Source organism: Melozone crissalis, unplaced genomic scaffold (genome assembly GCF_028551555.1).
Source record: "Melozone crissalis strain CALT ecotype California unplaced genomic scaffold, PUWL_Pcris_2 ptg000042l_1, whole genome shotgun sequence".
Lineage (NCBI taxonomy): Eukaryota > Metazoa > Chordata > Aves > Passeriformes > Passerellidae > Melozone > Melozone crissalis.
The window spans coordinates 10,235,299-10,379,477 of record NW_026535820.1 but is presented as its reverse complement, the minus strand read 5'-3'; the positions used below and the strand labels follow the sequence as shown (position 1 = coordinate 10,379,477).

Here is a 144,179-nt window from a genome sequence, read left to right as displayed (position 1 = left end):
AAGCAAAAGACTCAAGCTTATGTGAAAGAACTTTGAGCTTGGTCTAAAAATATCTACTCAGGAAACAGAAATTTAATGTTAGGAATCTCTTTAATATGGGAACATAAATTTGTAAAAGACCATCGTGGTAATTCAGTCCACAAATCTGAAGCTGTTAGAGTGCAATAGAGACCTGCTTCAGACAGAGTACAAAACATGCCCTCCACATGCCACTGCAGACTTCAGATGACACAGTGTTATTAAATAGTCTGGAGCAAATTTAAAATGCCTGTGACAGGCCAAAAGCAAGTCTATAATGTCTGAAGGCACTTCAGGAAGATATCCAGAACAATGCCACAGCCTTGAATGAGCAGGGGATTTTTAAAATAAACCAACCTGAGGAAGCAGGTCATCCCCTTGCTATGAATGTCAGAGTTCTTCTGCCTACCTGACCTAGAGGAAAAATTTCATGATGACTCCAGCCCTGGTGACTGACTTACAGCTGAACCTGTGATTATGATACACAGCCAAGCAGCTGAGAATTTTATAAATTACTAATGGATCTTTTTGACATATTGTCTCCAGCTGTGAAAATCTGCAGTGACTCAAAGGGAAGGGAAAAATACCAATCTGCTCCTCCTCTCTGCCTCCTGAGGCAAAGAAGTCATCAAAGGGACACCTAAGGAATAGTTCCTGTTTCATCAGGTAAGAACATGGCATTAAAGCAATGGGAATGAAATAGGTGAGCAGTGCTCCTATAACTTCTGAATTCACTTGGATATAGTCACTGTTAATTTTCAGAGACTACTTCTAGGTCTGGTAGTGGGGCAGTGGGACCAGTGGCTTTATCTTCTCCCTACCACTTCTCACCCCCAGACTTCTTATTAAACTAAATAATGGTTCAAAGGAATAACTGATCAACTGATTTTCCTTATTTCTTAAGATGTCCATCCTTTGATAAAAGTTATTTTGTAAAAACTCTACCAATGGCAGAGAAAAATCTTCTTAGGATAAATTATGTAAAAAAGTCCTTCAATCTTATAAATAAAAGAAATAAACTGTTTCATTTGTTAGCACCAGGTTTGAAATGCTTTTAAGGACCTTGCCATACCCTGATCCCAACTAAAGCTTTTGCTTATCATAAGAGGAACTAATAAATTACATATCATGTAATTTTATGTGGGTTTTTTTCTGATAAGTTTGAAAAGAACAAGCATTTAATTTTGCTTCCTTTCTACTGTGTTGCAAGACTGGACTGTTGAAGAACTCAGCTCCAAAATCATACAAAAAAAGTAAGAACTAGATCTTCCTAACCATCTTCAATTTGACCTTTTTTGTCCTCTTTTCTATTGCACTTCCTGTCATGCTACTCCTTAATCTTAAAACATCACTTAACCTATTCCTTCAACTGCCTCAGCTTCTTCTTGGTATACTTTTTTGATCCTGCCTTCCCCTTTTCAGCCATCCATCCCCCACATTATTATTTTTTTCATTTAAAATGACACATGACACTACAGCTGAAATATCGAATATATTCACTCATGCAGTTTTTTACATGTCCCTCATATTTCTAACAAACAGAAAGCCATTTACTAAGTTCTTTGTTACCAAGGAAAGAAGAAACCATACTAAACCCATCCAAAATCTCTGTTAAATATTAATTTTTGTCCTGATCTATGACAACTTAATAAAGAAGCTGAGTAACACTTTTAATGTTTTTTAATTATTTCATTTAAATAATAATTTTTAATTTTGGTGGTGGTGATGTATTTTTTTTTTCCTGTGGAGTTCTTTTTTCCAAATTGACTTGGACATTTTGAAAAGAATAAAGATTGACTGACAGAAAGTCAAGCTGTGTTAATTACACGGTGTATTGTTGTTGGAGATTATTTTCAGTTTAGTTGAAAATAATATTAAAACTGGAAGTTGTGCTGAGGTTGTACATTCCTTATTCTGAATTAATGCATCTTTTGCCATAAGTCCTGGCAGTGAGACCCTATGGGAGTGAAGCTGTGCCTACCCAATATCTTCCACTGGATCCCTTTTTGTTCACCACTGAAGGGCTCCCACAATTCAGGTAACACATTTTACACCAGTGTCATCTCTCTGTCAAAATAGAACCACTTCTGATATAGAAAGGACCAAATGAAGCAGAAAAAAAAAAGACAAAAACCCAAATATCTATTAATCCTTTCCAGTCATGGAAAGGATTAATACGAAACACACCATGATCATAGAGTCATAGAATAACCTGAGTTAGAAATAAAAGAAGCTGAACTGGCTCAAGAAACCATTTTGAGCTGAAATGAGTTCCAAATGGTTGGTTCCCCACCAGGACCACTATATAGTTCAAAATTCCTCTTGGGAAAAGTATGAAGAAGCAGAAACCATGGAGATGTCAGTGAATTGCTGGTAGCAAAGGAGAGCAGGAATGCCTCTTTAAGAAGCCTTGTTGTCGTATAGTATTGATAAATTTGTGGGTCCAGATGAGACTCTGGTGCCCTCTGTCCATCTCAACAACATTTGAGTGCATTGGACATTTGAGCCATTTTGACCAATGTACAACAGTTAAAGATATACTCATATTTTTCTAAATACAAAAGACCAAGTCAGAGCAATTCATTAGTGCGTGGAGAGCAAAAGGAACTGAAAAGCTCTGTGAGGGATGCTGTGCTCTTCTGTTCCCCTTCCCAGCTCAAGACAGAATTGGCTCAGCAGGAGGTGGACCCAGGACTGCATTCACTACTGCTCCATTGCTACTGTCTCATCTCCTGTTTTCCTTCCTCCACAATTCTCATCTCACTGTCATTGTAAGAATTTGAATAGGCTGCAGAGCAAACTGCACTGGGCTCCTCACGTGCTGCCTGCTCACCTGGTAGGTGACATCAAGATGTGCAAAACCCAACAGAAAGCTAGGCAAAGACTACTTTTCCAAAGCCCCTTTCTTCCTTACACTTCTAAACCTGTTAAATAAATTTTTATCTGCCAGATGAGATGTTTAGACAGTTTATAAAACACTGTGAAAAATGTGTTACCAGAGCTAGTGGATCTAAGATAAGCAGATCTCCTTGGCCCAGACAAAGACCCTTAGCTGTTTGAGGAGAAAGACTAAGATTAGGGATAGCCTGCCACACTGCCTGTCTGCAACATATGAGCCTTTACTAAATCTGATTTCACAAAGTTTAACTTACTGGGATGTAAGCCCTAATAAATATTTGAAGATTAAAAACAAGCAAACAAACTGACCTCTTTTTGCTTTGTATGAAAAAGTGTCAGCTCTGTAAGGCAGAAGAATAAATACTGCAGACAATACTGGAAAAGAAAGCAGAATATGGATGTCTCTGACAAATGGCTCCAGTGACAGTCAAATCACTCCCACTTGGTTATCTGAAACAGCTACCTACCTAAAGTGAAATTTGCAGGTACTTCAATCCCTAGCCCAATTTTCCCTCAGTAGAGGATTACTGAAACAACAAAATGATGGAAAACTAAACAAGGACTTCATGGTCCCATTAGGTGCCATTGCCTTCTTCAGTTCTGTTCACCTTTGTCTCTATGGTCTCTTTTTATATTGTCAGGTTCATTGGCAGAGATCTCTTTTGCTTTCTATGGAAGGCTTCTTTTCTACTGTTATTATTAACAATAATAACACTGAATGAGTCAAGGAGAGAATTTAACTAGGGAAGATAACAAGCTAGTGGAGGAGGTAGAGAAAAAATTGAAAAGAATGTTGAGTGAGTGCAGTGAGGAGCAGTGATGCAGGGAGGAGGAAAGATGCTGGGCACAGAAGGGTTAAAAGAGGAGCAGAATAAAGTCTGAGTCAATGCAGAGTAGGAGGAGGTAATTGAGAAGAAATCAAAAAGTTGAATGTGAAAAGGAAGGAAGATTTTTCTTAGAGTGAAATCAGACGGGGAAGGAGAAAGAAATGGAAAGACAGAACAGGCTGAATAGGCTGAAGGAAGGAAGTTTTGCTCCACAGCTTTTTCATAAAGTGAAGAAACTGAAGCAAATTGAGACGGGATGAAGGAATTGGAATACATGAGGTAGACAAGAAGAAAAATATAGTGGGCTGTGGTAGGAAAGGAAATTATGAAAAGCAAAATCATGTGTTTGACATATGAAGGGAAAGAAGCTGAAATATTGGTTTAAATATTATATTCAGTGTATTTTCCTAGAAAATGAAGGGAGAGTTAAGTTGGAATTAAACACCTGAAGTTGGGAGTTAAGTTGGAATTAAACACCTGAAGATGGGAGTTAAAAATCCCAAGTAAAAAACTTTTATAAACTGAGGGAGAGGTGTTTACTAGAGAAATACCGCTTTAAATATAATAATTTATGGAGAAAAAGCACTGTCAAAATGTCACCAAATACATACCTGAAACGCATACGGACAGGTCAGATTCTTTTCATGCACTCTTCTCAAATATGAATTGTGCTAAATAAATTTTGGTTGGTATGTTAGTTGGACTTTATGTCGTTTACTAGCTGAAAAAAATACCAAAGCAAAACATTTTCTCTGGCATAGGGCAATATAGAGGAATTTTGTTTGCTACTGAGGTAAATGAAGGATGATGAACTTGTCTTTGCTGTTGCATAACCAGGGGTGATGTTCCCTTAGCTATGCTCCACTCGTGCAACAATGCTGAGCTTTTATAAATTGGCTCTGGGCATTTCTGAAGCAGGACACACTTATAGCTTTCTATATCTAGAAGGTGAAGACACTGGCTCATCAGGGTTTCCCCACAGCTTCTTCCCATTCTCTGAGATCATTCCTATCCTTCTGAAAGGCTCTGCTTGCTCTTATATTGAAATATCTGAGTGTCTTTCACTATTGTCAGCTTTCAGGACCCCTGTGGCTCTTTTTCAGTTTTTCTTGAGCCCTATTTGAATACGGTTCTGATACATTGGCACATCCTGGAAGTGTGGTGAGCACACATTAGTGTAGGTGCAGCTAAAAGGGAACATTTGAGAAGAGCACTCCTGCATGCCACAGAAAATTACTTGTTTTACTGAGGAAAATTACTTTTTGTCCCTGAAGGATCGCCGCTCCATGGGAGAGTATGAATTAAACAGCACATATGAATCCTGCAGGAGTCCATAAAAAATTCAACAGAAATAACACAGGTTTCCTTCTACAAGGCTCCAGCCAGCTGGCAGTGGGGTGGCAAGGTTGCCTGCTCCCCATAATCCTGCACTTGCTCCTTTGTGGGTAAAAAAGGAGCCTGGAAACTAGCAAATTAAGAGAGATATTAGAAGGATCTCATTCCCATGAAAAGTGTCAGGTTCCTGACTTTTCATCCATACCCAGGATGAAATATATACATGTGTGTACATATGTTGATATATAAGCAAAAAAAAAAGTCATATATGTCTCCATATAAGTACACCTGTTTAAAAATGCTACTTTTTGTGAGAAATGAAATCCTTATTCCAGTTGAGCATAATGAATTTTTGCTGTTGTCTGTCATAAAGTTTCTAAGAAGGCAACTGAAGGCCAAAATTAGGCAAGAAAATTTCAGGGACCACAGCTGATTATAAAAAATGTCATGATGTTGTCACTGCACATTATCACAATAAAATATCATCCAGGGCATGAGGTTAAATTGATAGAGCAGAGATTTTTTTAGTCCAACATTAAACAACCATCACTAAATGCTTTTTCAAGCTTGATTAAGTATGAGGAAAATAGGAAGGCAAAAGGAAAAAAATGTAAGCAATTTAATTAAATTTTAAAATATATATTTATGTGAAGTAGGGCTTCCGTGTCAGAAATATTTGCTCTTACATTTCTCCTGTTCCTATTTGTAAGAAAAAATATTCCTCCATTTGGCAACATTGAGAAAAAAAATAAAGCACGAGCTGAGAGGATAATAAGCTCATTCTGAGGACTTTCTGATCCTGGCTCTTTAAACTAAAGGGCAAATGGAAACACTAAAAAACAAACAATAGCAAAGGCTGAAAATGTTGTAATGCACACATCACTGCTTCAGACAGAGGAGCAAGCTCTCAATTTTGGCAGCTACTGATGGAGGTGGCCAGCAGAGCCACAGAAATGTCCTGAGGGTGCTGCTTTCAGCTGGCCATAAGCACAAAAGCAGTGTTTTGAGGACTGCAGTCCTGGCTGGCTGGACCAATCAGTGGTTTTGTCCAGCCAGTGCACAGAGTAGGAGGGAGAGAGAAGACTGAGGCAGAGTCACACAGGTGTGTGCTCTGTGGGTGACCCTGCACTGGAACACAGTGCCCAGAGAGGTTGTGGAGTCTTCCTGTCTGAAGATATTCAAGAACCATCTGGATACAATCCTTTCAATGTTCTCTAGGATGACCCTACTCCAACAGGGAGGCTGGACCAGATGGCCCACTGTGGTCACTTCCCACCTGATCCATTCTGTGGTTCTGTGTCATTCTGGGTCTGGAAAGCACAAGTGACTGGCCTGAAGGAAAAAAACACAATTACTGTGTTTTAGAAACTCCCTTGTATGTAGAACAAGGGGAAATTATAACAAGAAAGAAGTGTGAAAGATGCAGGAAATCTCTCCATATGAAGAATTTTTGTCTTGGATATGGAAATTTCTCCATCCCCTAAGCCTTAAACAAGTACAGAAAAATATTACATTTTCTATTCTTTTAAAGAAAAAAATAAAATAATTGAATATTATTTCATAGAATCATAGAATACACTGTATTTTAAGGGACACACCTGGATCCTCAAGTCCACCTCATGGCCCTGTGCAGAACACCCCAAGGGTCACACCATGTGCCTGAGAGCATTGTCCAAACACTCCTTGAACTCTGTCAGGCTTGGTTCCTTGGCCATTTTCCTGGGAAGCCCATTTCAGTATTCAACCATGCTCTGGGTGAAAAACTTTTTCCTGGTATCCAGTCTAAATGTCCCCTGACACAACTTCAGGCCATTGCCTTGGGTCCTCTCACTGGTTATAGGGGTGAAGAGATTGTTACCTGTCCCTCCTCTTCCCTTCTCAAGGAAGCTGTAGTCTGCTTTCTGTGTTTCCTCTTCTCCAGGCTGAGCAAGTGACCTCAGCCACTCCCAATAAGGTTTCCCCTTCAGACCCTTCACCATGCTCTTAGCCCTTCTTTCAACACTTTCTAGTACCTTAAGACCTTTCTTCTATTGTGGTGCCCAGAAAGGCCCCCAGCACTCGAAGTGAGGCCACCCCAGTGCAGAACAGAGCAGGACAATCCCCTCCCTTACTCGACTGGCCATGTTGTGCCTGATGCCCCCCAGGACAGGGATGGCCCTCCTGGCTGCCAGGGCGCTGCTGACTCGTGTTCAACCTCACACCAGCCAGGACCCCCAGATCCCTTTCTGCAGTGCTGCTCTTCAGCATCTTCCTCCCCAGACTACATAGACAATCAGGGTTGCCCCATACCAGGTGCAGAATCCAGCACATTCCTCACTGAACTTCAAATTGCTGGTGATTGCCCAGGCCCCTAATTTATCCAGGTCTCTCTGAAGAGCCTCTCTGCCTTGAAGGAGTTGACTGCTCCTCCCAGTTTGCTGTTGACAGAAAATTTATTAGATAATGACAAGTTAAGAAGACTTTCTTTTTAAAGAGAAATAAGTTTAAACCAAAGTTAACAATATAATATTTCTTTTATTGATAGTGAATTTTTCTTCTCTTTTGAAATACCTCAATAATTTAATGCAGTAAACCTGCAACATAAATACATCCATTGATGCCAGCATGCTTTGATCCCCTTAATACTGGCAGGCCTCTGTTGCCTCCCACTCTTGATTTTGTTAACAGTAATTTAAGCAGCAATCCTTTCAAGATAAAAGGATTACAACTATATGAAAATTTTCTCTTACAGAATTCAGGCAGCCATTCATAAAGCTTGTCAGGCAGCTTTACTAGCCTTGTACTTCCATAGATCCTGAAATCCTTGGTCTGTACAGAGCAGTTTCCTCCTACAAGCTAATAGTCTTCAATTTTATTTTAATTTATGGTTCAAATTGACAAAGGTTTCTTTACTGCTCCAAGCACCTGAAAAACATTCATCTTAAATGAATGAGAAATGAAATTTTAGGCTATTTGAATCACCATTCTGCTTTTACATCAGTTGGCCTCTTACTTGGTGAATGTGCAGTGGCTGTTTAGGGGAAAGGATGTCAGCTGAAGTAATTGCAATCTATAATTGGAACACAAATATGGAGGAAATTTGGGGCTTCTGCAAAAATACATCTGTTAATTTTCAAGAGAAACTAACAACCTTGAATGTGTTTAGCAAAGTCTATACACCATTGACAACAAATTGGAAAAAAACTTCCTTCTTCCAAATTTGTTTTGACCAATTCTCTAATCTATAGTTGCAATAATGCCACTGAAGTATAAATTTACACACAACAGAAAAACTTATATTTGTGTTAGTTGCAACACAACTGCAGCAATGGCATCGCTCATGGAAAATTTATATTATGTCTTTCTAGAATAAATAGCTCCAACTTCTAATAAAGTTAGTGACATTGAGCCATAGAGGATGTGTCTAAAATTAGCTTTGAATTATTTATATACAGGTATGAAAATCTTGTGAACACTGAACATTCAAAATAAAAGTGCTGAAAAACATTACTTAGTGCATTATTACACTTGTTAGTTCTGTACAATTAGTACCCCTAAATATTCAGATATCAAAGAAAAATATTTAAGATATTAATAAGAAGTTTGTCATTTACTTTGTTTTGCCTGTGATTAATTTCATAGCTGCTGGTAGGGTCAGTTCTCCTTTACATGTTTAAATTAGTAGAACTCCCATGTAGCAAGCCTTTTCCTTTCTTTGCTCTTAGGACGAGTGTACTAATAACGAACAAAATGTGACAATCAGTGCATTTCTTTTAGAAGATCTTGTGGTGTTTCTTCTCACAAGATTTGTGCCATGAGCAAGGAACTGAATGTGGCACTCAGTGCCTTCTTTGAGAAGATCTCATGGTGTTTCTTTCTTCAAGATTTGTGTCATGAGCATGAATTTTTTCCCTCAAGCAACCAAGTTATCTCATACTTGGAAATTTCAATTTTTCGATCTCTCGAAGATGTCCTAGCCAGGTGTTTGCTGGAAACAGGAGCACAATCTCATGCAAATCATATAAATAGATATTTGTGTTTTAAGAGAGAAAAACATCCAACTAAGACAAAGAAAACTAGCATAAGAAGTGCACATTTCACATGGAGTAATATTGTCATTAAAAGAAAAAAAGAAAAACAAAAAACTTTAACAGCAGCACGTTCAATTTCAGGTCAATTGTGTAATTTCTAGCGTATTTTCTCAGTGGGATAGTAATGTTAGCTTATTTGTTGCCAATAGATGGCAGTGATCACTCAGTTTCCTGCAGGAATAAAAATTCTGTAACAAATTAAGTGTTGGGAGATGGGTAGGTATTCAGGCAGATCCTTCTATAAATCCTGAAGTTATTACTGTTGGGAGTTTAACCAGAACATTTCCTTACTTTCATGTCTTCCAACATCAGGTAGTCCTTGGATTGAGGAAACCTCTTTTGGTGCTTCCTTTGAAGCCAGTTTCACGGCCTGGTGTCAGGCTGAGCTGAAGCCCTCCCAGTACCCTGCTCCTCCCTCCGCAGGAGGCACATGGGCAGGTGTTCTTCCTTTGCTAGCTCATATCCCATGGTTTGTAGGCACCTCTTCCCTGCAGTCTTCCCTTTCTGCTTTCTGACGTGTCCTTCTTGCCTAATGGGCAGCTGCCAAGGGCAGCTCAGCAGGCAGTGGCCACTCTCTTTGGAAAGGTACAGTCAAAAGCTGACTTAATGGACAGGAAGCTTTGGGGTTTGAGGATAGTGAATTGCCTGAATTGTTTGTGTCACTGGTGGTGCAAAGGATCTCCTCATCTGGCATACGAAATAGATTCAAAATTTCCCCTTTCACTCACTTCCTGTAAGCAAAACAGAAATCAGCTGGGATTGCTGTGACATCAGCATGAAAGCAAGAGAAGAGAACAGCAAATCCTCACCAATTCACTGGTGGGGTTTTTGCTGATCCAGATGGTACTTACTGTGCTTGAGTCCTCTGTAGGTCTCAGCAGTATGGATGTGTTTTCTTTGTGTGACTCAGAGCACACAAATATTCACTCTTTTACAAAGTTCAGACAGCCTCCTGAAGGGTCTGAGTATGCAAATGGTGAAATATGCAGCACATTCAAAATTTTCTGTTTCAGCAGTTGCACAGCTTGCCAAGACACAAGGTGACTTCGGCTCAAATATTATCTCTGACAGATGTGTCTTCTCCCAGCCTATTTCAGTCCACATCAAAACATCTCATAGCTTTGGTAAAGGAGTTAACTGCTTTCTTTGTTTTAACTACTTCCATGACCAGTCTCAGTTGTTTTCTTTCCACTGTGTTAGAGGAAAATGAACCCTTCCCAAACATTTCTTGAGACTTCAGGAGCCTTTGCATAGACTAATCACCACAGATCCATTAAGGGACTTAGACATTTTACTTCTCCTTTAAATACCTAAGTCAAATCTCTAGATCCTCAAAAGGCCACACTTATCTATCACCTAATCATGGTTCCATCTGTAGTCTGAAGCCACTTTTGGTTTTACGGAGTCTTTATATATTTGATGATCAGCTAGACATTGTCACTGCACCAGAGTTCCAGCAAAATTAACAAATTAAGAGCTTCTCTTCCAAGTTTGATGAGACTGTTCTCAGAACAGTATTTATACACACATCAGCAAAAGAGAAGCAACAATGGCAGCATATTTTTGCTTATTAATACTGTGGTTAAAAATTTACTTGGAATGAAGAAAATCAAAGCTAGCTTCCTTTCCTGCTTGAAAATAAAAAGCTTTGAAATTTGACAGCTGCTCTAGTCTGTACAGCTGCAAATTCACAGGAATTCACAGGAGGTGAGCACACTTTTCCTCCTTTCTAAAAATTACCCAAGTCATTCACTCATCATTTCAATACCCCTTTTCTCTTCCCTACCACCATTTGTACTGCATTACTGTTTTCTTAACTACAGGACAAACGTCATGGATATCAACATCATAAAAAGAAATACCTATTTTCCAGCCTTGAGATAAATGTCAGACTTCCTAGAGGAAGTAGTGGTGGCTGAATATCCATGTCCAAGACTTACAGAAACAAAAAAGGGAGGTGTACCTATAGTACTGCAAGTACCAATTTGAGTTTCTGTTTAATTTCTAGTACACCTGACTGAATTTGGATCCAGCACACATTCCCTAGTCACAAAGGTCTCTTCTATTCAAAGAAATAGCTTCTCCAGGTCTCATCTGTAGTACTGATTAGCATGAACCAGTATGTACATGAGGAGAACTACTTACCACTTTTGGTGTCTTAGGGTGGGAATATCTCGAGGATTTAAGATGGATCATGGTAGGGATGAACAGGCATTTCTCATCTACCAAGTTTCTGATACATTAATGCAAACACATAGATGGTAATTTTTTCTCTGTGACTCAGTAATGACACAGCTGATACAGTAGGTTTTTCATTTAGTTCTGATATATCACCAAAACCAAGCTATTTCAATATTTGCAGTCACATGCTCATCTGGTCTGGTAGAAACAGATGTGTTCTGATACTACTTCCCATGTAAAATAATCCAGTCTCAATATGCCCAGGAAAACGAATAACTATCATGGTACAAGCATCTCATGAAAGACAAAAGGAAAATAAAAAATAATCCACTGTATTTTCAGGATGTCTCCAACATAACAGGCTCAGCACTAATCACTTGATTAGTGTCAACAATTTTTCTTTGACCTTTCTAGAAAGGAGTTCAGACTTCTCACTCCTAAACTCCAGCTAAAGATTGCCTTGATGATATTTTGAGACTCCAGACTGTGCCAGAAGAGTTGCCAGAACAGCAGTACTTCTGTTTATTTATGAATTCCATTGGTTTCTCATTCACCTCTGAATAATTCCAGAGTCATTATTGCATGCTTTAAATTTGTCTGAGGGTTTTTTGTTTCAGAAACCTAAGAATCTACCTCCTCTTTTGATCTGATACAGTAGCTCTGAAACATACATGCTCTTAATCTAATTGGCTTCAGAAGAACTGTTATGGTTTTACTGACTTCAAGATCAAAGTGCCAGATTTGTTGCTGTGATCTGAGATAATCTGAATGGAAAAGAAGTCATTATGAGTCTGAAAAAGCATTTTTAAAATTTTGAATTCTTGGAAAAGTAGGAAGACATTGTTAGATATTTAATTCCATATTGAGTTCTATAACAACCACATATCACAGTGCACTTATATTAGAATCAATCCATTCATAACAAAGATTAGTAAACTAAGATTGGTAATTGAGCACAGATGTCAAACAATCTGCTGCTCTAACCATACAGTCCTTGATTCAGTGAAGAGAGAACACAACAGCAGCCCAGCAATATATATATATATATATATATATATATATATGATCTATATTTGGGTGAGGAACAGCTCCTATTTTATGAGGTCCCATGCATAACACACAGGCTTTTAAAAGGGAAAATCAACCCAGAATAGTTAGTCACTGACAGAAATGTATTTTGGTCATTGGTTGGTATCTCTTTAGAAAAGCAAACTATTTCAAGGTTTTCAAAAATCAGAGCTCCTCTGTACATCCCTGGTTTACAACAGAGGTTGTACTTGAATTGGAAAAATACTTAATTGCAACATTAGCTGAGTTAATATAAAAGAGCCTTTTACCAAATGCAGCAGGATGGGAGGGAAGGCACAGTGATACAACCTGAGACCAATGCTATCACAACTTGACAGTCAGGATCATTTCCAGGTCACACAGAGAAGTTCCAGAGGATGCTCACCCTGTTAACTGTAGGTGGTTTAGCTCCTTCAGTAGCTTTTTAAAGATTCCTTTCCTCTTGTGCATTCTAAATTAAAATAAAGTTTACAGAAGAGTTGGGGCTAGGTTTAAATCTACTCATTTCAATGGAATGGCTATGTTAAAATAAAACATCAAATTCAACACACCATAAAACAAAAAATGTACTTTGATATTTCACCCAAAATTTGTAACTGTTATATTAAATCTGTTCTAGAACAATTATCTTGGTAATAACATAGATTTGTTTGATCATTACAGATATGTATGTTATTATTTCTCTCTTGGTTTCTGACCAACTTGCTATGGCTCTGATTATAAAAATCTCATTTGTGAACTGCAAACATTTCATATTAACTCATTAATATTAAAACACAACACAACATCTTCATAAACAGCAATTAAATCTTAGAATAAACACATTCTCAGGCATATAAATAGAGGCTAAAACCTCACAATACCTTCTATTAAAACACCATGCACAGTTCTAACCTACAAAGTTTAGTGAGGGTAAATGCAATAAAGATCACTCTACTAAAACAAAATTATCATCTGGGAAAAATAATTAGTTAAAAGCTCTAAATAAATTTTGAAAATATTAGATCTAGAGTTGACCAAGTTATTGAGAGTATGAACGGCTGCGAATGGAAAAAAGGTGACCAAAACAGTAATATTACAGCCACAGACCGTAGGGATATACAACTGGATGACAAAAAAAAAAACGGTTTACATGGCTAACATACCAACATTCACTTGAGAATCCAAATGCCCTAAATAGGACTCTGGGAGAAAAAGTAATTCCCTAGTAGGCAATACATCTATTGCCTTTGAGACAAAACATCCATGATCTACTTCCTTTTGAGCTCTGATCAAGCCTGGTCAAGAGAATGGTCGAGTCAGATGATCTTTATTTCAGAAAAGAGATGGTAGGAAGATAACTTTCACATCCATCCCCTCTGACTCACTTGTCTTGACACTTTTCTTTCGAAGGGACCTGGGACAGATTTTCTCTGCAGTCACCCATCATAGTTGGTAGAAATGTAAATTCAAGATCAGGAAAGACTTTACAAACATTTAACTACTTGTTGTCCTGACTGTGAGGCACAGAGATAGCACAAGCAGCAGGTACCTAAAGAAACAAAGGTTCATTCATCTCATAAAGAAAAGGATCAGCAGTAACATCCAAGGGAAAAATGGGAATTGTGCCAATTGAACTTCAGACTGGATTTGCAGAGCGAACTTTCCTGTAGACTTCTTAGTTTTCAATTTCACCAAAACTTTTAATGTAGCTCTAGTTTAAATTTGACACGTTTTACTGGAGTCCACCACAGGGAATTTAAACCCCAAGGCACTGATGGGATATACAAGGGAAAAAGCCTGGTTTTGAAATACTTTTGCACAAATTTAGTCTCTCAAAATTATAGCAACATCACTACCATCAGTAAAATGTACTTAAAATCATCCATTTTATTTAATTTTTGTTGTACCTCCATTGCTGTTTTAAACATGGTAAAAGAATCCTCCTAGTCTGGCATTATGGTTAGTAATAGAGACTCATGGAACTGTAGGGGTTGGAAAATACCTCTGAGATAATTGGGTTGAGCCTTTAACTCAGCACCACCATGATCATCACTAAACCATGTTCTCAATTGACACATCCACGAGTCTTTTAAAAACCTCTGGGGAGAAGACATTATTTCGCTGTTCTGCATTTATTGAGGCTGGAATTAATCAACACATGTAAGGAAGGCTTAAACTTGAAGAAGTCTCAACAAATTACTTTGAGGGTCCTATGGGGATACAGCGCTGGTTCCTTCACCAACAGGGTTTCATTCAGGTAAAAACTGCAGAGCAAACTCCTGTGTTTTACCCAAGGCTGACAGGGAGTGAGCACCTGACTGCTTTTGTGTGGTTTTGAGCTGTCACTCAGGCACTCCATGAGCCCCTTCCCTTCTCTGCAAAATGGGGTAAAATTGCTTGAGTAGCACCCTGAGCTCCTGAGCAGAGACTTTGTGTAAATGTGGCTGTGCCGTGCTCGGCTGAGCCAAAACTGCTGGGGCCAGAAGCAACAGCCGAGCTCTCAGAGCCTGGTGCCCGCAGGGATGGCACAGGAATTGTGTCAGTGCCTCCTCTGGAGAAACCCGCAGCTGGCAAATGCTTCCTCTTCCATTAGCACGGATGAAAGCAGAGGGAGCTTAGTGCTTGCAGGCACAATAGAGAAATGGCACTGCCTTCCTCGTCCTCATCCTCATCCTTCCATTATGGATCATAATGCTGCTCTCCCACTTGCCTTACGTATGGGTTGATGGTCTAGCACTGGCACCATGGGAAGCACACTCTCCATTCTCCTCTTCTAGAAGAGTGTTACTCTTTCTACATGCAGCTCTTGAGTTCTTTCTTCTCACAGAAAAGTAGGGCTGGAAGTACTTATCACATTATATCTGGTCTCTCAGCCAAAACACAGCATTTTTGATGGATTCTCGCACAGTCTACTCTGAAGAGCCTACAGTGCTGGGAGACTCTCTCATCTCTAAAAGCAAACTACTTCAATGCTGTAAGAAAGTTTTACTCTATATAATTTATTGTCACTTATTATCATTTTAATCTTTTATTACTATTCCCAATTAAAAGAGGGTGAGTGGTTACTCTTCCACATCTAGCTTTAACAAAACTGAAGACTATTATCAAATCTTCCTCAAGTCTTCTCTTCCCTTATGTAAAAGCCATCCTCATGGAGGACAAGCGACTGTGATTATTTTTCTTCTTTCTGACATAATAAGAATCCAGGAAAAGCTTTCTGCTTTTTTATTGTTTGGGGGTTTTTTATGCAAAAAAATTCCCATGAATATTGCTGCAGGCTTGGCTCTTGTTGTGGCTAGTAAAACAACAAAGTCTGCACCATCTCCCAAAATATAAACAAATTTTAGATTTTAAAGGCAAATATTACTGTCTAGAAATATTAAATCATATCACTAAGAATTACCTAACCCTTGAACCAGGTTTTAAACTGATTCACTGAAGACATCAATCAATGATAGAAATAAGCATTTTTCCAGGAAGGCAGAAACCCCTTAATAGAAGACTAAGGCAAATAAAAAAAGATCTGTCTCTTAAATCATAGTCCACCTTACAGAAAAGCCAAGAATCTATAACATTGCTGTATTACTGAAATTGCCTATTAGAGTCCTTTGAGAATTTCCCTTAAGACTTTTGGAACATTGAGACTGAGAAAAGAACAGGAATAAAAGCGGTCTTGATTTTCGTCTTGCGTTATTTAACTTGAAAGCAAATATAAAGTAAGGCAGAGAATTCAGCTGGAGGCATTATTTTTGGAAGATGTATTTACTTGGAATATTCTGACACTAGCAGCTAGAAGAGAAAGGGAATTTAATGTAAAAGTATCAGCATTTTCACAGATCTGGGGCACTTGCTAGTGTTGCTTTGCCTCAGCTTAGCAAATCTCACTCTAGCTGCACGAAGAGCCTTATTGAAAGGGTTCCTCCAAAATTTAGTTTCCTCAAAATCCCCTTTTTTCTCCTTCCCTTTTCTGTCCAAGATGTATTAGATGTTAATCCAAAGCACGACTTTCATTATATGTCCATCTACAAACAGTGTACTTGAGTAGCAAACAGATATGGAGGAAAAGATCATTACTTAGTGGCCAAAACACTGTTCTGCTTCATGGTATGTGACTGGTAAAAACAAACTAAAAGCACAGCGTTTGCTCTAGAAAGCTCCAAATGATGTGTCCACCTGATAGAGATTTTCCCATAGCAATGGTATCCCCCTGTTCATTCAAGACAAAGTAAAATGAAAGATTGTCATCTCTGTGGAGATTATATACTACCCATGAAATATTTTCTCTCTTTTACTTACTAAATACTCGGAAGTCTACCGAGAAAGGTGATATGATCACAATCATAAATTTTGTAGCTCTATTGCTCTGATTTTCTGTTTAGTAATTGTAAATCACTTTTAAAATAGAAGCTTAGCACAGAAGAAAAGGCAGTCCCCATTGGTACCTCTCTGTGATCTGACAGACTATGAAATAGACTCACAGAACAAATGTGTAATCTGTCTAGAAAAGGCATTTCGTAGCATGGTATAAATTTCTGCTGGAGAAACTGCAGGAAAGTCTAAAGCTCCTTAATTCCTCAGTGAACTCCTTAAAGCCACTCAAGAAAAAGCGCTGGACAGGAACAAGAAAAATGCAGATTCCCTCCTCATCATCTTAAACCACATATGAAACTTTTTTGAAAGAACATCTTGATCCACTGAGCTTTTTCGTCTTTTTCAGTTTTAATTTTCCTCTTCTTAATCAGCTAAGAATTGGAAATGTGTTTTTTCTTACAAGCTTGTTTGTATCTCAGAGTACTAACAGGTAAAATCTGGAAAGAGACTACTAGAATAATAAAAAAGAGTGGTTGAACAGTTATTTTACTTCTAGTCTAACTTTTCCAAAACCTGATGCCAATACCTAAAGCCAAATTTTTCATGAATGGCTTTGTAAAAGCGGACAACAAAATCTGTGTTTAAGTCCCTGAAATCAAGCAAAATATTAAAAAATCTACAAAAAGGAAAAGGATTTAAGTCAGTATTTCAATAAGAAAGTTTACCAGTTTGAGGTTTTAAAAATAGCATCCAATGGTCAGAAAAAAGCTCCAATAACACACAGAACAGATTTTTGTTAAAATGAATGATGCATCTTCATTCATTAGAAGTTTTGCAACTTCTGGTATTCAGTATTTGGCAAATAGTACCCAACACTTAAAAAATAAGGATAATATTTTATTTTTTTAATTAATAAGGCACCAACTATAAGAGTGAGAAAGAGGTATTGCAGGCATTTTATAGATACCTGTAATGTGTCCTCCCCTTCCTTAAAAAGCTCAAGTGCTTCGTTTATATGACACAAATATATACAACTTATAATTCTCAATATAATTTCCCTCCCCAAAATATAAAAGTTTACTAGTGCAAGAATAAAAGTGTAAATAAACTAAAATCTAGAAGGCAGGGTATATCTTCATAATATACACTAATTTTGTACACCAGCTCTGATATATCAATAATCTCTGCCCAAGCACGGGCTTGTTACAACTTTTTCAAAAGAACACTTCACTTTGAGCGTCGAGGTTCCCTTTGTGTGGCAGGTTCTATTTTCTGTGACTAACAGTTTAATTCAATCACAAAGACTCATTCAGCAGCACTAAATATTGTAACTCCAGTGGCAGTATGAGCTGTTAAGAAACACTTCAATGTGACAGCCATAAGTTTTAAGCCCATCATCAAAAATTTAATTGCATAACATAGGGACAGGAGCTGGTTGCAGATGTAGCTCTCTCACTTGATGACTCATATTATTGACTCATTTTAATGATTTTAATGACTCATTGTGATTATTTCAGCAACATAAATTCAGTTTGTTTTGTCAGCAACATACAGATATCAGTGACACACTTCAGAAAGAACAACATAAGCAGCTGAAATTAAATAGAAAAAATGGAAAACCTTTTTTTTTTTGAGTATTAGTATTGATGTCAAACACATAAACCCAGGGTTGTTTACAATACCCCTAATTTACTTGTGGCATTCTTCCCAGAAGAAAGTGGCTGCTCACTTGTTGAAGGGCGTCTCTGTTGTCCTTGATTGATGAGGGCCATGCTCTGAAAGGTGTAGGCCACCACACGTTAGCCTCTGTGACTCTAAGCATGTAATTAATTTGTGACAGCTGACATGTCCATATCTGTACATATTTGCTCACTTGAATACACTCGTGGTGCTGTCCCTTTGTGATAGGAAGAAGAAATCCCCGCCCATCTCCTCCCTTGTCCCCATGGAAGCTGCCAGACTCACACCTGCTCTTCTTGACCTGCCTGAGCCTGCGGCACCCAGCTCCCCTAAGGGCTCAGTGAAACCCCAGACCAGTCTGCATCACCATTTCCTCACAGAGCTGAGAACTGCTAAGATGGGAATATCTCAGTCACACCCCAGTTTTCTCTGGGTCACTGAGAGCCTGGGCAGGAGGACACCGACTTCACTCCCCTCACAGACATCCCCAGCAATGGGAGTGTCAGAGGAGAGGAGAGTTCCACACCTAAGGCAAAGAGAAGTGTTTCCTAAATCACACACAGGTACCAGGCAATGTAGGTATTTACACATAGATTCAGCCACAACTGCTAATAAGTTTAAAAACTGCCGAAAAGTCATGAACTGAATTAAAACTCTGGATTGTTTAGCTCAGCAGCAAACAAGAACTGGAGACAAAGTGCCCCCAGCTATGCCATAGGCCAGTTCTCTTAAATTTTTGGTACCCAAATTCTCAATTAGGCTCAACTTTAAATTCACCTTTGAAGATGTAGGCTAGTAGGTATAAAGTATCCTCAGATATGTACCATGCCAGAGATTAACTGTCATCCACTTCACTAAAATCACAAAAAGCGATACTTTTCTGATAACAAGCCTAATCTATTTTTTATCACTATAGTCTTTATATGCAAAATCTTGATCATAACAAAGTAGCATTTTGTTTCCAGTGCTGATAAATAAAACTGAGATCTTTAAATACATCAACCTTTTTCCACAGCTTTTAACAGTCCTAGAGTACCTATCTTGTTAAGGTAAAATACTTAAATTTTTCAAATTCTTATTTTGTAATGATATAGCAAATTTTGTTGTGAGGAATACACTGATTACTGAGCTAACTATTCAAGTACTGATGCTTAGGCCTGATCTCTTTTCCTTCACATGGAACCTTTTACATAGCAGTTTTACCCAGATCTGTGGATAGCATGTCTGAAGGGCATCCTCTGGGAAATGCTGCCATTCTTTCTGTGGCAGACCCCTGCAAATGAACAGATAGAAAAACTCCTCAGAGTTCATCACACTGCAAAATTTCCTTGCAAAATGCTCTGTTGGACAGAAAGTTATGGCAAAAATAGCTCAAAATGTGTGATCTTCTCACTGTTGAAACAACATTACTTTGATTAAAAAATAATTGTTAGTCAGATTAGAAGCTACTGAAAATAAATGTAACAAAACACATGTGGCTCTGAAAGTTAGCAGAAAAGGCATTTTTTTCTGGGTCTGAATCTCATAAAATATCATAGAATCTTCACAGACTCAAAATTTATAGAAATTCTATACCTGGGTTATACTACCTTTATACCTATACTACCTCTATACCTCATACCTGGGTTAAACTACCTTTATCTTCTCTTCTTTACCTCCTTCTATTTCTGTGTCAGATCTATGACAGTAAATGCTTCCTTTCATCAAGCAAATAAACCAAGCGGCCTGGCCCTATTACACAAAGCATCTCAGCAGCTCCTCCTGGCTCCTCTGAGAGTAACACTACAAAGAAATTCTCCAAAAAAAAGTGCACAGCCAGTCACAGCTAGAAGTCCAATCAGTTTCTTTGAGACTCTTCCACTGGGCCCACTTTTTTCCTCTTCAGTGCAGGGCTCAGATCAACAGAAATTTTTCATCAGAAAATCATCAGAAATTTTTCTAAGAGTAAGTAGAGAAGATAGCATCCTATTCTATTCCAGGTTTTGCAACAAGAAAAGCAAAATAAAACATCAACATTTGTTCTTTCTGATCATGATTGGTCTTACAAATGGAGAGCTACTAATAGCTTCATTTAGGTTTTGTTTCTCCAATAGATAATTTTTTTCTAGAAAATAAGTTTTCTAAAGGATTTATCATTCCCTGTGGCCACAGGTCTCTTCACAGAGAGTAGCAGGCACAAATTCTCCAAGGATTTTTCCAGGGGAAGGCAGTGAGAACCTCAGAGAACAAGAGAAAACAATTCTTATCTCTATTCACTGCACCTGTTGTTTTGCACATGTGGAATGTGTTATGGAGATTGTTTACCCAAAGCAATTTGGTAATTTGTGAAGGTTGTTTCGATTCCTTGGCCAACTGGGTCAAAGCTGTGTCCTGGCTGTTTCAGACAGTCCTGGGTTTTTCTTTAGTAGCGTTTTAGTATAGTATCTCTTTAATATAATACAGTATTAGTGTAACATAATATAGCTCAATAAAGCAATTGTTCAGCCTTCTGAATCATGGAATCCGAGCACATTATTCCCTGGCTGGGGGCTCCCTGCATCGATAATTCCCCAGAAACTGACTTTGTTTACTTTTACCACAGTATGAGTATGGAGTAAAAAGCCAATAAAAGATAGCTAAACTTTGAAAACAAATCTTTCATTTACCTTGGAAGAACAGTCTTTGTCAGTGAGCATCCAAACCACTATCCCTTATTAACTTTAACAATCATATCCTTTGAAATAAAAGATTTTTTGTTTGCTCTGCAATGCTATTTATTGAGTTAGTGTAGAAAGATGAGTCCAGCAGCAACTGAATTCAGGAGGGAAGGACTTGCTCACTTACAAAAATACAAAGCAGGAGCTACTCAGATCTGCCTGGTGAGTTGACAGCAACCCATTCTGGTCTAAGACAATTGGGGGACAAGGAATCAGCACAATCGAATAGAGGAGAGAAAACAACTTTAGGAACCCTAAACTTTCTCTACCTCACTGGTCAAATAGAACTGTAAAATCTTTAAAGTCAGACATATTAATGTGCATTAGTGCCAGCAAACTACTCCAGCCTTCAAAGCACAAAATGCCCTGAAAATTCACAATCCTGCTGCCTGTGCTGGAGCTACTCATGCTCTCTACAATCACCAAATGCTTTGGCTTAATGGGGGCCTTCAGGAACAAGGCACTAGTATAAATTTTAGAACTTCTTTGAGAGGAAGAGCTTAAAAAAATACCTTTAAAGTGGTATCATCAGGTAGAGTTTTGAACAAGACTTTTGGAAATGGCATCATCAGTTTCAAACAAGCATATGAGGCTGTATGGGTACAGACAGAGTTAATTAAATCTATATTTTTAATGGCCAAAACCCATAAAAGTGGGGGGAATTTGGTGATCAGTTAATTTTCAAGTGATAAGGCAAAATAGTGACATAGTTTTTGCCACACAGGCTGGACTGTCTAAGAGGAAATGGAACCCCTGAATGCTTTGAGGCCAAGCACCGACTGCATCACACAGGGCATGAGCCACCCTCTAAAGATAACGTGGAGGAAGTCTGAAAAACTCTTCCCTGTTATACCTGCTCCCTAAACAGACAGCAGCTTCCAGAATTCAGAAGTTCCTTTCTGTTATTTTTCCAGCAGGACTAATGTATGTCTTTATATTGGAAACGGGGAGCAGGGCAGGCTGTGGACTCTTTCCAGAACAGACTGGTTTGCCTTCAATAAACTGAAATTCAGACATTTGGCTACATCCCAATAGCAAAGAGAAAAAAAGGTCATCAGCCTGTAAACAGTTTCCTATAGAATTTAGAGTTCTCATGGCAAGCAAAAAATTACCTTTTACCATCTTTGTAATTAAGGCAGAATGTAACCTCCAAATACCTCTGATTTATATACTAAATACCTCAAATGGTAAACTTTGCAGTCTCTTAATTCCAAACTCACACTATCCAACATACTCATCCAAAAGGTGACAAAATGTTAAAATAAAAGTGGTGTGAATAAAATCTAATTTCCTGATGAAGATGCCAAAACAGAAGTTTCACCAAAAATTTTTTGCTTGTCAAAGAATATTTGAATTTTGAATTGAATATGGTAGTTTTGGAATAAGAGTACACTTAGAGAGAGTAAACAGGTTTCTGTAGTACCAAGCCAAATAACACTACGGACAGCAAAGAAGAGCCCTCCTGTTAATTTGTATGTGGAAAGTGACATTTTTTCCTATACTGAAAAGTACAGTGATTTCTATTTCTCTGTTCTTGCAATATTTTAAATGTCCTCAAAGAAACACAAATTTAAGAACAGCCTTGTGATAAATCATTAAATGCCTCCCATATGAAAAGACAGATTCATTTTCTACGTGTCAATTTAGTCGGTTCAGTCATTAATTTAAAGTGTGTAATTGCTTCAGTTAACAGTCAGATAACTCAGAAGCTTAAACCAACTAAGACCATGGCAGGAAATCACCTAGCTCATTATGATTTATAAGGCACATAAAAGAATTTAAATAGTGAAGGATTGCCTAGGAAAGGATGTCTTTTTAATGAAGTGCAAGAGCACAAAGCTCAGCAGGAATCACTCCTACTAAATCTCTAATCATTCACAATTTATTATTTTTTTCTCTGAATTATAAGTTTCTGTTTGAATGTTTTCATAACTTGTACATAAAAAACCCCAATATTTTGAAGAATTTTGCTCCTCCCAATTTAATTACAGCAATTTCTGTTTAAAATATCAATGAATATTTTAATTTTCTTAGAACAGTTAAAGGTGGTTAGAAGGGGGTGATTTCTACAGCACCAAAATATCTACTGAAACTGGAAAAGTGATTTTTATTCAATTCAGATTATGTAGCTGTGTTTTAACCTGTAGTGTCTGTTTCTATTACTGTTGAAAAACTCTTCAAAGTTTTGAACTGGAAGAAGTTTAATTTTTTCTTTTGTATAAAGTCTTAAAGTCACCACTTAATGTGAGCACCAAGCCCAGAAGCTTTTGAAACCCCAGCTGCAGTGCCCAGAAGGCAATAGGTTTCTACTCCTTGTTTCACCAGTCCATCCATAAACCTTAAGGCTTAAGAACTGGATCTAAACTGTGTTTATTAGAATTAGATTTAGAACTGTGCGCAGGACTCGAATTGAGTTTTAGAGCTTTAACAGCCCCACAGAAGATGCAGTATCACAGCAAGTAAACAGGCAACCAGCTAAGGAAGGATATTAAACACTTTATCAAACAGGCTGTATTTCAGATCTCACACAATTACAGTTACTTCCATTTGTGTTGATTTTTTTTAAAAAGTTGGGCTCGCTCATGGGAACATTTTGCTCTGTGTTAAAGCCTGGAAGTGAAAAGACAGAGCTTGGTTTTATCAAGTTACCACAAAATTTAGGTTTATAATACTGGCAACACAGTATAAAAATGTGAGCATTCTTACAGATATTGCTAACTCCCTGAGATTTTAACAGTCTCTGGCACATATTGATTTCTCAATTTATTTTATTTGCATAAACTGGCCCATAATCTAGATAGAAATACACACATAGACCAAAGCTAGGAAAGCCTATTCAAATGCCTTGTGGTCCAGAATTAAGTTCAGTAGAACCTGCAGAGAAACCAGAAGGTCACTAACACAGACCCATCTCCTAACAGGGCTGATGATGTTTTAGTCATTGCTTGTGTGGCTGTCTTTCCTTAAAGATTTATGGAAAATGGTCACATGCAATGGGAACTTCAAGGATGTCTCAGGTGATGTCTGAGAACCTTTGATTTAGACTGTTTTCACTGGATAGACATAAACCCAGCCCATCTCATTGCCCCAGGAGTGACACTGAAGTAAGAGCAAGACATATGATAAGCATATGGGTGCAGTAATTTTCACACTGAGAATCATCTGAAAAAAGCTGTGAGAGCAATAGATCAGAGAAAAACCCCACAACACTCTATTTTAATTAGTGTTTTAAAAATTTCTCCTTTTTTTCCTTTCTTTTTTTAAAAGGATACTGAAGTGAGAGACAGTTTCCTCTTTAAAATGCTTGTTACTGAACTTCTTCCAGATAAAGCGTGGCACCTCACTTGGTACGTAGAAAAATTACATCATTTATGTAGGCATTTTTACCTTTATTATTTGCAGGTGTTTTGACACTTTGAAAACACTGTTGGATCCTGAACTGTCAGGTGAGCAGTTGATTCTGTGCCCATAGCATCATTACAACAAAAGTCAGAAGATATTTAATGTAAAGTTGCAACCCCAGGTTTGGAGGGTGCTTTGGGGAAGAGAGTTGGTTGGTTGGTTTGGTTTAGTTTCATTTAATTCACTTTATACAGAATCACAAGCATTTATCTGGTGAAACACTTGTGGAGAAAACAAAGAAGCCAATAATAATACTTAAATGTTTGTGTGTGAAACAATTAAACTCCTGCAAAGCTCCACCTCATCAAGCTAAGCAACCAGGAGTGACCATAAGGTCCAGACAAAGGTCCTTAGCTCAGGTGCTTTGCCCCAGTTAGTTCTCATGATGGTCAGTAGCAAAAGAGAAGAGAAGGAATTTAAGTATGAGCACAGTCTGTGCCCAATGTCCAGCACCCCAAGGAGCAGTTGCATTGACATCTTTATGTACAGACATATCTCACTGCAGTAACACAATTTTACTAGGCTTTATTTAAAAAAACATACTTGCTTTCACTTTACATTTGCTGCCTACTAATTGCATGTGGTTATCCCACTTTTTGTGTCAAGAAACCCAGTGAAGAATTGTTGCTTTAATGTAGCTCTATGGCAGCCTCAGAGACGGGTTTCTGCTACCCTCAGGTGCACCACAGCATCACAGGAGTGGCCAGCAAGGTCACCCACCTGGCTGGCTACAGTGCAAAGCAAGGAGAGCTGCAGTGACCCTCATGTGACAGGCCTGACAAGTATTTCTGGCACAGCACATGGACTGCTGAGAATAGCATTTTCCTACTGTGAAAAAGTAAAGAAATTATTCAAACAACTGTACATGGTCTGAAAACCAATTTCAGATATCCCAGGTGCCCACATGTGATTCTTTGAAAGAGGCTGAAATATTGTCACAAGCAAAAACAGCCCTCAGCTGTAACTATTGTACAAAAAATAGGCAACAGAGGTTTGACTGTGGTTGGAAATGGTTTCAGTTTACTGCTGTTTGTATTTTAATGCAAACCCTTTTAGGCAATTTAGCATAGATAAGCTCAACAGACCAAAAATACCCTAAGAACAAGAGCAAAACTTGGTGCCATTTTAACAGCATACACAATGACTATCACAGAAATAACCAGTGCTCTAGAGCATGTAGTCAAGAAATTTCTCTGCTCCTTCACAGTTAACAAAGGACAAAGAAGATTTCCAAAACTGCTTTCACCCCAAGTGCAATTGGGGTATGGATGAAATGAAAAACTGTTGGGGTCAAGACATCAACAAAGTTTGAGGAGAAAGTGGTCATTTCTGCAGATGACAGGAACTTCCACAGCATCACTCATTACAACTGATTCAGTGCAAGAGACATTAAACCACAGCCTTCAGGATTTAAACAAATTTCAAATGATTACAACTCAGAATAAGCCTTCAAATGTCTGTGTGTTAGCCAAGACCACATAATCCCATTTTCTACTGATGTATATGACACTAATCATTGCTGGAGACATGGTATGGGATTAGGTGAGGTCTGGACCTAATCCAAGATGTATTTCCTCTATGCCAGCTCAATTCTACTTTTAGCTTTTCTGCCAAGACCCTCCAGGGTGCCCAGAGGCAAACTATTTCCAGCATTTGTTTTAACTTGCAGCCTTGAGACTAAAACAGCCTTGAAGACACACAAAGAACCAGTGCATCATGTGAGAGTCAGGAATCCTCACCCCAAGGAATAAAATGTATCAAAATATCTCCCAGTTTTCATATTTTTAAGAACTGCAAAGGGAGAATCAAATATTCAGGGCAAACAGAGAACAGATCAAAACTTTTACAAGTTCAAATGTGCTGTCTGAACTTTCTTACTGATTTAATATTTTTTCTGAACTCTGAGTTTTTCATGCTGGATTTGGGTAGAAATGGCAAAGACCTCTAGCCAACTTTTGCACCAACAAGAAGGCTGTTTTGGAAGACATTTGGGTTTGAGAAGCCTGGGGAGATCTAAGACTGTCTTTTCCAACCATTCCAGTACTATGGGTCAGCATCCCTTGATACACTTAAAAGCGTAATAATTTTTTCTCAAGAATTAAATTTCAATCTACTAATCTGAAATTAAAAAACTTGGTCAAGCTAATTTTCCAGGTTTACAAATACCCATAAAGCATTAAATTCCATGGTTAAACGTTTTGGGATTTTTTTTTTAAGTAATCACAAGATGACAAGGGCTGGCAGTTCTCAGTTCTAATGACACTACAAACATTCAGCATACCAGCACTTTTTTCTTTTTCTCCTCTTCTCTGATCAAGTTGTGAAAAAAATGAAAAAACAGAGCAAAGTCCTGATAGCAAATAAAAACCTACTATTTGATCTCCTGGAGCCAGACTTTCATCTCATGAACTACTATAACATGGCCAAGAGTTATACTTAGCTATTGTTCAACTAATCCAACAGCCCCTTCATAGCAAACCCTTGAGATTCGGCACAAATCAGCACCCAGAACTATGAAAGGATTCCTAGGAAACCTCTAAGTCATCAACTCTGTTAAAAACAAGGAATGTGATTGAAGATAACAAAACATAAGCAAGGCCTCACAATTTTGTGCTTTTCTTCCTAGAACTTTCCTTTCTCATTCAAAATTAACCAATTCACACAGTATTTTTTTTCTCTTTTTCATGCCTTGTTCATCTGCCCCACTTTCTTTGTGCTTCTGAAGATGCTGAAGCCTTATCTTCACCTTTTTTGATACTTCCCAACTGCTAATATACTTCATACATCTGTTTTCCCAATGTAACAGATGTTGTTGCTCAATGAAGACAACAGTCTGTGTGTTTAGGCTATGAAGTGCAGAAAAAGCATTCAGAGCTAGTTTCTGCTTTTTCTCAGTAGATGCTTCAAAAATACAGATTCTGCAAAGATAAGTGTACTTCTAGTGCATGTGCCCAGGGTTTACAAAGCAAACCAAACTGAAATGGATCTAGAAAATTGCTGCTCGAGAGGGCAGAAAGCAGCATCTTTCTCATATATATAAAAAAAATCAATGTTTTAGCCCTCAAGTGGCCATTAATTGCATGCAATTAAATCCACTACAATTATTTTACTTTGAGCAAGATAATAATGTATGATGTATTAATGCATGCTAATTGTACTAATGTGATTCTGCTCTATTCCTTCACACTCTGGTTTTGAGTCTTGCTGCTCACCAACACAGAGCAACATTTAGCAACAAAATAGTTCCAAACTGAGACAGAGAAAATAGCTTTCAACTGGTGTCTAGCAACCCAGCCAGCAGAGCCCAGAGATTGTCATTCTGCTCATGGTTGTTATTCCCCATCATGACTGGTATTTTCATGAATTTTTGGGAATCCTGTGCAAAAAGGCAGGAGAAATTGGTAGGGCAGATGTTCAGTGGGCATCAGGGGCAGGAGTGCCCAGGCACAGTGCAGTGCACAGTGTGTGCATACCTGGGACCGTGGGCTCACCCTGTGGCTCGGTGCAGGAGCTGCCTCCAAGTGTCCCCTCAGCACAGAGCATCAGCAGGGGAGCCCAGAGACCCCCTGCTTTTTCTGGATACCCCACTCCTTATCCCACTCCAGATACATCCTGGCTGCTCCTGGGACCGCACTTTATGTGAAACAGAATAGTAACAGGCTGTGTATCAACATGGTCCGCAGACACAGGCCAGCTGTCTCTTCAGTAGAGATGTTGAAATAATATAAACAATGGAAATGTAGTACAATACTCTATAAGACTTCCTTAGAACTAAATGCATGTGATCCTGTAACTTAATTATCTAATTTTCTTAGAATTTTGGTTTTTGCAGAGAGCTTACATGTATTTGGAAAAAAGTGTTTGCCCATTTGGGTTTGCTCAGCAGTTATAATAAGAACTTCCTCAATTTCTATACTCCTTCTGTGGAAAAGATGTCACTGCACTCAACTAAAAATAAAAATATTTCTAGGTGGTTGTGGATGTTTTCCCTTTACAGAAACTTGATATTTTCTCATCACATTTTGAAGGCTGCCAGCCTTTTCCCATAATACATTTTGTAAAACTGTTCTCCCCACCTGTGTCATCTCTAACTCATTCTGCTAAACATCCACTTTTAAGAATATTGCTCCAACTTTACCCACACCCTTTTCTTTCATTTTCTTTTAGGGCTACTCTCACTTATGGGCTAGTTTCTGCAGATCTACTGCAGCACTATTTATTACCCATATTTGGATAAATTCTTTCCAATTTTATTTGCCTATCCCTTCCAGTTTCAAGAGGAAGGGATAAAACGTCTAGCAACAAAATATTTCCAAGAAATATTTTGAGAAAAATATTTCTGAGAAAAATACACAAGAACGATCAAAATAATACACAGGTATAGTTTTGGCAGAAGCTAACAGAGCTCCAAATACTTGATAATGTTATTTCAAACCAGCTCAGCGCATAAACTGTTTACACACGGCTTCAAAGTCAGATAGTAATTAACTAATTCATATCTACTTATGAGAACTATCATTATTCTAGGAGAGAATTACTTTAAACTACTAAACCAGGTCAATTTTTTTTATGACAGCCAAAATAAAAATGTATGTATGTTGCGCCTACATATTATATACTCTCCTGCAATTGAATCTCTTACATTTATGACAAAATCTAAATATCAGACAGTAAATGCATGAAATTTCATTATGCCTTTCTCTGAAAAAACGTTCTCTCCCTTGTAGCAGTGTAGAAGCAGCACCTTTCATGGGAAAATGGTAACAAAATGCAAACAAAATACTGCCCCCACCTACAAACTCTCATTGCTCTCAGTAGCACAGGAGCACAGCTCAGATTTCCAGTATAACGAAATGCTGTATTAGCCTGAGGTTTTCATAAATACAGGTCAAGGCTGTGCTATGAAGCACTTCACAGCTGGGATGCACTTGTCTCTAATGAGGTAAAACTATCAAAGCTGGAAGTTTCTTACAGACAGTTTACATTTTGTGATGACTTTCCCTTGAATCACAAATGCAGCAGCCTTTCTTGTTTGTGGGCCTAGAACTCTCCTCTGGGAATGGAAACATTAGCTACTGATGAAAATATTCATGAACTCTTTGTCATGCTGTTTTTATGGAAGGAAATTCCATCTATATCATGATCACAAACTGAGAAGTAAACTAATCTTTGCTCCTATGTATTAGTCATATTTTCCCTTATGCTCTTTGTAGAGCTAGTGGCACATGCGTATTTAATTTAATTCTGTATAAATATTCAACAGGGCCTTTATCTTATCACCTTGATAGCTCATTTGGCCTAATAGCAATTAGCCTTAGAGCCAGAAAAACAATCAATTTTTTACACTTAATACAACAACATATGACGCTTCTCAGCAGCCAGCCTTGCAGAAAGTGCACTGCTGATTTAAGAGTAAGTAATCCTAACTCTGCACGTCTTAAGGAGCTGGCCAATGACAACCAGGATCTCTGCTTTTTTGTTCACTTTCAGTCACAGTATCCATTGATTTATTTACTCATTATTATGTTCAAGCATTATTCAACTAAGCATTCAAGCAATGATGATGCACTTGAATTCTGCAGTTAGGAAGTGAGGTGATTAAATAAATTTAATGTGGTTGAATGGTTAATTGTGAGGAGTGTAGAGTCTGAATATATTCTGTGTATGGCATTGATTATCGTTTAATACTCAGAACAACTTTGTGACACAAGACAAATAAACAAAATCTATCTAACATGCCCTCAGAACAGTGCCTGCAGCTTTCTGGAGATTTGTGTTTCCAGCTCACCAAACACCTCTGAGACTGCATAGAGAACTCACTTTCATCTTCCCCAAGAGGACACATTTCTGCACCACTGTGAACATTACATTTGCCATTTGAAATTTCAGGGCAGGCACTTTCACTACAGGCAGCTGCACAGTTTACTTAGGAAGTGTTGAAGACAATCTTCCCACCTATTCTGCCTCTTCTTTGGAGGATACACCATCCACTGTTCTAGTCCTTCAAAATGCCACAGCTAACAGGGATGGAAGGGGAGAGAGCCACGACCTCCTGCTGCACTGACTGCACATGGGATGGGCCACAGGGAAGCAGCCTTGGAGCTCTGTGCACTACCTTGAAATCTCTGGCTCTGCTCCTGCTTGCCATTGCCAATGTTACATCACTGCACTAGGACAGCCAGACCAGTTTTCAAGCTGCCATTGAACTAGAGGACAACTGAGTTCATTTTTCCCACCTGTGCTATTTATATGCAGGATGTTCAGGAAGTGTATGTTGCACACTGCTCTATTTCTGACCAAAACATATGCTTTCAAGGCAGCCTACAACCACACATAGCTTAGAAATACAGTGTGATAGGGGAGAAAAAATTTCTTACATAAGCTCCAGCATCACCTCCTGTAATACCAATTGAATTTGTCCTGAAAGCTAGTGACAGTGAGCTCAGAGGTACCAAAAGTGAGTTCAACAATCCAAGGAATGTGTCTGAGCAGCCTGTTTCCATGATGACCCATTCTGGGGGAAGATGCTCTAACTGTTTAACTTCATCTCACTGGAATGTGTTTTGCAAATGTTTTAATAAGTTATGACCCTACTTGTCTATGCAATGCAGTTCCTCAAATACCTCAGCTGCTCCTTTCAGCTGTTTAAGCTGCAAATTCCATAATGCCTGTGATGTTTAGGAAAAAGGGAAGTTTATATCTTGCTAAATAGGGCTGTTGCTACCCCAGTGACAAATTCTCTGGATGGACTAATATCTGAGAAAACATTTTTTCCTTTTCTTTTCTTTTTTAAAGGTGTACTTATTATCTTTCATGGCTTCTGAAAACCTTTCACACTGTACTGGATGTTTTCCACCTCCCACAGCATGAGTGTCACAGGAGATGCAGCCTGCTTGGAGATCTCAGCGCATCTGGAATCTACAGCAGCAGCAACAAAGATGCTCACAGAGGAGGAGCACACTACCTCCCACTCAACTGCTCCTTCCCAGAACTGGCACTGTGTTCCTCAAAGACTCAAATCCCAAGGTGTGGGAAGCTTTGCCATTCATTTGCTGTCAAGAAGCCCATCACCTGTGTTTAAATGACTCCCGAATGTTACCTGTACTATCACAATAATTAGGCAATCATTTTACTTAACAAAACTAATCAGAGAAATATCAAAAGGCTAAATATATCTTCAAATATAGTTAAGGGGAAGGAAACCCAAACAACAAACCCAGCTTATCATGTTCATCATGTTTCAAGAAGGCCAGCATGAAGAGACTGAAAAATTATTTTGCTGTCGCATCTAATGGGACTTGGGGACGAATCATCTCCTGGGAGGTTTGTCAGTCATGTGAGCACTGACAGAGTCACTTTTTGTCAGTATTCAACTTGCTCAACACATCAGTTCTGGTTACTGCTTTTGTATTTAATAGAGACTAATTTAAAAATATTCTAATTTCTAAAATTTCTAAATAAATACTTTGTCTTTCTAAAGTATTTCTAAATAAATACAAGGCTTTGCAAGGGTTCCTCAGGGTGAGAGAGGTAGACGAGAATCTTGATCTCATGATCAGAAGGCTGGATTTATTAATTTATTATATATAATACATTAAGACTATACTCAAAGGAATAGAGAGAAAAGTTCAGAAGCTGCTAAGCTAAGAATAGAATAGGAATCAATAAACAAGGGAGCTCTCTGTGAATCTGTCCCAGAGAGCTTGGCCCCTGATTGGCCCTTAATTGTAAACATGGAACATGGGCCAATCACAGGTGCACCTGTTGCATTTCACAGCAGCAGATAACCATTGTTTACATTTTTCTTCTGGGGCCTCAGCTTCCCAGAAGAAGGAAAAATCCTAAAGAAAGGATTTTCCACAAAAGATGTCTGTGACAATACTTCAGTACGATGGCTACACATTGAACACAATGAGAGCACATCCAGCTTTTTTCTTCCCTGGCAACAGAGCACTGAGCCAATGCAGATCTGCCCTAGAGATAGTTTGAAATCCACCCTCAGGACTGGCAGTCAGCTCTGGGGCTTCTAGTGACAGAGCTGGAGACTGTACAAACACTGAAGGAGCACAGGCAAAGTCACACTCGGCAGACACAGGAACTGCACCACTTGTCCCTCCTGAGAGATGGAGCATCTCTGCCCTTGGAGGTGCATCTGGCTAGAGTAAAAGTCTGGCTGGTAGATTTTTGTGAATGGACCTTAGATTTCCACAGACAGAAAAAAAAAAAAAAAAACCCAAACAAACACAAACCACCAACATCTTACATACTTCTAGAGATCAATCTATGCAAGCCAGTCAAAAAACAGGAATACGACACAAAGACCTTCAGGAAGAGAAGATGCTTTCCTGCTCTACATAGGCCAGCAGGCACAGGCTCACTCAACCATTTTCTGAGCACAACACACCCTCCAGGCCCTCTCTGAAGTATCCTGGGCCAGCAACCAGCAAAACTAGAACATGAGCTGGAAAACAAGCCACATGCATTGGATTTAGAAGTCAGGCCCATTTTTTTTCCCTTATTTTTAGAAGGTAGGATTAACCACTGTTACAAATACTTATGAATTAGTGGGAGCCTTGACATCAAGACTGAGTGTCCTTGTGGAAGACAGACTCATGTTTTAAGCTATTTTTATTTTGGCAAGTTGAGTTCAGTTCTGTCCTGAACTGAATAGAGAAAAAATATAATGGCCTGTAGAGTGCCAAACCAAGGCCAAATTAAGTGATCTAATCAGTTTTCTGACTTATATACTATAAAATTAAAAATACATAATTAATTATGAAATAACTCATGAGAACAGCAGCAAGAGAAGCTATCCTTTTCTTTTCTGTCAGATGGAAGAATTCCTCATGCTGGCTGAAGGCAGTTATTCTAAAGCCTTTCTTTAACAATACAGAAACACACACATCTAAAGAAAAACTATTATCAGTGTTTTTCATTATTTGCTTTTTAACACAAGGTCTTCTGTTGAATTACTAAAAATTAATTCATATTTATCCATAATTGAGACACTTTGTCACCACAAAGATTAATCTAAGAACATAAATTCTAGCTAATGTTCACTGCTCAATGGCTGTTTTTGTCTCTGAAGACACTTCATCTAATTATCTTGTAGTGGAAGACTGCTCTAAAGGGTCAGCTTCCAAAATAGTTATCTAGATGTTTAAGATCATTATAATGAATGCACACTTGTTTAGTCTCAGAACATAATGCCAAGATTTTTACATGACTGTTTTATTTTTCCCAAGATAAATTATCATCAGCTTTTTTCCCCTCTTCTTTTTTTTTTTTTTTTTTTCTCCTTCAATACCTTTCTTCAAGTATCAGATGTGCAGGATGATTTCTAAGAATGTATTTGGAGCAAATTTAAAATTATTTTTCAGAGATGAGATTAGATTTTTTTTTTTAATTTTGAAAACCCAAACATTAAATTAGGTAAAACAGATAGACAGCTATAATAGAATTCTGAAAGGCAGCCTTTCTTAACAAGAGTATTTTTATTTTGGTGCATCTATTTCTTTGTAAAAGGTTGTTGATTCCTTCATTATTTTAAAGATGTTGGAGAAAGGTTGCTGCACTATTTTTCTGACCAAGTTTCATGATCTTGCAACATCTCCCATGGTGTGTTTAATATCCAGGAGTGCTTGAATTCTTGCAGAACACTCCATGGCAGTTAACAGACAACCTTGTCCATGGCATTACAGATGTTAGAGCAGTCAAAGGTTCATCTCAGCAAGACACTAATAGAAACCATTCTTACTAAAGATAAGGCTTCTCATGAATTATGAAAAAAAGAAATCAAAGTCAATTTAATCAGTTGTCTCTTGGCTCGTATTTCCTGTCACAGGCAACTTTTTCCTAATTTGGAAAACAGTATTTCAAAGCAACAGCAGTTTTTTATTAGTTTCCTAACTTCATGGGAATTTCCCACTATGGTGGTTGTGATATTCAGACCCATAAAGCAACAAAAAAACCTTGTTTTTCTCACAGATGCCCATCCAGTTGTGACTGCTTTCCCAAAGAATAATCTCTATCCCTTTCCTCCACTAATAAAGAAAGAGTTTGTGTAAACTTACAAATTCCTACTATAGGCAAAAAAGAGACCAAAAAAAGGAAAAAAAGAGATAAATCCATGCCTCCTAAAAATTGACAAAAAAAATTCCAAACTCAGGATTGTTAGGACCATTCTTCTAAATTCAGTTTATAGGTGATGTTTTGCTGTTGCCTGGATTTGTGGGTCTTTCTTTAAATAGTACTGTTCTGCCATCAGGAGACATTACATTAATTTCATTTGGCATCACTGGGCCTCAAAGCAAGAGAGATGCTTTCCTTCAGCAGGACAGAAAGATCTGGCATTTTTAATTCACTTTCTTGTGTGTCTTGAAGTAATTTAATTCTCTATTTGCCCTTCTCAGAAGATAATCTTGTAAGGAAATGAAGGTAACTTTCTTGTAAACATTGTTATCAGAAAGCACCACCTTTCTGCATCTCCCATGCTGCTGCCACGGTGTCAGCTCCTGGCATCCTAAAAAACAAAGGATTGATTAATCCATTTTTTAAATTTTTAACCGCTGCATGTTTTGACACTTTAGTGTGAGATGAGTGGCAGATAGGTTTCTAACATTTTTACTCGGGGTTTCTCTTTTAAGAAATCAGAAAATGGCAAAAAAAAAAACAAAAACAAAAACAAACAACTCGAGGGTACAGATCCTAGATATGTGAATGCTATGGAAATTTTCTTCCCTCCCATTGCTTTGGGATGAGGAATCCTAAAGGAATCATGTATCTAAGTCTGAACTTCTTTTCAGAGTCCTGCACTTCATGCTCCAACTGTGACTCATTGCAAACATCAGACTACCCTTCATCTGAAGTCCTTGTGAGGTTTTTCTGTAGTAGGTAAGATTGCACTAAAGCCTAAACAAGGGTAATGGTGCAAGAACTCAAAGGTCAATTGTAAGGCAAGGGCCTATTTTTTCCCCACAAACCAGTCAGCATAACATTGATCTTTCCTTCTTTCCTAGGCCACCAGCCTGGGGTCTTCTTGCTTGTCTTGATCTTTATTTTTAACATGTGCAGCAGAACCTTGAGCATTTCTTCAGGACTTCTAGCCAAAGTTGTATTTGGAAAGGGCTCCTCAAACCTCTGAAATGGTCAGAGACTTCCACATATTATTTTAATGTGTTTTTCTGTAACATGTGAGGAAATGTCACTCTGCTCTGGAAATACCACCCCATGCAGGATCAGATGTCTTTAAGAACTACTCCATGTGTTTGTATCTTAGGAACAGGGAGGATTATGGGAACCTTCTTCCATGCCAGAAAACCAGAGACACTGGGAAAATGAGGACCTGTTGGAATACTCAGTGAAGCACCTGGGAGCCTTCAGAAAAAAATTTCCTTCCTCCTTCAAAGTGAAAGCTATTTCTGTCACAGAAATATCCAATCTGTGAAATTCCAGGACTATTCTAGAATCTGTATCACATTGCTAATGTTTACCTCAAACCTGAACAGAATCATTTCCATTTTGGTATTCCTTAAAAATACTGCAGCTTTTCCAAGTAGCTAATGCCACAAATAATCTACTTTCATTTTTACCCTGAAGAAAACAATTTTTTTCTAGCCTCTTCATAGCTTAAAAACCTTCCTGAAATGCAAGCAGGCCTTTTCTCTTTTAATTTGCCATCAAAGAGTCACTCAAAGTGTGTAGTCTTCAGGTCAGAAGCAAACCATCAGCAAGATGACCTTAGCTGCCTGCCAGGGCACTGATTGTTTTTCTTCTTTCACAGTTCAGCACTTCAGGGTAGCAAGGGATACAATTCTTCAAGGCAAAAGAAAAAATCAATATATATTCTCTCACAGAATCAAATAACAGAGATTAGAAATCAGGAGACAAGAAAAAAAATGAAGGGTAAGAAGGTGAAGAAAATCTCAAACTGGAGAATAGGAAAAATATGCCAAGCAATTGCAGACTTGTAAGGCCTGGTTTATATGAAACAGGGACCTGGAGAAAAAACTCAATTGAGACCCTTATTTCCACCTACCAAAAAGTGATACAGAGAAGTGACTACAATTATGAGTAACAGCTCTTAAGAAATGAAATTACAGTATAGTAAAACAGTGTTACTTATCCTGAAGAAAGTATCCTCTATAGTAAAACATTGTTACTTACTCTTAGGAAAGTATTTTCTAGCCAATGGTCAGCACATTACTGTATCCATTTATCCATTATCTGTAGTTCTCCCCTTGGGATTTGCTCCAAAATCCATATTTCTCAAAAAGCTGTGGGTTTTGCTTCTTAAAAGCACAGAGATTGTGTAGACTCATTCTTCCCTTACAATTCTTTTCATATAACTTTTTAAGTAGAATATATATTCACTCATGAGTCAAAATTACAACTTGGTGGAAAGAGAGGAAACAGAGGCTAAACTAATTCCTTGCAGGAAATTACTCTTTTTTCATGTCCATCTACAACACATGCAACTTTTAAAAGCAGGCCTAGAGGAAGTTGGTCTAATGAAAGGACTAATCTCAAGTCAGACAGAAACAGACAAAGGGAATTATCAGCTTTACATTAAGCACATTCAAAACATCACAGAGTTACACAGCTTTTCATCAGTATCACAGAGTAACAGCAATTCTGTTTCTATGCTACACAACCTATATAGAAATATATGTTGAAGTCACAGCTCAGGCATATTGCCTTAGTGAAAGGATGAAGCACAGGAGGAAGAAAGCAGGGAATTCCATTGAAGGGATTTTCACATTTATTCTCGACTTTTACTGATCACCAAAAACAACCAGAAATTGTCTCAAACCCACAAAATAACTGCTTAACTACCCTGCATACATAATTGGATGCAGTTCAATAAAAGAGAATTTTATTTTTTAATATGGTTTTAAAATAAGAAAGCACCTAATTCTATAAACTTAAACATTACTTATGTCAAAGAATTGCATGAGAATTAGTGTGCTTTTATTTTTTTGCTTTTCATTGAAGTAACCCACAGATTTTTGTGTTATATAAAGAATTCTGGATTCTTGGGACACATTTAAAATAGCAACTTACCACCATTCATTTTATGCATTCAAAAATTTAATAATAGACCATCCCTGAGTTGGAATTTCCTCTTTTTTTCCACATCTAGAAAGCCTTTCAAATGAAAATAACTACTAAATCAACCCCTTCCACTTTCATGTGGAAGCATAGTCGCATGCTTGTTTAAAAAGGAGTAACTCAGCATGCTACTATTGCTCTGTCATTTATCTAATAACTGTACTCATAGACTTAAAAAAATATCCTCTTGGAAAGAACTCAACAGAGGTTATGCAACAGTGACAGACATCATCCTGTTGAAACTATCCATCTATTTCAGGAAGGTAAAAAGGCGGACACTGTACCTTCTGGAGGTGTGTTAAGGATGGAAATGCCACAACCACAAGTCACTGGAACTGAATATTTGTGATTGGGAAACGTCAGCTTGTAGAGCAGCCAACTGCATTTTTGAGGGGGCTCATAAGTCTCTACCTCTTGCAGCATCACACTGTATAAAAGGGAGTGAGCTTTAAACAGTGTCCTGGGATTACTTTCTTTCAGAACAACATGTGCAGAATTGCTTTACCAGCGATCCTGCAGAGGACATGCTTCAGGGTTAAACTTCAAGAACAGTTTCAGAAATTACTTTTAGTTCCCCTGGTCAAGACTCTAAAACTTGTGCTAAAATGGCTTTTCTATATTAGTACCAATTTCTGGGATTAATGTTAAGAGGAATCACAGGAAGCCTCTGGCACAGCTGTTTCAACCCCCTCCTCTTCCTGATGTGATTTTCCTCACCCCTACACCCAGGGTCAGAACAGCCACAGAAGCCTGGATCAATGCAAGAAGAGACCTGCAGCAGATCAGCATCCTACAGAACCTGCCTGTGACCCTGTGCTGTATGACCACAGGCCACTGCCAGCATCAGAGCTCTGATCCCACTGGGGTCCACTGCTCCTGAGCACACATCCAACACCCACTCCCTCCCTTGTGCCACATTTCCTGAACATGTGCCATACAGCAAAACAACATCCAGCCCAGTGCAAAGCAAATCAAGTTTCTGCAGAAATCTCACTAGAGAAAAAGAGATTAAAATCCCACCAACCCAGGGAAACAATTCAACAAGTTAAACATAACAAATTTGGAGCAACTAAATTCATGAAGGGCAGGTGAGGAGTATTTATGGAAGATGATCTAAATTCTGTGCAAGGAGAAGGCAAAATGCCACCAGTGAAGATGGTTATCATAAACTCTTAAGGATATTCTTCTCTCAATGGTCAACATGCAAAGTTCTGCAAGTGAGAAATGCAGCCATCAGCACAACAGCAGCAGATTTATTATTTTTCTCACCTAAATCAAGTGTCCAAGAAATCTACTGGGCAATGACTAAACAACTCCCTCATTACATTTCCTTCTTATTTATATTAATTTATGCTTAGAAGTACAAGACATACTTTACATATTTATTTTCCTTACAATAAAAAAATAATTCCTAGTATAATTTTAGTTCTCTATATCAATATTGAGGATGCTTGAACAAAAAATTCTGTATTTAGGAAAAAATCAAATTATGCACTGAACACCTGAATAGGTTTATGACTTCATCTTCTATAGCTGTCATAGGAAGCAAGAAGGGAATAGACATTGCCATCTCTAAAATGTTGGTTTTTGTCTCAAAATTTGATGCCAGTGAAATTACAGAATTATCTAAGCTAGGCTGAGAGTCTGTGGCATCCTAAGATGTTCCTGCAGAATAAACTGTTGTAGCCTGCTGTTTAAAACAAAAGATGAGCTAACAGATGTATTGATTTCAGTTGCTTGAGAAACACAAAACAAATAAATCACTGTGTGATGGGTAAAGGAACACAACATAACAAAATAAGGAAAAAAGTATGAAAATACACTTATGGTAACAATGTTGAAAAAGTTTAAAATACACTTATTTTTCTAATAGTTACAGAAAATAAAATCATTTTAATATCTACCCTTCTCATTGTTTCTTAATGTATCCATTAGAACACTTGGTTATAAGAATGTTTTGTAGTCAGGAGACCAGCGCTACCAATGCCTACTAAACAGCTATTCCTCTTTACAGAAAGCATTGCAGTTTTGATGCTTAGCTCTTGGAGTTAAAGAGAAAAAAAAACCAAAGAAACCCAACCAAACCCCAAACACCAAGCCTCCTTGGAGAAACCTATTTGACCATTGGCCCAGCAGTTAGAAGTGACGTGTCTTCCCTCAAGAGCCACATGGCCCCTTTCATGCCAGACCACACTGTGGCATCTCTACTCGCAGCAGCTTCCATTTACATCCATGGAACTTTTCAAGATCCTAAGAGTTGAGATTTTCCAAGAAAGAACTTTGTACTACACCCTAACCAACCAGCTCCAGCACACCAAAGCTTCTGCCCGACTTTTTTTTTGCCACCAGTGAGTAGGTTAAATTACCTGTGTACAATGGAAAATATGATTCATCTATTCAATGAGCCAAACACATTTGCTTCATTTAACCATACAGGGATATAGGGAATGGACTCGAGTTGCCAATGGTAAGTTCCTCATTCTGAGCTCACTGAAGAGCTGGGAAGAGGTCTCGTGACACTAAAAAGGTTTAGGAAGAAAGATTAAAATAGACAGTCCAAAGGCACCATGTAAGAATCACGGCTCATCCTGTTTCCTGTGCAGTACTGGGTCATAACTTAAACAAAATTTCTCAAGATGATTTCTAGGTGACTAAATGAACAAAAAGTCTGAAAGTTCAAGATGACACTTGTAGCTTGGCAAAGAAATAATTTGGCAGATGGATAAATGCCAAGATTGATTTTTTTGAATAAATTAAGGAAGTCTAATATAAAGCTGAAAAATGCAGAAGATCTCTAGACAGAAGTTGAAACCTATAGAAGTCCACTAAAAATAAACATTTTCAAGTAAAAAATTGTAAAAATTTGATTTTTTGGTGCATTAGGTCTCAGTCAAAGAAAAGCAATAAGTATGTGATTTAACACACACGTCACACTATAACAGTGCATCTTGCATTAATATGGAGAACTGGTTTACAGAGTAAGAACTGACCCACACAGATACCAACACAGTTTCCAGAGGTGCCTGAGAATCACAAGTATCAGAGCAGAGAACAAGGCTGTAAGTTTTACTTGAAGTGTCACATGCCTTTGAGCAGACTGCTTTACCTACTTTCTTACATAATGGAGTGAACAAAATGGTGGGAGCACAAGAATTGAAGATATAAAACTGCTATGGTATGAAAGAGCAGCCCAAGTATCTGAAATTGGTCACCCTGGTTGTCAGGTACCAAAAATAAGTAAATTGTCTGGAGAAACTCAGGTCTTACGTAAGAGATACATAGCAAGCATTCTGCTCAGAAATTGCCACCATAAAAAGGACAAGAATGTAATCATATGTTCAAGGCAAGGTTTTTATGCATAACTGGGAACAGATGTGGAAGCACAAGCACAGGAAAAGAGCACCTAATTAGCTAATTGAAAAGCACATCCTCAGGCATATAAAATCCAAGTTTGACAAGCAGTCATAAGCTGACATTTCTCAATTTTTCAGTGCTTTAAAACTGCCAAAATAGAAGCATATGCCATCACAGTATATAAACACATTCTGTAATCATACACAGAAATGGGGAACATTCTGGATTGGCAGGGCTTTTCTAAAGAATGTCTAGTCCAACTCCCACTAATCTGAATGGACATCTTCAACTAGATCAAGTTGCTTAGAGCCCCATCCAGTCTGACACTGAATGTTTCCAGGGATTAGGCACACACCACCTCCCTGGGCAACCTATGCCAGTGTTCCACCACCCTCATCGTAAAGAATTGTTTTTATCTGGTTTGAATCTACCGTCTTTTCATTTAAAACCATTACCAATCACCCTATCCTATACCTACGTTCAAAAGCTCTAGTGGAACTCTGGTGTTCCAGAGGAACAACAACACTGAACATATGCTTACATTCTACTGGCAATTTGGAAATATTTTTTCAAACTCTACAATGCGCTGTTAGAAGGTCAACAGAAGCATATTTAACTGCATGTATCATATCTGGGGCAAATTATTTGAGCTTACAAAAATATACTTATAAGTAAGAGCTACAAACATAAGGAATAGAAATATTATTAGTATTACATGGTCTAAAATTAAAATAAAATATTTTACTTCTTAGCTGTTTTGTTGATTTCAAAAAATACAACCTCTGAAAAATTACTTCAGCCTAATTTAAGAAATCTTAGTATATACCAAAAAAGGCTATTTCTATTTTACAGCCTTTTAAAAGCAGACAGTTGGTTTTAGTCAGCTGATTTGAACTGAAAATAAATACCTGGTCTTTTTCTGTATAGTTACATAAAATAAATGTCTCTTCTGAAGCTTAAAAAGCTATCAATTGTCTACAAAATTATCACTTGTTATTTGCAGTATTCTGCACTGTATTCAATATAAGTATACCCTTTTCCTACCATTTCAACCATTGTTAAATCATTGCTAAAAATACACTCCACTCATTCACAAGAGACATGGTAGACAATTAATGCTGACCAGCACCCCACAAGAAGCATAACTTAGCAGTCTCCTCGTGAGCACTTTGATTATATTAGACATTAAGAGCTGACATTTCAACTGCTTAAATTAACTGGCTCAGAGATGGACTGGTACTTAAAACTGACTGCTACCCTTAAGGATCCAGCATCTTCAGGCCATTTTTTGGTCCCTCCTTGATAACTGACATATAAGCATTTTTATGTCCCTGATAATGACTATAAAATGTGTAAACTCATAACTGTAAAATTCCAACACAGAGTATTTTGGTTATATGTAACTCATAGCTCTGTACCTAATCTTCATTAAAAAATAAAAATGAGGCATTATCAATCTTTTCTGCACCTTTAATGCAACCAACACAGGAGCTTGTGTTGTGTGCACAAGCATGCAGCCCTGTGTTCAGAACAGATAGATCTCATGTAGAGATCTGGGGCAGAAACAGGACTTACTGATCTGAGCATGGTTCTTCATTAACACCCTTTTGCAAACAGTACCAATTTTTGACTAGGAAGTAAGAAAACCCCTCTTCTCAGTGCAGAAAGAAAATCTGCTACGTACTAAATAATTTTGCCTAAAAAGTCAAACCCACAGTGAATTTGAGTCCAAAGAAGCAAAAGTCAAGAAAAGGAAAGCAAGGATGCCAGCGATGCTTAATTTCAGAAAACTGAGCCAGAAATAAGGGAGAATTTAAAAATTACTCAAATTACAACAGTAGTTTCAATCCAGGCTTCAAAACAAAGGACTAAATTGAATGTTGAAAACATTCAATTGCCACATCAGTGGCAAACTGAAGACCCTTACTAAAAACCTCACAGGATTTCAGCCCCAGCAGAGTTGGGCAATACAATCTCAGGAGGTTCTTTACAACCTCAACTGTTCTCTAAATCTGATGCTGCTTGAGAGCACCAATATTGAACTCAATTCTTAGCCAGTATTTGGAGTCTGGGGACTAGACTTTCCTATGCTCCTCAGTATTTTATGTGGATGTTGTTAATATGAGTGATTGTTAAAAGAGCTAGTGCTAAAGGAAGTAACTGTTTATCCTTTCCCATTTATCTTCACTGCTTCAGGACTGCAGAATGGCTTGTAAAGTGAGATAAAGAAATCAGTGACCTTAAAATGCAGCACTGAGATAGATCACTGAAGTTTAAAAGGCTTGAGAAGGAAAAGGAGCTCTTATATGGAGAATGCTCTATTTCTGAATTATTAATTTGACACTAAGCAGTAATTGCCTGCACTTATTGATTAAAAAATTATTAATTAATAATAATTTATTATAACATTAACTATAATAATAAGCAATACTATAATTAAAATAATAATTAAATGACAATTTATTAATTAAAAAATACAGGAACTATACAGCACTCCAAAGTACTAATCAACTTTTACCGTACCTGCTCACAGCCAATCTGCCTTCTAGCTAAACTCCACAAAATAAAGCTGCAATGTAGGTCACAAAGAAAACTAGTGCTGCAAAAAGGCACAGAATAATTTTGCAGAGGGCAGATTTCCCAGTTCTGCTATACAACATAAGTAACTTAGGGAAAAGTGTATACTTCAGTAAAAATGGTCCTACTCAGATCATCTTAAGATTCAAATGCAACACAGCTGAATTCTAAACAGCACAAGCTCCTGACAAGAGACTTACTGCAGAGCAGCGCAAAAACTAATATACTTCTCAGAGTATTCAAATGGATATAGCTTTCCAAGAACACTGGAAAAAATCCCTTTTAAATTATCACATCCCTTCTGTGTTAAGTCTGCAGGACAGCATTTGCTTTCAATCAACTTTTTCTACCATTCATTTTCCCTTCTGCAGTTCAGAAAAATAAATTTCCTCTCTCTAAAGCCAGACTTTGGAATAAGCATGTATTAGCAGTAGCACAAGAGGCTTTTATTTTTAGTATCTGCTATGTTTCCAACATGCTGCTCCAGAAAAGAATTAGAGAAATTTGAGATCATCAAATTTATCCTCCCACTTCTCTCCCATCCCTTCTGACCATGCTCCTCTTCCAAATCATATAGCTATATACAAATTTTTATTATGGTGCAAGACGAAGCACATAGGTGGTACATGACAAACATACTTTCAAGAACTAGTAAGGCTGTGACATACAAAAATATGTAAACTACATTTTTCTCAATGACTGTTCAGAATCATTACTGAGTATGTTGGGAGTTTGTTTGACAGAATTTCCATTTTGAATATACATAAAGATTATAAAATGAAACACATGACAAATATTCCTAAAACCCAAAGGCACTGCTGTTTATTTATATTTTTAAAATATTATGTCATGTAACAATAACAGATACATCCTGGCATTCTATTAAGTGGCAGATATCAGCAGGGAAGTTTTTCTTCCCTCATAGTTTGCATTACAGCAATTTATTTTAATCAATTTATTTAGGTGCTTCCCAAGTTCACTTTCATATATTGCTCATGTGTTTCTGAGTTATATAAACCTCAGTCATGCCTTTTTATCTTAAACTAGAAATCAAGCCAACTTTCATAGTATCATAAATCATTGCTGCTACTGTCCATATATAAGCTTAAAAGTATGTATTTTTAATCTAAGCAACAGTAAAACAAGACTAGAAAGTTTAGATGTTTTTATAGACAAAAATAAGGAATTTCTGAGGTTTTTTGGATTTTTTGGTGAGGAAGTTAATTTTCAGCACGAGTTCTGTACTCACCTCACTCCAGCACTCAGGGCACGATCTCAGAGCCTACAACAAATGAACTTCATGGTATGTCACCAACACAAGGCAAAAAGACACACAAACCTTAGTGATTAATGATTCACAGTGTAAGAAAAATCTGTATTTTTTTATGCTCTAAAAGGAGGAGTGCCCCTTGTAGGTACTCTGTCATGTAGGGCCATCGTCAAATTAGCAGTTTTATCCAACTTGGTAAGAACTTGATTGACAACACATCCTTTCCTCCATTGAGAAATTTCTAGGCAACATTTTATTTATCTTTGAAGTAGATTATTCAATAACAAGAGTGGGGTCTTATGTTATAGCACTGGATTGCCCCTTGCCACACAGATTCACTGCTGCTACTCAAGGAATAACTGCCCTCCCAGAAATGGAAGGAGATTCACTGCCTCTTAGCAAAGTCTGATGGCTTCCAACTAATCCCTACAAGACTTACAATATTCACAGCAGTAGTATCTGAGGCTGGGAAAGTTTTGTCAATGAGTAAAAGACATCAAGGCTTCTAAACATTTGGCATAATTAAAGAAATGAGTTATACTATGTGTGCAACTTCTTAAATCACTTGTGACTAAGTTGACTTAAGGAAAAGACTGCACTAAATTGCAGAGAGAACTGAATTCCCATTTCGGTGAAGGTGAAAAATTCAATGATTAAAAAAAAAATTGCATCATGGGTTGTTTCTCTGCATTAAACCTGTCCTATAGATTTATGTTATTTACATATTTGACACTGGGCAGTACTCAACTATGGTAATATTATTCTTGACGAACAAGGCACATTAGAAAACTAATTTTAAAAAGTCAGTACATCAACTAGTAAATTTAACAACCAGGTAAGAAGGCAACTTGACGAAATAACATTCTGTTTTCCACAGATCAATTGTCTTAGATTTATTTAACCAAAGATATGATACAGTTACAAGCCCATGCATTTCATAAAAATCTGAACTTAAAATTTTTATGGAACAAAATTTTAAATAAAGCATATACAGATGTTCCTGGGTATTCAACTGGACTGGTTAGTATAGAGAAATATTATTTGAAACATATGAGCAGAAGCATTGAGATGTTCATGTGATCGTTTCTTTACGTCTTCCTCTTCCACTCCACACCTAAAGATAAATCACAGCTGAATAACTCCATGGACTGAATCCTAGGCATGAGGTCATAGCTGAACACATAAATTCCCTTCCCATTGGTTACATATTTATAGTATATCCCTTTTATACTGTTATTAAAAATAAAATAAATAAGACTACATTTAAAAAATGTAGGCAGTATAACTACTAAAAATGTCATTTATGCATTTAATATGCTGGCAAAATTAAAATTTCTGTCTACTTAAATTCATTTTTATGATTACAAGGTAATTCTTGTAATTCCCAAATGCTTTTGAAAATTACTACCTCTCAGAAAATTTGGGTATTTCTATGTAATGAAACTGCCGGAGAAACCACAGAGAAGATGCAACAGATTAACATGAAATAAATACTAGAGATAGTATTTAAAAGGCACACAAATACTTCAAACACATACAGTTTCAAATCTTTATTGTTTTAAAATTCTACATGTCTTTTACAATTACAATAATTTGTTACTTAAATGACTCTTGTATGGTTAATGTACAATGAGTTTTTTCCTGAAACTCAACCATGAAATACAATTTCATCAATATGATTTTTCTAAATAGATTAATACAAGACTTCTGTTTTGTTGGGAAGAACAAGTGCTTCACCTTGAATAAACAGCACAGGTGTCTTCCCTTCAGAATCTGTGTGATCAATCCATCGAAAGTGCTTTTGAAGATTGCAGATCTAACTGTGACTGATTTTCAAAATCAGTCCATCAAATTACAAGGGTTTTTTAACATTAAAGAGCATTTTCATGTAATGAAACAAGTTGCAGTAGTTATTTTTATTCATCTACTGAGGCAAACTCATGTTGAAGAAAAATTATATGATTATCTGCATGCAATGAACACCCTCTTTAAATAGTTGATGAATTTTACACATATAAAGAATCTGTTAAAGAGTGCAAGTACTTTGATAATGATTTCACAAAAGGACATATGCTGGTAATAATGGTAACTAACATTTAACATCTAAATACAAGCTAATGTATATTTAACAGGCAATTAACATGGCAAACAAACCATGTTTCATGTGGTTGCCCTTAGAGAAAATGAACTCATTTGGTCCACACTCTTAAAGTTATCTGGGTAAAAAAATCGAAGCAGTTAGGGCCAGAGTTTTTGATGAATTTCTAAAATGTCACCTGTTAAAAAGTAAAAGCAGTACATCAATGACGTATCTTGTCACATGACCTCAGTATAAAAAGATGGCCTGGTATTTGGAGCGATGAACGAGCACTGAAGGACAAGTCAAAAAAGAATGGAGACAGAATGAAGTAAAACTTTGTTGTGTTATACTTTCTTGTTCCATGGTACTGCTTTCACTCTGTAGAATTTTGTACCCAAAGGAACTTTGAATCTGTTTTGTGCCTACAAAAAAAGAAAAAAAAATTAAAATTTAAATGTGGAATTATTCTACTGGTTTTTGTACTTGTAAGCTCAAACTGATTCCCACTACTCAGTATTCAGGAGACCCTTAGGAGTCTGGCAGGGCTCTGGACAGTGTGGACGCCAATACCCAACCCACTGCTCACTCAACTCTTCTGGTTCCCCTACTCTTGCTATTCACTGACTCAAAAGAAAAGCAGGAACAGCAGAACTTAGGACAATTTTCATCTAACTTCTTATGCAGAGAGAATCTGTCATAACTGTTAAAAATACTAAAATATACTTTTTTCTCTATTAATCACAGACGATTTCTCATTACTATTTTCTTACCTTTTTTGCCTGGCAATACTCCTTTTCCATCACTTTTCCTAGCACCCACGGTCTCCTAGATGCACCTGATGCTAAAGAGAAAATGTATGTAATATTTTGGATAAGCAACTACAGGTAGCAGGATACTACATTATATTTTCATTAAAAGCAGGTTTTTTTTTTCACAGTTTAAATAAACAAACAAACATTAAGTAAGATCAGATTTAAATGCAACATTTTGGTGGCCCTTAGAAGAATAACTTGCAGTACCTAGGCCAACACCAATTTTAACCTATCACAAATACAACCTATCACAAGTGTTCTGATATTTCACTTTCCACACTTCCCTGATGCAGGAATAGAATCAAGACATAGCTTCCTGAAGCAGTGAGACAGAGACAAATGTGTCTCTCAGGCAGTTGTTAGGTATTGGTATTTGTTTTATCTGCAGTTTTCTTAGATTTGTGATTAACTCTATTCAGCAATTGGTAAGGACCAGAGCAAGCCAAGTCCATCTGAAAACAGGTCAGTGAATTGAGTACTCACTCAGTAACATATAAACTGACATGGCTTTTATCTTATGTATGTCAAAAACCAGTAAGAAAAGTCTACCATATTTCACACAGCTATGTATGCGCTACTAATGCCATGGGTCAGAATATATTACATCTGGAAGTAAGAAAGGCATTTTCTCCTAAGGTTTCACAAATGACATATGGCATAGATCCCTCAGCAGACTCACAATCCAGTTAGGGCTTAGTTTTCTTCTGGAGAATACACAATTTTTCAAGATCTATTATCTTTCACCATAACTGTAATCTACAGCGAGTCTGCTCAGGGAAATTATTTGACAGCTTGTGACATGCAATAACACAGAAACTTTCACTGGTAAATTGGGATTAATACAAATTTTCTTTTGATGCATATTCTAAGATGTTTTTACAAAGTTGGGAGCACAGGTGGGTTTTCAAAATACACAATTGTTTAAAGACATTTCCATTAATCCACTTCATGTAGAGCCCATGGTTTAGTGCAAAGCATTGTTATTTTTCCTCATTTAAAAAGATTTCAATTTTGCTAAGTTTAGACAGCTGTCAAAAAAAAGCCAACAAAAAGCCTTCAAAATTCTGGGACAAAAAAAGTAAATGTGTCATCAACTTGAATATAAAGAAATACTGGAAGTCTTCTCTGAAAATATTATAATAAATACCACTTTAATTTGGTAATATGAGCAAAAATATTGCTTGCAAACTCCTATATACTGTTGCCTACATGTTTTTATTTATTATTTGTACTGAGTAGTTAAAGTAGCCTGATGGGAATGTTAACATACTCTGTGTGTGTACCAAATAGGCATATTCTCCCTCTTTTTTTTTTTTCCACAGCTTACTTTGAAGATGCAGATATTTTTTCCCAGTTTTTCAAGATATTAACATCTATATAAATTTTTAATTAAAAATGTTCTGCTTTGAAAAATATTTTGCACCAGAACAAGTAGCAAAAGCTACAAAGATAGCTGACAACTCTTACATGCTTCTTGTATTTATCACATACATATAAAAATCACTTAGTGTTAGAAAGTTAAGACTGTTAGTTGTAAGAGGAGATAATAATTAGAAAAAAAATCTGACACTTACCACACTCACCTGGTTTGAGATCCAGTGCAGCAAGGGACTCTGAGTGCAAGAAATACAAGGTTGGGCTAACAGTAAACAACACGTAGTTGTCATGCCTTTCATCCAAGATAATGAGTACCAAATCGCCAACCTGAAAACTAGGGAAAAAAAGAAAATCACAGAACTTAACTAGACATTTCCATGTGCTATGCCAACTCATATATATTTCCTATTTTCTGAGGACAACAAAAGCAGGCTACCTTTAAAAGTGTTTTTGAAATGTTCTACACCCATCAGCTCAGATTCTTTTTCTCAAAATAACTTTCATTTTTTCTTTAAAACACAATCACAAATACCTAACTAGATGCCAGTGTTTCAATTTTGTATAATTTTTTTTCACTGGTACTTAAGGTAATCATCACTGTAGTGGTGTTTACAAACATTTTTTGTTGTTTTAAACTGAAAAAATATGAACACAGAAAAATACAGCAAGAACATTTATGCAGCTTCCAATCTTAAAATTCTAAGCACACAAGACAAGTAAGGAATGAAGTGTTTACCTTTGATAAAATGATGAAAAACCAAAGAAACACTGTGGCAACTGTACATAAAACGTTTTAAAATTCAGCTTTTCTGACACCAGGGTAACACAAAATACCAAGTTCTCATGCAAAGTTTCAACTACAGAATTCAGAGAGCAACTTCTGTCTCCAAACTTCTTGTTCCACAGTGTAAAGTGTTGTGAGTAAATTATTTACCCATTAATGAAATGAAATCTAGATTAGCTACAAATTAAGCATTAGATCACAAGGGAGCTCTAGGAATAAATATTACTACTCCTCTGGGGATGAGGGAGGAAGTGCAAAGAAAGTGAAAAACTTCTCCATAGAAGGAGACTACAGATACACAGACAATCAAGTGAGTAAATCTAGAGAAATTTAGGTCATCATCTTTAAAGTTAATTTTTGGATTTAATAAACAATATTCCAAACTTTTCTGCCTAGACTTACTATGAAGACAGGCTATATAGACTTAAAAACATCTCTACTGGACAGATGAATTCTTCTTTCATACCGTTTTCCTCCTCAAAAACTACCAAGACACTTGGGACAATTTTCAGATGCTACAGGGAAAACAAAATTATTCTTCACATCCTGATCTTGTTACAGCAAAAATGAAAACTCGTGTAATTCAGAAAACATTAATAGAAAATCTGTGCAGGTTTTCTCTTTCTCCAAAGATTTTTTAATATTATTCAAGTAATATATAAGCCTAATATTAATTGAAAGTTGTCTGTAGCTTTTACATTTTTCAAGGATACTTCTTTTTCCAGCAACAATTCTAAATGCAGCTGCTAACAGATTGATAATACTTAACAAAATGTTTCAGTTATTTTATTTCATTTAGGTGAAGTAAGACAAGAACTTGGAAGACTTCAGGAAGGTAAGACTTCTCTTGAAATATAATACAGCACTATGCATATTCAGGATGAACAGATTTCCTTTTTCTCAGACTTCAAGGTTACAAGTAAACAAAAAAGTAATCTAAAAAAAGCCTCAGAGAATTCTAGAAATCCTACGAAGTATGGAATTCAAGAAAGTCACTGACAGAGAATTCAAAAAGGCCATTTGATTGTTTATAAAAAGGTTTTATAAAATTTGATTTATGCTCAACTGGGACTGTTCAATAGCTGATGGCTGAATTATAGTGATCTATGCATCCTTTCACCACAGAGCAAGAACAGTAGAAGTATAACATTAACTATACACTTATGTTATTCCAAGCATATCTATCTATGTACATGAAAATTAACATGTACTTACTCTCTAATTGCTATTTTTTCAGAATGTCTTGAGGATACTGATGACATGCTTTGGGACATCTATAAAAAGAGAAAAGCTATTAAGTAAAAAGAGAATAGCTATTAAGTACATACTTCCCATTAAGCAAGCTATGATGAAATATACATTGCAGGTAAGAGCATGGCAAGATGATTTTTCATTGATTTCAAACAGTGCCTAGTCTTACAGATTTTATACTCACTCAGAAAACCCGCGATACTTTTGTGATCCTGTTCTGTAGTGGGTTTGGTTGCTTGTGGTTCGGTTTTGGTTTTTATTATTGTATTTTTTTTAATGGCTACCTTTGATTATAAATGTTCCAGCATAACTAACTTCTCCCTCATTATTTAAAACTGGGAAGAGCTTTTCATATCAGTGTCAGTGAAGATTTACTCTGGGCATACACAAGACTTATCATAAATGTGTTCATTCTAACAGAGAAGTCACTGGCACCAGAAAAGGCTGATGGCAGAACACCACAGATTAAACATGTTTATTACAATTAAACTCTAGATGTTGAGCTTAAGATAGTCTCTCAGTTTTTCCACAGTCACAAAATCTCAAGTTTATTGTAATCAACAGGGCAGCACTCCCTGGAACAAAACTGGAGTCAGATTTACTAAGACCAAACAAAGGTTCAATTCTGTAAGGTCTTATATGTATATATAAGGTCTTATATGTATATAAGCCTGTAAGGCTCCTATATGTATATTTTCTTTTAATTGTGTTTAAATTAATAAAATACTGGCACATGGAACAACTTCAATAGGACAAACTAGACCTAAAAATAAACATAAGTGCACACAAAGTTTCTACAAGAACTGTGATAACAAGAAATGACAATGGGTAATTAATGCTACTTCTATCTCCAAAGGAACACCTAGCCCCTGGGCAGGCAAGTAGCTGGGGAAGCTGTTCAGATATAAATGTATCAGTTCCATCACCCTCAATTATGAATTGTCTGTTGTAAGGAGGTTACAACAGACAATTCATAATTGCTCCACAGAAACTCTGACTAGAGCTCCTGCAGTTTTTCCATCCATTCTTACTTCCTGGACCATTTATACATGCTATTCAAATCTAGATTGCTCACACTTGAAGTTCAGCATGTGATTTTTCAGCTGTAACTCAGATACGGTTCCCTGCAGAGAATTTCCTTCCTATTGTCAATCTTGCCCCCTGCCTTCCCCAGAGGCAGTACCAGCATATTTTGGTATGAGCCTGAAATCTATTCACAGTACATTTTCTTCATTTCTTCAAAGAATGGGTCCAAATTAAATGTAGTGCATCACAGAATGCTCTCAAATTCTGATGACACTTTCAGCAGTTTTCTTTACAGGATCCAACTTCAGAATTTTGGTTTTAATTTTTACTTTTATTATTTAAAAAATTTTTTTAGAGGCTACCTTTCTTTCTTGAAAAAGTCACAGCTAGCATGAAATCTGTCAAATTTTTTAGAGTGTTCACAGAAGAGTTTGAGAGTTCTCTTCAGATTTACAGACCAGATATTTTCTTGCTAATTTTTCCAACTGGAATAAATATTAAATGAAAACACAAAATAGCTTGATTTCTGTAGTTTTTCTGAAGTTAATTTCTAACTTCAAGAAAAACAGAATAAACTAGAATGTTGAGAATAATTACATTAAAACCAAGTAAGGAATATTTTATTAATACAATTGTAATAGCCTTTATACAGAAAAATGTTCCCCTTTCTCAATAACTCATTTACTATAACAAAAATCCTGTAATAACATCCCATGTATTAAAAGGAGCTCCTTTTTGTTCCTTGTAGAAGTAACCCACAAGTTCTTCTGCAAAAGCCAATGACCTATGAAGATTTTCTTTTTCACACATAATGCCTTCTGAGCTCCTTATCTGAAGTACCTCAATAGAAATAAACATGGGTATTGAAGTGTTGATCCATATCTCAATTTTAGAAGGGCATTTAAAAGGAGGGGGAGAGAGAAAGAAGGATGAAGAGATAAATCATAAAAACTCACTATGGAAAAACTCTTACTTTATAAGTAAGGAATTTAAAAGCTATGAAGTTCCATTTAGAAATCAAATTTAAATTGCCTTAGAGACCATAGAACCACCAATTTCTCCTACATGGCTTTCTATTAATCATAACAAGAATAATCCTCTATTTGTCTCATACACAGTGTTTCTTCCATTTCATTTTACTCTAATATGACAAGATATCAAGGGTTTGAGTCAGAAAATCTACAGAGAAGTTTAAAAAACTGTCTGGGTGTATTTAGAGTTTTTATTGTAAAAATTACACTTAAGTAAATTCTGTGTATTTCACTGACATTCTGAATTAAAAATAATCCTTGAAAAATTATACTTTTAGATGTCTTGCAACCTTTCCCTACACCTGGTATGAAGTCTAACTTCCCACTATAGAGGTATCAGTTCCTACCAAACTTTTAGGTATCACCAGCCACTTAAAGAAAGTGTGATCTCCATAGCCGTCCAACCAAAGGATGTGCCTATACATACAGGAATTTTTTTAAGACTTAAGATTGAGACCTGCTAGCATGGACAAAGAGGGAATAAATAAAAGGAGAAGAATTTATACTACAGGAATCAAGGGCACTCTGTGACTAAATTATTTTTCCTTCCATAGGCAATTACTGTAGCATTTCATATGGTGCCCGCCTGCATTTCCAGCTACTAGGCAGAATTACAGTTTCACACCTAAGGTGGCAGGTACAGTTTTCCCAAAACAATCTGTAAGTTATTGTTAACACTGCCAATTATGCTTAAAGTGTAGGCATATTTATATTCATGTAAACTGGCCTTGAATCTACTGCTGCTGAAAACTGAGTCATGGTGCCCTGGAAATTACCACCCCATTACCCCAACTCTGGATGGTCTGTGCTCTTTGGGAAGAAGTCACTTCTCAGTCCTGTGAATCTTTTTCCATGAGAAGACTAAGCTCATGTAACCTCTCGAAGGTTATAAGGTTCCCTATTCACCACTTGCCTTAACACTTTAAATATTTTTTAAATTAATTAAAAAAAAGTTAGATATTAACAAATTTAACATTTTTAAGCTTTTCTTACTTTTTCATGAGGCCTAAAAAATGGATTGCACAAATACTTACCAATCTTTGATTCAATCTCTTATTTTCCTCTTCTTTCAACTGCAAAGTCTAAAAGAAAAACTTAATCTGATTAACTGGATATTATACTTCATGTAGTACAAACTTTTTTTTTTAAAGTTCTGATATGACTAGAGCCCAACTACTTGTACAATACTACATCCTTCAGTTCTAAAACAATTATCAAAGCATCTTTTGAACGAAGACATGCAAAAAACCCCTTGAAGTCTAGGAATTATCCTAGTGCTACAAACCTTCATGCTATGATTGTACCTGCATAGTCATATTTCTGTTTCAGTTAGAAAAACATGTAAATGATAGAACAGCAAAAGAAATGTAATATATTATTATGTTATAGGTTCTACCCATGACAAATCCTTTGCAATCAGATGACAGAAAAAAGCATGCATGTGCTCGTAGTCAGAAACACTCAGGCAGTTGCTTCATACAGTGTCACAATCCATTAACAGAAAGCATTCCTGTTCTTTATTTGGTTCCAGTTTTTAGTCCAAGTGATCCTAAAAAGTTGGAAGCTAATGATACCTTTTTTTTTTTTAAAAAAAAAGAAAGGTCAACTTCAAAGACAACTGAGATGAAGTTAGCTATGACTGGCCAGTTAAAAATTACTAGAATCTGAAATACTCCAGCATAACTACTAGAGGTTAATCTCATATTTTACCAAGAATACAGCCTATGAGGAAAAATTACCCATTTTTATGAGTAAGTGGCAAATCAATCTTAAATCCTATCCAACTGTTTTGTATTTCTTAATTAGAAAAAGAAGTTGTAACTTTTCTTTCTATATAAATTCTCTGTATCAATGATCTGTGACTCCTAACAAGTGTGACAGATCAGTCACTTGTACTAAAGCCCACATAAACAAAGCAAGGATAGGTCAAGAGTAATGTTTTAATAGTTATCTTAAATTACTTCAGTGAAATACAGTGATCCAAAAGTACAATGAAAAAAGATTCCCTGAAATCATATTGATAAACCCTGCAGACACTATGATGCATCAGAGCATATAACTGACCACAGCACAACTTTATATGTACATACTTTTAAGTACTTAGTCATTAAGCACTTAACCTCACAAACAATCAATCTACTCACTCTTTCTAGCAACATTATCCTCTGCTTTTCTTCAGACATATGAACATTTTCACTAAAAGAGAAAGAAAATGGACAGGTTAAAAACTAACCTTTTTTTAATAATCAAAAATTGTCTTTTCCACACTGACCTGTTATCTTCACTTAGTGAGGAGTGTTATATATTTGCTAGCACAGAAGAAACATCATAGAAAGACACTTAGGAACCAGCATTGATATTTATGGATGGGGTTTTGGATTATTTTTCCTTCTCTTTAAACCCAGGAGGTTCTTTGTCACAACAAGCCAGTGAATTTTCAGCCATTGATTAGTTTATCAAGCTACATCAGGGCATTTCTTCGTATTTTGCATTGTTTTCAAGACACCAGGATGAAAGATACAGCCCCACATGCTTTGACAGTTAATCCCTGATATTGCAATTCAGCTTCATCATGTCCCATTTTCCTGGTCTGTAGCTCAAAAGCTACTGGGGAGTATTCTGAAGTGCCCTGGTACTCTCTGGTAGAGACACTAATGTCAACTTGCTACTTGTTGCCCTTCATCTGTGGGATAAACTGAGTACTGGAGCATGATAAAATAAATGCTAACATCCCAAGTAATTGCTTAAGAACATAAACAGTAATTCCTAAAACAGTAATAATGTACTTTAAAAGCAGTTTAAATAGGGAAGAAACAACGATTTTCTAGTCCAAACCGATTTGGTTGAGAAAACAGACAAGTTTCGGGATGAAACATGCTATAAATCCAATCAAAATTATCAGAAAACTACCAGATTAGAAATAAACAAACCATACTAATCATTACCTCATTTCAGTTAAAAGGCTGTTTAGCTCTCATGCAATAGGAAGCAGTCAACAGAAACCTGTGAAAGTTTCCATCTAATCATACATTGGGTCATAATTTTATTGTTCACAAGCTCACCTTAAATTTTTTTCTGTACATCTGTTTTGAGAGTGCAGGGCTATAATGATTACTATAAGAAACAGCTCTTTTTTAAAATATGGAGTACTTCCTGGTTTTATTATCAGAGCAAGTTTAGCTTGGCAAGGACAAGTTTTCACTTTTAGTTCTACAAAGCTGTTAAGTGCTCTGGGTATGTGATTCTGGGTCAGGCAGCATTGGTTGTGATGCACACTGACTAAAGTCAATGTAAGTACATCTAACTATTTTGCTCTTGTCCTCTGATAAAAACCTTGCTCCTCTGTGTGGTTGCCAGTCAGGTTTCTTACTTCTGTGAAAGGTATAGAGGAGAAGCCTGGGGTTTTTTACAATGCTAGTGGCATGAAAGTGAGACACTGTTCAAAAGATATGTCAGTAAAATGCAGCCTCACAGTTCATTCACCATTACAATTTTCCTTCTGTTTGACTTAAGTTTTGAATACTTAGGTACGTTCTTTTACATCATGATTGTGGGGCCAAGTTTCACCTTGCAGCTGCATACTTGAAAGTCATCAAACCCACACATTCCTAATGATTGTGACACCACAACTGTATGTACATGTATGTTTAAAAGGCATCAAAGACAGGAGAATTAAACACTAAGCCCATCTGTACTTCACACTTCCCAAGAGCACACATTTCCAGAACAAAAGCATGCTTTATTTCTGCTCTAATGCTCCATACTTACTGCACAGCCATCATACTGGTTTCCATTGTGGAATCCATTCTCCCCTCAGCCCCAAAGTCAGCAACCAATCTCTCTGTGTCTGTGGGCACATCAGCTGCACAGGCTCCACAAGCTTCTGACGCTGCTGCCAAGTAGGTTGATGGAGAAAAATTACTACTTCTCAGTTTATTAACTTCTTCTTCAAGTTTCTTCTTCTCTTCAAGTAAGCGAGCTCTATCTTCAGAAAGTGTTTCAATCAAATCTATGACACAAATAAATGGAATTTCTTTTAATTACAGCAGCACTAAGGATCAAAACCAATCTGCAAAGAATGGAACAGTCCCATTAGAAAAGATGAAACTTCTTCAGAACTTTGCTTACCCTTATCTTTCTCTTGCTGTTGTGTAAGAACTTTTAATTTGTCACTAAGATCATTAATTATGTTTTCTTTTTTCATTTTCTCTCTTGCCAGAACAGTGTTAAAGTTGGTCTGAAAACAGAGAGGAAGTATTACTGAAATAAGGAATACACTGCAAAAATGTAGTGCAAGATAGTACAAAAAGACAGCATGCATTTCAGTTTTCTACAATAAAAGAAGAAATCAAAACTTTTTTACTTATTGCTTTGGTGAAGAAATAAAATGCCAGTACATTTTATTTTTATGTTTTTCTTTAAAATTTTTTTGTAAGTAATTTCATTTTTAATCCTCCCATTCCCTCAAGCCTGATACATACAAGTAGTACAGTAAGAAATAATTTAAAAAACCCTAAGTTGGTTCAAAGATTTTTCTTTAATATTTTTTATTCCAGTTAATGTAAATTACTTGAGCATTCTATATTTAAAACAGTTACTTGAAGGCTTTGCATTATTAAGATAAAACTGAACTGCATCCAGATGTGTTACATAAAATGAAAAAGAAAAATACCATCACCAATACACTATAAACTGAATTAAAAATACATTTCAAGTCATGCATTAATTCTTCAGTGAACAATTAATTATTGCAAAAGATACACAGGAATCCTGGTTAAAAGCTTGAATAGGTAAGCATAAGAAGTGGCCAGCATAGCCATCAGTACCAGTCTAAAAAAATCTTTCCAGTTCTTCAGTACTTCTACTGATCATTGTGCCCTTTAACTCTTAGGGCGCTGCTGAAGAGACAGACAAAACCTACTAACAACCATCTACTAAAAGGATATTTCAAATTACTTTTAATTCTTCTGTGACTTTGAAGATTCTCTTGATATATGCCTATCAACTCTTAAAATGCAAACTATTTGGTGGGCTACACAACTTACATAGGGCACAGCAGCCTTTGTTATGTCTGCATAACATAACTCTGTTATATACATACATATAACATATATACATATATATAACTTTGTTATATGTCTACATAACAAAAGCATAAGCGGCACCTAAGGAAACTTCCCAGAGGAAAAAAACACAAAACCCAAAAAAGACAAAGGTGAAGTAAACTGTCAGTACTGACTGATACACCCTTTTTCTGGGTTTGGAGTGTTTGTTTGCTTTGCTTGGGGTCTTTTTTGGGTTTGGTTCACTGTTTGTTGTTTTTTTTTTTTAAAGTTCCAGCTTTCCCTGGAATTTGCTGCCAATGCCTCCGAACCTTCCCTTCCATGGTCTGCTCCAGAAATGAAGAATACTATTAGATAATGAGGAAAATGGAATACTAAGGAATATTGGAAAAATAAATCAAATTATTACCAATCTAGGAAAAAATTTCCTATTCGATCTACTATGTAAGGCTAACTTCAGCATTAATGCTTGTAGCCCAATTGCAGTAAGACCCCTTTCTTTATAGTCATCTGCAATTTTGTGTTCCCTACTCCCTGTATCAAGTGATTCATTGCATTCATTCACCAAGCTGGCTGATCACCACCCTTGTCTCTTTGTCCTTATTTGATCCTACCACAGCTACAGTAAGGAGAGGTGCTTAAAACAGAAAATCCTTTCTCAGTGTTTAAATGCAACAAAGCTGCAGATAATAGCTGTTACTAACAGATTTAATTTAGGAACTTGAGACTCCTCTACAGAAACTAAGAACCCCAAGATGTTTTGAAAGGAAAAAATGTGTGGATTTAGATGTAAAATAATAATCCAGTGCAATGTGATTTTTATCAAGATAAGGACTACACAGTGTCTTTAAGTTTATTACATAAAATGCAACGTACATTGTTTGAACCTCAAAACACAATATGTTTATGCTTTGAACCTCAAAACACCACCTGTCCATGGTAATAAACTTTAAAAGACAGTGAAATACTAATTGATTCCAGATCAATTAGTATTTCAAATAATTAATTTTGTGTTGTCCACAAATTTTTTAATACCTGGTCTCTTTCTGCAGTTAAAGAAATGAATGAATATAGATTCCAAGCACTTCAGCAAAGGAAGTCACAAAAATTGAATCTGGATTGCCAGTTGTTTGGTAATTGGTTTCGCCTTCTGGTTTTGTTTTTTTTTTCTAGTGGAGTTTTTTTGTTGGTTTCTTTGTTGCATTTTTTTTTCCTTAATGCTTAAATGTTTGATTACATTAACACATCATATCCTGGCTTCAGATAATCACACAAGTTTAGAATGTGAAAGTGTTACAGAGCAAAAGAGAAAACCGTACTCTAACTTCAAAGCAGCAAAAGAATACAATTGTCCTGGGAGCAAAAATAATTAAAAAAAAAATAAAATCAGTTTTACCTGCTGCTCTGCAGTGAGTGATGTTCTGATGTTCTGCATTTCTTCATTCTTTCTTTTCTCTTGTTCTTCAAGTTGCTCTAAGAACTTCATTTTTTCTTCCTGAAGCTTCTCCTGAAGTTCAGCGACTAAGTTTGATTCAGCAGATGATTCAGCAGGAGGACTTAAAAGAAAATGTTTAGGCTTTAAATGTGCAGCATATACCAAGTCCCACAACACATGAAATAAACACACACACAAAAAGTCAGACGTGCATTTTGAGACATTATTTCTGAAATATTTAATAAATACTATATTATAATTAAACCCTTACTAACTTCAGTTCTACTTTTTAATCATGAGCATCTCACCAATTCTTACTTGGGTTTTCTCTGTTTTAAACGTAGCATGCTGGCTCTAATTTTGAAGTTTTGTGGTGGGGGAGGATTTTTGTTTATACTTTTAGTAATGTAACAGAAAGTCAGCAAAGTGGTAGAAAGAAACAACTATCAACGTCACAAAGATACTTAGTATGTCAAAATGCAAAGCCTTCAGAAATATCACATAAGGAAAATAATTCAGCAGAAGTCTGATGCTAAGGAATTCAGATGTGAAACTCAAAATTCTGGATTGCAGAATCTGGAGGACAGCAGCGATGATCATAAAGGAAGGAAACCATCAACAGTCACAAAGGCAGGATAATGACCTTAAATGGCTTTTGAAACAATGTTACATAAGCGAAGTATTTCTCACCACTGAAGCAAAAACTAACTACACTCTTCTGTGCTTTGGCTTGAGTTACCAAGAATGCCTCTGAAGAACTTTAGAATAGAGAAACCCTGTAGTTGGGCAACAATTGTGAAAAATTGTATTAAGTTTCTGTTATTCATCTGCACCAGAATCATATTAAAACCATACTGATATTACAACTAATCATATTTAAACCCAAAGCTCTTAGCTGAACTAAACCAAAGCAGAAATCATCTGCCTCTCAGATGGACTGCCTGCACTACTGCTTGCAAATGACAGCCAAGTAAAAGATATTGCTGCTCTGCAAAGGATGCTAGCACATTACCAGTTCTCATACCTCATCACTGTACCAGGCAGTAGGTTTAAACATTTAATCTGAAAAGGTCTTGTCAACTACAGCAACAGTGACAATGGCTAACTTTATTATTTTCAAGATACCAAAAGCACATATCTTCAGATTGGGGTTTCTTTGCAAGCAAACACTTGCATTGCTCTAAGATGACAAAGAATGTACTTAACACTGCTACTTGTTTTACCACATGGGGATATACTGAATATACAAACTATTATGCAGCAGCTAAGCACTCAAAAAGCCCATAAGAAGCTCTAAATAAAAGAGCTCTAAAAGCCAACTGAAGTTCTCAAGAGTGGCTAAACAGCCTCTGACATTCTAGAAGTCAGAAGTAAAATAAGCAGAGAAAACAAAGTCATTAAACACTCAGGCATATTTTTTTGTGCTACCAAGTCAACATTTTCATGCTTGATTAAATTTCAATTTATTTCTAAGTGAAGCCCAGCTAGGGGAGAGAGAGAGAGGACATGCACTCTGTGAAGCTCCACTACATATTGGTGATCTGACAGAAGTGGCTGGGCAATACTAAGACTGCAACATACCAAAGCAGTAATTTCATCTTTAAAGCAGTTAGGATTCCTATTCTACTTTTAACATTCTTTAGAGTATTATAGATATTTTAACTAACCAGAAAACTGTTTAAAAATGCTTAACAACAAGTCATTAAAGATATTGTGGTTTTCTCTACTGTTTTACACTACTACATAGTGCAGAAAGAGTAAATGAAACTACAAATGCCTTGCAGTTTTATTATCTTTCTTTATCAAAATGACTTGATTTTCAGACACACCAAACTATGTTAATTTTTATACTGTGGTAATGCATGGATAGCAAACATTCCTTTGTTGCCTCTTAATATTTTTGTTAATTTCCACGGAAAACCCTAAATTCCTGACACCAGTACAGTACTCAGGTAAAATTTAGCAATCTGTCTCTCCATCTGTACCTTCTGAATGGCTTATGTAACATTACTCTTGCAGAAAACAACAAACATATAGTCACATGCCAAATAAAAGTTGTTTTCTACCATTACAACTGCTAAACAATGAGTGAGAATAACAAATCAACCTGAGTTATTGACATAGCTTGGGGTTTTAAGAATTCAAAAATCAAACAAGTAAATAGTAACTTTGAAATCTTAGGACAGATTTACTCAACATATAAGCACTCTGGAGATAAAAACATAGTATATATCTTGATTCCTAGAGAAAAAAAAATAACAGCAGAACAAAGGCATAAAAAGAAGCCTGAGGAGGCAAAATATATTTCAATGTCACACTAAAACTTAAATTACTTTACAGAACTTTGTAACAAACTAACAGCACTTCTTTGGATTGAAGCAGATAATATTTCTTTGAAATACATTATCTGTTTTATCCAGTTTGACTAAGAATACACACAGCTGTAATCACAAGTTGAAAGATAAGTGTAGGTGGATTTTTAAAAAGTCTGATGACACAGCTACATCTTTTTCCTGTTGAGTCAAGTTCTTCAAATTTCTACAATGCATAAATACACAGAAAATTAAAAGAATGCAGAATTTATCTTTTTTCTTCTCATCACACCATATTTCATTAACAGAGTATTTTCTTCAATTAAGAAGGGCTGTTCTTAGATTTCATTATCCCAAACTTAATTCAAAGAAGCAATATTATCTTGATGCATTTCTTTATACACTGACAAGCAAACACAGGCACTAACCCATCACATAATCATGCACTTGCTTGCACATGAAAATCCTGAGGTAACAGACAATTCCAGTGAAGCAGATATTCTCATTTCCCTTGGACTATGACTATGCTGTTGGACTCTGCATGACCTCCCCTCTCCTATCTTTTTTTCTTTTAACAGTACCTTGATACTAAAAATTTAAAAGCTAACTTAAGTCTGTACTCATTTTTTGCAATATTCTTGCTTTTATGTCAATTCTGTCCATTTTATTGATCTTTTCCCATTTCACATACTTGGTATAGCCTAATACCTGGGAAAAAATTTCTCTATTAAGATTTTACAAACAAGATCGATCTGCTGCATTGATTCACACCACAAGAACATAAATGATAAATGCTAGCATTTAAAAAAATACTGTTGCTAAGCCTTAGTCACATGGAAAAATTCTACTATTTCCATTCTATACCAACATAATGTAGGCTGCTGGCAGGCATTACAAACTCATAAGTATGTAAGATACAATAGAAAGAGTAATTCTACGCATTCTTGGCTAGGGAAAACCATATTTTTAAAATGGAAAAATCTCTCCAGAAATTAACAAAGAAAAATGGTGATGTTAGGATGTTATTTAAGAATATGTTGCACCTTTGTGTTTCATTACGAAACTCAAACTGAAGACACTGAAATAGGTAAGTGGGGCAGCGAAGGTCATTGGAAGTGCACGTGGCCATGGGACAGCTCTCAGTCAATCCTGTATAAACTCTCACACAAGTTTTCATGCCCCATTATCACCAAGCTGGTGTACAGTTAGCCAATAAGGAAAGTTATCAGGCTACCCAAAAGCAAGCCACTGCATGCTCACACAGTGCTAGCGGAGCAAGGATGGGAAAAGAGAGGGGCTGAGACCATCAAAATTGCAATTTGCTACTGTGAAAATGAAAACACTCCTTCAACACGACTGAAATATAAAACCTTCGTTGCTGTCTTGAAATAATCCTGTGTAACATATTTTACAGTCCTTGAAATGAACTACAGAAATGAGAACACCACTACCTATCAATATTTTGAAATGTGAATATAGAAACCAATACAGATAAACACTATTACAAGTACAACAATCTTAGTTACTGCACAGCATGTAGTAAATATACCATATTGATTAAAATCCTAGGAAAACACAGTAACAAAATTCTTACAGTACCTCTGATTCACTTGCATCTCAAGTTGCAGTATTTTTTCCAAAAGTCCTTTTTCAGCAGCTTCCCTCTGTAATTCCAACTCTTTACAAGCAGTTTGTACTGCATCCTCTTTTTCACAATTGAGCTTCTGAATGAGCAACTGCCTGTCTTGTTCTTGGTTAGATATTAGCAGTTCTTTCTCTTCCTTTAGCTTATGGATAATAGCTTCATATTTTTCCTGCTGCTCACAGAGAGACAATTTTTCTGTTTTTTCCTTCTCTAGGGCGGTCATTTCCAACTCTAACTTACTTTGCAGTTCTGTTATTTGCTCTGAAAGTCTTTTTTCTGCCTCAGCAGTTTTTTGATGAAGAAGCGTTACTTTATTTAACTCAGTTCTAAGCAAATTTGATTCTTCTTCATACCTATTTACTAGCTCAGAAATACACTGATCTTTCTCAATTGTCATCAGAGTCCTTAGTTCTGATAAGCCCACTTGATGTTCATCACTGCTGATTTGTATTTTATTGTTTAATTTATCTATCTCCTTTCTTAAGCTTTCAGTTTCCTTGTCAACCTGAGATCTTAAGGTCTCTTGTTGCTGATTTCTGCTTTCTTCCAAAAGAAGCTTCATTTCATCAGTTTCTGCCTCTTTCAGGGCAAGTTCAACTTCTAGTTTGCACCTCAAATCAGACAGATCTGAAACCTTCAGTTGTAACTCTTCTACTTGTTGTTGTTTCTCTTTCATAACTACCTCATGAGATTCCTGCATTTGTTCAAGTCTATGCTCGTTCTCTTTTTTTAACTTATCCAAACAGTCCTTGTGCTCAGCTAGGACCTTCTCAAATTCCTGTAAATGCCTGGCTTGAAGGTTGCTTTCCAGTTCTTTTAAATGGCTTTGCTCTAAACTCTCAAGTTCTGCCCTCAGGAGTTGTAGTTTCTCATTGTTTTCAACATGAAGTTTTTTCAAGTCTTCAAGTACAATTTCACGTGACTGCCTCAGTTCCTTGATTTCAGAATTCTGTGTCTCCATTTGGCATTCCAATTCAAGTAATTTCTGATCTTTCTCATTCTGAAGGCAAACCACAGCTTCTTTCTCATTCTTTACTATTGCAAATTCATCATTCTTATTCTGAAGAACTTCCTCAAGACCTAACAGGTCACCTTTTAACTTTTTGATTTTCTTTTTACTTTCTTCACCATCCTCCAGTAATTTGTTAATTTTAGATTCATACTCACTTCTCAAAGACTGTAATTCATTTTGATGTTTATCGTTTAGCGTTTTTTCAAGTGAAAGCTTCACCTTTTCAATTGTATTTACTATTTCTAAGGAAGTACATTTTAAAGAATTAGAAAAGTCACACTGTTCTCTTTGTACAAGTGTTTTGAAATGGCAAAGATCTTCTTTTATACCTCTTAAATGTACCTTTGAGTCTTGTGCAATAACTCTACATTTCTCCACACAAACACTGAGAGAAGCATTTTCTACTGAAACATCCTTTACACAGGAACTTGTATCTTGCATACGCCTACTGTCTATTGCATTGATAACTGAAGAATAAAGAGATTCCACCATCATTTCTGGGCTTTGTGGATCACTTACAACATTAGGAGACACTAGATTTTCTTCTATTACAAATTCATTTACTGCTGACATAAAGTCAGATTCTGGGCTCTCGGCCAATGAATCCAAGTCTAATGATCCTTGCTTAAGAGCTTGCTCCAAGTTTGGATGGGCAATAGTTTCAAAATCAAACGTGTGAGCATCAATGCTGTCTGGAGACAATTCTTCCAATGGAGCTGGGGGACACACAGGAGGACACAGGGGACCCTGAAGACTGAGTGATGGAGGAGTTCTTGAAGAGGTAGCAATTGCGGTTCCTGTAGCACTTTCTGTCCTTGGCGTGGTAGCAGATTGTGGTGATGCTTGACTATTGGAGGCCTACAAGTTACAAAACAAGAAATAAATATCAAATGATAACGAGAACTGTTAATATTAAAAATTAATTCAAAATCACAAGGCAAAACAAGAACTTTAAAAAATCAGCCTTATTATTTGTAACGATTCAAAATATGTACTACTAAAACTTAAGCAAAAATTGCAGAAAATCAAGGAGATCTTCCATTAAGTTTCAGAAAAGTATCATTTGTAAACACATAAATACTAAATGTTCACCTACCCCAAAGTCCTATGTAGAGTATAGTCAACTGCATCTTACCAGTCAGAAATAGGCACTGGTTCTTTACAGCCTATGTATTTCGGTTTTCCTAATAATTTCATTAGTAAAATATTTTTATTCTATTATTGCCAATGTTGTAATTAAAAACTCCTTTATGCTATTAACTATTATACGCAACATGGAATATGGAAGCCCTAAAGCCAACGATACATCTATAGATTTTTAAGACAAAAATATAAAACTTAAGCTTCAGCAAGTGCAGAACACTTTCCAGTGTAAGCCAAAAAGCAATGTACAGCCTCAGTATCCACCAAGAACACATGCCTGGAAAAGTCTATAATAGGATGGATAGAGAAGCCATTTTTCCTAGGAAAATTATAGTGAAATACACACAGTTAAAATACATAAGGCAAGTAGTGTGACACACAATTAAGGGGTATGCACAGGATCATCAGGATCACAAACTGGAAGAGATGCAAAGCTTTCTGAACATATCAGTGCTCTGAAAGATCCCAGATGCATTCTCTGTAACACCATAGCTCAACTATTACCTTGCTCTTCCATCCTTCACCACTAAGAACTTGCTTGATTTTCTTCATATAAGAAATGTAACAACCTTGAAAAGAAAGAGTTCCTGAAGAAAAATTCATGGGAATTTTTCTAGCAGAAAATTCCCATAAAATGTTCAGTCTCAAAGTGTTGGAAATCTGAGGGTGCTCTTCAACTGCCTCCAGCTGATAATTCTGTGATCTTGCTCATGCCTCTTTCCCAAACCATCTACACTGCCTCAATGCAACTAGAACGCATGTCTGGCGTTATTTACTATATTAGCTATTATTGAAAAACCTCTGCCATCCACTGAATTCAGCTACTTGACTGGCAACAGTTAGTGGAGCTTGGCAATAAATGTTCAGCGACAGCAAAAATCCCAGAAGTGACAGACATTGATCTGCTGTTGTATAAATAGCCATTTTTTGCTGTCTCCCTCTTGTACAAATGATTGTTACTCAAAAAGGGACCTTACCCTCCTCTGCACCAAGGAAATATTCCTTAAAGGAGATATAGCATGTTTAATAATTCTCAGCTGTGATTTAGGAAGAATCTATCCCCAGTTTCAACACTCATCTATTTAGCAAAGTTGCATTTATACCTCAGCTCTCTTAGCTTTTGCATCTTTATGAATCTAAATCATACAATGATTTTTAAATACATTGTAAAAAACCCTTGTGATCACTGTATACAGAATATTGTATTTATGAAAAGTGAAGAGGACATGAAACAAAAAATGAAAAGGAAATGCTCATTTCTAAATGATCCTATTAGCCCAGGTTTAGGCATTTCCCTTGGATTTAATTTCAGCTTGTTGTTTATCTAAGAAAACTTACAATAATATATGTTGAAGGGTACTGTGTATGCTGATACATGCCTAGGTTCAAATCATGCTTTAAGTGACAAACATCTGCAATTAATATACCAGAAACACTAACAAAAACTATCATCACAGATAGCAACCACACACTAAAAAAAGCAATTCAAAGACTTTGAATACGGGAAAGTCTTACAGAAACCCACATGGAAAGGAATGATAGTATCTATTTTGGCAACCCTGCAGAATCATCCTAGAAGATACAGAGTAAGGATTTAGCTTAAAAAAGAAAAAAAAAATAGTCACTCTGTGGAACAATAATGAACTCTCTTTCCTCATGACCTGGGTCTGTAGCACACTACACACCTCAGCAGTGGCTTTGGTGAGTTGGGAGTCGAGTGAGAGCACCAGATTACTGCTTAGAGAAGAGTTAAACCTCACATTTTGAGTATCTGAAACTCTGTGAAGACTTTATTTACTGAGGAGCCTGAGCCTGCCATCTAGTCTGTTTACAATCTACAGGCAGCAATGTATGCACATGTCATAGACTAATTTTTGTAATGACAAAGGAAGAGGAGTCAAGAGCAAACAACAAAAAAATAGAGATACAAAACCAGAATTAATTTCCAAGTTCTCAGGCATTGCAAGACTACGCGCTTTGCTCTAATTATGTTACTACAAAAAAAAAATAATCAGGGATGCTCCAATTCTCAGGAAGATTACAAGCAGTGTTTCAATTCTAAACTCAACTAGAAGAAATGGTACATTTATGATCTGATTTGAAAAGCCAGCTTCCCTTATAATAAAAAATTTTAATACCAAAGGATTGCATATGTTAATTACCGACTAATCACCGAGAAGACACCTTAATCACCTTACCCATGGGCACCTTAGCTTTTCCTGGACACCTTTAACCCAACTGCTGACCTGCTTAAACTTTGTATTATGGAAATAAGAGGGCACAGCAACATCTTTGAGGCTATTAAATTACAAAGAACAAGCAGAAGGTCTTAAAAATGAAAACAGATTTCAAAGTATTAACAAATTAAACAAATATCCACAAAAATGTCATTTAACTACTCTAATGTAATACTAAAGTAAAAAATTATCATTAATGTTCTATGAACTTGAAAACTGAAATAATAAGAGCTATGGAGACACTTGAAAAGAAATACTCTCAACACCCCCAGTAAGTAATTCAATCTCCTCTGACTTGCTCTTTATTCCCTTGTCTGCAGCCACACTTCCCTCCTGCCTAAAGCAACTATCAAAGAACAGTTGCTGTGGCTGATGCAGTAGGATGAACTTCCACTTGATCCAGACAGAATTAAACTGCTGTACTACCAACAATCCAGGGAAAGTATCCCAGTCAAATCTGAAGAACAAAGCTTCTGCTGCCACTAGTATGGAAAGGGAAATGCCAGGGTCAAATGTGTCTCTTTTGTAGAGTATGAGAATAATAATATGGGCAGCACTCAACACCTGCACAGCCAACTCTGCACCAAGCTGGGACAGTTCACCACCAGAAAAAGTGGATGCATGAAGATGTAGGTATCTTCAAGACAATTATCAAATGTTTATTTATTCTTCTAATTATTTACTGTGAATTCTCAGCAATACTGAAGATATAAAAAGGAGCATTTTAAAAACTACTTCAGTAATTCTACAGAGGCAAAAGTAGTATAATTAAAAAAAACACTTCTATATTAGCTGCAGAGCAAACCAACCCAGAGAAAGACCCTGTGTCTTTCGACAAGTAGTAAAAAGAACATTGCCTTTGAAAAGTAAAAAATCTCTGACAAATCTGTTTGCTTCAATTCCAAAAAGAGTTCAAATGAATCACTGAAATGACACACAGAGATGGGCATTTTCAAGCTGACATCATGAATGGCCCAGCTCTGATTGTGCAATGCAATTTGTTCCAAGGAAAGAGACAATTATCCAAATCTGCCTAAGCACCTGACATTTCTGTGTGACTGAAGAATCCAAATTAGTCAAACAAAAGCAAAATAAAAGAGTGTATTTTCCCGATTTGGCAAACATCTTTTTCAGTTCAGCCAGATACTTATAATTTTTTTTCAGGTAAGTATGTCTGAAGAAAGAAGGGGAAATTACAAACTTCACAAATTCAGTTATATTTCCTGCTTACCTTTCTAATGTTTTTGTGCGTATTTTGAATTAAAATCTAAATTTCACATTCTTCTGACACTGCAAGCCTTTGTGAAAAAATTAATTTATTAGAACAGCTGTTACTATCCTAATTTCTTACGAGATAAATTTCAGGATTTGGGACTCCATATTGGGAGTGAATGTCTACATTTTAGAGCAAGGTCTGTTGTAAGGGCATGTTCAGAAAACACCAAAATTTCACAGATTTCACTTCCAGCAATTTCAATAGCTGTTCCAGTGTTCAGGCCCTAATACTCTTATTCCTAATAGCTGTTCATTTGCAAAACAATCTTAATAAAAAGAGAAAATAGCTGGGAAATAATAAGTAATACACCTTTTCTATATTACAGACCAAAGAGCAGCCCAGATTTCATATTTGACACAAATAAAATATTTTCAATAAATCTCCTGTTCAAATCCCAGAGAAATCAAAAGATAGAGAACTTCAGGTCACTTGGTTTAAGCAGGAAATTGTTATTTAAAATTAAACATGATCATAGCTTTATCTGTTATATAAGATGCTTCCCAGTCAGCCAAGTGCATACAAGAATTTACATCGCAGACAATAACACAGCCCCTGGAAAAACCTACTGACTTTCTACAGCAAAAGAAACCCAGTTTGAAGCAGTCAAGTTCACAAAAAATATCTTCAGCATTGCTAAATTCACCCAGTGTTTCCCTGAGAAAGGCCACAGTCAGAAGGTAAAAGCAACCTATTGGGTGTACTATGGAATTTAGAGGCTGCATGCACAGAAGCAGAAGTGATTGGCAGAAACACAGTTTCTAGGGGAAGGAATCTGCTTGACAGGCAGAGTGAAACTAGGAAGGGATCTTTTTCCCATCTGTTCCTTCTGTACTCAAAGAGAAAGACTGCACAACAGCCAACCAAAGCCCTAAAATCTCCTTAACTGCTTGTGCCAAAAGGGCCTAAGAAACAACGCAGAAATCCAGAGAAGTAAAAAATTCACTGAATACAAACCAAAGCAATGCATTCTGCAGACAGAAGATTTGAAAGTGGCTGAAAACAAAAATGTAAACAGAGCAACTCTACCTCTACAACTTCTGTGGAATACAAACATCTGTAAAATATTCTCAGAATATTTACTAGTTCATGATTAGAAAGAAAACTTACGCAGTTAATTTTCATATCAGGAAAAAAAAAAGATGCATTCTAAAGTGTTTGATACAACAATGCTATGAAAATAGTCTACTGTTTTAAATATAATATTCTTTTTTATTAATAAAGAAAAGCAAAAATACCTTTTGCTCATTCAGCAGGTCTGTAATAGTTTGTGACATTTCATCCAAACTCTGTGCTGCCTTGACCAGGTTATGTAGAGCACGTACATGCTGGTGAAGAGGTTCAAAGTCACAAAGTATGGGAACCCTTAAAAACAGTACAGGATTACTTTTTTCCACACTGTTTGTTTAATATTCCAATCTACTAAATTATTATGTGTATATTTCAACAATACTAAGCTTGGGTCTGTATAAGGTCTGTATTTTCTTAATTTCATCTATTTTATATGAAAAAAAAAGTCTATGAAGACTCTCTGGTATTTTTGTTTAAAATTTAAAACTTGGGCACTTTTAAGGAGTCCATAACAATAAACACAGTAATAACCAAGTAATTCCAGTCTTTCTGCCCAAGGAAAGCATTTGCCGGTAGTACCTAGAGTTCCAATGACAGTAACAGAAGTGATTAGATATCTAATTGAAGCACTTGTGTTTGCAAATGACTGTATTTTGTCTCCAGTTGGATGCTCTCCAATCCAGCTCTTCCTCTGAACAAGCAATTAATTCTCTACTGTTTTATTTTCATGACAGGTAACCTAAAATTAAACAACTGATTAATGCATCCTGATCACATTTCAAGTGTGGCAAGATAAGCTGAAAACATGAAGCAACAGTTCATCTAGACTAACAATATAGTAAAAGCAGATTACACTTCAATGTATTCTGCATTCTCTATTCAATATATAGGGCAAGTGGCATTAAATGTATTTCTGCAGAATTAAGATTTCAATCATTGCTCAAACACAATTTCAGAAGACAGAAGCACTGTAAGTAAATTAAAACATCATTTTAATTATGCTGCTGAGAGGTTCAGTGCTGATAGGAAAAGACTTTGTGCTGGGTCTCAGTTTTGCTTATTGCTTCCTCTTTACATGTTAAACGAAAACACCAAAGAAAGTACTGCTCTCAAGTTTCTTCTGAAGATCAGCATCAACCCAAGGTGAGTGACAGCTTTTACCCACATAAGTTTAAAGCTCAACACTATCCTCTATATTTTTCACCAAATGCAACCCTGAGCCCAGAAACCAGGAGGAATGACATAATCCCACCTCTATTGCCATCAAGTGGAAAGCTATGTCACTACAATTCAAACCAAATGAAATGTCATAAGTCAGTGATTGGTTTTCTGACAATAGCAGGGCAAAATTCTTTCTGAACTCAGTATAAACTTCCAGGAAGATTGTAAAATTCTTGCAGATTAAAAAAATCAGGTAAACATTAGGAATAAGATCCTATATTTGCACTTTTTTCCCCACAAAATTGATGAGGAGAAACCCAAGGAGCAGAACACGATAAATTAAAAGGGTACATCAGCTATAAAATTACCTATGGCAAATCCACTATGATGGTGACTAAGCTCACTACATTTGCTAACTCCACCAACGCTACCATAAAGATAGCCAGGAATTCTGAATCAAAAAGAATGCCAGTCCAAAAGACAGGTGAACAAAGGCAGTGAATCCAGCTGCTGCCTTATGCACCAATAACAGGTATTAGGTTGACACTGTTGGTAGACCTGACAAATGACAGTGAAGCATCGTCCTCTTGCATTTACCTTTGTAATGCAATCCCAGTTTTGTGGGACTGTGGCCTTGGGGCTAAAAAAAATCCAAAACAAACAAACAAATAAAAAACCAAAAAAGAGGAATCACAGCAAATCTCAAATCTCTAACTGCAGATCTCTTTTAGGAAGAGGATGATGATCTGAATGTGGTCATACTGACAGCTCTCCTCCTAGGCAGGACCTTACACACAACTTGCTATTACCCATTTCTGGCCCATTATCTTGGTTGGCATTTCTCCACCTTGACTGCTCTGAGTTTGGAAGCTCACACTAGCAGTCATCTTTTTCACTAAGATATCTCCAAGTTCTAGATAAGGAACTAATCCCATAAACTGCTTTTGAGACAAACCAGTAGCTTTCCTGTCTACATATGCATGTCTGCCTCACTGTTGGGAAGTAAGGAACATAGAAATAGAGCTTCTACTCAAAATGATGGATTTCCATTGACAGCAGAGGCACTTAAGAAAATGCACTTTTTAGCAAATTCAGTCTAATAAAATTGGAGAAAAAGTAGTAATTGAATATAGGAGATCTCTATGATCTCATGCTGAGCTAAAGACATTTATTTTATTTCCTACAGAATACCACACAAAGAAAAAAGTATCAAATCTCATTCTGATCTGATAAAACATAGTTATGAGTTTATTTCAGTTTAAAACTGATAGCAATTGTTTTGGTCTTTAGCTCTAGGCAGATCAAAGGAACACCTAAAATCCTTTACATCTCAATACAGAATAGATATGTTCAAACCATCAGAACTTGAATACATATGTATCTGCATTAAGTCAGTGAAGATCATTGCTTAAGAATGGTAATAAGATCAGAAAATCCTTGCTTGTTTTTTATGGAAAATGACCTAAGGGAGTGGAAAACTGATGAGGATAGGACCCCCAGGAAACCTATTTCTGTAACACACAAAGTGTAAAGAGGTGCCTTACCTGAGTAATGGCTGTACTTCTGAAGGACAGAAAGACTGCAAAAACTGCAAGTCACTCAACGAGATATCTGGAAGCTCACTGTCAAATCTGCGAGGTTTTCGTGTCTGTAAAGAAGATATTAATTTACACACTGCTGTAAAGTATCAGATGACTAAAGAAGGATCAAGAAGAGCTTAATAAATAACACGGAAAAGTCAGCAGTAAAATGATCTCTTACTCTTAAAAATCTTAAAAAGATTTTAATTTTTAAGAAATCATGTCTGGTCCTTTACCCCTAAAAAACACTCCTTACACTTGTAATGATTAATTATGCATAGTACTTGGGCAGCAGTAGAATAGAGTATTCCAGCTGGAAGGGAACTACAATGAGCATCTAGTCCAAATTCCTCCCTATTACCAAGCTTCATAAACATTATAGATGTGTTTAGAAGTTAAGGGATATGAAATGGCACTGAAGCTTTATTTATTGTGCTGCTACACATACAAATATTGATTCAGTTCAGTATTTGAGACATTGAATTGAGTAGCATTCTTATCTTCCAAGTATCCTTTAAATTAAAAAAAGGCTGAAAAGCAGAAGCTGAAAAGGTTAAAAAGGCAAAGTGAGATGGCAACATTAGAATCAAGGAGTTAGCTTACTTCAATTAACCAAGCTGTATTAAATCAAAGCTAACAGGCAATATTTAATTACAGTGCCCTCATGTTATCAGCTAATTAAGAGCCAAAAATGCTTTTCCACTCATCCACTGATTACATGGAAAACTTTTACTTGCTTTTACCATCCAATTAATTTTATTGCTCTATTATTCACAAGACAATTAGATGATCAAATTATTCCTCCTGGCTTCTTTTTTCTGATCATTACGATAAATTTGTTTTCAATACCACAGACTAAAAAAGGACTGCACTACTAAAAAGGAGAGCTGACATTTCCTCTCCCACTGCACTGCAAGTTACAAGCCAATGTTAATATAGGTCACTTGAAATGGCAGAGAACACTAGCTCCCAGCTTCTTCATGTGTCACAGCAATGCAAAGGGCATATAGCTTAAACGAAAAGCCCAGGTTTTTAATTTATAAAACTATTTAGAAATGAAATAAACCCAAAAATATGAATACATACACAAAAGGATGGAGGCCAGGAGTCAAGTCCTCTAAACAAACGATTCCTTAGAAAAGACTTCCCTGAAGAAAAAACCCAAACAAACAACTCGTTTAAAGGAAGAAATGCAACATCTCAAGAGAAATCAACTGAAGTTATTGCAGTTTAATAGCTGATGGAAGCATTGCTACTTATATTGATGTCCACATAAAACCGCAAATGACCACAGAACATCACACAAAACCCACCATTCAAGCAGAACTCCCTTCACAGAAGTCTCCTTTTGCTTAATGTACACACAGACAAAAGCCTCAACTTATTTTTGAAATTTTCAATGTAATCTTCCTCATTTCCTTTCCAAAAAAAATTTCTAAACTTTCACTCAATTTTCATATTTTAGCTGTTTATTCAGAACACAAGTGGCAGACTTGGCAGAAAAAGTAATCAAAACTCTTTTTGTAGAATCTTTATTTTTAATTATGTTCCTAAAACTTCTGGTGAAGGTCTTTAGACATGGGCCTTAGTTTTTGGATTTTCCTGGAGTAGTACAGAGAAAGTCACAGAATATCCCAATATTCAGTAATGGTTTTAGAAGTGTTATTTAAAAGAACAATAAAGCTCATAAAAGCCCACAAGGCATGTTTAAGCACAAACTGCATTCAAGTGTGGTAATGAGAAACCCTATCTTTTACAATCATTTCACAACTTTCACATTATTTTGGATAATCTATATGAAATAGTTAATTGATTTGATCAATGGAAAAATATTTCCTTTGTAATAGGACTAGCATGCACTTCCTATTTAAATAAAAGAAAATGTTCAAGTCTACTACAAAGACAAGAGACATACTTTAACACAATTCGACTTCACAGAAGGTACTTACTAAAGAGTTTACCAAAAGATTCCCTTTTTGCCTTTTCAGCTTCATATAGATGTTTCCCATCTTTTATTAAAGCACCTGCCCACTGTGAAAGGGGAAAACACATAATTACTTGTTAATTTATATGCTGATATAAAGGTTTGGTCTCAAAGTTTTATTTACTTACCTCCCTGTAGTGTTTTATGAACATTTTTCTCCTCACAACTTCAACAACAGCTAAACAGTACATCTGAGGAACAGTGCTGAGAGCCTCCACAACTTTGACCCTTTCTAGGAGCTCTGTTACAAGACGAAGCAGTGCTTGCAGTTTCTCTCCATCTTGGTCAGCATGAAGCATTACAAAACAACACCACCTACCAAAACAGATTACACTTTAGACGATCACACCTTGGCAAATTTTTTTCTTCATTTAAATTAGATGAGCAACACATCTGGATGAAATGAACAATGTCATCATTTCACATGGGACAACAACAGGCTAACAACAGTACCAAGCTGTACAGAATTCAGTAGTCACCTTGCAGTTTCCTATTAATTTCTCACACAGAATATCCAGACACCTAAAACATATATCTACCACCATTTGGGTTAAGTCATTGGTTTTGAATGTCTTGGTAAGACATTCAAGGTATTAGCATAAATAACTTTAGGAGTACTAATGCAACTTTCTCCAGCAGAATTAAAAAAACGCTGATACATCCTGCGCAAAAAAAAAAAAGAGACTACTTCTTGTTTATAGATCTTAAAAATACTTATTGAAAAGCTTTAGCAAAAGGTATTAAAGATTAGAATGCTATCAAAGAAATAAGAACATAACACTGTTTGGGAAGTCCACACAATGTACTCACGCACTACAAGCAACAGCCACAGTAACAAATTCTCACATCTTGTAACCCCATCTTCAATTCCCTTAATCATGTAATAAATAGAAAAATTTCAAGCACAGACATCAATATAACTAAACCACAGGATAACTATTGGGAAGGTGATCAATTGGTGTGCTTGAGGAGAAATATTACAGCAACTTTGCCACCAGAAAAGACTTAAGGTGAAGGTATATGCCACAAGTAACAAAAAACATACAATTGCTTTTACTGACAGAACGGAAGCAAAAGTGAAACAACAAATACAAACAAGTCAACATCAAGCAATCAGGAATATATACTAACAGAGACACTACAAGATTTGCACTCTCGACCTTTTCATAGTAATGATTTCCTTCAGACACACATTCCTTAAACTGACTTGCTGCAAGTGGAAGTACTATAAAGTTGTGAAGTTTTAACTTACTTCAGTCTGACTTGCAGATTATTTGCAAGCTCCTGTTTGGCAGTGGTACATTTCTGTTTAATATCTAACAGTTTTCTGTGATTAGTTAACATAATCATCAGCTGATTTGCATGACTCAAACACAAATCAGGCAGCACAGAAGGATCTTTCAAGTTCTCAGCTCTCTTCTGATTAGCCAAAAATCCCTAGAGGAAGAGAGACATTGTTACACAAGCTTTGGGACAATCAAGAAGTGTGAAAGTGATACATCTTTGAGAACAAAGAATGCAAGAATTTTAACAAACTTACTGTAACTATTGAGAAGTATAACAGAATGATACATGGAGAAAGCAAGTGTCAGAGCTGCTTTCTTTCAGTTCTATAATCCAGTTCAATCAATTTTGTTCCATATTTCCCTACCAAACAGCTACCAACACAACCCTAACAGAACTTCATCTAACTAACCAACACCAGTGAAAGACCACAAAACTTAAATCAGCAGAAACATAGTTACTAGGATGGAGGGGATCAACCATCATTCTAGCTTCTGCTAACAACCTTCCCCCCACTTCTGGCATTTGAAAGATTAAACATCAACTTGGAGCATGTTCAATACTACTGTGGGCTAAAGAATTTCTATTTCTTGCATAAAGAAATTCCCACATGAAACTAATTCTTCTCAAGAGCCAAGATCAAGCGCAACACATCTTATTTGCATGCAAACTGTACACTTACATCATAAGTAAAGGAATAGACAATTTATAAAAGGAAATGTCAAGGAAGAAGGTTTGAAAGCTGAAGTCTCTGCCAAGTCTTGAAAAGGTACAAATTCTAAATTTACAGTAGCATTTAAACAAGGTGACAAAGTCTCTTTCCAGCTGACTGTAACGCTTCTTACTATAAAGTGGGATTCATAAACTTGAGGTAGGCTCTTCATCCAAGTGAAGAAGGAAAAAATAGCTTGCAAAGCACCACTCACAATAAAGGGCAACCAAGTATAGGGATGGGAAGACTATGCCATCATGCTAAATTCACTTGAGTTTAGTACTAGCCTACAATATAAAGTCCACAAGACTGAGATTCAGCATTTGCTTCTAAACTTACTCATTGAATTTATTGGGAGAGAGGCTCCACTTTTAAACAATGCTGCCAGAAGTACTGGTTGTATCCACCTTCGTTTACCAGACCAAAGAGGCAACAGGGAGCATGGTCCTACACAACTTTTAGCCCAGCACTGCCCTCCTCAAAAGGGGCCTCTAAGCTCCCTCAAAATAGAGACAAGATTGTTCATTTATCCCTACCAATAATATATCAGTGTGTAAGCAGGAGTAAGAAATTCATGCCTTTTTTCAGAGTCGCAACTCCAAGGTCATGGTGAAAATCTGAACATTATCATGTATTGCCAAATAGACTTTTATTTACTTTCAGTAGCAAACAAGACATTAAAGAACAATCCTAATTATCAAGATAAGCTTTTTACAGAAACTGTATTTAATAAAATAACTTTCATATGATACTGAAGTGTTCATTAAAAATAGGAGCTACATATTGTATATTCAGTATTTAACTAAATTTCTTATCACTTAAAATGACACTGTCCAGTGAAGGCGTACTACTTTTTCTTCTTACTACAACACTGATGATCAACCATTAACCTACTCCCTGATCCTGTATGACTGAGTGATAAATTACCAAGAATTCAATATCTCCTTTCAAAATTAAAACTGATCTACTTAACACTTATTACCTATCTCTACCTGAAGTTCTGATTTTCTAGCTGTAGCTTTAGACCACACAAAAACATGACAAGATGTAAAAATTGCTAATATTTAAATGTCAAATTATAATGAAATAGCACCATGTTTACCCTGTGTGATATGTTGAAAACTATCTTGCAGAAAGACATGCAACTGGTTCATTGTAACTTTAACAGCACACACATATGAAAAGCCTACCATCTTTCCATGCTGCACACACAACTGTGTATTACCTGAGCAAGTTCCTTTTGTTCATTCACCAGTCTGCTGCAGCTTGCTATCATCTGGTCCAATGCATAGAGTCTATCCTCAAGACCTTTAATAGCCTTCATGTTCTGATTATCTAGTTTGGCGATAGTTTGGCGACATTCTGCCAGAAAGGGTTGGATGATCCTTGGATCAAGCTAAAAAAAGAAATTTATTAGTATTTGACACACTGAAAGGTGATTTAAGTTAGCCAAATGAGGTTTTTTAACCTCAAATATTTTCCTTTTTAATTTTTTTTCAATCTAATGTATGACTACATCTATCATCTGCTTCAGAATTCTGAGTAAATGAGTATGTGGATTCTATATCACAGCATGAATTTTTCTGAAGTATTCAAACCAGACCATCAGAGCAATGTGGATCCTTATAGAGAAGGAACACTGGGACAAGGTGAGGTGCAGATGGAAGAGGCACTTTGTAGCTAATGGACAGTCTGACCTGTGACAGAGTCTACACAGCTACAATCAAAACCCACAATGAATGTAGCTCAATGGAAAATGCAGAAGGGAGGGTAGTCAGAAAAAGCTGCAAGAACTGCAAATCTTTTCCCACTAAATGAGTGTTTTAATTGACTACTTAAAGCAGATCATTTCTAAGCAACTGGAAAAGACCTAATGGAAAAAGAGCATATTTGTCATACTTTTAGCTAGAGGTTTTTTTCCCAAACAGAAACATGTTTTTGAAGTTGTTTCATAATATCTGAGAAAAAAAAAGAAGTACTGGAAACATTAAGAGTCTACCAATATCTACATATATTAAGGGTGACTCTTTACACTTCACAGTAAAGAGTAGTGAATTAAAATAACAGTTCTAGAAACAACATAGGCAATTGCTGCCTCTTATGAAGGTCAGAGTTTAGTGTAAAACTGAAATACATTAGTTAAGAACATAGTTAAAACCATTGGGTGATAGCAGAAGATGAACAAATTTGCCCAAATTTATCCAAAATGGTTATGGTATGCTATCTCTTACATGAGAATCCAGTGAAAAGGACGCCATTTGTGAGGTCACACTGGCTGTTACAGCACTGGTTTCTTTCATCAACATGCAGGCTTTATGCCACTTACAGAGCATACAAATGAACCCCACCCTCAAAAAAAAGCAATTATTTGACTCGGTAGCATAAGTAAAAGTGTATTTCCCCCTCAATCTACTATTTAACTAAGTTTTCACACACAGCACTTCATCCTGGAAACAACCTTTGGGGGGGGGCTAGAGAGAGCAATCTGGAGAGGAGAAACATTAAAAATTAAGAAGCAACTATAAAGAATAGGTCTTCCATTCACTTCAAACAAACAAAGAAACAAACAAAAAACCAAAACAGTCAACCAAGAACTTCATGGGAAAGTACCAAAACCTAGTAATAGCCCAGAACTCCTTAGAATAAACACCAAGTGCTGTTATTAATGTGACAAAATACATGCAAACTCTCTGAAATCAAAGGTTAATTTTTCATATGCAATGTCTTCTGAATCTTAGTCTTTTCTCAAGTCACTTGTCCATCTTCAAGAAACAGTAACAGAAGTATTTAACCAGATTGATTTTACAGGATCATCTTCACTGCCATCCTATTCAAGATTACTCCCTAAGACATCCTGAATTAGTCCCCTGCAGAATCCAGAGAAGTTTCTTAAAAAACAAAATACTAAAGAAAAATATAGTGGGTTTTTTTCTTTTTATGTTCTTAAACTTATGCTGTGTTATCTCTTTTTACAAAGAGTGGCTATTCCTCTCATTCTTTTCTTACCTATTTCTTCCATCCACTCTTTTTATCCCATCTTTACCCTAACTGCATCTGAAGCATCCATCTCTACTTTCACTGGCAGATAATACTGCTCTTTTCATCAATTTAAAGTAACTTCCATTTCTAGCCTCTTACTTAAGAGGCTATAACAGCACTTAACAAAAACATCTGGTTAGCTCCTACTTACCCAGTGCTTTTACTGCAGCCAAGAAGTAGAAGTGCCATTTCGTAGGAACATTTAGAGGCTAGAACCATCAGAAACTTAGCAGCACTCTGTGCAACACACCAACTATATCAACACTACCTCTTACTCTTGTGCTTTAAGCTTTCAGGAAAATCTTACCTGAATTCAGTTTTTGAAATAAGAATTGCAATTACAAACCATTTGTATGGCTCATATTTCTAAGAAGGAAAGGGCATGGGGAGAATGCAGGCAAAACAATTTTAAAAAGCTAGCGCCATTTTATTCTATTATTCTATTTTTTTTATATTAAAGTGTCACACCACAAATGAATATTAAAAGAAAAATTATGTTGCAAGATATTTATTTAGGATTTTTTTTTCATTTTCAGCTGCAAGCCACTTCTGTTTTCAACTAATTCTAAACCAATGGTAAGCAAAGATTCAATGCTTTGTCTGCTTTTGCTGCTATCAAAACAAAGTAAATCAATGTTTTCCTATGGAGAATCAGGAACACATTACTTCAAAGCTCTGGGAGTTTTTCATGAACCAAAATGGATTGGGACTGATCAATCACAACTGCTCTGGTGATGGCCAGAATACTCAGACTGAAACACCTTCCCCACCTGCCAATTCTGCTTATGCCACAAATACAAAAAGAAACTGCATTTTTTGCAGGTTCAATCACAACTTTTTCCCATAAAAATTGACTGCAAGTAAAAAACAATTACAGTCATCAAAATAAAGGATTTCTGCCTAATCTTCAATAAGACAAGGACAGAAAAACCAAGTACAAGACAGAGCCTCTAAAACACATGGTATGTGTCAGATACGACTACAAGCTGATCAAAAAAGGTAGAGTATGTACTTAACCACAGTGTTCTTAGCGTTTTTGTTTCTTTTGGAATGCTATAATTTATTTGAAAGCAATTGTTTAATATCCATCTCATCAATACTGATTTTTAAAACTTTTAGAACACATCTGTGTTCCGTTAATATTATGTAGAAATGGAATTTATTGTCTCACAACCCATCTAGTGGGTTCTGTTACTCTTGCTTTATAATAGTAGAAAGCACCTTACAGCCTTACTGAACAAACAGCATGGAGAACTGTCTCAGGCTTCAGCCAATACGAAGTCTTTAGCACACAAAATTATTGTTTTTGTTGAAGAAAAAACCAAACTTATAACGGCCAATCTTTTCCTTAGCCTTTTCTGCACTACTAAAATCTTAGCCCTTAAAATTAAGCCAAATTCTCCAATTAATTTTAAGACAGAATCAAAATATCAATGCACAGAACTAACCATACCATGATGTTCCCTACAACAAATGGGTTTTAGAAATCACTGATTCAGCCTTCCAGTCCTACCTTACAGAGGAAATGTAAGTGTCAAAGACAACAGAATATGTTTTCTTTGTTCCAGCTATGTTGAGTTGTAATAGTATATTATACCTATGCAAACAAGGCTAGACAATGTAAGAAATATCATCTACAGTGAAAGCAAAGAGAGAAGAAAAATTATAGGCAAAAGAAATTTAAAAGGTTATAATGCTCACTGATTAAAATATTAATTTTGAAAGTAAAGCAAGCACTGTTGTATAATTCCAGCAGCAGAAATACAAACTGGCTGACTGGGCCCTTCTGAGCAACTCTGTATCAGGTAATAAAGAAGTTTAAGATATAAATTATAAATTTATCACAATTAACCACATAATTTTTTATATTTTAATAAAGACTTGACTATTTTGAACTAAACATTAATTTGGTCCAGGAAAATCTTTTTATTATAAATGTAGCTTCTATAAAAAAGACAAAGAAATAATAGTAGTGTCACTTTGCTTATACACTACAAGAAGCTTTTGGCTTTCCAAAAGAGATGGCTATTTGAAAAAGCAAGACAACAAGCATTCACAAAATTATACACCTTCCTAAAGATCAAATTCTTAACATTCAAACTCATAAAACACCTTCCCCACACTTATCTCCCCCAGTCTCTGCTTTGGCTTTCATTCAGAAAGTTATCTGAGAAACAAGCCACAAAAGAGATGAGTCAGTCATTTCAAAAGCACCTGCATGTGGAAAAAAAAGTTGCAGCCTTCAATGCAATGCAATTTGATTTTTAAAAAAATCATTAACTTACCCTGCTCATGGAATCAAAACATTTTCTGACCAGGGATTCAACATCATTAGGTCTATCTTGAACATTTATCCAGTCTAACAAAGACACATTGAAGGAAGGCTGATCATCATCTTTCAATTCTACTGACATTTCATTGTCCTGGACAGTAGCATTTTGACCAGATTCTTTATCATCTTTTAAATTTTCAGGATCTGTGCCTTCCAAAGCTGAATGTTCAACTGACTTGCAAAATGATGCTAACATTGATTTACTGTTCACTTTAGATATACTGGGATAAAGCACCAATTCAGGAGATTTCCCATCCTCAGTTTCTTCACTTTCTGCTTCTCCATGTTCAGGTGAAGACTCCAGTCTTCCTAAACACTCTCTGTAACTATGTCTTGTTAGGCACTCCAGCAGTGGTATCTTGGCCATGATAGAAACAGCAGAACCCAAGCTTTTTTAAAGAAGTGAAAAGAAAAAAACCATCAGTATCTAGAAACCAACATGATATGAAATCTTAGTTAAAAATCACCCAAATATGAATTGTTATTCATTTTAGAATTGAAGCAGATTTCATAATTATTTTGCTACTACCCTTTAAAACTTCTGCGCTGAATATCAACATCATGGAAGGACAGTTAAAGAAGTCAAAGTTTTGCTTATACTGAATGAAAAAAAGTGATAAACAGAGACACCCACTTCTTTGTTTAAATTCACAACTGGGACTTATGTGTCCTATATGCATGGATATCAACACTTCTTATCAGAGCTTTGAGTGTCCTCTGACTACTTCTGCAGAGTTTGAATAGTTGCTATTTGGTAAAAGCTATGAAGCTGAACTTTTGTTTTTAAGACAAAACATATTTAAAAACATATTTTTTTAAGGATCCAATATCCATTTATATTCTGTTAAGCAAAGCACTCATAGAAATACCACAATACTACAGTGGATACAAATATATAAAAGATTTGCTTTGAAGTAACACCTGGAGTTTGCAGGACACAAGTACAGACACACACACAAACAACAGATATATATCTACATACATGACCCCCATCCCTTTCAAAAGTGCACAAATCCACTCAAAGTTTATGCTATGACTTCATACTTTCAACACAGATTGTAAGTCTAAATATCAGTTCAAGCTGTTAAAAACCAATTAATTCAAAAGTCTAAATAGTTATTTAAAGATGCTGGTGTCTAAATTTGTTATCCAAAATTTTTGTTGTGGACATTTGGAATGACTCCAGCTCTTAAGCAGCTGTTCATTAACGAGCTTATCTTCCACATAATTCAATACAGGTTTCTTTGTGCTGACAAATACAGGGGAAAATGTCAGTTAAAAAAAGTTACTAGCATAGAACAAAAAGAATGTTCTCCATGACACATAATCAAAGAAAATCTTGATTAATCAGAATAAGCACCAGACATAAAACACTTGAACAAACTAAGTTTAAAATTGAGTAAATTTGGAGACTGAGAATGAATTTAGCAGCAAACCTACTGTGTGAGTTTCAATTTGATATCATCTATGGACTGCAAATAGCTTGAATACACATTTTCAAACTTGGAAAGCAGCTTTTGGTAAGAGTTTGTACAATCCTCCAAATTGGCCATTATAGCAGCCCAGCCTTGATGCTGTAGATGTTCATCATGTACAAGACCTTCACAAAAGGAGCAAAGCTTCTTGGCAACCTCATACATTTCCTGAAAAAACAATCAACAAATACTAATCAGGCTGTTGTTTTAGCTTTGTTTAAGATATTAACATAAAAGCATGAAATTCAGACAGCTAGGAAGTTGTACACCTTAAAACTTCATAAAAATAACACTTTTTAAAGAATTAAGAATAAAGGAAGTTAATTAGATGACAATAAAGTATGTACTATTTACTGAGAACTCTTCAAAACAGAGAGATGAAAACTGTAGCTCCAAAACCACCTTACAAAATGAATCAAATGCTGATAATATGAAATATTCAGGGTACACACACATGAATAATAACCCTCGTACTAATAATATGGTAGAAAAAACTGGCAATCAAGGTCCAATAAGGAGTACATTTTTGATGAGCCAAGCAGAAGCTCCGAACAAGACAATAAAAAGCATAATCAGCCAGCAAAAAGCACAGGTGGATCAGGTGCAAGAACAGATGCATGAGGAAACAGAAGGGCAAATAATTTAAGTCTTTCATTGATTAATAAACCAAATGCAACATGATAAGAAGCAGTACAGTGTTCACAAAGCTCTAAAACATATCCTGAAACTTGGCATTTGCAAACCAATGTGGAAGTAAAGTTTTCTGTTAAAGCACTGGGTGACAGAGAGGCATTTTGCTGCCGTAAGAGGGTGAGAATTTACTGCCCCACTTGGCAAAGTTAAAACAGAGGTCTACGTATGGCAATTACCAGATCTTAATAAAAGTGTACTAACAGCAAAGTGTTATAATCAATTCCAAAGTTTCAACTAGTAGGAAGAGAAACTACTTTAAATTTGGAAATTTAAGAAAAAGGCTGTTCCCCTCAAAGAGCCTATCAAAACATCAAAAAGTAATAAAAAGGTATAGAATAAATCCTTCAGCTCAGAACATTACCAGTTACAGACTCCTTGGAAAATACTTTCCTGCACACACCTGCACTTTAGGTTTTAGTATCTATCTAACCTACAAGAAAAAGGTCTTTTCACTTTTTGCAGGTTGAGCATGCTGTTAAATCAGGACTGAACACAACTCCCCTGTGCCATCATACATGTGAGAAAACCATGCATGGAAAAACAAGTTCTATAAAATACAGTGAGAAAGCAGTGTTAAAAACCTAACACATCCGTGTATTTCAGAATGCATTTGCTGCTGAACACATGGTTAGCAGCACATATGCACACTCAAAAAAATTAGGGACCAACAACACTTACATTCTGAAATAAACCACAAAAGGGCATGGCATTTTAAACAAACACTTCCCAATCATACTGAAAGTTATGATCATCCTCCCTGTTTCAGAAGTCCAAGCCTTGTTTCAAGCAACATGACAAAATTCTACTTTCAGTCCTTCAAATCACTGATAGCTGAGCTATCAGCAGATGAATGATGAATATTCAAAAAAGCCATATATGCAACTCCAACAAAATCCTAGGTTGTCAATACAAATTCCTATCACTTTGTAGTAAAGGTAGTATTTCTCTTCTTGTTTTCTGAATTTTGGCAGCTTCTTGTGCATGTGAGAATGATGATTTCCAGTTTGAAAAGAATGGTTATTTTAATTGTTCCAGGAACTCTTGCTTCCTAAGTGAAAAATCAACCAATAACACAACTGGGATGGTATCCAGACAATGCTGAAATCTGCAAGTCATTTTCTCCAGACTATCCCATGTTTGGTCGTACAATTTAAATGTACATAAGCTGACTAATGTAATATTGACTTGAACATCTGAACATTTTTTTACTGTCTTAAATTGACTTTGTATACAAGTACAAAGGCAAATTGCACAGCATATAAAAAAAAGCTGAATTACTGCTTCCTCAGTTATCATGTTAAGAACCAAAAGAACAGGCTGTTTTACCCTAAGATATACAAAAAAATTATACTAATAATATGAAGCTGAAAAGGTAACTGAATGCCTCTGCTGCATTCTAATGTATATCCTGAATATCTACACAAACATTTTACTTTCAACTCACAAAAATTATTCTCTCTCAAAGTCAACCTTCTGCCAAATGAGGAGCCATACCTCTCCAAACCACTATGAGCCACAGTTCCAGAAGTGAGAGAATATACAAAAACACACATTAGTTTTAAACAGTCTAAATCAATATAAGCCACCTACAAAATCAAAACAAATCATGAAGTCTTTTTATGCAGTTCCTCCAAATAAGTATCAAGCAAAGTAAAGACTGGGCTCAGCTGCTCCTTTAAATGCCCTGTGTAGTCGTTTTTGCCAGTTCTATTTTCCTTTGGACAAGCTCACTTAGCGCAGCACAGCTCATGTGTTTAACACGTTAAAGTATGCACCAGGCTTCATATGACCCCATCTTCCACCTTGGGACATATTCTTAACTAGTGGGCAATGTTTGATTTTTCAGCTAGATCGATTTATTGTGCTCACAATAGAAGTCAAAAGTTACAAGTCAGAGCTGCTCTATGAAGCTTTATTATATGTCATTTTTGATACTCGTTTCAGAACCTAAGTGTTGCAAATTTAATATTTTTGTTTTAACAAGCTTGTTTCCCCAGCAAAACACTTTCAAACACAAAAGAGAAGTTACAAGTAGAAAAAAATCCTCATAATTGAGACCACTTGGTACACAACTGAAAACCAGCACTGACACTTTGTATCTAAGAGTCTAACCTGTGGGAATTTAAAAGTTAACCCAAACATGAGCTCCTATCCCAGCAGTCTAGTTCCTAGAAAAGCAAGGGTGAACAGTATTTCCCAGAGTAGCAAATTACTACTTGTTAATTTTTCAGAAACGTTGTAACAGGAGGGCATTCTACTAAGTGTCAGAATCTCTCAAAGAAACAGATACATGCCCAAAGGAACTATTACATAAAAATACTCCAAGGCCATCTAAGTATGCAACCAGGTATTCATTGTCAGATGAGCTGCAGCTTCTTCATGTATACACAGGAGACGTGGACATTAAAATTAAAATCCTCTTATGAAAGCCATCATTAATACTGCTCATAAATCATCTCAATCATAAGCATTGAGACACACTAAGTCTCTCACAGGCAAAAGATTTTTTTTCTGAGCTAACTCTGAGATCAAAATTCACTGGCAAAGTTTCTTTCAAGTAACATGTATTCAAAGTTATCCATATGCTAATAGACTGCAAATCAGATTGTACAAATGAACAGACATGTTTCAGGGCACATAAGCAAGGTATTACAACAGCATCCCATATTATCATCCTCTCAAAGTTATTTTTACATGTGCCAAAGAAATTCTGTCTAGGTGGCAGGAGGCAAACAGGAGAATTATGTCAGCATGGCATGCAATTAGAGTCCACAGAAACACAGCAGTGCTTTCAGTGCTTTTAATGTTGGTTTCTTAAGCTATATCATGAAATAAGCTCATTACATTAAATAGTAAAGAATATTATTCTGAATTCAGGAGGGTCCAAACAGATGGCTCTAATGAAGGTCAAACCACACAGAGTAACTATTTGTGCACATGCCAGAACTGTTTCAGACTTAGACTATACTAAGCAGATACTAGTGCGTACAAGAAGAACACTATGTTAAACCAATATTTCATTTGTTTTGTTTTAGTCATCCTGCTTTCAAAATGTGAAAAGAAAACACAGCAGAGAAGTTGTTTTGCATCATGTGGAGTATCTATGCAATTTAACTTGAACTATTTTCTTTGAAGTTATGAAATTAAAAGCTACACAAATATACCTTTCATATCTTGCCATCACTTCTGAAATAAACCTTCAGGTGATGTGGCTTGTTCTTCCTACATGCTGTCTACTTCCATAGACAACATTTTTGTGAGAGATCTCAAGCTACTTTAAAAGGCACCAGACCAATTTATTTTATATAACTGTATAGCTCTATACAAGAAAGAATTAAGCAGCTCTCCACTAAATGAAGTCTAAAAACTGAATTATATCAAGCACAGAAATAAAGACCTGCAATCCAACATATGTTTTAATGCTTCTCAGTAAGGCTGCCAGCTCCAGCACAGAAAAGGAAGCCTGCCTAACAACAGGCTTGCTTTTGTCATTGACTATTCACAGACACACTCAAGTCTTACTGGCAGACACCCAATGCTTCACAGAGCACAAAAGTTAACTTCAGTTGCCTTGTAGGGCTACAATCATCTACAGAGGTACAGCAGCATATCTAGAACAGCAGTTGCCTCACTGCACCACTGGAATGAGAACCTAAAAGAGCACTACTAGCAGAACATGAATACCAAGACCCAGACTAATACCTACGTGCTGTTATTTGAAGAGTAAATAATGACATCTTCAAGACCAAATTTTTCAAGAAATCCACAGGGCCACCAGAATGCATTTAATCTTTGGCTAGGTGTTGTAACAGAGTGTGTAGCTGAATTATTTCCTTTGAGAATCACAAATTAAATGTAGGTGATTCTTCTGATGAAGAATCTTCTTATAATGAATTCTTTTTCCTAGGCTTCAGCCAAAAATCAGTAGAATCAACAAAGTATGTTTTATTTAAAGCAGAAATTAACTGGTGAAGTGTTTAGTATTCATTTCAAGACTGTCTCTGCATCCTGCTGCCATAATTCTGCTCATCTGAATGTCAGAGCAAAATCTGACAACGGTCTTTGGACTTACCTCTAATTTTCCTCTCAGGAAATGCAGGGTTCTTTCCATTTTCTAAAACCCTGTGGTAGAAGGAAATAAGTCAAAGTCCTCTACTGCCATGTGTCTGAATCCTGTACAAGGGACTCCTTACAGGTTTCAATCAACCTCAGACCAATAGAAATGATCCTTGAAAGTAAAATTCCACAGACTTACTGCAACAGCAGATAAATGCTTTCACAACAAGGAATTGTTACCTTGTTTACCAAAATTAGTAACCATTATCTCTAATACATACACAGCTGTAACATGAAACTACTAAATTAAGGTACACTTCAACATTTAAGTTGTAAAAAAACCCTGTAATTGGAGCAGTTAACTTCACTGTGAGGGAGACTGATATTTCATGGTAACTTCTTTCCATAGACAGCTGTTTATTCCATTCTCCTTTAATATTGGTTATTTTTGGTGACTGTGTCCTTTGGACATTTGTCCACACAGTTCATAACTTATTTCCTACTCAGAAAGTACTTATTTCACCAGCATAGCACAGTAGAAGTAATTTTCGAAGTGACAGATTAATTCCTTTCTTCAGTAATGCTTTCACTAGTTCTCTCTGATATTATAAGCAGATTTGGAGAAGTCAAGTTACAGAACTTCCCATCAAAAAACAGAGAAATTATATAAACCACCACATCAGGGAGTCAAACCATGGTATAAGGTAAGTGTTGGCTTCCACTAGCTTGATTCCAAGTCACTCAACTTTTTTCATTCTGATCAATTTTTTATAATCTTGATCTAAAATTTTGGTTACAAAGGTCAAAAAAAATGCTATAGTAGCATTTAGAAAGATCTACCTTGGAGTAAATCTTTCATTATACCTTGGGATAAACTAAAGCCCATTTTACCACACCCTGCTCAATTACTTTAAAAGATTGAGACTGATCTGACAGAGAAATCTGGGCTTCTTAGGAGGAGCCAGAAGTGTGCCTGACTATTAGACAAATATTTTAGCCAAAATTAATTTGGCCACACAATTATTTCAAGCACTACACACCATGAAGAACATTAATATTTTAAAATAATTCTTTCCAGAGAGTCTCAAAGCAACTTTCTAGTAGAAAAGAGCATTTCTCTAAATAGTAGATCCACAGTTTTCAGGAAGCATGACTATACTTCTTGGCTTAAATATCTGAAGTGTTTGAAACTAAACTGAGAATGATCTATGACTATGTACTATGACTACAGTCGTGGTTTTACACAACCAAATGAAATGACCACACAGTTTCTCATCCTCATTTCCACTTCTCAATGAAATGACCACACAGTTTCTCATCCTCATTTCCACTTCTCAAAGAAGAACTGACAGGAATTGACAGTTTGATTATGACAGCAGCAACATCCCATGAAGTGTGAAAGATACCCACTCCCAAAAAGTTCAATATCCCTCCCAGAAAAATGAACTTCAGTTGGATCACTTGGAAAAAAAAAAAATCCTTTCCTAAAGGCTAAGCTACCAGAAATTATTTTAAGTAGTGGTGTTAAAAGACCATAAGATTGACACAACACAACCTATTGCACAATATTCTGTGTAAAGAACAGCTTGTTTTCTCAGCTGGTGTGCACGTAACTTTTTGCAAACACTGTGTGCACCTCACTGTCCGCATACTGCAGCTCACTGCAAGAACTGCTCAACTGCAAGAAAGGTGGGAGACCAGGCTAGCTGCAAAAAAGGCAACCTGGAGCCCTTCAGGCAGAGACATCTCAAATGTAAGTTTTTAGCCCAGGAGAAACCAGAATGGCAAGACATAAAATGAAAACAGGCTTAGAGAGTTGGCTTAACTGAGCCTTTTAAAAAAACATATGAACAATGACATCATATTGTAAACGACAAAATCTGTGACAAGAATTTCAGTTTAAATAGTAAAGAAATGAGTTAAGGGAACAGATGTAGCTTCTTTAAAGCTACCTAATCTTTATGCTTTGAATTCTACATAATCAGATCATAGGTGGTGAACAGTAACTTAAGAAAATCCATAATAGATGCTAAAATCATGAAAACAGAAATAAACAGAAAATGGATGTATGACACACACAGTACCATGGAAAACCAAATGCAAGATACATTCTGCACAGGAATAATTTTTGGTTAGGAGTTATGAAACCTAAAAAAAGATTGTAAATTTTTTGATGCAGCTTTTTTTACTTTTTATGTAACTCAAAGAAATTAGTGTTAATTGGGGGGGGGGGGGGGGGGGGGGGGAATGGCTGCTTTTACATATACTTATATCCGACAAATATATATATGCAACAGGCCATAAGAATGCCAAGACCTCCACTATGAACTAAAATATGACTTCCATACCTGAGTAGTAACAACACATTATGGAAAAAAAAAGGCAGAAAGCAAAAACATAATTTAATTTAATAACAGACACAGAAAAATTACAGACATAGAAAACATGATGGAGAGGCCACAATGCATAGACTCATAAAAATACTTGTTAAAGAAGACCCTAGAACTACTTTTACTGAGAGCAAAAAAAAATTAGAGGCCATATATCACTCTATGTTTTCAACTTCCTATCAAGTCTGATTTTAAAGATCATATCCTATAGTCTCTGGGCAGAGCAGATACCAGATTAAATAGAAACAAGTAGCTATCAAATATTCAAATATTCTTCCTTTCTTTTAATATTTATACATCACTGCTTCTTGTTGTTGACAAAAACAGGTAAGACTTTTTCATAAGCAATAATTTAGAATGTAACATTTTCCTACTACATTATCATATAATAGCACACGTATTAGTAGTAAGTATTAATTAGTCAAATTTAATTAATTAAAATGCTCTAAAGAATTACAACAGGCAAAAACCTCTCCATCATCAAGTACTGCCATTCTGTTTTTCTGGTAAAGCAGGTTACCATTTCTCTAGAATTAATAAAAAGACAAAGCTTGGATTATTTTGTAGGAACTCTCCCATACAGTACTCTCAGTGTGACTTTGGGTGCATCAATCACACAACCACAGAGGTTCAGAGCCTTTCCAGCTCTCCCCAGATCTTAATCAATTTTGAGAAGGATTAATATCCCATGTTCCTTCTTCCTCCCAGGCAAGAGGCTTATGGTGAACCTTGGAGAAGATTAATGATCTAACCACATTCCCAGTCCTCCCTCAGTTTCTTCTGAATTACTGTTCAATATTCTTCAAGCAGGCATCATGAAAAACTACTTCAGTACAACACTGCAATACTTGTTTACACAGGTTTCACACCTTGGTACATCTAAAAATCACAACAGACTATTTACTAATCTTCTATTACATATGATGGATTTATCAGTCCCCTGATATCCCAGAGAAGTACTCAATTCATTTTCACAACCTAACACAGAGCCTGTGGCTTTAGAACATTTAAAATCTTGGATAAAATTAAATGTCAATGTAAAGGTGAGTCAGATTTAAGAATATTACTACCTATTTAATCTTTACATAAATTTCCAATTTTTCATAAGAAAACAAATACCATCACTATAACCATTTTATAAGGAGGGAAGAACTCTCAAAAGTGGGGAACAAATAATAATCTTCCTGAAAATAAATCTGCAAGCTAAAAATAACACCTGAATTCTACCTGGACCCATGTTTAAAGACAATTCCTGCCCCTGCTTCCTCCAGTCCTGCAATACTACTAATAGGTGACACTGAGTATGGAAAGATTTATTTTCTCCTTGCAAATCAACTCATGATCACTCTATATAGTTGCCAGTCTGTGGCTAAATATTAATAGTATTATAGACCTGCACCCAGAATGTAGAAACAACTATAAATATGTTATTTAGATCTTTAGAAAGATCTTCTAAGTAACATATTTAAAAGGCATAAATACTGAAATGAACTTGCATGCACTGTGTATTAATACAGTCTTCAGACACAAAGGGGGAATATTAGGCAGCATCAACAGTTCTTTCCAAGTCTAAATAGGAGTATTTTTTATAAAACCTTGGAATATAAAAAAAGCTTACTCCAGAGGGACTAAATATGTTCCACTGTTGTATAGTAATTTTACCAAACTGAAAGCCAAATTAAGTATCTAAGAGCAAAAAACAGGGTACAGAACAGAGAAACCAGATAAAACAACAGTGAGAAACATGAAACTGAGTATCATCACCCTTCACTTCCATTATCCTCAACAAAACACAAACACTGTAGCAATTACTACAGCCCTACCTTCACATCAAATCAATGTGAAGTATTTAGAAGCTATCAGTCTTCCTTACTTTTATAACCTCCTCTTAATACTTCACAAAGAATGGTTTTAAAGCACTTTCAGTTTCAGCTGGTAAAACCAGAGCACAACTGAAAACCTCCTACTCCTTAGCTGAACTCACATTGATATCTACTCTTGCCTATGACAGTCATATGACTCACAGACACCTAATAACTCAAGGTCCTATTTACAAAGTCAGCTCTAACTGTCAACAGGTGGGGGAGAGAGAAAGACAGTCTATGGGACTCAATCCTTGCCTTAAATCAGACAGTATGTCAAGGTCACATTATTTCACATTATTCAGGAGAACCCTCCCCCTCCTGACGGCCAGGATGCCAAAATCCCTGTTCTCTATACAACAGTTAACAAGCTTCTCTAAATTCTGCTTTGTAGTATTAAATCCCAGCCACTTCAAGTGCTACATGTTCTTCTTAACTGCATTAGAGTTGTCACTAAAACTAAGAAACTTTTTACCAAGACAAAAAACATATCACTATTCATTTTGTGTGAGACGCTCCACATAACTATTCTCCTGCTGCCAACCACTGGAATAATCTTTAGAGATATGAAAAATGCTTAATAAATTTAAATGTAAAATTTGTAAAGAAAAGGAGATCAGTTTTTAATACAGAAACAATCTCTAAAAACAAAACATAACTACTGAAGGCATTGTGTCAGTGTCTTGAGCATGCAGCTGGTTTTTACTGCATGCACATTAGTATTTAACTGAACATGTTGCAGTGAGCCACTTTTCCCTATCAAAACAACACAGAAATAATCAAATTGCACTTCTGACCAACTTGCAAGTAAATATATGCAATATGCAAGTAAGAGGCAGTACTCAATAATAAGCAACCTGAACTGTGGGAAAAAGCTTTGTTTTATTAATTCCTCACCAGTTTAGACATACAATATGAGCATAAAACAGAAGAGTGGCAACATGCTTTTAAAAATCATAGTGTTAATTTTCTACTTGAGTTAACATCGCTTCCAAAGTTACTTTTCTCATTTCAGGCTGAGGCAGACTCAAAGTTGTTGGAAAATAAGGCAGTGCATTAAGACATGGTCCAAGCAATCTGACCATTTTTGTTTTGTAAATACTTTTGCAAATGTACACATCCAAAAGGTGCCTCACACTACAGTTCTGAAAGAAGCTCTGAACATGCTGAAGAAGCAAGCACATCTCTCAAAACTTACCTTGAAACTCTGAGACAAAGGCTCTGAAGAGTACATCGCCACTTAATACAGCATTTTTACTGCCTTTTGAAGAAACTACTTCATGTTTTACATCAAGCTTTCCCTCTGACATATTTTCCTTTGGTGTGCAAATCCAGTAACAATCTACTTACCACAGCAAGTTGTGTTCGTGATGCTACTGTATGAAACACTGCAGGCATCATAAGAGATTCTTCTACTTTCAATTCCATCTCATTCTCTGCTGAAAATGTGGTTTTGGGGATAGCTGGTGGACGTTCACACAAGATCATTTCTTTGTTGAATAAAAAAATTGGGTTGGTGTCCTACACTCAAAAAGGAAACAAAACCAAACACTGAGTAAAGGTAACTTCCTGTTTAATTATCAATTATTTCCTCATGTGAGTAATGTGTCTTGAGAACAAGTTAAAATCTACACTTAGAAGCTGAATATAAACACCTGTATCTCAAATGAAAGAAACTCAGCAAACTATGGAAGAAAAATTAAAAATTAAGGCATGATCCTTAAATGACCCCTATAAATGAGAGTTTAGGCTAAGAATGCAGCATGAACTTACTGTTCCAGCACTGTAACTACACACTCTTCTGTCTGGTGCCATACACTCTCCTCCACTGACAACCAGTACTTGGTGCTGAATGGCAATCTTATACTTTGTTTGAATTGCATATTTCAGATCAGCCACACTGAAAAAAAATGGGAAGAGAAGTTGATGCTATCAGATTACTCATGTCTACAATTTTACGCATTTCTGTAAGAGACACAGGTGACTTATCTGTGTCTAAGCAGAACATTTTTAAAACAAGTATTTTTATTCTGCACAATGACATATTTCTAAATTTTATAAGTGCTGTGATGTGTTGCATTCTAGATATCCAATTAATACACTATCAGCTAAAAGAAAACAGCCTCTGCATTGCTGATATACCACCAGCAATATTTTTTCCCAGATCTGCTGGCATGCTGAAATTCTGGATTAAGTCACACCAAGCATTTGGGATAGCCACTGTAAAAGTCATATTGTGTTCCTTGAATTTATACTCTGTGACCAAACAGCTGACTTGCTAAGGCCCTAGAAGTCAAGACTATCAACACTTCATTGTTCACAACACAACCACAATTCCACCTAATAAACTCTGACTGATTTACTGTACATAAAGCACTTAACAACAACAGGAAATTCAACAATCAATACGTATATGACAAATTAACATAAACATCACAGATTTTAACAGAGAAACAGTGTAGCAATAGACCATTTCTGGTCTTCCTTCACAAGCCTTACACATTTAAATCTAGCTGACGACATTTTAACATTACATCATATTTTAGACAGTCTAGAACTGTCATTAAGACACTTGTGAACAGCAAAGTAAACAAGATTTCACTAATCTGATACAGTCACTGACCCCAGCTAACATAACACACTGTGGCAGCATCTGTGCAAAGGTATAAAAAAGCTTCAGAATACGAAGTGAATAATATAAGCACCAACAGTTTTTATGTAACTAGTAGGAAGAATAACAGTGTTACTGTTACTTGAAAAAGATCATAAAGATCTGTTATTTAAAACAACCATGATTCAGCATGACATCACACATGCATTACAAACCTCTCATGAGTGCAAGCTTGTACTTGCTAGCTGTGTTACAGCAGCCATTCAACTAGCACTTCCCTGGGCTTTAACAAGATAACTTGGCCAGTCCATGTACAAGGAGACAGGCGAAGAACCCAATAAAGTCAGTCTTACTAGAAAATGCAAGTCTATATATGCAGATATACAGAATAAGCAGCTATACTGTTCAACTGAAGAGTCTGATTTTGCATGGTCCAGTTGTTGGAAAGCTTTCTCAAAGAACAATTCAACTGAGCAAAAAGTGGGCCCATAGCAAACTATTAAGAGTCTGGCATGGCAGCTTAGATGCTGCACCTCACTTATCATGATTTAAAAATGCAATGTCTAAATGTACCAGACAGCTTACAGGGGAGTGGGCACATCTGTAAATGACCCAGCAGAAACAGAATGGCTGAAACACTATTTCATGCTCAGTAATAGCCTGACTGTCAGCTGGCTTTAGAGAAGAGCACACAGAAACAGTCTGGACAGTCTTTTTTCAGTCATGAAAATTACAAACAGGAATCCAAGAGAAAGGAAACAATGAATTATTAAAAAAAAAATCCATGGTAGAAAACTTTCTTACCCTATTACTTGCAACACATCCATAACCAACAAACTATGAAGATAGCAGGTGAGCTTGGCCCTTGCTACCCCCAAGGTCTTGCACATGAGAACAATGAAAAAGGATACAATACAAACCTCTCTAAAAAGTATCTATACATTTACAAGATGCTTTTAGCATGCAGTGGAAAAAAAAAATAGAAACAGTAAATTTGTTGGGACTTAACCATGATCCTCTAATACTGATCATGCTCCAGGCAGATGGACATTCAGAAGTTCATGGTTTACATATAAAACCATGTAAAATAGTCTGGAGCCTTACAACTTAGCACAAAACCAACTTTTACCCATCTAGCCGTGAGACAAAAACCGTCATGCCAATTCTTTAGCATCTAGAAACATTCCAGAGCACACATTTTCTTCAGGATGAATGTACTGACAAGAGAAAGGACAACCTCCAGAACTCCCTCTATGATGTCAGACAGTAAAAAAGAGGTCTTTACTAGAGAAATTCCACATAAAAATATTATTCAAAAAAAAAGGGAACAAATCATCAGAAGTCATTCAGACAGTTTTTTCAAAAATCACCAAACACACCACACTCAGTGAGGAGCAGGTCAGCCTCTGCCACTATCCCAGAAAGTAACTTCTCTACTCTTTCACACACACAATCACCTGGCAAGGCAATGAAAATGCTAATCATAAAAAAAAAAAAAAAATTAAGGAAAAAACACACCAAAATTCACTCAAATACCAGAAAATCTAGAAGAAAACCACAATGACATATTAAAAAAACCCTAATCTTCATCTGTCAAACACTTACTATATAAAAGTATACACACTTCTTAATTTAAAACAAGCAATACACAATTAATTTACTCTTACTTTTGTACAGCAAGTTCAGTATCAAATGTAAGGGTAGTTCCAGTGTTGACCAAAAATACATATAGCTTCATGATGATTTCTTTAGGTCTCTGAAGTTTGTAACTTCCACTGCTAAAATCATTTAGAAACTGAAACAAAAATGTCAAGTGTTAGTTTCACAGGAGTTATGAAAAAGACAGACATATGTTTTCAAAAACACTCTTTCAGATATATAGTGTGTGAATACATTAGTGCTCACATTCCACAGCTCTTTATTCATTACCAAAGACAGAGATGTTGTTCCTCTTGCCAGAAACATGGGCAAGGTAACATATACACATACATATGCATACACAGACAGTTAGGAGAATACCTGAGAATATACACTGAGAAGAATAAAAGAAACTAAATTAGAAAAACACAAGAAAGTATGACTTCCAAAAGCAGAAGCCATCATCCCAGATAATTTCCTGGCTTTTCTTAATTATGAAATACCTTTTAAAATCCCAGATAGTAATTTCCAGACATCTTTTTTAGATTTTACAAACAGCAACACAATCTAGTAACTCCTCAACTTACAGCTACTAAGTCTATCTGCTAACTGCTATCCCTATCCATATGTTTTCCCTCAGAAATTGAAGCATTGGCAAAAAAAAAAAAAAAAAAGGAAAGAAAAAGAAAAAAGGCAAAATCCCTTTTTGTATTTCTCTACAATAAGTAACAGCTTTAAAAATCTTTTCTTCTATTATCAGCATTAGCTAAATCTGTAGCTTCTTTCTTTGTTACCGATGGCAAATATGAAGTATTCAAGCAAGAAGGTCAACACATATTTTCAGTCCTGTGCCCTACAAGAACCTGGATGAGTAACTCTATGCATGTGTTTTTCCAGTGTATGTGACATATGAAAAACTTTAACCTGCCTCATAAAACACTGAGCTTTAATTTGTGATTCTATTACTAAAGTACTTCACACTTCTGAGCCTTTTTCTCTTCTCCTTAGGAGCTAGGAAGCTTATGAGTAATTTCCACCACACTACCAAAGCTGGTGCTGCAGAAATACAAGCACTGCAGTCACTAATGACCTGAGATTTTTTTGTGGAAGGAAATGACAGAAAGTTAAGCTGTAAGTTTTAGCCACTAAGCAATATTTTTATCTAATTCTAAAAATGACTTTTTGGATTAAATTACTACACAGGTAATATAAGTCATCTCTTTTTCCTTGAAATATTAATAAGACACACAGCTATCCATGCAGTTAATCATATTACTTGAAAATTAGTCTAAATGTGCATTTATCTCTGTCTAGACAAAGAAAAATTGACAAACCACAGAGAAAAATAACAAACATGCCATTAATATGAGCAGGGGGAAGAGGTTTTATGAGACTATTCCAGAAAGTCATAAGAGTTTGCTTACAGGAGAGCAGCTATCCTCATGCTTTTCAAGCGTTAACTACAGACATAGTTAAAATATGTATTTTTATAAAAAGGTTTCTGAAACAGAAGCACATCAAATAAAAAAGGACCAGTTAAATAATTTGATCTGAAGAGAGTTTTGTTGTCCTTACACCTGAACTCTACTGTACTCAGTGGCACCAACTTCATTTTGAATCAGAAAAAGAACATACTCTATAAACTAAGCTATTAGACAGGTAAAAACTGCTGAACACCAAGAATAAAGTGAAAGTTTTTAATTTTATTAATAAATTCTTTGGACTATGTTTCAGAATTACCAGTCTCATGCACACTTTTCCCAAAGGGTATTCATGACTGTGATCCAGGTAGAATTAGAAACAAGGATTAAATAATACAATGTTCCAAGCACAGACCACATGACAAAAAAAAAAAAAAAAAAAAAAAAAAAAAGACATTCTTTTCCATCTAAGCATAGCAAAAGGCAAAGGCTTGTATAGTACCTAGTTTTCATATTAACATTGCTACCCAAGCTAAAGCAATATTCAAGAGAGAATGTGTCCAAGACACACACAAAGCAGAATTTTAATCAAGCATTTACCCATCCATACCATAACACTAAACCTAACTAAAACATAGAAAGAAGAAACATTATTAAGACCAACACTATTTATGACAGCATCTGCCATACATCAGGAGTCTCTAACTTTTTAACTTCTGACAAAGAAAGAATTACCTTCAGGCATTATACAGAGCTACCGCCTTCTTCAAATTCAAGCACACACTCACTTTCCTTGATTTTTGGCAACAGAGTAGCATGGCTGTTCAAAGCCAGAGAAGATGATCTGTAAAGAAAAGATTCAGAATGCAATTATTACTAAAATGTCAGGATTTTATGATCCTAATTGCATTTAATATAGAAATCAGTGTATGTTAATGCCAGAAGAATAATTATGTGGTAGTTGTTTGGGGTTTTGTTAATTAACAATACTCTCCAGTCACAAGTCTGCCCAGATCTGCTATATGTCTGAATACTTCTGCTCATCATTTTTGTTTAAAATAATTGTTAATCAAAATTTTGAGTGTTTATAAAGAGAGAAATTTAGTTCACTATAAAGAACTGTTTGCTTTTTCCTTAACCGAAACTATTTTCAGCACTCATGCAGAATGCTGGTATAGTGATCCTGAGAGCACTAGAGAAAGTCTTCACAATGCAATTTATCTAAGAAAATCCAGCACTATAAGGTATACATGCTACTGCTGTTGAATGAACAGTCTTATCCAGCAGCTCCTTCCCACAGATTCCTTCAGGAATCAGTATCACCTTCCTTACCTGACACATTACCTATTTTGCTAAGCCATTCACCTACTTTCAAAGCATGTGTTAGATTTATTGATTCTATTTTTTTAAATACACTGAAGATGTTACCACTCCCAGACTGTCACTACATCTTGGTCAGGGGCTTCCTCTCCCAGAACTGCTTCTTAAACTACAAAATGAGCCAGATCAGCAAAGGTGACCTTTTCTAAGCTACCCTAGTTCATTTTAACTGTGTTCAGTTAAGCAGCAGTGCCAAAGGAGAAGGAGCCTTGGCAAAGAACATGTGGGTGACCTGTTGGGCTCAGGGCAGTGAAGCAAGTGCACAAATTCCAGACTGCAAACAAACATTATTTCTATCATGTTAATGCCCTAGCAAGCTTTCTGAGAAGATGATCAGGCACTATAAAGGGTGATAATCCATTACTAAAAATAGGCTTGCTGAAGCCTGAAAGCCATTAGAACATGTAAATGATTTTATACAACCTGTGCTACTACAGATAAATCAAAAACAGTCCACCCTACATTCTAAAACCTTAATAAATGAAAAAATTATTTTATTGTCATGGAATTGAAGAATTATCTTCCTCCCTTTTGTCCACTCCCTCATCAGACCCATGCAAAATGCACACATGACATTTTATCAGAAGCAAAGGTAGAATAAAAGTGAAATAACCAGTGTGCTTAAGTGCTACCATTAAAAAAAAAACTGTAATTGAACTGTCCTCCTCCTGTTTAGCTATCAGCAGTCAGCAGCTGTACTTGAGCAAAATGAATTTCTGAATACTTGCCTTAGGTTAAAGCAATGCACATTAACACAAAACTGCTGAAATACTTCTGCCACAAACCAGGAATATAACACAATACTCTCTTGCCTTGTAATTGCTTTGTAACCAGTAAGACAGCAAAAACAGGTGCTGTTTCTTTACCCAACATCTCATCAAATCATGCTGGGGGAAAAGAACTACACTAACACAGGTAGGACAAATTTGTATTAAATTACTCTTTAAGAAAAGAAAAAGCAGATAGAATTCACAAAGTTCCACTAAATTTACCTACTCTCAAGGCTGTTACAAACTTCAGTGAACACTTCAGGGAAAAGGGGAATGATGCAAAGCAAAGTTCCAGAGAATATATGCCTTAAGCAGCAACCTTTCCTGCAGATTCACTGATGTCCAACAAACACATGCTGCAGCATGTCCTTCCTCCTTCAGCAGGAACTATGTCAACTGCCTCCCTCCAGCTGCCTGTCTTCACAGCTTTGGAAGAAAACTAATTTTGAGAGCTCTCCCTAGTCTTGCATCTCTGGACAACATCTCCCTGTGTTCAAAGTTACAGGGGGTATGCATGAAAACCTATCACAGTTGCCTAAGTTTCTTTTCTTTCAAAGGCCAGGTTATTGCTGATTGTTACAGGCAAGGTCAGCTACATATCACAAATTAGCCTTTAAGTTTCTTCCCAATATTCCAGAATCATCCAGCAGTAACACAAGTTCTTACCATAATCATGGAGTGAAAGTCACACCATTAAGTTACAACAGAATATATCCACATACATTTTGTTCTTCTTCTGTTTGTATTACCACAACAGGCCATTAGGAAAGCATCAGGCTTTATTTATTCATTTTTAGCTTTAAACTCTTAGGTAGTGTTACAAGTTTCAAGGCTTTTATAATGTTACTTAGCTGAAATTATTTTCATTTGTTTTAATAGAGGTTCAACAACTACACAATTTGACAGCTAATGAAGACAGAGCTGCTACCTGTGTAATCAAACAAAACCACAAACAATAATCAACTCAGATTATTTGTTTGAACTGTGTGACTTGCAACATTAAATTCATGCTATCATATAAACTAGATCCTTCACACTATGGTATAGAAGTCTGTATGACCAACTGTCATGAATTATCAGTAATACAAAAAAAAAAAAAAATAGCTGAACATTTGAAATTTTCTTTAACAGCTGCCAGATCAGACAGAATATGGTAGGCATGAATAAAAGAAAATAAATGAGATGACAAGAATGTAAGAATGGCACAAAGTACAAAGATTTTCCACAATTAACTGAAAATATGTATAGTGTCACATTAGGTAATAAAACAGCAAAACCAGCCATGAATACATTGTGCTGGTTCCAAAGTATTTCACTGCTCTACACTCTACATTGCAATGCAATTACTAAAATCTTTTCTTGTATAATATAAACTCTTCAACAACTAACTGCTTTTGAAGTCAGTGTTGATCAATACTTTCAACACGTGCTGCTTACAAGCATTCAGATGTATCTTGGCTCAGAACTTGCTCATTGTTACATCTCTAAAAGGAAATTAATGTCTGCTTACAGACTCTTATTGTAATTATAGCAGAGACATCACAGGTTTCACACCACCCTACATATGATCCTCTGGCTACATTAACCATCCATTTCTGCCCTTAAATGCAGAATCTCTACTTCTTATTACCTAATGTTGACCGTTCCGTTGTTTCATGGTACAATTCTTTCCAACTTCACAAACTCAAACACTGAATCATGGCATTCAGAGCAGGATAATGACAGAAATCAACATTTATGCTGTCAGGGTTTAATGGACATTAATCAACTTCACTTTGGTCATTAAATTCCCTGTATTATCTTAATTGTTCACGTTCATGCTTCCGACATCTCACTTTCCATACTTCCTTTATAATCTGGATTACAAATTAAACTTGGGCAAACAGAGATACTGATAAATTTTTCTTTAACACCATAAAATTTAAACTGAACTATGCCAAAGCAATGGTTTTCCTTTAAACCCAGTGGTGTGAAATTCCATCCACAACAGCAACACAGAAGCAGTACATGGTATCTTGCTTTTTGCTCCCAGGGAAGAGCAGGGAAATGTGGCTCCACATCTGTATGCTAAGTGTTGTACTCATCAATGCTTCATCTGCCAGGTCAGACAGAACCAAGAGGCCCGCCCAAATTCTTTTCCCCTTGTGTGTATCTCCAGGTCAAAATGGGCTCAAGCCTGAAAGCAGACAGAACTAGCTGAATTACCTGATCAAGGCAAGACTGTTCACTCAGTGCCTGCATTTCCACACTGCTGCTAGACATTCACGTATTTGTGTGATCACCATCTGTGCGTGGCTAATAAAGAAGTTTCACTTCCCTTACTGCAGAAGCGCTGAGGCTACACCACAGGTAACAGTGTCTCCTATATGAGTCATAAATGTTACCCCCAATTACCAGGGTCAGGAGTCTCACAGGACACCACCACAGAATTCCTGACTGTTGAAAGGGCAATTCATCTGAGGCAAAGGCTGACAAGTCTGTGACATGCTTAAAAAGACTCAAGTGCTATTCATCATTCAGTAAATATCTTATCTGGGTAACATCTCCCCTTAAGGCAAATATACCTTTATTACCTCTCAAGATGGAGTCAACTTTGGAGCACATTACCATGTTATTAAATTGTGCTTCATTTCCATACCACAATTCTTAAGGTTTGCCTCTCAGATGCTACAGTTTCTGTGATTTCACCTTTCCGAGCAGGATTTCCTGCTTCACCTCGACTTAATAATACACTCTATAATAGACAAAGGTACAAGACCAGTGCAGAATATTCCTTACAATTCATTTTGTTTTCTTCTATAAACCTGCCTTCTACCTCCACTTTCCTTGTTTCTTCCAAGCGCCCTTCTCAAAAAATGCTCTCTTGCTTCAACTTGCAGACCCCAGCAGCACAGTATTTTATAGTACATACATCAAATGAAAATGAAAATAGAAACTGAAGCTAAATTTAATCCAAGTAACACCTTTCTTAATGTCAGTTGTAAGATCCTCTCTAAAAGTAGGCTTCAAGGACCTTTCTTCAATACTGCAAACAACCTAATGCATCTAACCAGAAATACCTTAATTTTGCAGAACATTACTACTACCACAAAGAAGAAATAGAAAGAATAGAGAGCATGACCTCATTGTGAGGGCACACATTCTTTAGTAATGCTTTAAGCAACAGAAATGGCTATGTTTCTAAAATACAGTGCAAATGCATATCATTTTCTGGACAGCCAACTGTTGAAAGGAAATATGCTTTAAAAAGCACTAAAAAAACTTAAAAGAAAAATTAAAAAATAAAAAAATCACCCCTAAGCCATGTGATTAATAAGTAGTAGGGCTCCTCCTGACCCAGGTGCAGAGAATAATTTAATTGTCCTACTCCTTCAAAATAAATTTAATGAGAAGACCACATTTAATTATAAGATACATATTACTGAAGGTGGAGATCCAATCTTGTATCAAAGCCTATAAACCTCATGTTCAAGCCACACTGCAGTCTCAAAGAAAAGCTGTCAATCCCTGACATCTGTAAGGTTGCAGCCATCTGGAGCTCTATTTATATGTTGAGATGTGCATCAGGCACAGAGGCGGTTACTTAATTACAGCATCTCCAACAGTCACCGTGTTCTTAACAGCTCTCACACTGCTGCTGGTCAGCACAGGGAGCCTTTTCCACTCAACCCAAGAGCCAGGCTGCAATCCTGCACAGCAGTCAAGACACACTCCTAAACTCCTACTTCCCAATGCAATAAAGAGGAATTTCAAAAGTCAGTAATTCAGTATTTCATAGTCTAAGAGGCTTCTTCCTTCCTTCCCCTCCTTTAAGATGAATCATTTTATATATTACTACCCTATTACTTCAGTTACATATGGGCCATCATATTCAGAGTTGCTCCTACAACTCTGCATTACATGGAAGCTCCTCATTCAGCCAAGTAGGTGCTGCAATGCCTTCAGAAGTCCTCAGCAACATCAAGGGTGAAAGAGCAGATCAAAAGCAAATCTGGGCAGGTAAGAAAACATTGTACATTAAAGAGTGCTTTGAAATCAGTGTGGGCCAAAACAATGCAGCTTCTCACAAGTTCAGACAAAACTTACACTGAATTTTAGGAACACGATAGTTTCAAACATGTTCATAAGACAACAAGCACATGATCAGGCACTGGGTCATGAATACGTATGGATGTGACTGTGCAGCTTCAAATCTGATGGTTAGCATCGATTCACACTGCTGTTTTCACTGATTTGAGGAGCAGCCAAAACACAGTTCATATAGAAGACCAGACAAAAGCTCTCCTCTTCCAATAGTAAATACAATTTTACCCCATTTTTCAAAACCTTGCATCTCTTACATGATAAAAAGTGAAACTTATGTGCCTCAGTTAACAGGTACAAGCCAGAAAACAAACCTAGGATTTCTGACAATCTTATTGCTAGGAAACAGCCTACAGAAGTATCCCTTCTCTTTCTTTCTTTTATTTTTAATTGATGGAAACAAGTCTTTCCACAGCTGTCTGCGCCTTACTTTTGACAAAGTTAACTGAAGGTTTTGTCAGATTTTCCTTTTTTAAATGTATAATTTTGCCATTTCAGAGCATTTGTGGAGTGCAAGCCTCCCTTGAATTACAGAGATTAATACATTCTCTTTGCAAAGATTGGTACTCTCAGGTACATGGAGCTTCAGGTGGTTTTATTCAAGTTACTGACTGACTCCATATGGTGTGAAGGTTCTTCCTGTAGGTACATACTCTTTAAAATAATTAGCATGTAAAATCTTCCAGTGTTTGCAAACAATTCTGCAAGAAACAAACAACGAAAAATTCATTCTTTCTTATACCCAACTCAGACAAGTCACCAACACTTCTTCCACTAACACTCTCTCTGATCAACCAACACCACCAACTCTGGAACACAAACAAAAAGTGCACCAGACTTCTTCCCTTTCTTCAGCCAGTTGTTCTTCTCCTTTCCCTGCAGCAACTTTCAGTGGTGCAACTACCTGTATATCTGTGCAATAAACTGGATGACTTTGCTGTAGTAAGTTAGAAACACCATTCTCCAGGATACTGATAGCTCAAATTGGTTCCATGATCTGGTTCATTACATAGACTCCACAAACTACACTCAACTAAGGCTGGAGAAAAGCCAATGAATGCAGCAGTTACTCAACATCAGAACCATCACTCAAGAAGACAAGTGAAAAGTTTCAGAAGGCATCATTCATATTTCCAACTGCCCTTGCCATCCTCAGTTACTAATAGACCACTTCTTAGAAACCTAGTAAAAAAGCCCAAACCAGTACCCTCTTAAAAAGCAGGCTAAGATAACTTAAAAATTTGCAATTACTACAGATGCAACCAAAGACACAGTTTCTCAAAATTTAGTCCAAGAGGCCATTTCCCCTGTTCTTCCCTCTTCAGATACAACATCCTGATGCTACAACTTTTTTTTAATTTTCTTTTATATGGAAAAGAGAAAAATCTTGGCCAGAACTTTTTAAAATATGAAAATACAGAACATAGGACCAATTAAATGGCATTTACTTCACAGGAATGAAAATACTACAGATGGAAAAGAAAGTCAAAGACTGACAATAATGAAATGTAAGGCAAGTAAAGATTCTTGTGATTTAGTCTGACTGCCTACATAAAAGTCACAGGTTCTTCCTTAATTGCTATTCATAAGCAATCAGATTTTAAAAGAACCATTAAAGTTTTCTAGCAATAAGGAAATCCTCTACCATCTTGGTAAACTGTTTAATTGCTTTGCAACTTTACAACTTGTTTTGAACTTTTCTTATCCTACATTAATTATAAAATCATTATTTGAACTTTCAAGATCTAAAGATAGAATTTATCAAATTTCTCTTTTTTTAAGTTACTTATAACTCATATGTCACCTACCAACTTCCTCATACATATTCATCAACCTTCTTTTATTTTTAGTGGTATCTGAAAGTAAATGACCACCAGCAAGATGCAGAGCTGATATAAACCCCAGTCTCCCTAGGTAGACATATTCAGAAATGTCTAGATTCTTCTCAGATCAATTTATTAACTCTTTTTGGATATCACACATTTACAAATCACCTTCATATCTCTACTGGGAACAGTGTGAAAGAAGATAACAGCAATGTGCTGAGAAATGAGAAAAACTGCAGGATAGTTTGCAGAATATTAAATTGCCTCTAATCTCAAGAAGGTGTTTTCTAATCTTCATCTGCCCTTCTTTACCTTCCTGGAATATAAATCATTGGTAGCTTATAACAGCTAACAACACGCACCAATAAATTCTTTTATGTAGTTTTACCAATACAAGAACTATACAATCACCAAAGAAACTCCAGAGAAAACCACAACTTACAATGACTGAGATATTACAACTATATTCCTGCCTTATTGAACCCTGGTTGTGCTGTTTAGAGCCATACATGCATGTGAAAATGTTGTCACAATACATTTGCTTTTCGAAATGTATGGGTATTTTACCACCAAGCCTTTCATTTAAAAAGGAAAGTTTACACACTATCCCTCCCCGCCCTTCATTCAGAAAGAACTGAGAATTTTGAGTCATTTTTTCAAACCATTCACTGGGTGAGAATCAAGTTTCTTTCAATCAGCAGACTACACAAGTACTTGTGAAGAATATTTTTAAATAGAGAAGTCATCTTGAATTTACTAGTAGAACACTTACAACACAGCATAAGCAGAGTGTATTAGAAGGCAGCTTCTAGTCCTGTTACACAATATATTCTTATGTAAGAATCTTCCCTTCATCTGAATTTAATAAAAATACACACTCTGGAGGATGGAAGAATAACTGTATAAACAAAAGCACCATTTTGTCAGTATGACCTGTTTATCCTAAGCCAACTACAATAAATAAGGGTCAAATTTTCACACTTTGGATGTACCAGCACAGCTACTTGGCCTCAACAAACTCGAAATAAAGTTCAAGATAAACCACTGACATTGAAAGTCCCTGCAATATCAGGAAAAAAAAAACACTATTCAAATGATAAAGAGCAAAAAGTACTGCAGCTATAACTACAACACAAAAGGAGCATAACATGTTCAATCATAGAACTAAATCAAAATAGAAAATGGGAACTTAAAAACAGCTACCTCAAACATTCAAAAATCAGACCTCAGCAAAGTGCAATTCTTACAGAATTTATATTTTTGCTTTGCTAAGGGTGGTATGATTTTTTGAATCTATGATGTAAGTAAAACTCTCCCTATAATTAGTTCTCCAATGCTGCATTCTACCTCTAAAATGCATACAGTTTTCAATCTGTTCAAAATGAAAACAGCATACTGGCCTGTCAAATACTTCTTCAAAAATATAATGAAGATTGATGTATCATACAGATACTACTTCCACCTAATCCCTCCAAATAAAAGCAAGAGGCAATCAAAACACTGAACACACTATTTCACTATTGCCATCACAGCTTCCCTACTCTCCTGAAAAAGCAAAAATTCTTTTTCAAAAGAAAGTCTTAAGAGGTAAGAAAACATGAGTTATTTCATAAAAAGAAAATACATCCACGCTCTGAAGTCAGTTAAAAAATCCTTAGAACATGACTTAGGCAGAGCTGCTCTCAAGTATTCACTCACCACTCTTCTCATTGATCCTGTAGCATTACACAGCAAGACAGACGCAGGACACTTGGAACCCAGCTAGCCAACAAAGCAGTTTCACATTTTACTTTCCATCAACAAGTAATTTACACAGGTCAGAAAGAAATTCATACAGCACTCAAACAAGGCTTTTTTTTTTACTTATTTGTACTAACTCATAGCAAACAGTCCACCACGTTCTACCACAGTTTATTTTCTAGATGCACAAACTACCAGAGCTTTATATATAGCACACCCTAAGCGTTTCACCTGGATGCGATAAAGACAGCAGGCCCGGCTGCAAAATCTCTTTCCAAAAGAAACATCTTGGATGGACATGAAAAGCTACACTAAGCTGTTGCTTGAGCTCAGAACCTCCTGAACCACGGACAGCAAACCTGAAGAACTAAAGGAAAATATACACTTGGAGATGGACACAAGAGTAGCAAGAACTGCCCTGACAGCCCTGGTGTTTCTCCTGACCAGCCCTGCCTCAATCTATGAGCATAAATGTGGTAACAATAAATTTGTTAAGATACTTCTATTGACAACTTCCAATAACTAGTATTGAAAAATTATTCATGTATTATTAACAAGATGAATCCTATTAGAAAATACAAAGCATATCTACTTCTAACCCTGCTCACAAATAGAAAAAATTTTAGACCTGGTATGTGGCCATGATGTCTTCCAACTTGTCTTTCAACTGAACTACATTAAAAATACTAAAAGTTAAATTAAAACGAAATAAAGAGTGGATCTGCACGATGAATTAACTCATAAATAAACAAGTGACCATCTCAGTAACCACAGAACGTTAATTAGGTCACAAAAATAATTGCCATCAATTTCTTTATCACCATTAATTGTGCTATAGGCTTTTACAACACGCAATTCATGTGAAGATCTTTCAACTTGTACACCAAAAACATTAGTCTGGCAAATCAGCTAGAAAACAGGCACTCTGTAATTCCTGCAATTGGATTAGTAATTTACATATTAATGATTTTTTTGTGTGTGTGTTTGGTATCACTGCATTCAATCACATCCTGCAGTATAATACAATATTATTATGTAAGCTGGCATCTTGTAATCAAGTGTTTGCTACTCAGTAATACTGATTAGCAACTTTGCACCAGAATGCTACCTATTAATAGGCTCCTTAAAAGTAGTAAGGTATTAATTGTTTTTTCCCCTCCTCATCTCCAGAAACCGTTCATATAATGTCACTGAGATGTGGACCACAAATCAGGAGCACAACTTTCTTGAGCAATATTGCAAATGCAGAAGGAGACACATGACTGCTTGGGCACTATCCAAATGACTGAAGTAGCTCGTGTAACAACTGGGTACACACACTATAGTTTTTCATTTGAACTTGTTTCCCCTTTACCTCAACATGCTAATGAACCCATCCTGTGCAATTTAAGTCTCAAGACTCTCACACCACTCTTTCACAGAAAGTAACTGCTAGTTTAAAAGCAAATAAAGACTTAAGGACACACTGATAAAGAAAAATTCTTTCCAGTGATTCCACTGTTACTGCCACTCTTATCAAACACAAATCAATTTGTGCTACTCCCTTATCCCCAAAATACACTCAGTCCCCTATTTAAACAAAATAACTGAATTTCAGCTTAGAAATTGTTTTCTGCCTTAGTTTCTGCAAGGCCATGTAACAGCTGTGTTCAGACAACATGCAGGGACACACCGTTTTTTAAACAGACACCACAAAAGACCTCAAAATAACCCTTGCCCTCTCCTCCAGTCAGAGCACAAGTCTGCTGCATACACTTCTAATTATAAATATAGTAACCTGACATGGGGAGAGAGACAGCCCCTTGGACACGATCTCAGAAACTACTAACCCAAATCTGTGCTGAGCACAAGCCTAGAGCAACACAATTTGGGGCTAAGATAGATTGCTATTTTACAATCTACAAAAGATACAGCTACTTGTACGGAGTGGACAACAATAATGGACTTCCAAAGCACAATTAGGTCTATCTTACAATAATCCACTATCCCAATAGATCCTGCTTGCATTTCCTGCTCTAAAACTGGCATAGCTGAAGTCTCTTACCACATGTTCTTCAGCAAGTAATTTTCTTTACTACTTTCAACATAATAAAATTAAGCCATTTTAAGTTCCAGGCAGCATTTAGAGTAAGTATAAATACATCCTCTGCATACTTTAATCTAAACTTAACAATGCTAGAATATCTAAATCCTTTCTTGTTAATATTTGCTTCTTGGCACAAAAGTTTGCCTTAGACCACAAGATAAGAGTAAGGTAATTTCTTTATGCGCTTCATCTTTTAAAAATTTCCCAAGGTACTGCATACTAAATATTCTTAAAATTCACAATTGAAATATACCATTAATATTGCACATTTTCATTATCACTATTATTATTTAGTACTTCCATGATGTATGGAGATGAACTTTTTAGAAGGGTATGTATAGAATACAAGGACCAATAGCTTTAAACTGAAAGAGTATAATTTTAGATTGGATATAAGGAAGAAATTCCTTACTGCGAAGATGGTGAGACACTAGAACAGGTTGTCCAGAGAAGCTGTGCATGTCCCATGCCTGGAAGTCTTCAGGGACAGGTTGGATGGGGTTTTAAGCAACCAGGTCTAGTGGAGGGTGTCCCTGCCCATGGCAGGCAGGTTGGAACTAGATGATCTTTAAGGTGCCTTCCAACCCAGGCCATTCTATAATTCTGATTCTATTTATAGTGTTATTCCTCACAATACTTCTCAGCTGTATAAAATTCAACTGTCTGAAAAACAAGGATGTTTTTCCATCCTTGCCATTTCTCCAGCATTGCTGAGGTACCTTTTACCATACAGTAAAACACACACCTCCAGAAGTGTAAGTCCTTCCATAAACCCAACAGCACAAACTACTTCTGACACACATATATGTGAATACAAGGGAAAAGAACCAAACCTCAACCTCCTCATTCTTCCCCACAAAGAATTAAAGGTGAAAGCTTAAAATATGAACCACAAGAAATGGCCAGGACATACCATGTAATTACTTCAGACTAAAACATATGACACAAGAAAACAAAAAGCTATGGTCATATGAGGTCTAAACTAACATTTCTGTGTTTCTCGGGAGCAGACATGACTTTTTGTTTCATGTCTAGGTGATGTTAAGTAAGAAACACGAACATTACAAAGGTCAGCTCATTTAATTCTCACAGCATTTATACTAGTCTATCTACCTCTGGATCACTGGCAGCCAGTACTTTTGGGGGTCAGTGAGAAAGAAAAGCGAGCACTGATCCAAAGAACATCCTGCAAGCCTACTACAGAGCCCTAAGAAAAAACCGAAGGGACAATTCATTACAGGACACATGCTTCCTCGGGAGCAGGACCAAGTAAACAACCGAGGGAGAGGCAGAACAACGTTTGTAAACACTCAACGCTTCTGCACGGAGCTCGCCCGACCGCCGCCGACGGCGAGCACGGCGGCGCTGCCAGGCTGAGTCATTCCTTGTAGTAACTTCACCGCGAATCGCTCGCCCTGGCAGCGGAGCCCTGGGCAGGCAGGAGCACCCCGGCCCGTCGGGCGCTGCTCCCCCTGACGCCGGGCAGCCACCGCCCCCCCACCCACCCAACAGCGGCAGCTCACTCCGCCGCCCCGGGACCGGCTCCGGCCGCGGGATCCCGGTCCTCCCCGACCCCCGCTCCGCCGCCTCCCAGCTCTTTGTCGCCCGCCCCACGGGTGCAGCCCAGCGCCGGGACCGCCGCCCCTCGCCAGGCCGCCCTCCCGGTACCGGAGTCCCCGCCTTCCCCGCGGCTGGGAGGGGCTGAGCGGGGCGGCGGGGGGAGCCCGCACGTCCCCGGCAGCGCTCGGCACTCACCCCCGGGTCCCGCGCGGGCAGCGCCGCTCATCCTGCGCCGGTGGCGGCGCGTCTCCCCCCGCGCCGCGCGGCCGGGCCCGGCGGCTCCGCGGGGGCGCGCAGCGCCTCGGCGGGGCCCGCGGCCGAGCGGGGAGAGGCGGCGAGCGGGGAGAGGCGGCTCGGCGGGGCGGGCTGGGGGCCGCGGTAAGTGGGGGAGCCCTGCCTGGGGCGGCCGCCGCCGCCGCCGGTGTTTGTTGTTGTCGTCAGCCGCTTCCGGCGCGAGGGCTGCCGGGAGGGGGCGGCGCGCGGGAGGGACCGCGCGGCGGAAGCGGCGGCGGCGCGCGGGCCCGGGCGGGTGCAACCGGGAGGGGTCGGGGGTGAAAGGGCCCTGGAGGGCTCCGGTTCCAGCCCCTCTGCCCACGGCAGTCCGGGGGTGGCCGGAGGTGGAAGGGCCCTGGAGGGCTCCGGTTCCAGCCCCTCTGCCCACGGCAGGGACACCGTCCGCTATACCAGGTTGCACAGAGTTCGATCCACCCCGGCCCTCAATACTTTCAGGGATGTTCAAGATCTTGCCACCTTATCTCTGGGCAGCCAGTTCCATTTCTTCCTCAGCGTCACGCTAAAGAATTTCCTCCTAGTAACTGATGCAAACCTACTCTTTTTCAATTTAAACACATTCACCCTGCCCATGCATGCCCTTATAAAGAGTCCCGAGCCATGTTTCCTCTCTCCTTTCTTCCCTTGAGATAGTGGGAGGCCGCAATCAGGTCACCCCGGAGCCTTCTCTTCCAGGCTGAACAATCCCAGTTCTTTCAGCCTTTCTTCACAGGAGCAGTGCTCCATCCCTCTGATGAATTTGACGGCCTCCTCTGGACTCCCAACCAGGTCTATGTCCTTCCCTTGGTGGGTCCCCGGAGCTGGAGGCAGCACTGCAGGTGGGGTCTCACCAGAGCAGTGGGGCAGAATCCCCTCCCTTGCCCTGCTGGCTGCGCTGCTTTTGATGCAACCCAGGACATGATTGGCATTTGGAAGTCAGGCCCATGGCCTTACTTGAGTGGGAGGTTTATTCAATTTCATTTTAATCTGGGATGACAAGAGGTCAAAAGTTTAGGAAATCTACAGAGAGGTTTAAATATCTGTCCTGTGTGTTTTGAGTTTTAATCTAAAGAGATATACTGAAATAACTCACGTGCTTCACTGACATTTGGAATTATAAAAAGAAACCTTAAAAAGAGCTGGTTTTAGATGACACTTTTATAAAGTTGTGACTAGGGTATATTCAGATATAGAATATACTCTGCACGTAAGAGGAGTATTGCAAAAAAGAGTGCAAGCATGTCATGGTCCCAAGCGCAGGAAGAACATCAACATGCTGGAAAGAGTCCAGAGGAGGCCACCAGGATGAGCAGAGGGCTGGAGGATCTCTCCTATGAGGAAAAGCTGTGAGAATTTCCTTTGTTCATCCTGGAAAATAAAAGGCTTTGGGATGACCTGATTGTGGCCTTCCATACCTTAAGGTACTGCTCACAAGCTGGACCAAGCTTATGGTTTTCACAGTAAACTTGTAGTAGCCACCTCTGCTATGTTGGAGAGCTTCCTGCCTGTTTGACACATTAGAGACTATGTTGAATAGTCACAGCCTGTCCAGGCAGGAATTTCTTGGCCTTTTAAAACAAGCCCCCAGTTGCCACCTTGTGGCACCCCGTAAAGTACTCCCCAACTCTGCAGTTGTTGGGAGATGCATCCAAATTCTGAAAGACACCTGTGGCACTTCAGACTACAACAATAAATTGGGCAGGAAAGACAGCAGTACTCAAATAGATGTAATGTAATGAGTATAATACAGAACAAGTAGCATGCATGCTATTGTCACAGGTCAAAAAAAAAAAAAACCACAAATGTTGATGTTTGGTAAACCTGAAGCACAAATAAGTATCATTAAAATTCTCTTGAGGAGAAACTACCTCAGTGACCTCCTGAAGTTTGAGAAGCTGAGACATTGGCAAGAGAAGCAGCAGCACCTCTTCAAACACTGAAGCAGCAGTGCCAACAGGGTTTGTAGTTTTCTGGCAAAGCACCTCTGCCAGTCAGGCTCTCAACAATTGCATTAAGTGAGGCTTCAGGCACTTAAGCATGGTTCTGGTTTTTACAGCACGTGTTGGACAACTGTTGATTGATTTGAGAGGCAGCTCAGGCAGGACTGAAGCAGGAACTTCAGTTCTGGGGAGTAAGCAAAGTGCTGCTAGCAGAGCAGGTTGTTCTGGCTTGTTCTTGTAACATTTCATTATGTTGCTTCCTCTCAAAGTGTTCCAGAGCCACTTTGTGCCAAACAGCTAATTACAGGGTTTTTTCATGAGCCTGTCTGAACAAAACCTAAAATGTAGCATTATATTCTATCCTAAAAAAAAAAAAGCAGCATTTTATGAAGAAGTCTTTGCTCTAGGATATACAAAAAGAAAGCATTGAATCAGGGTTACTGAGAATTCTTCACTTTTTCAAGGTGCTGTACAAAATGTAGGTTAATATTCTTTCAAGATACTGTTTAGGATCCACCTATACTTTTTTTCACATTCTATAAAATAAGCAAGAAGGTTGAAGGGGTTTTTCACTGTGCACTTTTAATTTTGGGTGCTAAATTTGGCATACCAAAGCACGTGTCTCTTAAACTACGTATTTATGCAGCTGCAGTCAGAGAGCAAAAAGAGCAGGCTGCTCTTTAAGGGAAAGCAAACTGGGGGCCAAGGCTGGCAGCAAGGGGCACTGTCATGGACAAGGGGCACAATCCCACAGTATCAGTGAGTTCTGGTGACTGTTTTTCTGTACAATTGTTATCTGCATACTGGTAAGGGACCGATACTGTCAGTATTTATTTAGTTCCAAATGTACTTCAAAACCCACATCTTCCTATTTTCTTTAGCTCTGCTTGCCAGAAATTCGCCCTGTGTACTTCTGCTGCCCGTACTGCTGTGTCTTGGTTTAACCCCAGCCAGCCACCAAGTACCACAAAGCTGCTTGCTCACACAGTTCCCCTCTGTGGTGAGATGTGGAGGAGAAGCAGGAAATAATTGTAAAACACGTGAGTTGAGATATAAACAGTTTAATAATTCAAATAAATATAATAATAATTATAGAGACAACAAAAAGAGAGATGAATAAAACCTGAAAGAGACAAGCAATGCCTAAATCAGTTGCTCACCACCCACTGACAGATGCCCAGCCCTGCCTTGATCTGTGATCAGTCCCTCCCAGCCTCAACTCCCCCCAGTTTATATTCAGGTCAGCTGTCCCAGCCATTCTCCCTCCTGGCTTCTTATGCACCTGCTCACTCCCAGAGCATGGGAAATTGGAAAGTCCTTGACTTGGGATAAGCCCTGCTTAGCAACAACTAAACCATCAGTGTGTTATCAACATTATTCTCACACTAAATTAAAAAATCACAGCACTGCACCAGATACTAAGAGGAAAATTAACTCTGCCCCAGTCAAAACCAAACACATTGCTATCTTCATCAATGCCCCTTGATTTTTGTTTTGTTGGGGGTTTTTTTGTTTGTTTGTTTGTTTTTTCTTTTTCTCCCTTTTCAAATACTGAAAACAGCTATGTTAATTCCTCTGCTAGGTCAGGCTGATGCTTTAAACCCAAGTTCCTTCCTTCTCTGTTGATGCTTTGTGGCATCTTGCAAAGTGATTTACAACAAGTATTTGTTTTCAATTTAAGTCTTCCTCCAACTAAACAACCACTTCAGAAAACAATATTTTTAAAGGACAAAGTACTGTTCTGACCTGGAATATGCAAAGTGAACAGCAGTATCCAACAACACCAGTGCTCCTGCGTGATTTGAGAGAGACTTCAAGAACTTCTGTTATCCTTTCATGTAACCTGGCAGTCCATGGCAAACACCAAGTCCCATCTCATCTCTTGCTTCTTTTTGAGAGCACTGACTGGCCCATAAGCAATCACTAATTTGTTTTTGAATGGTCAGTGACTCAAGAACAGCTGATGCCATTTTGAAAGCATGCCACTCCCTCTGACCTCGTTATGGATCATTCCTAACCAGTGATTTTAACATCGTGTGGCTTCTCAATGTTTCAGTAGTTCTGACTCCACAAGTTTTGAATTCACAAGTGATTTTTCTTGTTTTCTGTGAGAGCTTCTTGCAGGAAGAGAATAGTTAGGTTCAATTTAACATCTAGGTCACGAGATCAGTTCTTGATCCTGTGCAGAAATATGCAAAGGGCATTTAAATCTCAGATAAAAAAGTCAGAGTGGACATACCCTCAGAAGTGGTTATGGACAAAAGGTCTCAAGGGGAAACATGCAGCCTGAATAATCCTGTAAAAATCCCTTGTTGTGCATTTTCATTTAAGAGGCTCCATTTGTGTAAGGGACCTTCCAATACCACCACTTCTCCTCAGCACTCAGATGATAATGGGTACAACAAGGTCAAACAAGCATTACAGCACAGACTACGTAGAACAGTAATATTGTAAGTAATATTTATAGAAACTTATAGCTGTGTAAGCATTACTGAATATTTAGTGTTACTGAGAATAGAATTCCCATTCTTTACTGTCTGTCAGCTTTGGTTTTTTATATTAAAGCACTGACGTCATGTTCATAGAATCATAGAATGGTTTGGATTGGAAGGGACCTTAAAGATCATCTACTTCCAACCCGCCTGTTGTGGGTAGGGACACCTTCAACCTGACCAGGTTACTCAGAGCTCCATCCAACCTGGCCTTGAATGTTTCCAGGCATGGGCATCCACCACCTCTCAGGAAGGCTATTCCATAATTTTAAAACCTTTGTTGTAAAAACCTTCTTTCTTATATCTTAGAGCTTTAATAGGGACTGGAGTTGGGGAGCCATTAGCAATAAAATTGGTATTAGTCATAGGCCTGTATTCCATTTTTCCTCTTTTAAAGGGATTTGCTCCCTCTTTCCCAGTCAGTGGGAACTTCACTGGACTGCCATGACTTCTTAAATATGATGGAAAGTAGCTCAGCCACTTTCTGTGAGTTCCCTCAAGACTCATGCATGCAACTTATCAGGTCCCATGGACTTGTGTACCTTCAGGTTCCTTAGATGATCTCAAACCTGTTGCTCTGCTACAGCTGGCAGTTCTTCATTTTTCCAGTCCCTGCCTTTACCTTCTGCAACTCAGGTGGTGTGGCTGGAGCACTTGCCAGTGAAGACTGAGGCAAAAAAAACCAGCCACTGAGTACCTCAACCTTCTCCATATCCTGGGTTACCAGCTCCCCCATTCCCTTCTGGAGAGGACACACATTTTCCTTAGTCTTCCTTTTACTACTTATGTACCTACAGAAGCTTTTACTGTTGTCCTTGAGATCCCTAGGCAGGTTTAATTCTTTCAGGGCTTTACTTGTCCTAACCTTATCCCTGGTTGCTGGGACAATTTGCCAGCATTCCTCCAAGGTTCCTCACTTCTACCCTCGTAGGTTTCCCTTTTCTGTTTTTGTCCGGGAGCTCCTTGTTAATCTGTGCAGGTCTCCTTGTTCATATATAAAATCACGTTTTTAAAATTTAAGTTTAATTCCTGCTAACAAAAAATTATGACGTATGCAGATATTTCAGTTGAAGAAGGTATACTAGGAATTTGTTTGGCCTGTACTGCTAGAAACTTGATGTATTTTTTTTCTTTTTACAGTCATGAAAAAAAATATACTGTCCCCATTTACAAAATAGCATTCTAATGATCTTTCTGTTCACAGATGACATACTCTGATCCTTTCATCATTCACATCACTCCCTCTCCTGGTTTGGTAACCATAAAGACAGAATCTGTAAAGCAAGGGATAGAAGCTTCAGGCTTCTCCCTTAGCCCTGCATGCCAGTGGACTTGTCTCTCCCTATTACCTGTGGAACAGTATGGGAATCCAGATCCAAATGGCAGTGCTGGGCCAGGAGCAGGGATTTTAGGCATCTCCAGCTGAAACCACAGGCCACAAGCCAGCCAGCATCACAGCAGCTGGCCTGGAAATGTACCTCACCAGGCACTCCAGAGAGTTAAACTCAAACGCTTCTAGACTATGTCCACTACTTCTATATTTAGCTTTTAAGGTGCAGCCTATTTTTAGAGGCTAGAAAAGTATAGATATATTTAATCTGAGTCACTAATTTAGACATTTTTTTAATAAGTACTAATTGCCTTTTTTAAATGAGCATCTAAATTCCCCTCTCCTTCCCAGCCTTTCTAGTAATGCACACTAGAAATTCATGATACCAAAACTCTTTGTTTAATATGTTTTATTAACATATTTAAATAAACTAGAAAGAGCCTTAAACCAAATAAATTAAACCCACTGTGTACTTACATAAAGATGAATTGCTAACTGAAAATATAATCTGTTAACATATTGAATACTATTTGTCCTTTGTTCTGCTTACTTATACTATTATGTCCTTTTTCTTTCACTTTTATTTCTGAATGGAATAGAAACAAAACCATCTTCTTTTTTTTTTTTTTTTTGCAGCTCCCAGGGTCTCAATTCAAAGCATTAGTCACTGGCCTCAATTTACAGAGTAAACTGAAATGATGAACTAAGTCCACTGAAATGGTGATTCTTTGCATTTCCAGAAGAGACTATACCTTTCAAATATTCCTAAATACCTAGCTACATTATTTTAAAAGATACTGTAGGAGTAGACTAATTTAAACTAGGTTTTATATCATTAAAAAAAAAAAAGAAAAAAAAGAAATCGGACTATTCTGAGTGCACTTGCATTCATTACTCATTCTTGGGAGCTTTTTTATATTCATTGATGAGCTCAGGCGTGGGTGCTGGTGGAGTCCTCTTTCAGAGCTTTGCAGCTTTGGAATCTGCTCTTCACTTGAGCTTTTCAACACAGCAGCTCAGATGGCTTCTGCTTTGATTGCATCATTTATGTTTCCTATGCATTTTAAAAGCATGTATAAATTGTTCAAATCTGTGTAGACAGGGAATTCTTTGGATAGATGGAGATTGTGGTAGGCTCTTTTGCAGTTAGAAATACCAAGGCTCTTAAATTAATGTCTTTCTAAAATAAATTTCTAAAATTATCTCATTTAGTACATTTTTATGCCAGTGTATGAAGGACAACCAAATAGAAACTGACACATGCAAATCTCTAGTAATTACAAATTACTCTCTTCTACTGAAATAAGCAAGTTAGAGGTAATAGAGATCAATACTTGCCTAATTATTTGAGCACAGGAAAGAAAGAAAGAAAAATTGTGTCAAAACTGTAGAGCCAAGTCTGGTTGACTGGAGGGCCTGGTGATGTACATTTCCAGGCTGACTGCTGCAATATTGGCTGGCTTGTGGCTTGAGGTTTCAGCTAGAGATGCCCAAAATCCCGGCTCCTGACACAATATTCCTGCTTCCTTGAATATTGGTTTGGAGTTTTGATTTTCTTTTTTTTCTTAAGCACTCTAGGTACAAAATTGGATTTGTACATAAAGCTTAGCATTGTTTCTCATTTAACAAGGAAGAAATTAACTTCAGTGAGCAGTATGTGCTCTACTCAAATACATAATTACAGTCAATTAAAATTCATTGGTTGGAGTCCATTTTCACAAAACCTTTCTGAGCAACACTGTTCTTAATCCTTTTATCTGTAGTAACTGAGTTGCACCATTGGCAGCATAAAGGAAAAGTGGGTTGTAGACATCAGACTATAAATTAAGCAGTTTTATCTATATGCCCTTTTTGAACATTTCCTTAATATTAATACTTGCAGTTTTCTGAAGTTTCCCTTATTTTCGCATTTTTATTAATACTAACATTAGGAGACCACAGTGTAAAACCCCAAGTTAGATCAACTTCCTTAAATTCCAACTCTGTGCAGCCACTTTCTTAATTAGCAGCAGATAATTTTCCTGTCATTAATACTTTCAGCCATTTTTTTTAAGCTCAATGTTTAGTTCTAGGACTCTAGGAAAAAAAAGAGCAACTGACCCCTGCCTTGACTGGCTATGGACCATGTTTCATAGCTTCGAGTTCACATTACTCCTATCAGTTTCTCTTTTCCTCTATTTTCCTCTATATTTTGTTACATAATACTGATTAGATTTGTTACTGCTGTTGTTTAATTTCGAACTGAATTTTTATATAGGTGATGAATCTAGAAAAGCTCTTAGCAGTAGCTCTCTCTAGATTGCAAAATTTGGGGGTTTTATCTGCTTATTAAATCCTTTTTAAGATACTCAATTTTTGTCTGTGTTTTAATTTGTATGTGTGCTCTCAATTAATTGTTCTCAGTACTTTGATCTCTGGAAACTTAGTCAAAAGTAATTGCTAAGTTTACACGTGTCCCTAAATCTTAACAAAATATATCTGTTTTGAATGTAACATAAAACCTGTTGGTGGTCACTGAACAGTCACAAAGACTCAGTTAATCTGGATTTATCTAAAGAAGAAATTGTTGGTGTTTTTCTTTCCAACTTAGTTATGAGGCTATTTTTTAAAGACAGTGCTGGAGAAACTGTCACAAAAAATTTTGTTTATTATTTCTCTTCATGCTAACTCAATTTATGAGTTTTCTTAGGATGCAGAAGAGGAAAAACTTTGGTCTGTCCCAAATATTTCTTATAATCTGAACCTGCCTAAATTTGGGGTTGCATTGTGCTCTCCAATGCCACATAGATATTCAAGAATTTTGTGCAATTATCTATAATTCAGAAATTCTCCAGACTACCATCTCAAAAAGCCTTTATTTTTCCCCACACGGCCTTAAGGTCCTTGTGTTTGCTAAATTTTTTGTGATGTATGTTCTAACATGAAGGGGAGTGTTTTGTGATTTTACTGCAGGCAGCTAGTCTAAGGATGAGCACACACTGCTAATGCTCTATATGGGATTTCAAACCATCAAAGCAGAGGGGAACTTGCTTCACACAAGTGTAGGAAACATTGTGTGGCTCAGACAAGGCTGAGTGAGTGAAGGAGAAATCCACAAAGGGCCAGCCCAGCCTGAGCTCCGTGTTCTTGCAGCTATGGCACCACGGTGCTGCTATCAGTTTACAGCTAGCAGAGTCAAACCTGTGGCAGGAGGCTCTATGGTGTCTAACTACGGGAATACATTTCTGAAAGTCTGTGATAAAAATAATCTCAAATCGCAGATAAAGATTGGCTAGAGTATTGAACAGGTGTACTCTGAAAAAAACAATATATCCACGTTGATGTAGAAATTAGCAGTAAAATGGAGGCATTTAGACAAAACCAAAGTGATAAAAAGAGCACATGAAAACTCTTACTGTAAGGAACAACTCAGCAGTGTGTTTAACATTGTTGTTAGAGAGAAAAAAATAAGGAAATATTAAGAAGGACAAAAATGAGGCACAAGTGAGAGTAAGCAAGATCCAAAAGTGGAATTAAATGCAGAAATATTACTCTCTTCAGAGCTTGGTGATGAGAGGAAGCCCTGAAAAACCTTGGAAGATCACTTTGTAATTTCAGTTCATCTGTGTTTGGGATGTATCCCTTAATCATCAGGTAACCCACACAAGGATTTCTCAGCAAATTTAATATGATCTTTTTAACTGTTCTGCAGCAGCAATTTGTCCCTAAAGACAATTTTTCGTATTTCACTGAAGCTGTGGAGTTTTTTGTTCAACATGTAGTAGAGAAAAAAGAAAAGATCCTGCTTCTTAAATAAGTGAAAAAAAAATCTAAAAGCAAGGTCTGAGCTGTAAGAGTAAGGCCAATAATTCTGTGGTATTACCAAAGACAAGTGGTGCATTTCCTCTCAAGCCTCAATGGGCAATTGGTTTAAGTCCCAGTACTGTCATTTGTCATTTTATAACAACATGTGTGTATCAAGGCTTTTTCTGTTTACTCTCACAGCTAATAAAACCAATACACAACAGCATGGACATTTGCTTGTGGAGGGAACAGTAATGGCATGAAGGTCATCTTAGAAAGCCACACTGCTTTGTCTCTTCTCTGCAAATGGTCCAAAATATGTGTGTCCAGCAATAGTATGAAACATAATGCCTTCTTATTTACTCTTCCTCTTGAAATTTCATTCACTATTCCCCCGCTCCCCTTGTCCTACTTGCCCTGGGCTTATAATTATCAGCCAGAGTGACATTTCACCTGATACATAATCCTTGTTCTTGAAATAGGTGCAAAGAAGAGTACACAAAGTTACCCACTATATCATCAGATGCAAAATATTTCAACTCAAACTGTAAAGTACTTTTTTTTTAAACTGGAGAAGTAGCAATGTATTTCTGCTGCTGTTAGCTTTAGGTGACAGACAAGACATTTTCTCTTCTTTAAAGGAGCTTCTTGTGTGCTGTACTAGTAACTGAAAAATGCAGTCTAAAATTCCCTGGGTGCTCCATGGATGCTGTGGTTTATTGCTAGCAGGAGTATTTTGCAGTACTGAAACCACAACACTAGAGGTCATTGCTAGTCTTTACATTTTTAATCTGTCTGAAAGCAAGCGTTGGGAGCTCTCTGTTTGGTGGCAGGAATTGCTTTTTAAAATTCTTTAAACATGCATGGTGTGGAGTATGTCTGGTATCAATATCCATTCTTGATGTATGGTTTCATAAGTTTTTACACTTCCTTTTGGAGTTTTTGAGAAATATTTTTAAAATAGTTCCTGTACTTATTTATTTTTATATTATTTTTTAGGAATAAGACAGCCATCCCAAAAGAGTCAAGAAAATATATACATTAAAAAGCACAATAGTCTTAGCAACCTGCATGCCAGTCCTGTGCAGTTTTTTATTTCTTTCTAATTTGTTCTTAAGCATTTTTCTAAACTCTCATTTAGCAAGGATGGATTTAGTTTTTGATATTTTTCATAATGGGACAATACTAGGAATATCTACTGAATTCCAATGCAGAATATCATATGTAGACTCCTTTGTGAGGCTAGGAGAGTTTTCAGAAAGTTATTTTAACTTTATTCTATTTCTTTTATGGTCAAACGATTGCAAAGTTGTCTGATTTTTTTTTTTTTTTTTTTACTATTTATAAAAGTTATATCCCTGAATATTTCTAATGCACTAAAAAACAGCAAGCAGAAATTTAGAAGTCCAATGCAGTGTGACATCAAATGTTCAAGTATTAATACAGAGATATTTTTCTAGATACATGTACTTAATTTCACAAAGGATTGAAGTTGATTGAACTGCTTAATGGATTTCAAGTTATGTTCCAATTAAAAATTACCATGTTCATAATTCAAAGATAACCATAGCCAAAAAAAAAAAAATGCAAGGAAATGACACTTCAAATTTGAAGAAATTGTTTTCTTTACAGAAAATGAGTTTAAATACTTTCAGAACCTTGAGCTAATGAAATTTTGTTAGTTACTAAGTAGGGAAATAGGAACAGTGTTTTCTTGCTCACTGAAAACTCATCTATGCCATTGATTATTTCTAGATATAGTAAATACAGGAAAAATTAATTAAGAAAAGTAATATTAAGTAGACTTAAAATTGTATCTTACATACCCATTTATGTTCAATATCTACCTTAATCAAAAATGCTCACTTTACTTTACTCTTCCACTAACTGTAAAAATTATTATTTTAAAATGAAATTTTGTGAAGACTTTTTTTGTAAAATCTTAAATTGTTTGGACACCAATTCAGATTCCTACAGCTGAACCTGCAATAATATTTCTGCCGCTTTGCAAGGATGAGAAGATGAATATGAATCCATTATTTGTACAACTTTAAATCAGTACAACTTTAATCTGTTCTTCAATTATCATTATTATTATTACTCAAAGAATAATTGGTGGGGTTTTGTTGTTTTGTGGGTTTTGGGGTTGAGATTTTTGTTGCAAAGGCAGTTTCTATAGATATTATTTTTAAAAAATCAACCTTTTATTAATGTTTTTTAAGTTAATAAATTGCCCTTATGTAATTTTGGGTTACTTAGCTTCACTATACTACCTTTGGCACCAAACTTACACTTAAGAACAGATATTAATGCTCTGCATTAATTTTGTCATTTTAAGTGTCTGGTGCCATGGTTCCTTGAGGCCAATTTTACCAGGACTAAATAGATTGACATCATCTCAGGTTACTCACGTTTAGTTTTTAATCCTGTTTCCTTTTGGATGTGTGAATATATTCCTGACTTTACTCAGAATAACTTTTGCAGTCTTTGAATGTTGTGAAGTGAAAACTGAATTTGATGATGTGGCTGTGGCAAGTGCATGTATGTAGAAGCAATAGCTTCATATGATCTTTCATTTTGAAAATTAATAATTATTTCCTTGAAAAGGTGATCAGATACCTTCAGTGCAATATTGCTAATTAAAATTATAAACATGGGTGTTTGTGAAGGGTAAGGCTCAAACATATAAGCTATGAGCATGGCTCTGTTCTTCACTGTGCAAACAGAAACACTCCTCACTGAAATATCTCACAAATGCCCTAAGAGAGCTTGACTCAAACCTCCCATGTTTGCTATTTTGCTATTTTATGTAAAAAGATGAACAATTCATGGGAACATATGAAATATATTTAATGCTTGTTTGCACAATTAAATTTTTAGTTGTTGGTGTGGAGGAGCTTGGGGGTTTTATTTAGAGGTATATTCTAATGGTTTTCTTCACTAGGTACTTATTTTTTTTGTTCAAATTGACAGACAAATTTTGACTGTACTTTCCTGTAGCCCTTAAAGCCCTGATATAACTGAGACTGAAATCCCTGCTCCACTATGTTCTGTAATGGTATTGGTCTTTAAAGCTCTGTAGTTTCCTCTCCATTTCATATTTCCTTGCTGGCCATGCGTGTTCAGCAATATAGACCTTTCAAGATAGAGTAACTAGATGGACAGAATTAAACCTTTAGAATTACTTTCTGTTTAAAAGTTTTCTAATTAAGTTGGGAAAATTTGTGTTTCTTCTGTGCATTCTTGCATTCTTCTTCATCAAGCACTTGCAGAAAATATTTTTGTACACTAGATGACAGTGAAAGATAGTAATTGCAAACAAGATTTTGATAACTGATAACTGGAAACACATTCTGTAAGGTAATCTACTATGATCACTGATCATATTTATGGTGGTATATAAAAAGGAATATTATCGATGTCGTCAATTTTGCTTAAATATGTTTTTGTTTCAGTATTTTGAATATTAATGACCTAATTTTATTTCTTTTCTTAGAAAATTGTGGCATGTTTAATTCAAAGATAAATGGGATTACTGGTTCTGTGACACAGCTAAGAGCTGAATTAGTACAACAGAATGACAGGACCCATACTGCACTTTCATTCATATTAGACTTGAAAGAAGAGGTTGATAACAGAAGAAACAATAAAAATAATTGCATGGACAATAAAGAAAGATTCTTTTTATTTCTAATTACCATACCTTGATAAGGCCAAAGATTTTTTTTGTTTTAGTCCGTGACTATTTCTGAAAATCACAGCCTCTGGGTGAAGTGAGCTTGTGCTTTGGCTCACAGTCATTTTAAAACTCAGCGTCCACCTCTGATATTAATCCAGTATCCGAAATCTTAGATGTTGAGTGTCTACATCAACTATTGTTCAGGTACTATTCCATCATTTCCAATTTCCTTTTTCCTGCATCCAGCTCACAGCCAGAGTTAAGAGAACCAGATAAATGTAAAGTATACTCTGGTCTGCTTCTGAATTCTTTATTCGGTCAAAAAAAAAAATGTTCCATTGTGTATGAAAGGAAAGAAAACAAAATTTTGCATCACTGGCTGTCTCATCATTAAGGGCTTGGAAAACTAGATTAAAACAAGTACTTTATCTATGAATTCAAATGCAAGACAACTCTGCAGTCTGAAAAAGCATTCATTCAATTTTTTCTTGCTATTCCTGCTGTCAATAATAAATCCAGTGTAATAATAGATGAATAAAAGCACACTTTTTAATAAGCATCTTTGGAAGGAGCAAATTAAAAACAGTCAGAATAGTTAAACATATGGCAAAGCCAAGAAATTGTCAACATTTTTCTGTTTCAGAGGAAAACAAGAAAAAATAATAGGGCCACCATAAAAGAAATATGCTGTTTACAATAAAAATGAAAAAGTTATATAAATCTGTGAGAATGGGACACTATATTTTAGATGGATGAGAAAGACTACCAGAACTTAATTTTAAAAATCCTAATGCCTTTTGGCAAATGGAGACAGTATGTTTTGGAAAGTTAAATTGAAAATACTAGTTAACAATCTTTTTTTCAAACATATAGCTGTCACTTAAAAAGGAAGCCTTCTCCAGAGGTTGGATCACAATCCCTTTTTGAGGTCTCAGAAGACTTTGGAGTATTTTGATATGAGAGGCAGATGGAGAGGCAGATCTAGAGTGTAGAGGGGAAACCAGAAAACACTATTTCCAGTCTCATTAAAAAGTGACAAATTTACCCCCAAGATGTCTTTCAAGAATATTGAGGTTTTTATGAAACATGGTCTAGAGCAAATGACAAACCTTAGATTTCTTCAGTGAGTCCAAATCAACATGTGAGTGAAAGTATGTCTTTTTTTTTAATATACCACATGATTTAATTGGTTTCAGGATAGTGGAGTAGTATATTGAGTACAACAGAGCAGTATGGGTTGTCTTAATAGTGCAAAGAGCTCCTCATATCCAGCAAGCAGTTCTTACTGTAGCACAACAAATAATGCAAAAGTGATGGGTGAATTGTTTCATTACTGTCACACTCATTAAGGTTGATGGTAAATGCTGATAAAAATGCTGATTTTAAAAGGCAGCTAAAAAAAACTGAAGAGAGGACTGTATTTTCAGTCAAGGAAACTATAGGGCAGAATTAAATATGCTAAACCAGTGTTGGCCCATATTTTTCTCTCTGAAAAGTGAGTGAAACTAAACGCAGAGATATCTTTCCAAGCCACATACTATTTTGCAAGTCAGTGAGGAGTCCTGATAGAAGTCCTCTTAAGGAATGTCAAAAGTCTTTCTGTGTTCAGAGGTAACCTGAAAATGGTGAAATGATGTTGCTCCAGGGCTACAGACAGCCACAGTCACTGTCTGGATACCGAATAATATGTGTCAGGGATTTTTGCCTGGGAATAATTTTTTTTTTAACCTTTTGCTCAAGTTTTATTTCACAGACTTTTAAGATAAAACTGTTAAACAGAGTCAGGAAGTATTCCTGGGAAATGAAAATACAGTCCAGCTGGTTTGTGTCATCATTTGGAAAAGATTCAAATTGAAGGCATTCCTGACATAATGCTGTTGTAGGTGTAGAAGCAAGTTAGACACAGAAAAAGAAATGGTTCATAGATAATGCATAAAACAATGCTAAACTCAAAAATTTTTATGCAATCTTTTAAAAGCATGAAGTATATTTTGACAGAACAGGAAAGTTATTATGGCATGGACATACAACTTTTCATTTCTATACATTTGGGGTTAATAGCACAGTCTCCTGTGGCATTTTTATGACATATATTCTCAGAGATACATTCTGAATCTGGTTTATAAAACTGCTGCATCTACTACTGTTGAATAAATGACTGGGAAAAGCATTACTCATTCCTTATTTCAAGTGTTGGAAATAATTGTGGGTGTTTCTCTACAGACTCTTCCCCATACACCATTTCCATGAAGAGGTGTGCATTCCTTACTGCAATTAGTGGGGATTAACCACTCGTTTCAATAAGGTCAAGATTACATTGTTATGGAGACTTATATTCATAAATATCAGTGTAATGCAGTACAGTAGTGCCTTTTTCATAGTTGTAAAAAGATTGAAGATACACAAAACCTTTCATCTCTGAGGCAGACTAATTGTAAGCATAGAACATGGAGCATCAATGAGATGATAGAGATGTTCAGGGAAGTTACACTAAAAGAAGTTTCACCTCTGCAATTGATACATTTATCTGAGAAGTCATCACTGCCAAAATGTGTCACTAGACAATGAGCTGCAAAGAGTAGACAGATTGTGATAGCTCTAATGTTGGATTAGCTGAAGGCAGTGTTTAATCCATTTTCAGCAGTTCTAGGGAGGCATTTATTGCTTTTGCTGACCTTATCAGAGTGATTAAATGTAACCATTTATTACTGTCCTGGGAAAGAGCTGATATCCTCTCTGTTTAACGTGACCTTAGAATCACAGAATATTTTAGTGCAGAAGGGATTTCTGTCCTTGTCCAGTCACCTTTTACATATCTGCAAGGATGGAGAAATCACATCTTTGGTTAACATATTCCAGTGCTTAACCACTCTCATTTTTTATTTTTGTTTTTCCTTGTACCTGTCAGAATTTCCCCTGCTACTACCTGAGGGTACTGCCTGTCATTCTATGCACTGTAGAGAAGCTGGAATCAGAGTCTTCTATAGCCTGCATTTATGCAGCTGAAGACCAGTTACATTTTTAGTCTTCTCCAGCCTGAAACAAGCCATGCTCTTTAGTGTCTCCTCATGTTAAACTACAGCACCCCAGCCATGTTAGAATCTTTCTGCTGGACTTTTTCTGGTGCCTCAGACTGTCTTTTGTGCTGAGGAGGAGGAGGACACTTGCAAATAGTGACTACAAAGGAATAATCACTTCCCTTGACCTCTTGATGCATTCTTGCTAATGCAGCTGTCGCTGTGGGGGAACACTGCAACCTCACCTAAATTCGTGTCTTCCATCCTCCCAGGCCATTTTCTGCAGGGCTAATCCTCAGTCAGCCAGAGCCAAACCTCTACCCCTGACTTATTGGGGACTGCACATCCTTTATAACATAGAGGTAATAAAGCACACTACTTAATTAAAAAATAAGATAATAAAAAAAATTTATATTTGTTTAAGTAAGTCAGCTCTAATTGAGATTCTGAAATACTACCTCATTCTTGTACTGAGACTTTATCAAATAATTTCCTGGGTGATAAAAGAGCTGAGAATTTTGCAAGAGCAAATCAGATTTTTCTCCAGATTTTGGATATAAAAATTCTCTAATTTTAATTTCAGTGTCTTGACAGATCATGAAGATCAATGACAGTAGGAAGTTTTGTTACAGAACAGTTATATTTTGTTAACTAGATTTAATAAACACAGCTTATTTTTCCTGAGAATAGAAATTGAATTATTTAAATGAAAACTTCGAGTTTTAGTTCAGCAAATGTGTTAAGGCAGATTTCAGGGGCTGTAGATTGTCTTGTAAAACATTTATTGGAACAAAGCCATGTGTTTGTGGTTTAGCTTGTAAAACCTCAATTTGTATCAAGCCAGCTGCTCAGCAACAAGGCTGTGGCATCGGTTGGGTTGGTATAGCAACAAGTGTTTGGGAACCTGAATAATCTTCCTTCAAACAGCAGCACCTTGGAACTGTGTCAGTGAGAAAAAGCTGATTTTCTGCAGGAGATGAGACCATGGTAATGGAAAACCAAGTAATGTAATGTGCATTTATAAAGGAAAGACACTTCCAATTATTAGATCCATAGTTTTGACTTAGGAAAATATGTTAAATTTGAAAAATTTGCTTGAGGTCCTGAACCACCTAAAATTTTGACAAGGAACAGCAACAGTTTTGGTGCTAGAGCAAATTCACTAGAAATTCTTCCTAGTGGTATCAGGCTAATAAATTCACTCAAGCCCATAGCTAATTCTTTCCAAATTGATGCCTGCATGGAAGCACCTAAAGCTAACCTGCAGGTTCAAAAGCAGCCACATCATGAGAAATGAAAAAGTTGTACTGTAACTGTGATAACTTGTTTTCTTCATTTTTCCATCTCTGAGTACAAAATCTATTTAAAAGTATGTTTTTCCTTCCCTCCAGAAATTCACTCTGCTGCTAGTAAAGGTGAATGAAGTTCAACTCAGTGAAAAATAACTTCTTAGTATGGAAAGTCATGCTCAAGTTGATTTAGAGATGTCAAAATAAGGGATATGTGAGAAATAGTTGTCTAAAAAATTTTGTCTTCCCATGTACATAATGTGAATCAGATGGGATACAGACAAAAAAGTTGAAGGGAGAAAATCAATTTTTAAAAAATCTTTCTTTGATGATTCTAACCAAAAGATAAAATTATTTGCACAGCTTCTTCTTCCAAATTTCTTAAGGGATTTATTAGAAGATTTACTTAGAGATATTTATTTAAATATCTCTAGTTATTAAAGATAAATGACTGAAAACTAATTATACTCAATGAAATTCCAGGTTCAAAGAAATGCTCTGAAACAGTACTTTCAAATCCATTCTTTAAAAACAAACACTTAAATTGAAGTTAATTTTTGAGAAAAAAGGGCAATATACTGTAGCAACATAGACTTTGCACAAAGGAGCACAAATAGGAATGACAAATGTGGAAGAAGCAACACTACTCTGTACAGCTGTGGCTGAAATATAAATTGAGCATAAACCACTTTCACAAGTGATCACTAAATACAGATTTATGGTCACATACATTTTGTATGAGCAACGCAGGCCTCTTTCCCTCTAAACTAATTAGTCAATCAAAACCAATTCAAAATCTGTGGTCCTACTTTTGCATGCATTTGATCTAAAAGAGTTTAAAAACTGACCATTTACCTAAATTTAAATTTTGCAACAAAAATTCAATTGAATGACTTTTTGAGTTACAAAAGACTGCTGCAAAGCAAATTTTATTTTATCCATTTACAAGTAGAACTAATTTTTACAGTGGAAGTATTTAAGGGTTCCTTTAGGTAATAGCATTTACGTTATTTAATAAGAAATATGTCTTTGTAAGAGAAAGATATGCTACATGATTTTAGAGAGTTATTCACATGCTTTCTCAGTGTCTGGTGAATATGTTCAGTGAATGTTTCATTACTGGCTTGAGAGGACCTTAGTGCTGCATGTTAATGTGAGCAGAAAGAAACCACCTTAGATTGTTTGTCTATCTTTTCCTTGGTGCAAGGAGATTGCTGCTATTTTGAGATAAATTGTCTTCAAGACAATTCAATAATCACATCAAACAGCAGGAAAAATGAAACATGCAGAAAAGCTGAGGAGACTAAATCAAATAATAACATTAAGCAAGAGAGAAGAATGAGGTTAGGAGTTAGGTAGTTCTGAAAATAAAAGATGGCACAATATCTACTCAATATTAATATTTGCACAAAAATATGCTCAGGGAAGAAGACAGCATGAACCAATATTAATATCCATTTCACCATATATGTGTATTCAGGAAAGTCATAGTTCCAGTTGTTCAATAACAGATGCATCCATAAAGTCTGGAAAGAAATTGAGTGAGGGAACAGGAACCTAAGAATTTCTTGGTAATTTCGTTGAGCGTTTTATGTACATTTGAGTTCCAAATATTTGAAATGGAAATGCAGAATCAGGAGAGGATCCCATTAAATGGCTGCTTCTGCTAGGATGAGCTGTGACAAAGCAATGTGCAGGATGAACCTTAACATTTTTAAATTTCAGAGTTAGTGTTTCATTAAAATTAGTTCACAGTTCACAGCTCTCAAAAGATAATTTTTTAAGGGGAAAGACTCACAAGCACTTATACCCAGCTCATCATGATGAAGGAAAATTATGAATTTATATTTATATTTCTTTGAACAGTCATGTCAGCAATTGCTTCCGTTCATTGCTTCATTTGCATCACTTTCTTTGTGGAGTTTTTTGATAGGCAAGGAGCAGGGACAAGTTAAAAATATCCTGCTTTCACTACTGGTTTAATTTTCGGTCATGAATTTCCCCTTCCAGTTGATCACAATATATTAACAAGACAGTGGGACAGAAGCAGGGTTCAGGATTGGAAGCAGCCCATTCTTTTATTGTAAGAAATTACTTAATATTACTTAACTCTACTTGGAGTTACTTGGAGTTTGGCACAATTTGGCATCTGGAATGTACAAGACATGGAAATTGCTGTTTGAATTCAGCTTCAATCCTTCTGCTTGGGAACCTGGTTAAAATGTTTTCAGGTTGCTAATTTTCTCCACTAGTATTTTTCATCCTTTGATATCTGTCTGTGCAACTTTATCACATTATTTACCCTCTCATAACATGATCAGGGAGAATTGTGGAGGAAACAATTACTGGGTTTAAAAGGAACTGAAAAACAGAAATTCCATCCTGCAGAAAATTCCAAAATTAATTACTTTTACCTTCATTCCACATCAAATCCTCCTCTAGCTCACCCAGAGGGAAGAGGTCATGGTACACTGAGAAGCTGTGTTAAATACTTGGCAAGATAAGTTGATCTCTTGAAGACTGAAAGTGTGAATGAACAATAATTTTCATGAAATAAAACAGCAAGTGACCTAGATATATTGATTAATATTGATAAAATACAAAATTGAGACTACATTTTGGGTCAGTACAATGCAACACTTGTGTCATTTCTTAAGAGAAATGACACTGAAATACTTCTCCCATTATTTTTTCCCCTATGAAATACTATTGCTATTAATAATGAAGAGGAGAGAGTATTAGGTAAAGAAATTACCCAAGACCTTACAGAAGAGAAGTGGAATTGTCTCTCTTCTTTTTAGATGATCAGTATAGAGCAATAAATTAGGGGGTTTTTGATGCCTTTCCAAATACCTAAATAAAATGTTCACACACAGGCTCTTCCATCTGTTTTAGCTATCTAAAGCATCCCTAAGGTGTTTTTGAGTTTGAACTACTTTTCTTATAAATCTTGCAGATTCTTCAGGACTAACTGAAACTCTCCAAAGGAGAGTTGAATTTTTACTTTTCCTGATTTTATGTCTATAAATTTTTGCTTGAATTTTTACCTATCCTGATTTTATGTCTATAAACCATGTGTGAGGCTTTGTTACTTCACGTGGTGCAGCTGAACAGGATGTGTTTTACCAGATCCAAGTAAGTGACGGATAATGTCTTAATTGGGGAAAAGTTCTTCTGTATATCCAAGCAGCATCTCTTTTTTCATATTGTACCTGTGCTCTCTCATACTTCCCCTGCTCCACTATGAAGAGCCAGTCTCTGTCTTCTTGGGATGGTGTCTTGGGTATAATGTGCGAAAATAAATAACTTTTTTTTCTATGTGACTAGTGTGAAAATATACTCCTTGAACACATTTAATGCAATCACATTTCCTGTGATTTTTGATGCAATTTTTGAAGACTAGGAATACATAGAAAATAGTAATTCTATTATTTCCAGAAGACCAAAAATAGACTTTCCTGCTATTAGATATATAGTGCTATTTGTTAATAACTTAAGACTTCAGACTAAGCTCGCTTAAGTAAATTTTATTTTCAGGAAGGGATGCTGTTGTATCTTTTCTACTTCATCTATGGTGGGAGGTGATACAGGAAAATACAAGAGGTCTAACAAGAATGCTCCTACTAAACAAGTGAACATTAAGATTAGATGTTTTATTGAGGTACCATTCCTAAAAATTAACAAAAAAATAAACATCAAATGTTTCACAATTTACAGTTGAGAATTAAACTACACCTCCATGCTGGAGAAAGTACAGCAAGGCAAGAATCCCAGAATCTCACAGTCATCAAGGTTGAAAGAGACCTTCAAGATCATCTAATCCAGCTGTCAGCCCAGAATCACCGTAATCACCCCAAAACCTTATCCCCAAGGGCCACACACAGATGCCTGCAGAGATATTGACTCCACCACTGCCTTGGGCAATTTATTCCAATACCTGATGACTCTTTCAGTGATTTTTTTTTTAATATGTAATCTGAACCTCCCCTAGGACAATTTGATGCCATTTCTGGTCATCCTTTCACTTGAGACATGGCAGAGTAGAATCACCCCCACCTCACTGCAATCTCCTTTCAGGTGATTATAGAGAGAAATGAGGTCACTCCTGAGCCTTTGCTTCCCCAGGCAAAAGTACCCCAGTTCCCTGAGCTGTTGCTCAGAAGAGCTGTTTTCTAAACCCCAAAGAAACTGTTGTGATTTCAACCTTAGCCTTACCAGTGCTCAATCCATAAGTTTCCAAAGGTTAAAAATACACGTTTTTCCAAATACTCCAGCTGTGATTTCATTCTTCAGATTGAAAATGACAAGAAAGGTAATGCTGACATTAACCCAAGCTTCTTGGAGCTCTGATCATGTGATGCAATTCAGCCAGTTTGTCTGTGTTCATGAGATGAGTTGAGCACAAATCAGTGTGTGGAAGTGTTTAACCAGGCCCACCCTCTGTGTGAGCCAAGCTGTAATGCCCCTGAGATTGGCAAGAGACTCTCCATGCAGCACTGAATAAAATGTTCCTGTTAATTCAACTTAGCTAGAATAGTATAAACTGTAAAATTGTATAAACTCCATTAACTTCAGTGGTGAGTGTCTTTGTGCTGGAACAAGGAAATTAGATGAGCCACATACCATACTATTTAATTGAGTGTGGATAGAGAGATAAATATATGCACTAAACCAAGTTAGAATTGTTGTAAGCTTTGCTTCCCTGTAATTTTTTGTCTGTCACTGAAAATCTTGGGGATCAAAATGCTGATGATTTTCGTTTTTTGAGCAAGCAGCAGATTAGCAATTTTATTAGCAGTTGTAGACAGGTGGGTTAATCCTTTAGTTTTCCCTCTGATTTATATTTTGCATTTCTAAAAAATTACTTACATTGTCCTGAATATTTTCATGACAAAATTATGACCACTTGCTGTTAGTCCAATACCCAAATGTTGACGTGCTGCTGCTGGGTCTGAAAGCTGGAAACTAATTTCTAATGTGGTCAGTAAAAAGTGAAAAGATGGCTAATTTTTAATTTAGAAAGATAAGATACAAATCAAGGTAAATTTTTTTTTTTAATTTTCCATGGAATGTATATATACAAGACTGAAGAGGAGAAAAATTAAATTTTACAAAGGTTACTAAAAAAGGGGAATTTCTTTGAAACATTTCAGCATGTTCCAGAGAAGGAAAGCCTTTTTAATTAAAACTCAGTGCTTGTTGAGTTGGAAAGAAAACTGTGAGAAAACAAATCTCCAATATCTAGCACACAGGAAATAGAGGCAAGAAATTCAAACTTATAACAATAAAATGCAAATAAAGTTGATGGTTACAAAGAGGAATACATGAAAATTATGCCCAGGAAGGTTAAGAACATGGCATTTTTAAAATATTTTAAAAACACTTGAGTCCAACTCTACTGAACAACAGGTTCAATAGAGTTGGCATCATCACAACTACATTTGCAGAAAGCAGGAGCTTTACATAGAGTGGTTGGAATACCTCTTTGTCCTGGTTCCAGCCAAGACAGGGTTAATTTTCAAATAAAGCTGTTTTGGTTTAGGAATGGTACTCTCCAATTTAGTGCTTCTACTGAGACTCTCCAAACCATGTGCGTCTCACTTCCCCCTCCATCTCTCCCTGAAACGGGCTGGAGAGGGCAATTGGAGGCACAAAGCTCGGGGGCTGAGATAAGAACAATTTACTGGAACCAACAATGAGACAAGAAAACAGAACAGTAACAGCAATACTAATGGCCCAGGGCACAAGAAACAGGAAAATTATTCTCACAGAAACATCTATAATATCCAACCACCCCTTCCACCACAATACATGATCCAGAAGGGAGCCCTTCCCTCGTCCTGGAAAATAACATGAAGTGGTACAGAGTAAACTTGGTGTCCCAGACATGTCCTCTCCTGGCTGCTCCAAAAATTAATTCTGTTGTGGTTGAAATCAGGACACTCTTAAATGTATTTGAGTCATTGTGTCATACTCCAAAGTCCCATCATTAAGACAAATTTGACGTTTTGTGAGTTTCTCCAAAAGGAAAAAGATAATAAAATGTTAGCAAAGGATTTGTTGTAGGCGGGTGTTTATTATCATTAAAATGTAAAACGCTTGTTCAGCAAAACTAAGTAGGCTCAGTTTCATTTCAAGCCTTTGTAAAATGCTTCTCAGGAGAACTGACCTTCCAGTCAGAGCTTCAGATGATCTGGAACCTCTCTGGAGGGGAACACCATGTACGGCAGCAAATGTGCACTCTTGGCTTCCTCTCAGTACCTTCTGACACCCAGAAAGTCACAAGATCCTCAGTCTAGAGGTGGAGACTGTCCAGATGCATCCAGCTACCACAGTGAAGTACTGTGACAAAAGGTCACAAAAGTCCTGCTAGGTCCAAGCCTTTTTCCCTGTGCTTCTCCCAAAGGGAGCACATTAGAGGTAACAAATCTAGACTTCAAGGTCAGGTTGGACAGGCTGTGAGCAGCCTGATTGATGTCCTCACTCACTGCAGGGGGGTTGGACTAGATTACATCTAAAGGTCCTTTCCAACCCAGACCATTCTACTATTCTATGATTCTGTAAATCTTCCAAAAGGCTTTGTGATTTTTTACTTGCTGTGGGGTGAGGGATGGTGTTTTTCTGTACCTACAAACCCTTTCTACATATTCTTTTGCAAGACTTTGCTGCTTGTTGCAAACATGCTGCTGTTGAAACAGAAACAAATCAAAACCAAGAGAAACCCATTTGTGTTTATGCGGCTGGGGTGTATTTGGCCAAGGATGGTCAATGTCCGGCTAGCAGTGGGCAGGCCGACACCCTGCTGCAATCCAGTGCGAGCCCCCTGGCGTCCGAGGGCCACGGGCTGCGCTCGCACTACGGACCGGACTCACCGCCTGTGCAGCTGTGAAATAAGGAGCTGGACTCTCAGTGGGGTAAACTTCGGTTTAATGAAGCATCCGAGATGGAATCCAAGGAGTGAGAACAGAGGTGGAACCAAAGAGAGATCCCCAGGGAGAGACCAAGAAATGGGGGTGTAACAAGATTATAAAGGGAGTGGGTGTATCAAGGAGGGGTTTACATCGAACCAATCACGGAGGATAGGGGGATGAACTTGACATAATTGACATAAAGGGGGAACCAATAAATACAAAGTAAAGGAGGGGCCCCGGGACCACAGCCAACCACAACCCCCAGAGAGTAGAAGATTCTGGAAAGTTGGGAGGAGTGAGGGGTGATTGACTGGGCCCGGGGAGGAGAGAAAATCCACAAATAAGGGCATAAATGGGAGGAGGAATTATATAACTTAGTTGAATGACACAGTCCAAGGGCAGGGGTTACCATAGCAACTTAACGGACAGTAGGGCTATGGCGGGAAACTGGGGGAGGGCAGAACCATCTTATATTGAACAGGGGGAAACAATACATAAAATGGGGGAGTGATACAAAAACTTAATAACGCACTACAACATCTCCCCGTTTTTTACCAAATAAAAGAAAAGAACAGAGACATCTACATAAAACTTAAAGCTCAAGGACCCGCGGCTGGTCTGGCCAAGCTTCGCCTTCTTCCAGTTGGAGTCCGTCCGCTCATAGATGGTCAGGGGGCGGCGCGGTTGCCCCCCCCTCATCTACGGCTTCTCTTGCCTCCGAGGAGAGGTCCTCCAACTCGACAGGCTCATCTAGTGGGACGCTGGCATGGTTCACGCTTGGCGACGTCGCCTTCGTTATCAGTCTTTTGACCAGTCCGCGGATCACAGCAATTAAGATCAGAAATATGAGCTTAAAACAACTTTACTAACTGATTCTAATACAGAGCTGGCCCACCCGCTTGGGAGCCAGCGATGTCCAAGCGGGGGCCATCGGGGAGATGTACTAAAACAAAAGAGAAATGGTAAAAGTATAAAGAATTCACGAACCTGGTTCTGCCCCAAATAAAAAGCTTAGATCCCCTGAGGAGGGGGAGGAAACAGGCGAGGAGGGTCTGGACGCTAACGGAAGGTCAAACGGTGGAGGAGAAGATGGAGGTGAAGGCTCCTCTGGAATGGGGAGGAGACTGGAGGAATAGGATGGTCTGAGGGAAAGTTTCCTCCGCCGCCGCCAACACGCCACCGGTACCTGTGGCACAGCCCCTTTCTGGGTCCTCTGCTTCGGGATGAAGGGCCTGACCCATTTAGATGGAATCCAACGGGGGCCTGAGGGAGTGGACACGCAAGCATATCCTCTCCCCCAGGTCACCAGGTCAAAAGGCCCTTCTGTCCGCCAGGTCTCCGGATCCTTGATAAGGACCGGCGGCCTGGCCTTTGGCTGCAGCTGCTGGTGGCTGCCGAAATGCCGGACCACTGGAGGGTTCTGGTTGTCAAAAGAGCAATTTAAGAAATTGAGAGTGTAAAGTGCTCTTGACAACCGGACGTGGGGGGTCTCCACCTTCACAGCCGCTTGCTGACGCGCCAAGATCTTTTTAAGGCTCTGGTGGGCCCTCTCCACCATGGCTTGGCCTGTCGGGGAATAGGGGATGCCGGTTTTATGCACTATTCCCCATTGCTGCAGGAAGCTCCGCAGCTCCTTGGATGTATACGCTGGGCCATTATCGGTTTTGATGGCCCTAGGGATGCCCAAGACCGCGAATGACTGAAGCAGATGTTTCTGGACATCCGCGGCCTTTTCCCCTGCGTGGGCAGAGGCGTAGATAGCTCCGGAGAAGGTGTCCACTGAGACATGGACGTAACACAATCGACCAAAGGAAGGGATGTGTGTTACGTCCATCTGCCACACCTCACAGCTCGCCAAACCTCGGGGATTAGCCCCCGAGGCGATGGCGGGCATTTGATCTTTTTGGCATTGTGGGCATGTGGCCACAATCGCCTTAGCCTGGTCTTGGGTCAGGTTGAATTGCCGGACCAGGGCGGGCGCATTCTGGTGAAAGAGTTGGTGGCTGATCTTAGCCTGGCCGAACACATCTGGGAGCGGACTCATCGCAACTGCAGCCGCGGCCAAGGAATCGGCACGTCGGTTGCCGTCGGCAATGAACCCAGGCAGATCGGTGTGCGATCTCACATGCATCACATAAAATGGGTGCTCGCGGTGGGAGACTAGGTCGACGAGCCTTGTGAGTAAATCAAATAATTTTTGGTTGGAGACCTCCTGTAGAACTGCTGATTGAGCTCTGGACACCACACCGGCAACGTAAGCGGAATCTGTGACCAAATTGAAAGGTCCTGGGAATTTCTGGAAAGCCCTGACGACTGCGTCCAACTCAGCAATCTGTGGAGAACCCTCCACAATGGTAACATCGGCCTCCCACCACTGAGTCTGAGGATCTTTCCAAGTCATCACTGACTTGTGGGATGCTCCAGACGCGTCTGTAAAAACTGTCACAGCATCCAGTGGCTCCCTGCTTTGGACCTTTTTCAGCGACAATTTAAACTCCGAATTAAATAATTTGTGGGCCGGCCGATCGACCGCAATACGCCCGGTGTAACTGTCCAATGCAAACTGAAGACTTTCATTCGTTTGCAGCAGTTCATTGAAGGTCTTCAATTTTAGTTGGCCCGCTTCCAATTTAATTGGTATGTGAATACATGAGAAATCGCATCCTGCCAGCTCCCTGATCCTCGATCTTGCCTTGAGGATCAGTTCGGCTACCAACTCTTGTGGCCTTGTCATTCTTTTGGACCGATGATGACTCAGGAAGACCCACTCTATGATTAAGAGCTTATCTCCTGAGCCTTGGTCCTTTAAACTTTCATCCCACTGATGGATGATGCCATGGAGGTGTGGCAACTTTCCCAGTACTACAAATTTGAACGGCAGGCCCGGATGGTACCGATGGGCCTGCCTAGCCGAAATAGCTTTTTGGATCTTCTCCAGAGCTACCTGAGCCTCTGGGGTGAGAACCCTAGGGGAACTAAGCCCCTCTCCCCCTCTTAACAAATTGAAAAGGGGGGCCAGGTCTTCGGTGGGAATGCCCAGCCAGGGTCTCACCCAATTTAAAGACCCACACAGTTGGTGAACTTCCGCTAGGGTCTGGACTTTTGTCCGGATAGCCAATTTTTGCGGAACAATGGTCCGCTTAGTGATCTCAAGGCCCAGGTACCTCCAAGGTGGCATCCTCTGAATTTTTTCTGCTTGGAGCTCGAACCCTGCAGCAACCAACGCATCGGTTGTCAGGCCAAGCGCATGGGCAAGTAGGTCATCGTCGGGCGCACACACGAGGATGTCGTCCATATAGTGATGGATCACGACGGCATCCCCGAGGGCTGTACGAATTGGGGACAGCAGAGAAGCGACGTACCACTGGCAAATCACTGGGGAGTTCTTCATTCCTTGCGGAAGGACTCGCCAGTGGTAGCGCTTGTCTGGGGACTCACGGTTGATGGAAGGAACCGTGAACGCAAACCGCGGGGCATCGTCTGGGTGTAGAGGAATTTGAAAAAAGCAATCTTTAATATCTACAACTGCCAGATTCCAATTTCGGGGGAGCATTGCTGGGGAGGGCATCCCTGGTTGGAGAGACCCCATATCCACAATTTTCTCATTAATTTGGCGAAGGTTGGTCAGGAGCCGCCACTTATCTTTATTGGGCTTTTTAATAACAAAAACTGGAGAATTCCAGGGTGACATCGTCTCCACAATGTTGCCCTTAAGTAACTGCTCCTGAACGAGCTCGTTGAGCGCCTTCAATTTTTGTTTATTGAGTGGCCACTGTAAGACCTGTACTGGGTCATCCGTCAGCCAATCCAGCTTCCAGGTCCGGCGCTCCTCAGTGGCCACTGCCCGAAAAACCTGAGGAGCCTTAGGTAGGTCAATTTTGGCTCCCTACTGGGCTAATAGGTCTCTCCCCCAGAGAGGCTCAGTGTAATCTAAAACAAACGGGTGCACTGAAGCCAATTGCCCGTCGGGTCCCATAATTTGTACAACGCTCCTTGATTGTTTTGCCAATTGGAGCCCTCCAACACCCGAGATCGTGCCAGCTGCGTTTTGCAAGCCCCAGTGTGACGGCCAGTCCCAGGAGGGAATGATCGTCACATCTGCCCCTGTGTCTAGAAGACCCCTTACGATTTTGCGGTCCCCGCCCAACGACAGTTGACATGTCAGGAGGGGCTTCTCCCTCCCCACTACTTGTGCCCAGGCCACGGTCAGAGGTGCTCCATCTTCTGCCGGTCCGCTGCGATGATCTTTTTCCGGGACCGGAATGGCCTGGGCGATGACCTGACCTTTGGGGAGGAAGAGCGGGGGCCGGACACAGTACAGCCCTACCGCGAAACGGTCCCGGTCTGTAGTGAGCAGTCCCGGGATGATGTAAAGGTCTCGCGGCGTGTGCTTTGTGTCTCCGACGATGGTCCACCTGCAACGTCCTAACTTCCTCCAGCGACCGGGATGTTGAAGGTCGACAGACACCAGCTGTAAATTACTGTTAGGGAGATGTAAGTCCTTAGTGAGCTGCAGCCTGTATGGGGAAGCAGAGGACAAGGTGTTAAGCGCAGGCTGGGGCTGAATTCCACAGGTACGTGTCACATCCGATAGTAAGTAAGACAAGTCCGGTAACATGTGTGGCGGCGGCTCTCTCTTCTCTCCTCCCTCCCCGCTAGATGTTATCGTTCCCGCCACATTTTTGTCAACGCGCAGGGAGGGACTGCGCTCTGCCTCTAGTTTTTTTGTTGTTTCTCTTTTTCTTCTCTCTCCTTCCTATACTCCATATAATCTCATCGCATAGGGCATTGGGGCATCCAATGCCCTACTTTGCCACATAGGTGGCAAGGGTGGGTGGCCGCTGTTCTTCGGCCAGACCCTGGTGTTGACGGTCCGGCGACGGGGACAGCTTCTACTTCGAAAAAATCCGGCTCAGGCTCAGGGCATTTGGCAAGGGCTATTGATGTTCTCTTAGGGCGCGATGACAGCGAAACCCTACCGACTACGGCCTCTATCATCGCCTCCACCGTGGGCCGGGGACTTCTCGGGAGGCTGCGAATAGCTTTTTTGCACTCTGAGTTGGCGTTGCTATACGCCATCCTCAGAAGCGTGTTCTCTCGGTCTGAGTCCCCGGTTGCTAGTGACTCCACATAACGGTAGAGGCGCTCGATAAAGGCCATATACAGTTCTTGTGGCCCTTGCCGAATCTCGTCGTCCTCCCACTGGGAGGTCACCACAGCTAGCTTGTAGAAGGCACGCTCCGCTGCCTTGGCGGTCTCTACAAGCTGCTGTGGGAACAAGGCCCTGGCCTGAGCTGCCCCCTCTGCCCACTGTCCCTCGCCCAACAGATGATCTTGAGTAACAACCTGACCATCCGTGTCGTGAGATGTTGAAGGATTCCCCCAAAGCATTGGGAGAACCTCCAAGATCTCCCTCCTCCATTCCCCCACCCAGACCCTAAACTCCATGGGTCAAGTAAGGCTGGAGAAGAGGGCCCTCAGGTCAGCCGGCACCAGATCTCCCTGCGCAAGGGCATTACGGAGCAACCCCCGGAAGTACTCGGACTCCCGGGAGTAGTCTTTCTGCGCCTTGCACAGTTCCTTGATCCGGGCCTGTGCAAGTGGCACCCACTGAGCCTGGGAGCTCCCCTCTCCGCTTAGGTGGTATGTGACCGGAGCGGCTTCCAATATAGGCGCCTGCTTCGGCTTCCGGTCATCCACTCCCCCCCCCCAGCCCCCCAAGCATGGGAACCGGAAGGAGGAGCGTGGGAACCGGAATAGGAGGAGGATGAGGCAGGGTCTGGCAGGGAGGTGGGACGAGGGCATGGGCGCGGCACACCACCCTTCTCCGCCCCCGGGTGGTATTTGGGGGCGGAGCTACACTGAAAGGAGGGACGAAGGAGGAGTCAACACTGGGCGGGACTGTGGGCGGAGTAAAGGGAGGAGTGTTGGGAGGAGCCGAGGGCGGAGGACAAGGTGGATACAAGGGAGGAGCTACGGGAGGGGCAATGAAACTCGGAGGAGGAGCAACGGGAGGAGTAACGGGAATCGGAGGAGGAGCAACGGGAGGAGTTACGGGAATCGGAGGAGGAGCAACGGGAGGAGGGGTTGGGTCAGGGGCAAGGAAGGGGTTGGGTTTAGGGAGAAAGGGATTATGGGTAGAAGAAGGGGTGAAGGCGGGAAAAGCCATGTGGTCCCCGCCATTTTGAGCTCCTTGGGAGCCATCTTGTGGAACATCACTAAACCTGACAACTTTGGGGGTAGCAACTGGGGACTTAGGGGGAAAGGGAACAGGGGGATCGGAAAGAGAACTCCGAAGAGCTTGGCCAGGGCTCTTCGGAGAGGGAGGCTGAGCCAATCTCGGGGGAGCAGGGGCAGGATGGACTCCCTGCGTCTTGCTGGCCTTTAGGATCCCTCGAGAGGGCTCCTGCCGAAGGGAAGAGGAGGAGGAACGAGGGGTAGGAACACACGAACTGGGAGAACTGGGGAGCAAACTAGAACGGGATGGACTTTTTCTCAAATTCCCTGGTGGGCGCAGTGCAGTCAGCACTTTGTTCGCCCAATATGCCACAGTAGAGAGGTGAGTCTCCCCAGAATTAACTTCACTATCTAATTTGGCAACAACGGCAGTCCAAAACTGTGGCTCTTTCACAAGTTCTGGGGTGACTTCGGGAAAATGCGAGAAAGTCCACTTAACCAACATTTTCAACTCTTTCTTGGGGGCAGCAGACCCTCCCCCAAGCAGTAAACCTTTAAGAACATAAAAAACTCCTTTCTGGGATTTGCTCAAGCTTGCACCCATAGCGACTCCTAAGGTATCGCAAAGCACGACCACCTTAGAAGGAGCAAAAACCCTCAGTGGAAACTTCCACCTACCCGAGAAGACGGAAAACTAAAACAAGAAGTCACGCCAACGGACCCCTGCTCCCCCCGCTGTCCCCAAGTCTGGGGTTTCAACAAGGGGAAAGGAAGGAATTTGGGTGGTGGCTCCGGGCCCCAAGTCTGGGGAAGCCGGCTCCACAGGAAAGAGAAAATAAAAAACGCGAGGGGTGAGGACTGTCCCCAAGTCTGGGGTTTCAGCCCTCAAGGAAAAAGGGTTGGGAGTAGGTCCCCAAAGCAGGGCATGTACCCCTATGGAAAATTAAAAAGACAGGGGGGAAGTCCGGAGAGTCCCCAGGGCAGCGCCCGGACTTACCTGATCCAGAGGTGCGACGAACGAAAACCGGGCAGGTGGTCACAGCTGCAGAAGCCCTCCTCAGGTGCCTGGAGTTGTGGCTTCTGATCTCCTGGGAGCGCTACCCCTAGAACGGGGTCTGCTACTACCAGGAGTAGTTGACAGCCAAAAGGATTTAAAAATCCGGTCCGTGGGGTCCGGTGACCTGGAGTCCAGATGTCCAGCTGTCCACTCAGGGCCCCACGTTGGGCGCCAACTTGCGGCTGGGGTGTATTTGGCCTATGATGGTCAACGTCCGGCT

General features: G+C 37.6%; 2 protein-coding genes across 3 annotated transcripts; both read right to left on the bottom strand.

The window, feature by feature from the left end:
• Positions 1 to 46,314: 46,314 nt before the first annotated feature.
• Positions 46,315 to 112,290, bottom strand: RB1CC1 (RB1 inducible coiled-coil 1). Of its 2 annotated transcripts, none has more exons than XM_054284769.1 (24): positions 112,210 to 112,290; positions 99,305 to 99,413; positions 97,178 to 97,305; positions 94,673 to 94,799; positions 94,250 to 94,420; positions 83,864 to 84,066; positions 82,377 to 82,812; positions 78,278 to 78,448; positions 76,309 to 76,493; positions 75,185 to 75,371; positions 75,022 to 75,103; positions 74,159 to 74,220; positions 73,037 to 73,140; positions 70,499 to 70,625; positions 63,550 to 65,465; positions 59,600 to 59,759; positions 57,269 to 57,377; positions 56,909 to 57,149; positions 55,285 to 55,336; positions 54,175 to 54,222; positions 51,048 to 51,106; positions 49,246 to 49,382; positions 47,630 to 47,700; positions 46,315 to 47,281 (listed from the first exon to the last, which is right to left on the bottom strand). In XM_054284769.1, exons 3-24 carry the CDS (start codon positions 97,246 to 97,248, stop codon positions 47,204 to 47,206), a joined length of 4,797 nt encoding a protein of 1,598 aa, XP_054140744.1. In that variant the 5' UTR covers positions 97,249 to 97,305; positions 99,305 to 99,413; positions 112,210 to 112,290; the 3' UTR covers positions 46,315 to 47,203. The 2 variants fall into 2 exon arrangements, with proteins under 2 accessions (XP_054140744.1, XP_054140745.1); XM_054284770.1 differs by having other exon boundaries at positions 49,255 to 49,382.
• On the bottom strand, positions 112,237 to 117,452 carry LOC128942565 (translation initiation factor IF-2-like). Its single transcript, XM_054285115.1, has 2 exons — positions 117,339 to 117,452; positions 112,237 to 112,692 (listed from the first exon to the last, which is right to left on the bottom strand). The coding sequence occupies exons 1-2, from the start codon at positions 117,450 to 117,452 to the stop codon at positions 112,237 to 112,239; spliced, it is 570 nt and encodes a 189-aa protein (XP_054141090.1).
• Positions 117,453 to 144,179: the final 26,727 nt, after the last annotated feature.

What these genes read in the sequence shown, in the direction of transcription:
- RB1CC1 (XM_054284769.1), bottom strand. Translation starts at nt 97,248, where the DNA reads ATGAAGCTATATGTATTTTTGGTCAACACTGGAACTACCCTTACATTT. An exon ending in ACTGAACTTGCTGTACAAAA is followed by an intron (nt 94,800 to 97,177) that starts GTAAGAGTAAAT and finishes ATTTTTTTTCAG; the next exon opens with TGTGGCTGATCTGAAATATG. An exon ending in TCTCAAACCAGGTGAGTGTG is followed by an intron (nt 47,701 to 49,245) that starts GTAAGTGTCAGA and finishes TTTTCTCTTTAG; the next exon opens with CATCAGGTGCATCTAGGAGA.
- LOC128942565 (XM_054285115.1), bottom strand. Translation starts at nt 117,452, where the DNA reads ATGGGGGAGCTGGTAACCCAGGATATGGAGAAGGTTGAGGTACTCAGT. An exon ending in CACCACCTGAGTTGCAGAAG is followed by an intron (nt 112,693 to 117,338) that starts GTAAAGGCAGGG and finishes AACCTGGTATAG; the next exon opens with CGGACGGTGTCCCTGCCGTG.